This window comes from Chelon labrosus (genome assembly GCF_963514085.1).
Source record: "Chelon labrosus genome assembly, chromosome: 15".
NCBI lineage: Eukaryota > Metazoa > Chordata > Actinopteri > Mugiliformes > Mugilidae > Chelon > Chelon labrosus.
The window spans coordinates 28,348,520-28,489,504 of NC_140348.1; the positions used below are offsets into that span (position 1 = coordinate 28,348,520).

Sequence of the window (140,985 nt, forward strand, 5' to 3'; positions counted from 1 at the left end):
TTGTGTCGGGTGGTTTTGGCATACAGAGTCTAAACAGATAGTGGCCAGGATGTGAGGGGTCTGTGGTGATCTTGTGTTGTATTTCTGTTTTATTTCTAGAGCATTGTAAGTTGTTGGACACTGTACTCCTGATTGGCATTGTGATGCCACCACAAACACTGTCATATAAAGGGTTAAACTTATGAAATGAATCAAACATTTGGTATTTATGATTAGGACTGAAGTTAAAAAGATTTATGTAAAAAAAGCAGAAACAGATATTAACATATGCTATTTTTATAGCATTTTTGAAGATGACACTTTTGTCCCTTAATGGTAACAACAGAACTATTTAGGTTACACAGTGTAAAAATAGAGTATTATGGGATTTGTTTTTGATTTGCCAAATATCATAGCAACAAACATAACCAACGCTAAGTAATCAAAAAAAATCTACATCTTTTATTCTTTATTCAGATTGATTGACTGCAGGGTGTTAGAGATCAGCTGTGATTCTCTGGTCTCGGCTCTGAAGTCCAACCCCTCCCATCTGAAACATCTGGACCTGAGTAGAAACAGCATGAAGTATTCAGGAGTGAAGCAGCTGTGTGGTTTTCTGGAGAGTCCAGACTGTAGACTGGAGACTCTGAGGTCAGTTCACTGTCTGTTACTGTTGTAGATCTGATATGTTTAATCACCAACTGAATCTAAGTGAGCAGGGTGAGTTGTGTCCTTGAGTATCTCCTGGACCTTCCTCAGGCAGCGGGAGTTGTACTGAATCTAATTCATGTTCATCCAGAACTTTCCTCCATAAATCTGTAAATGTACTTTAGTTCAAGATGAGTATTTGTATCAGAAACTGTAGAAAATGTCCACTGTTAGTTGTTAAAGTCAATGAAGCTTAAAGGCTGTTAGGACACAGTAATATTGAGCTGCACATTTACAGTTGAAACCAGGTGTTTACATCCACTGTGTTAAAAGACACAAACTTTTTTTCCTCACTGTCTGAAGTTAAATCAGACTAAACCTCTCCTGTTGGAGTGGCCATCACAAAGCCCTGATCTCAATCACATAGAAAATTTGTGGGCAGATCTGAAAATGCGTGTGAGAGCGAGGTGACCTACAACCCTGACTCAGTTACACAAGTTTTGTCAGGAGGAATGGACCAGAACTCCAGCAGACTATTGAGAGAAGCTTGTGGAAGGATACCCAAAACATACATGACAGATGTATGTTTATCTTGCTGTTCTCTTCTCTTCTCTCTTTGCTGTTCTCTTCTCTCTTTCTTCTGTCTGTACCCGGCTGGCCTTAGGCAGATGGGTCCCTCCATATGAGCTGGGTTCTGCTCGAGGTTTCTTCCTGTTAAAAGGGAGTTTTTCCTTGCCACCGTTGCCTTCAGGCTTGCTCTGGGGGTTTCAGGCCGGGTTTTTGTAAAGCGTCTTGAGACGATTTGTATCGTTATTGACGCTATATAAATAAAATTGAATTGAATTGAATTTGACCCAAATCATACAGTTTAAAGGCAATGCTACCAAATACTAAGGAAATATAGGTAAACTTCTGACTTTGAAGAAAGTAATAAAGAATTCTGTAAGAAATTCTCTCTCTCATTATTGTGGCATTTAGCAAATAGAAATGATTTTGGTGGGGCGGCACAGTGGTGAGGTGGTTAGCACTGATGCCTCACAGCAAGAAGGTCACCGGTTTGAATCCATGGGCCGGCTGGCCTTTCTGTGTGGAGTTTGCATGTTCTCCCTGTGTCTGCGTGGGTTCTCTCCAGGTACTCCGGCTTCCTCCCACCATCCAACGACATGCTCATTAGGTTCATTGGTGATTCTAAATTGGCCGTAGGTGTGTGTGTGTGAGTGTGAATGGTTGTCTCTCTCTGTGTTGGCCCTGCGATGGACTGGCGACCTGTCCAGGGTGTACCCCTGCCTCTCGCCCAATGACAGCTGGGATAGGCTCCAGCAGACCCCCGTGACCCTTAACAGGACTAAACGGGTATAGAAGATGAATGAATGAATAATTTTGGTAATCCTAACTGACCTAAAGCAGGAGAGGTTTAGTCTGATTTAACTTCAGACAGTGAGGAAAAAAGGTTTGTGTGTCTTTTAACACAGTGGATGTAAACATGTGGTTTCAATTGTAAATTATAAATTATAATATTGTAAATTAATCTACATCTTTTATTCTTTATTCAGATTGATTGACTGCAGGGTGTTAGAGATCAGCTGTGATTCTCTGGTCTCGGCTCTGAAGTCCAACCCCTCCCATCTGAAACATCTGGACCTGAGTAGAAACAACCTGAAGGATTCAGGAGTGAAGCCGTTGTGTAGTTTTCTGGACAGTCCAGACTGTAGACTGGAGAAACTGAGGTCAGTTCACTGTCACAGATGCTAGCAGTTCAAAAAGTGAGTGACCAGGGTGGGTTGTGTCCTTGAGTATCTCCAGGGCCTTCCTCAGGCAGGCGGGACGTGCACAGGGGAGTTGCTCAGGTTGCTCGGGCAACTGCCCATATGTCCTTCTCGACTCACGTTGCCCTTCTGAGGGGGAAAAAAAAATTGTACAATGGATGCAGAATTTCACGTAGGCCTAGATAAAAAAAAACAAAAGCGCAAAGCCTCATTCACTTCCATTCGGGCACCAAAAGTGAAAGTCAGTAAGGGCAAACTCTGTTTACGTGGCTGTAGCGCTGCACGCGACCAGCAGCGGCCCTAGTGGGAGCACGTAGAGGTTGTCGCATAGACAGTAAAAGATAGGGTTGTCGGGTGAGACGACTCAACGTTGTCGGAGAAGGTGAGTTTGTGATGTATAACAAACGAACGATCATCATCATCAAGTTTTATTAAATGAATTAAAATCTTCATAAATCCAGGCTGAGTTTTCCACGTTTAGCAGACAGATAGCTTGCAGACAAGCAGCCTGTTATAACATAGCCTAGACTATTTTTTAGGCATTAGGCAAACTAAGCTACATGTCTGCTGATAGTTAGTTTCTCACATTTCGTTTTAGCAAGAAAAATTAATGATGGAAGTAATGCATCACATTTACTATTTTATTCAAAATGGTTAAATACCTAAATATTGGTATTATATATTATTATATATTGGTATGGTATTGTTTGAAGCCAAGATGCCCACCGAAAAAAGGCGGATTCAGGAGAGGGAGAGACAATTAAGGCAGGCAGCAAAGGGCAGCACATCACTGCAGGGTTGGCTGCGAAAAAGCCAACCAGCAGGTGAGACACAGAGACTTTGCACTGTGATAAAGATGACATGACACTGTGTAGGCGAATTGATTAATTAATCAGACTCATATTTTAGCCTACTAATGGCAATGTTTCATAATTACATTACATTTAAGATGAGGAGCAGTCACAACTATGTGAGGAAAATGTGGACCACCAGGAGGACGAGGCACATAGGGCGCCTAAGTGATGATCACCAAATATGAGATGAGAGGACCATGCTAGAAAGTACAGGGTTAAAAAGCTGCATGCTAAATAATTGTATTTAGCATGCAGCCTATCTAAAAAAAACATAGGCTATTTTAGAAGTAATTTCAAAGATCTTGCCTGAGCAGAACATAAATACCACGAGTGGGCATTAAAATAATAATGATAATGACAATAACAATAATATGTAATTGGACAGATGATGACCCCAGTGCATCAGCTGCATTCAGAGAGCCAGAGCCAGAGCCAATCCCAGATGACATCAGGACAGAGTTGCAAAATAGGCTTTGTGTATATATATTTTAATAAAGACCCTGTTTTTCTCAGTCCTTCATAGAGCCCGTGAGTTTTTTTTTTTTTTTTTGAGGGGGCGGGGGGGGGGCTTTTTTCAGGTCAGAGCAACTGCCCCTCAAAATTCCTGTGCACGTCCCTGCACTGAATCTAATTCATGTTCATCAAAAAATTTCCTCCATGAATCTGTAAATGTCCTTTAGTTCAAGATGAGTGTTTCTATCAGCGTTACCTCCCGAGTATGTAACCAGGGGATGAGGGGAGGTCAACAAAAGAAAATAGTTCCCGGGGAAAGGAAAGCGACAGCGAGACTGATAACTGTGTGTAAAAGAATGTTTCTTTATTAAAAAACAAAACACTAATGATAACCAAGAATGCTGGTCACAAAATTAAACACAATAGACCAGAACCGACAGCCACAAACAATCTAAAGTTGCCACCACACTTGGGGGGGGGGGGGGGGGGGGGGGTCAAAAGGCAAAAACAAAGAAAGATTAATAACGTCTTTTCCACAGAAAAGATTAGTCAGTACCTCACCGTTACAATTACCAACAAACAAAGCCAACCTCACGCTTCCGCCACTGTGGTCAGAGGAGGGGCGATCACCTGGAGGAGGAGAGTGAGAGAGAGAGAGACACAGACTACATTTACACGTGGCCGATTATTTTCATAAACAGACATTTCACCCTCTCCGTTTTCAAAAATAACATCGTGCACACCTATCAGTTTTCAGAAAAGTTTTTGTTTACACGAACCTGTGTATATATGCCGTCAAGAGCATGCCAACCCTGTAGGTGGCAGTGTAACGAGAAGCTCAAGCCCACGTTAGCCAATCAGAATCCTGAAAATAGAAAGCAAGCGGCGAATAAACATAAAAATAGGTCGCACTTTTGGAGCATGCAGGTGCACATTCTGGCGCATGCTGTGACGTCGGCTGCCTAAACCTTCGTTTTTGTCAGTTTACATGCAAACGTGCAACCGAAGTTTTCCAAAATATCCACTCTGGCTGGAGTTTTTAGAAAGCATCGTTTTCAGAGGCGAATTCTCCGTTTGCGTGTAAACGAAGGGCTCAAACGGGGCCACAAACACACCTCAACAACCTACACCTGCACTAGGGCCGTAACAATCAGAAACTGTAGAAAATGTCCACTGTTAGTTGTTAAAGTCAATGAAGCTTAAAGGCTGTTAGGACACAGTAACGTTGAGCTGCACATTCAAAACCTGAACACATCTAATTGAATTATTAATGATCTACATCTTTTATTCTTTACTCAGATTGATGAGATGCAGTTTGTCAGAGATCAGCTGTGATTCTCTGGTCTCAGCTCTGAAGTCCAACCCCTCCCATCTGAAACATCTGGAGCTGAGTAAAAACAACCTGAAGGATTCAGATGTGAAGCAGCTTCTTGATCTTGTGAAGAGTCCAGACTATAAACTGAAGACTCTGGAGTGAGTAGAGGGTTCCAGTCAGTCCATGCTGCTTTCATCAGTATTGTCCTAAACACAGTTAGTATCAAAGATCCAGTGTTTCCTGTAAACCTGCAGCTTCTCAGTGAAGCTGAGACAGGAGAATGGAGACAGGCTTCAGGATTGGACAGAAAGACAGAGAGAGAGACAACAGTCAGCCAATCAGATGAGCCAGAAGCTTGTTGTGATCATGTGTTTGAGTTGATGTGAAGACGACTGTTGTTGTTGTGTTGATGTGTCCAGGAAATAAAGCTGGATTCCAGCTGACAGCCTTCCAAGATGTATAGAGACAGTGGTGGTCATTCATCAAATCTGATGAACAACTGATCACAGCTCTGAGATCAGTCTGACTGAAGCCTGCACATCACAGAACCAGCATTACATTTAGTAACCATGAGCAGAGTCAGCACATGTGTCATTAGTTTGATCAGATCTCTTCAATGACAGCCTCCATGTTTATTAGTCAGCTGATCTTTGTTTAAATGGAGCAGCAGTAAATCCATCACTAAAGTCTTGGTGCAGTAATGAGGCGTTCAGGACTCTCAGCAGTTTATTAGTCAAATCTGCAGAGGAAACAGACTTGATGCTAAAAGTCTCTGCAGGTCTGTGTGTGTTCACTCCAACACGTTAACATGAAGCTGAAAGGAAGCTGGCTGAGCTCCACAGCTGCTCCACTGCTGCTCTGAACAGGACTAAAGTCCCTGCTGCTCTTTTTCTTCCTTTATTGATTCCATATATTAATATTCCATCTACATTTTACATATACAGTTATACACCAGTATAAAACATTCCCAACCTCCTCCACTGGGGAGCAGAGACATAGTTAGACATAAATTATCTAGTATAGTTACGGTAGAGTAAGTGTGAAGTAAAAAGAAACTATTTTTCACTCCTGTCCTTATTTTCACACCTCTTTTGTAGAGTCTCTTTTCTCCTGTTGGAGGATAAACATATCAAATAAACATATGAACAAGTTAGTAGCATTAACCAAGGAGGTCAGTAATCTACCATACACAGAGGCTTTACTGCACAAAGTCTGCTCTCAATGGAGATACAAAAACAAACCAGTTTTCCCAGTAATTGTTCAAAATATCTGTTTTTAGTCTAGCCCAGAAAGTCAGCTTCTCCATTCTAGAAATATTTAGCATTACCTCTACCCAATCCTCCATTTTTACCACTGCTCGGGCTTGTCTCCCTCGATAGCGTAGCCGGCGCTAGCTTGTGATCCTCTCATGTTAGCTATAATGCTAACGTATGTTGTTCGTCGTCTCCGTCGGGGTTTAACTCTGGTTTTCTGGATTTTTTTACTTGTTTTTCCTCTCATCATTCTCTTTGTCCTTTCTGTTCGATACTTACCACATACTACATTTGCCTAATGATACTTATCCAGGGAGTCCCACATTTAAAGTCGAGGAGCTCACTCTGACCCCTCGCTTTCTACTGGATGTGATAATGAAGGGAGACTCTGGAAACACTTGTTCACCTCCTCTCTTCTTTCTCCTCCTCTCTACAGGTGGAAGCTGTAGTAAACAGGATGGTGTGTGTTGTGAGAGGATGAGCTGTGTCCTGATGATCCAGAGGTTGAAGCAGACTCTGACTGGACCATATTACTGGGAGGTGGAGAGGAGAGCTTCATCCACATGGTCTCTATTTAAGACCATCAACAGAGCTGCACTTCAACTCTTCACAGAGCTCCAACAAATCAAGTCCAGTCCCTCATGAATGATTCAGACACATGTCAACCTGCCAGCATCAACAGTCCTTCCTGTTGTTGTGTAGATGTTTGTTCCAACTAGATTCTAATGTCTGTCTTCTCTTGTCTCTGTAGAAACAGTAGACTCCAGATGTTTTACATGTTTCATCCACATATTTATTTAATTGGAGCAGGAGCTGGAGCGAGCAGCAGTCTGCTTTATTTGTCACTGATTATTGATTGGATTAATCAGATTGTCAGTGACAGTGTTGATGGATGCTTTGCTTTGGTCTGATTTATTCTTCACTGGTTGGTTACAGAAACTTTACATCCTGCAAATCAGAAGTAAGAGCTCATTACCCTTCAGAGAACCACAGTAGAAGGCCACATTTTAATAGAAATAGTGTGAAAATAGTTGATCCTAGACTTTAATAGTCTGGCCTTGAAGAGTAAGAATCAAGCTAGAAGTGTCTGTGTTATTCTGGATTCAGAACTAAATGTCAGAAGTCACATTAAATCAATGACAAAGTCTGATTCTTCCAGAGGTTTCAGTCATTGTCATGTGATCTCCAAACTCAGTACATTTTATAAATTAAATTAGACTCATGGACTTTTAACAGAGCTTTAAACAATCAGGAACTTTTTGTGTGATGAAAACATTTAGTGGTTTTCTCTGTAAATCCAGTCTTTTCTGTTATAAATGTTGGTGTAAAGTGATAATATGTAATGCTGTCACGTTATCCAGTTGTTTTGTGTTCATAACCAGTGAAATTATTTTTCTGGAAGTTTGGAGACTGACTTTTTCAGTGTGATTTATGCTAGCGCAGGAAAGTTGAACCATGTGTCTAAAGTAGCACGTTTAGCACTCAATGCTAATGCAAACTTATTTTATATGTTAGGAGCAGAGGTACAGAAAGAAAAAAACAAAGACAATGTATGTGTCAATGTCTTCAGCAGGTAAATAAATGCTGGAAAATCGCCCATTGGATGGTGTCTTCTTCTACACCCTGATCACATCCATCACATGATATTGGCTCATTTCCCTAAAACCATATGGACGGGTAGACGGGAGGTAGGATGATGGAAGAGGTGCATGAGGAGGTGGAAGCGTGGTAAGAGGGAAAGAGTCTGTGGTTAAAAACAAACTCTAGCTGACCGGCTCTCCATCCCTCCTATCATCCAAGGTTCAGTCCCTGATGATAAACTGGACTACATCCACCTCCAGCAGACTGACTGCTGGGTCTTAGTTTTCACAGAGACCAGGTTCAATGACAGATTCATGTGGACGGGCTCTGTGGTGGTGGCTGGAGAGTTTACATCAACACAGAATGGTGTAAGAACCTGGTGCTTGTGTCTGTTCATTGCTCATCACTACTGGAGGTTGTGACTGTTTGATGCAGACCATTTTATTTACCACAGGAATTCACTTTACTGCTTTATACGGCATCAAAACCCTGTCACTGGTCTGGTTGTCTCGGCTCTTTGGGAGAGCTGAGCTGAATCTATGAAGCTAGTAGAGACTGAGTTGACAGCGATGCATTCAGAACTAAAAATGCTATAATGCTACTAAACCCTGATTGTTGGGAGCAAATAAAAACAGTTGATGTTAGCGCTGCAACATAAACATTGGTGAAAGTTGATGAAGACTCATGGAGTGTAGTAGCTGATGTTACACAAACAGGTGAAACCACCACATTTGCTATGATTAGAACCTGTGGTGAAACTACAGTCTAGCAACAATGTGGTGTGGGTTTGATTCCCAACACACGAGTGGTGTTTGGCTCATCGTACTTTTTAGAAATGAGATCACATTTACCGTCTAGCGTACTGAACACCTACTAGTCAACATCTTTTAAGCTATGGGTTCGTTTTTATTTCATTTAGACTCAACAAACCATCCAACCATGAAGTGTAGTTGAACAGGAATGTGATGGCAAATCAAATCCCAAACAAGCATGAACCAATAAAAGACACGTCTTGATTCCACTATCTTATTGTCCACTAGATGTCCTACTGGAGCATTGAAGCCTGGAGTAATGAAGCATTTATTGAATCAAGTATGGAAGCTTCAACAAAGCCTGGACTGGCCATCACTAGAGATGGGTGGATGAAGCCTTGTGAAGCTTTTGGGGCTTCTTCCTGATTGAACCAAACAACAAATCAAAGCCTCAAAGACAGACGCTACCTTTGACATCTAGAGGTCAGATGCAGTTATAGCAGCCATGAACTTCCTCATGATTGACATGTCAGTCAAGTCAGACTTAAGCAGCTGTGTCTTCATACTGAGACTCATTGTCCACACTTGAAATGTCATTAACAGTAAAACATTTAAATGTGTTGCCCTGTTACTACTTATTACTAGAAACATGGTTCAGATTGGTTCAGGTGTTTTGGAGATTGTTATGGTCCTGGGTTTCCAGCGCATCCGGTTCTGTTTTTTGTTCTCTTTCCCTGCACTCTCTCTCCCTCATTAGGCTCACCTGGGCAGGTAACTGGTGGGAACACCTGACTCCGCTGCAGCCTGTTATCATCAACTCTCCTTAAAAGGCTGGCCATGGCTTCCTTCCAGGTCCAGATAATTCCTCATGTTATGGTTTGTACCAGCTCTCAGGTCTTGCCTTGCGCCTTTGTGGATTTCCCTTTTGCAAACACTGAACTCATCTCTTGTGTTTTTCATTATTTGCTCTGGGATTTACGTCCCAGCTGAGCTTTGTTAATAAACTCAACCCTATTGACTTTTACAGGCAGTAACTGAGTCTCTTGCTTTGGGCTCCGTCCTCCGGCTGAACAGACCTTTACAGAGGTAAGACTAAAGGTTTCTGAGAAGTTCTTGTGTAACGCTGTGAAGCTGGGAGGGAACACTGAGCATTTTCTCTTGATAATGAACGAAGCGACGCAAATGATTCAGATCAGTCACCTCACTTCCAGTGTTTCATTGTGACGTATGAAGCCTCAAACTTCGTCGGTCATGTGATCACAGAGATTTGATTCAAGCTTCCACACAGTGTTTGATTTCTGATAAAACACCTGAAAAGACAAATTGTGTCTCATTTTAAATAAATATCCATTCTGGTTGGAATGTGATTTGAAGTCACTTCTTCATTTTGTCTCTCTCTCTGATTGAGTTTGACCCACTGATATAAACCATGTTTATTATTGGTGTGAAAATTAAATCTATCACACAAACTTTAAATCATCATGAATCACACACAATCAGAAATAATTAACATAAAATTAAATAATAAAATGTAAAACTGTAGGAATGTCTAAACTAAATGTGTTTGAACATATCAACTACATGTCACATCTAAGCTATAAAGTCCTTTTCATTGAGTGGAACAGATCAGAGAACTCATTCTGGGGAACATGTAAGTATTGTCCCATGACAGAGTTATTCATTGTATTGGTCATGGCTTCCAAACATGTTAGAACACGACAAATTAAAACTCATATTCCAGCAATCAGACCTAAAAAAAAAAAAAAAAGGTCTCAGAACTTTAATCAACCACCAGCTCCATCCTTTAGAAGTTTTCCCATGATGCAACAGGTCATTCAGATGAGAAACAACATGTTGCTCTATAATTCTACAGTTGGTTTATCAGTCTGCATTATTTACCGTAGCCCACCAAGGTTTGAACCCCCCAGTAAATATCTCCCCTTCTGACACTCTCCAGTCATCAGATCACTTTACCCTGTGAGGCTCATAATAATGAACAAAGTTAGTGTGATAATATGAGGTTAGACAACATAGTCAATGAAGGCAACAGTTTAGCAGCGTAACAAGTACCACACCATCCTGGTTGTAGAACCTGGTCCCACCCAAACATACTGTCACAGACACAAACCATCACTAGAGGGCAACAGTACTAAATGGTTGTCCACACCCTTTCACTGTAGACTCAGTGTTGATGCTTTCATGTGTTCATATGGTCCCTTTCTCTACAGGTGACCTCAGGTTTCTGGTCCCAGGATGATTGGTTTGGTGTATGACAACGTCAGGTGAAACAAACAGTCCCTTTACTTCTGGTTGGATCAGTCGTCCTCACAGGTTGATGAACTTTCTGGTTCATTATTGAAGATACATTCCAGCGCAACAAACCCTCCATAGATTACTACTAATGTTTAGCTAATGAAGTTCCTCTATCAGGTCTGTTATACAATGATGAACCCTGAGTGAAGCCAACCATTACTCCTAAGGTTTCTGAAACAGTTGGAGACAGATTTAACAACTCTCATTTGTTCTCTTTCTAGCAGTAGTCAGAACCTCTGAGAACCAACAGCTGTCCTCAGGTCTCAGCTGGACATCAATCAGGTTGTTTGGAAGCTCTTTCTTCTCTCTCTCTTTGACTTCTGAGGAACTGGAACTATTTTGTGCTGTTGTTAATCTTCTATGAGGTTTTCTGGTCTTGAAGATGAGTGAGCAGAAGGAATGCCATGGTCTTGAACTTTCCATGGTTGGACCACAGCAGTGCTCACCTCTCCATCACCAGTCCTTCACCAGTCTGGACGTATATTGGAGCTTGGAGTGCTGGCAGAGCCCAACCAGCACTCCTCCCCCCTCACCAAGGTGTTGGATGGTATGGAGAGAATGAGAACCGTCTCTAACCTGGTGGAGACACTAGTCTCCATCTCAGCTGTCACTTTGTTGGCGCTTGGTTATAGCAGATGGATGGATAGATGGATAGATAGTCATTCATCTCCCTCTGGTGTAGCTTCTTGATGTGTTTTACTCACTGATGTTCCTTTAAACAGGTGATCACTTATTTACCTTGACTCCTCCTCCTCTCTCTCTGAGAGTCTCCTGGTTTAAGATAAGACAGGACTTTATTTGTCCCTGTGGGGAAATTAAGGAGTTTACTCAGAGTTTACTTTCACTTTCACCAGGGTCGTGTCTCAGATCATGTTCTCCATCTGAAGGTAATGAAGCAGTTTGTCGTGTTTTCTTCATCAGCTGTCAGCAGCTCAGTTCCATCAGAAATCTGCCGCTCCATAGTTCACGTTAAACTCAGTCACAGCTGAAAGGTAAGAGTCTGGATGAAACTCATCCGCCATTTTGTGTCTCTGAGTGATCACGGTCCGTTTGTGTCACTCGGTGCATAAATATGATTGAAGGTGATTTTCTTTCCTTCATCTTTTCATCGAGGACACAGTCAGGCTTTTATTTTGAAACTGTCTCTAGAAGTTTGATCTGCTTTTGTAACGTAAAGCTGAAAGTAACTAGTACTTTTACTCCACTACTTAATGTTGAAGAGAATCTGCTTGAAGTGAATATTTCCATGTTGTGCTGCTTTCTACTTTGACTGCTCCACATTTCACAGGGAGATATTTGACTGTAGAATGTAACGTAAAGCTGAAAGTAACTAAGTACTTTTAGCCTCCCAGCTCATGGAATAGATTTTATTGCTGTTTGTACAGGTACTAGAAAGTACAGGTACACACTACATAGTAGAATATTGTACCAGCTGCTGTCTCTAATGGATCTCTACCTGGATCAGAACCAGTCATGACTTGTTCACACGTTATTATTTATTGATCTGTGTCCTGACCTTAGTTAGACCTGAACTAAACTCACATGATCACATTAATAATTAACCGCATGATGAATCAAACTCCTCCTCCTCATAGTCAATCATCTCCTGAGTTGATTCTAGTTCAGATTAGTTTCTAGTTTAGTTTGGTTCTCAGCTCCAAGACCAGAATCTTTTAAAAGGCTCTCATTACTAATGAACAGACATCACTGATTCATGTGATCATTTCTAATAGTGGTTGAATGAATGAGTTAAACTCCTCTTCCACAGATCAGCCCTGTTGAGTAGGTGGTCTTTAATGTGACCCAGGACTGAGGTCACATGTGTCCCAGACCCTGTTCAGACCTGCTATTAAGATCTGATCATGTAAAAGACAGGTGTGAACACCCCAAGGACGCACTGAGATCACTTTAGAGTAGAGATCTGGTCTCAGTAGAACATGTTGAGGTGGTCTGGGACCCATGTTTCCTCATTCCTTTGGTAGTGTGAACACAGTCCTGTATGCTGCATGGACTAGCACTAGCTTCCACAGACATGGAACCAGAACTCTGTTCTGAACACAGTTCTTACTGCAGTTAATCAGTTCATAAGGAGCACTGTAGTCACTTTGCCAGGATATGGATGCTGAACACTTTTTTGGTTAGCTGCTAAAACTTGATGCAGTATGTAAATATTTTTGTACCTTAACAGATTTACTGTCATATGAGTCATGCAGACTTTTGACCCTCCTTGTCCCATGAGTATCCCAAACTTGCTGCTGAGGTGGTGCAAATATTGCCCCCCTTTCCTACCACTTACCTCTGTGAATCATCATTTTCCACTTTGACTGCAATGAAGAATAAATCCAGGGCTCGTTTACAAGTGGAAGATACAGAAACTGTGTTGTGAGGAACAGGCTCCTCACTAATTTAGTGAGTTATTGATGTGAGTGAGTGACTTCACTGGCATGTGTGTTACAAGTGTGATAAAGCCTAAAGCAAATATTTATGATGACGCTTAATTGCTAACACCAATATGTTAATATATGATAAGGGTCAATACGTAAAGTCTATAAATAATTTAAATAAATGACGCTGTGGTTCAAAGTGGTTCAAATCTGATGTGTTCACATTCATCTCTATTAGACAGGTCTGGAGTATTTAGGTTGAAAAGTTTAAAATCTAAATAACTCCTATGGCATCTAGGAATACAAGGCAGTAAACACTTTTTAGTCAGTGTCAGGATTATAAGGAGGTCCTTGGAAAACCTTCCCTCCTGTCAGACGTCCCTGGCCCCAAAAAGTTTGAGGTCCCCTGAATTAGAGACACCAGCTGGTACAATATTCTACTGACCACATGATGGCGCTGCTTATTTACAGACACACAAACTGAGATCAGATCTGGAGAAACATGTTCATATCAGGTTTGATCGGACCCCCATACCACCTCCACATGTGGACTGAGACCAGATCTCTAGTCTAAAGTGATGTCAGTGCGTCCTGGGGGTCCTCTTTTATATGATTGGATATTAATGCCAGGTCTGAACAGAGACCATCAGGTCTGAACAGAGACCATCAGGTCTGTGAGGTGTGTGATGTGATTGTCTGTAGAAGTAATTACTTTTAGCCTCCCAGCTAATAGTAGCTTCCAGTCAGACTCAGTGTCAGTGACCGCATCATGTGTGTCCTCCATGGCTCCATCTAGTGGACTGATAGTAGAAGTACAGCAGCTGATGAATAAGAGACAATCAGTGGAGGAGCAGCTGATCTTTTTACATCAGAAATGATTTCAGTTGATGTTCACATGAATGATTAGTGTTTCCTCTGCAGGTGAAAGTAGAAAGTGTGAATTCAGCAGCATGAACCAGAGTGAGGACAGACTGGAGGGACCTGGACCTGGACCTGGACCTGGTCCTGGACCCAGCTGTGTGTCCTTGAAGAGTGACCGGTCGAAGGACTTTTATATTGAGTTTAAAGGAGGACATGGTTCTGGGCCAAAGAGGTAAAGTGTCAGTAAATGTCCTGTCTCTTGGTTCTACTTGTCGTCTTGCAGACTGATGAGTGGCTGATCAGTAGATGTCTGTCCTGTTGTAGAGAGACCAGCTCTGCACACTAGTGTTGTTGGTTCTTTGGTTGTTCAGGTCCATGTGACTCAGAGATGAATCACCATCAGCAGACAGTCAAAGCCAGTAGTTCCTTAGTGATGCTGCAGCTGCTGCTGGTTTCAGGAGACACAGTGTCGACTTCTTTAGTCACGTTCTTTCTTAGGCCTCGTCCACACGTACGAAAACGGTCTTTTCCCTCTCCGTTTTCGATCATCGTTTCAAGAAATATCCGCGTCCACACAGGTCTGTTTCAGCACGACCGAAAACGCTACTTCATATTCCAGGCCTATAGGTGGCGCTGTTTCAGTTTCAGAAATTCACCAAAAACGGAGAGGAAGAGGCGGAGCATGCGCACAAATCTTGAGCGCTGTTTACAAATCGCCTTTTTTGCTCAGCGTGTTGGCACAGGAGCATGATATTTTGCCCTAGTAACCCTAATAGGCTCAATATCTTCTCCAGCATGAAAACTAGCATGTAGTCCGCCATTGTTGTTGATGTTGTTACGAGACGTCTCGCAGGATGTGGAAGGCTGCTCGGGAGTGTGGCGATGACGTCATCGCTTTCCCCGTTTTCGCCGTCCACATGAAAACGCAAGAGCTGCATTTGCGAATTTCTCCACCCTGGGACCCGTTTTCAGAAAAGTGCATTTTAGAGCAATGCGTTTACAGGATACGTGTGGACGAAAGGCCAAAACGATGAAAAACTTATGCGTTTCAGCGTTTTTGCGTTTCCGTGTGGACGGCCCCTTAGTTTCCGCTTGAAAACATGACTCTCCATCATTAATGGCTGTCACTGAGCTTTCTTTGTCCTTGTTCAGTGTTGGCAGCAACAAGTGAGCCATCAGAACTTTTAAAGACACTGTTTGGTAGATCTGGTGCATATTTAACTCCTGCAGCCTCTACACTCATCTGACAGCATTCACTTCACTCCTGTATCACTCCTGTACCACCTTTGTTCATAAGTGACCAGGATGTTAATTCATACAGGACAGAAACGTGTTAAACTGGCATCACATTAACACAGAGGAGTAAATGTCTGAGTCTAAACTGTCCATGACTCTCATCACTGTTCACAGGAATGAACCTGGACCTGAACCCAGCTGTGTGTCCTTGAAGAGTGACCGGTCGAAGGACTTTATTCATGACTTTAAACAAAGTCAGAGGTAAGTTGTTGAGCCCTTCCACCTGATGAACCAGGTACCAGGTTCTGCAGAATGTTCTGTTACTAACCACCAGTCAGTCGGTCATACAACAGGGTGTGTTTTAATGTCTCTAAAAGATCAGACTTTAAACCTAGAGAGATAACTGTCCAGGTGTATTTTATCTGAAATAACACGCAGCCAGACTTGAATCTCACAGTCAGAATGTCAGAGTTTCTTCTTCAGTCTTATACTTGTGTTCTTAAATGAGCCTCTTTGGCTAGCAAGGTGTCAACAGTGTCAGGTTCAGAAAGAGCAGACTGAAGGTTGTCACAGATGTGGGAAGGATCATTTCTATGTCCGGGTGAAAACCATGAACCTGTTTAAAGGCTGCTGATAAAGTCAGAGTAGCCAGGCTTTAGGCTCTGAGCTAATGAAGAAATACATTTCTCAACACAGGGATTCTCCATTGTTGTGTCTGAAAGTGACGCTGAGATTCAGTTGTATAATACAACAGTGGTTGGTTCTGGTGTTGGGTTTCAACCTTGTAGTGTAGCTTGGACACTAGTTAACCAAACCAATGGTGGCCTACTATCTGGGGACTAGCTTCTCATGTAAGAAGACAAGCTATAGCACCATCTAGTGGCTCTAGTAGGCGTAGTAGGCTGGACCATACACTAACTGAGATGCTCAGCAGTAACAGTCAGGGAATTATCTCCAAATGTTGACTCAACCTGGAACATTGACAGTAACAGCTAGGTCTGCAACTATTTTACAGGCTGGTAGCTGTGGCTCTAGATTTCACTCTATTTCTCACTCAGACTGAAATGCATGGCAGTAACAACCATGTTTTTACATGCTACAAGGGCTAAAGCTAATATTGTATAAACTGAGTGACCTTAAAAGACGGGCGCAAACAGATGCAGAGGAAGCGACCATTGTTTTAATGTTTTGAAGCTATAAACTAAATGAACTTGTCTGTTGAAGAGTAATCAGCGTTGTGTCTCTGGAAGCTGTTGAACTTTAGAAAAACATGAATATTTCTTTCTTGTGTACATACCAGTAGTTGGGAAAACAGACCCTTAGAAGAGGTGATCAATAAGTGGATATTTGAAGCAGAGTAGTGTCTTCAATCTTCTAATGGATGAGAGCTAATTGTTGATGATTGGTCCACAGAGTCCACCAGCAGAGCTCAGAGGTTCTCAGTGGTCAGTCTGCCCAGCAGCATCAAACACACCTGGACTCCATCTTTCTGGTCTGTACATGTACAACAACTACTTTCCATCATCTCCATGCTGCACTTTGTAGACCAGTGGATTGTCAGTGTGTCCAACATGGATCTGATGTTTGTCTCCATGATTTCAGTCTGCTTGTGTCATTCATATGGTATTCTGTTCCAGCTGCTGGAGGACAGCATCGTCACTTTTGTGAAGAACGAGCTGAAGAAGATCCAGAAGGTTCTGAGTCCAGATTACCCAGAATGCTCAGAGAGTCAGAGGGAGGATGAGGAGGTGTTGGAGGGTGAGGATGAAGAGCAGAGGAGGAGCAGCAGAGATTTATTTGTGAAGATCACAATGAACTTCCTGAGGAAAATGAAGCAGGAGGAGCTGGCTGACTGTCTGCAGAGCAGTAAGAGGATTTCTCTAAACATTGAAGCTGCTGGAGAAATGGGACATTTACTAATGTCTCCAGAGATGAACCAAGATATATTCACACACTCATTCTTTAGAGCAATGACCTGTTGGAATATTTACTGGAGAGTTTATTCATTCATCTTATTTCTTGTTTCTTCATTCAGGACTTTGTGGACGTAAAGTTAAATCTACTCTGAAGGAGAAGTTCCAGTGTGTGTTTGAGGGGATTGCTAAAGCAGGAAACTCAACCCTTCTGAATGAGATCTACACAGAGCTCTACATCACAGAGGGAGGGACTGCAGAGGTCAATGATGAACATGAGGTCAGACAGATTGAAACAGCATCCAGGAAACCACACAGACCAGAAACAAGCATCAGACAAGAAGACCTCTTTAAAGCCTCACCTGGAAGACATGGACCAATCAGAAAAGTGATGACAAAGGGAGTGGCTGGCATTGGGAAAACAGTATTAACACAGAAGTTCACTCTGGACTGGGCTGAAGACAAAGCCAACCAGGACATCCTCTTCATATTTCCATTGACTTTCAGAGAGCTGAATGTGTTGAAAGAGAGAAAGTTCAGCTTGGTGGAACTTGTTCATCACTTCTTTACTGAAACCAAAGAAGCAGGAATCTGCAGCTTTGAAGAGATCCAGGTTGTGTTCATCTTTGACGGTCTGGATGAGTGTCGACTTCCTCTGGACTTCCACAACACTGAGATCCTGACTGACGTTACAGAGTCCACCTCAGTGGATGTGCTGCTGACAAACCTCATCAGAGGGAAACTGCTTCCCTCTGCTCACCTCTGGATAACCACACGACCTGCAGCAGCCAATCAGATCCCTCCTGAGTGTGTTGACATGGTGACAGAGGTCAGAGGGTTCACTGACCCCCAGAAGGAGAAGTACTTCAGGAAGAGATTCAGAGATGAGGAGCAGGCCAGCAGGATCATCTCCCACATCAAGACATCACGAAGCCTCCACATCATGTGTCACATCCCAGTCTTCTGCTGGATCACTGCTACAGTTCTGCAGGATGTGTTGGAAACCAGAGAGGGAGGAGAGCTGCCCAAGACCCTGACTGAGATGTACATCCACTTCCTGGTGGTTCAGGCCAAAGTGAAGAAGGTCAAGTATGATGGAGGAGCTGAGACAGATCCACACTGGAGTCCAGAGACCAGGAAGATGATTGAGTCTCTGGGAAAACTGGCTTTTGATCAGCTGCTGAAAGGAAACCTGATCTTCTATGAATCAGACCTGACAGAGTGTGGCATCGATATCAGAGCAGCCTCAGTGTACTCAGGAGTGTTGACACAGATCTTTAAAGAGGAGAGAGGACTGTACCAGGACAAGGTGTTCTGCTTCGTCCATCTGAGCGTTCAGGAGTTTCTGGCTGCAGTCTACATGATCCACTGTTACACCAACAGGAAGACAGAGGTGCTGGAGGACTTCCTGGGAAGAAACTACAATAACTCACCTCTGGATGAATTTCTGAACAGAGTCATTGAGAAATCCCTGGAGAGTAAAAATGGTCACCTGGACCTGTTAGTTCGCTTCCTTCATGGCCTCTCTCTGGAGTCCAACCAGAGACTCTTAGGAGGTCTGCTGGGTCAGACAGTGTCCTACTGGAGACTCTTAGGAGGTCTGCTGGGTCAGACAGAGAACAGTCCAGAAATCATCCAGAGGGCCATCAACAACCTGAAGAAGATGAACACTGATAAAATCTCTCCTGACAGAAGCATCAACATCTTCCACTGTCTGATGGAGATGAACGACCTCTCAGTTCATCAGGAGATCCAAGAGTTCCTGAAGTCAGAGAACAGAATAGAGACAGAACTCTCTGAGATCCACTGCTCAGCTCTGGCCTACATGCTGCAGATGTCAGAGGAGGTTCTGGATGAGTTGGACCTGAAGAAGTACAGAACATCAATGGAGGGACGACGGAGACTGATCCCAGCTGTGAGGAACTGCAGAAAGGCTCAGTGAGTCCTGATCATTAACAGAATCAATCAGTGGAGATTAGTAACTTAGTTCTCCAGACATTCTCATTCTTCTTCAAACAGTGTTCCACTTCGTACTCGTCTCATCTTCTCCCGCTTATCCGGGTCGGTGTCGCAGGGGCAGCAGCTTCAGCAGGGAAACCCAGACAGCCCTCTCCCCTGCCACTTCAGCCAGCTCCTCTGGAGGAACCCCGAGGCATTCCCAGGCCAGACGAGAGATATAATCCCTCCATCGTGTCCTGGGTCGGCCCTGAGGTCTCCTACCGGTGGGACATGCCCGAAACATCTCTCCCAGGAGGCGTCCGGGAGGCATCCTTACCAGATGCCCTAGCCACCTCAACTGACTCCTCTCGACGTGGAGGAGCAGCGGCTCTACTCTGAGCTCCTCCCGTATGTCCGAGCTCCTTACCCTTTCTCTAAGGCTGAGCCCGGCCACCCTACGAAGGAAACTCATTTCGGCCTCTTGTATTCGCGATCTTGTTCTTTTTGTCATTACCCAAAGTTCATGACCATAGGTGAGGATTGGAACGTCGATCGACTGGTAAATTGAGAGCTTCACCTTTCAGCTTAGCTCTCTCTTCACCACGACCGACCGGTTAAGCATCCGCATCACTGCAGATGCCACGCTGATCCACCTGTCGATCTCCCACTCCCTCTTACCCTAACTCGTGAACAAGATCCCGAGATACTTGAACTCCTCCACTTGAGGCAGGACCTCGTCCCCGACCCAGAGTGGGCCATCCACCCTTTTCCGACTGAGGACCATGGCCTCAGACTTGGAGGTGCTGATTTCCATCCCAGCCGCTTCACACTCGGCTGCGAACCACCCCAGCAAGAGCTGGAGGTCGTTGTTCGATGAAGCTAAGCCGCAACTTGCAACAGCCGCCTCCACAATGGCGGAGCGGAACATGGCCCATTCGGACTCAATGTCCCCCACCACCCCCGGAACGCGGTTGAAGCTCTGCCCGGAGGGGGGGTTTGAAGACCATCTTGACAGGTTCTTCCACCAAGCGTTCCCAGCAGACCCTCACTACTCGTTTGGGCCTGCCAGGTCTGCGTGGTGTCTTCCCCTGCCATCTGATCCAACTCACCACCATGTGGTGATCAGTTGACAGCTCTGCTCCTCTCTTTACCCGAGTGTCCAGAACATACCGTCGCAGATCACATGATACGACTATGAAGTCAATCATCGACCTACGACCTAGGCTGTCATGGTGCCAAGAGCACCGATGAACAACCTTATGTTCGAACATGGTTTTAGTTATGGACAAACTGCGACTCGCACAGAAGTCCAATAACTGAACACTGCTCGGGTTCAGATCAGGCAGGCCGTTCCTCCCAATCACATCCCTCCAGGTCACGCTGTCATTGCCCACAGGAGCATTGAAGTCTCCCAGCAGGACAATGGAGTCCTCAGTCGGGGCGCCATCCAGCGTCAGTCCTAGGGCCTCCTAAAAGGGCAGGTACTCTGAACTGCTGTTCGGCGCATATGCGCAGACAACAGTCAGAACCCCTTCCCCAGTCCAAAGACGCATGGAAGCAACCTTTTCGTCCACCCGGGAGAACCCCAACGTACAGGCCAATAGTCCAGGGGCAAGCAAAAAGCCCTCCCCGGCCTTCCGCTTCTCACCCGCAGCAACTCCAGCAAAGAAGAGAGTCCAACCCCTCTCAAGGACTTGGGTTCCGGACCCGACGCTATGTGTCGAGGTGAGGCCGACTATATCTAGTCGATAGCGCTCAAACTCTTCCACAAGCTCCGGTTCCTTCCCCGCCAGAGAGGTGACGTTCCATGTTCCAAAAGCCAGCTTTCATAACCGAGGATCAGACCGCCAAGGCCCCCGCCTTGGTCTGCTGCCCGATCCACAATGCATTGGACCCTTCATGCTCCTCCTGCGGGTGGTGGGCCTACAGGGAGGTGAGCCCATGTCTCCCGTTTGGGCTGGGCCCGGCCGGACCCCATGGGCGAAAGCCCGGCCACCAGGCGCTCGCCCATTAACCCCAGCCCCAGGTCTGCCTCCAGGGTGGGGCCCCGGTAACCCTCCGGGCCGGGTACACAGTCTCTTGTTTGTTTTCTTCATGAAAGGTCTTCTGAACCGTTCTTTGTCTGGCCCTTTGCCTAAGACCAGTCTGCCTTGGGAGGCCCTACCAGGGGCAAATTGCCCCGGACAGCATAGCTCCTAGGGTCATTAGGAAACTCAGACTCCTCCACCACGATAAGGTGACGGTTCAAGGAGGAGAGTGTTCCACTTGTTCACTGCAAACATCACATTCAGTATTTAGTCCCAGATGTTCTCCAGCTGTTCAATCTGAACACAGCTCTTCTATTTATTTCTACTCATTCTTACATTTGACTCTTTTATTTCTATTGCTAAATATTCACATGTTCACTGAGCTGAACTAAAAAGATCCAGAGTCCATTAAACAGTGAAGACAGTCCAGATGTTTGTCTCATCCAGATGTATTCATGATGGGATCAGATCCACTGACAGACTGTGGACAGTCTGGAAGCCTCAATGTAACTCAGTGTTGTCTCCATTCATCTGCACATTCAACTAAACAAAGGTCTGAGAGAGATGATGAGAATGATTGTTTCCTGTCAAACACAGTCAGAGAAGATGAGCTGAACCACTGATGTGGAGACAAAATGTCCAACAGGATGTGTCCAACTGTCCACTCATCAAACCCATCATGTTCATAGAAATGTCTTCTTCCATTATGACAGATTTTATTTATTTGTCTCATGGCAGACTTGTTGACTGTGGACTCTCAGAGAGTCACTGTGAAGTCGTGGCCTCAGCTCTGAAGTCCAACCCCTCCCATCTGAAACATCTGGACCTGAGTAAGAACAACCTGAAGGATTCAGGAGTGAAGCTGCTGTCTGCTGGACTGGAGAGTCCAAACTGTAAACTGGAGACTCTGATGTAAGTTTTCATTTATTTTCTTATCAGGCTTCTGAAGAATGGAGATCCAGTTTAGATGAGTTCTCCTGTCAGGACTGTCAGATAGAAAAGGAGCTCAAAGAGTTTAAATGAAGGAGCATCATGTTCCTGAACATCAGCAGGTATCTCCTCAGTCATCAGTGGTGGGTCTGATCACAAACCAGATCAAGTCCAGTGTTCACATGTACATTAACAGAGTTCTTGGTGTCACTAATCATTCTTTCTGTCCATACTGTCTGTGGAGAAATCCCCTTATAGTCTGACTCCAATGAGACAAGATGGAGGACAACATCCATTGTTGTGTGGATGAATGATTGTAAAGTTGATCTTCAACTCATCTTGTTCTTCAGCACATCCAGTCAGTATCTTTGTGTTTCCACAGTGTTTCCTGCTGAGCTGCAGTGGAGGGACAGGAACTCAAAGAGGAACTTTGATTAGTGTCAGTCAGACTGCTAAAGATTCATATTGGTGTCAGCTGAACAGTGGAGTTGTGTTAGGAAGAGACCACTTCACAGTCAGTGTGGACAGCAGGAATCTGAAGAACTCTGTAATGTCCTTGACATGTGACTGTTGTTGGAAGACACACTTGAACATGTCAACTTCTCCTTTAACATTTGAATGACACAAACCTCCTGAGACACCACATCCAGGAAGAAGAAGGTCCTGGAATCAAAGAACTAATCAACAGTTTGTAGTCCAACATGTGTGAGGAGGAGATATTGATCCTGTAATGAGGTCAGCAGCATCTTATTGATCTGTGTTGACATGAATAGTTGTCTGAATGTTGTGCTGACGTTTGGATGATGTCTGTAGAAGGCTGACATGATGAAGATCCACAATAACACAAGGACAAAGTCAGTTAAACATGTATGAGCAGATTTAATCTACATCTTTTATTCTTTATTCAGATTGGAGAGCTGCAGTTTGTCAGAGATCACCTGTGATTCTCTGGGACCAGCTCTGAAGTCCAACCCCTCCCATCTGAAACATCTGAACCTGAGTGGAAACAACCTGAAGGATTCAGGAGTGAAGCAGCTGTGTGGTTCTCTGGAGAGTCCAGACTGTAGAATGGAAAAACTAAGGTCAGTTCACTGTCTGTTACTGTTGTAGATCTGATATGTTTAATCACCAACTGAATCTAATTAATGTTCATCCAGAACTTTCCTCCATAAATCTGTAAATGTCCTTTAGTTCAAGACGAGTGTTTGTATCAGAAACTGTAGAAAATGTCCACTGTTAGTTGTTAAAGTCAATGAAGCTTAAAGGCTGTTAGGACACAGTAATGTTGAGCTGCACATTTAAAACCTGAACACATCTGATTGAATTATTCAGGATTTAATCCTCATACCTGATTTTAAATAGCTGCGTTGTTACCATTAAGGGACAAAAGTGTCCTCTACAAAAATGTCGTAAAAATAGCATATGTTAATATTTATTTCTGCTTTTTTTACATAAATGTTTTAATCGACTTCAGTCCTAATCATAAATACCAAATGTTTGATCAATTTCATAAGTTTAACCCTTTATATGCCAGTGTTTGTGGTGGCATCACAATGCCAATTGCAGTGCAGTGTCCAACAACTTAACGGAATAACATCCACATCTTTGGTCTGAAGAGGGAGCAGAGGGCAGCTCTGGAACACAATTCATTGAACAACTTCTGAAAAAGGAGCCGTCTCTACCGACAAACATGGATCTACAAATACACACCGAGCTTTACTGCTGAAACCAGACGCTGATATGAACAATTCTCCAACCTGCCTATGATTCCTCTTACATTATCAAACTGTCATGTAACATCATCAGTTTGTATCATCAGATTCCACATGTACACTTTAGTCAGATATGTGTATCTATGACAGATTTATGTTTATCTTGCTCCTCCTCCTCTCTCTGTTCTCTTCTCTCTTTCTTGTGTCTGTACCCGGCTGGCCTTAGTCAGATGGGTCCTCCATATGAGCTGGTTCTCTTCAAGGTTTCTTCCTGTTAAAAGGGAGTTTTTCCTGCCACCGTCGCCTTCAGGCTGCTCTGGGGGTTTTGTAAAGCGTCGTGAGATGATTTGTATTGTTATTGACGCTATATAAATAAAATTGAATTGAATCGATAAACCCCCGAGATCTATGGTGGTGAACTTCCTTCAATACACGGTGAAAGAGACGGTGCTAAGGGAAGCCTGGAAGAAAAAAATCCACCACCAAAATCGTACACTCTTTTTTGACCATGACTACGCCACTGAGGTTATCTGGAAAGGAAAAGAATATGGTAACGGTATTAAAGCCCTGAAGGAGAAAGGAATACGCTTCCAGACGCCACTGACCAAAATCAGGATCCACTGGGAAACTGGCCCGCGGACATATGAGAGCACACAGGAAGCTGTGAAAGAGCTGAGTCTGAGGGAATCATGGCGGAGGTACTGGGGAGAGGTGAAGCCAGGACTGGGATGGAAGAGCGACTCCAGAAGAATAATCCAGCTAGGAAGAGGTACGCCACAGGGATGCTGCTTATCCCCGCTCCTCTTTGCTATATATGTTGAGCCATTAGTGATCAGACAGAGTGAGGAAATAAAAGGGATTAATATTAATGGACAGGAACATAGAATAAGTCTATTAGCAGATGATATTCTGATATACCTGGATAGCCCTGATACAACTTTTACTCAGCTGATGCATCTCATAAATAAATTGGGCCAACACTCAGGATACAAAATAAATGGAAATAAAAGACAGATGTTGACTTTTAATTCTACCCCATCCCCACAAATCAAGAGAACTTACCAATTAAAATGGCATCAAAAACTATTCAATATCTGGGTGTGACTCTAGCTAAACATCTGGCCCACCTTTAGAAACCAAATTATGACCAGATTCATCTTCAGATTAGTAGAGACATAGAAAGATGGTCCACCCTACCATTAGATGTAAATGATCTCCAGATTTCTATGGAATGGCAAAGAACCACGTCAAGATAAAGGAGGTATGGCACTTCCCAACTTGAAAGACTATTATCGTGCAGCACAACTCAGACCAGTGGTCAAGTGGTGTGACCAAGGCTATACTGCAGAGTGGAAAGACACTGAGAGGGCGGTGGCAGGTATTCCAACCCAGTCCTTGATTGGCAATGCTAAATGAATGAAGTCACTACAAGACACCATCCACCCAATAACTTTACACACATTGAATATCTGCTTTGATTTGGTCAAACAACACAAATTAGAGAGTTGGTTTGCATATGATGACAGATTTAAACCAAGCTTAGGTGACCACAACTTCAGGGACTGGGGTGGGAAAGGGCTCACAGCCATGTGTACATGAACAAAGAATGGGAATGGAATGAAGTTCCAGGAGTTAACAATGAAATATGGATTAGAAAACAGGGACCTTTTTTGATACCTACAGCTAAGGGACTAATTTAGAAAAGAAATCCAAACTGTGAAAACTCTGAATGGTGTAGTTGATGTAATGATCAGGACATAGATGATCCCTTTTGAAGGGACCTGGGTACCCACTGGCACTGTCCTCCCTTTGCTGTGGCCCTGGTGCTTCTGCCACCCTGGCTGTGGAGCTTGGTGCTCGGGGGCGCCGCTGTCTGCGCTGCATGTGATCCTCATCCTCCACAACATCCCTCATGCCATTGATGGACGTTTCTGTTCCAAATGTGTTAAATATTTGTTGGTTGAAAATAAACCTCATCTTGTGTTGTATTTCTGTTTTATTTCTAGAGCATTCTAAGTTGTTGGACACTGCACTCCTAATTGGCATTGTGATGCCACCACAAACACTGGCATATAAAGGGTTAAACTTATGAAATGAATCAAACATTTGGTATTTATGATTAGGACTGAAGTTGATTAAAACATTGATGTAAAAAAAGCAGAAACGAATATTAACATATGCTATTTTTATGGCATTTTAGAAGAGGACACTTTTGTCCCTTAATGTTAACAACGTAACTATTTAGGTTGCACAGTGTAAAAATAGAGTATTATGGGATTTGTTCCTATGAGGACATGAATCTACATCTTTTATTCTTTATTCAGATTGTGGAGATGCAGTTTGTCAGAGATCAGCTGTGATTTTCTGGGACCAGCTCTGAAGTCCAACCCCTCCCATCTGAAATATCTGAACCTGAATAACAACAACCTGAAGGATTCAGGAGTGAAGCAGCTGTGTGGTTTTCTGGAGAGTCCAGACTGTAGACTGGAGACTCTGAGGTCAGTTCACTGTCTGTTACTGTTGTAGATCTGATATGTTTAATCATCAACTGAATCTAATTCATGTTCATCCGTACTTTCCTCCATAAATCTGTAAATGTCCTTTAGTTCAAGACGAGTGTTTGTAACAAACTGTAGAAAATGTCCACTGTTAGTTGTTAAAGTCAATGAAGCTTAAAGGCTGTTAGGACACAGTAACGTTGAGCTGCACATTTAAAACCTGAACACATCTGATTGAATTATTCAGGATTTAATCTACATCTTTTATTCTTTATTCAGATTGAGTGACTGCAGTTTGTCAGAGATCAGCTGTGATTCTCTGGTCTCAGCTCTGAAGTCCAACCCCTCCCATCTGAAACATCTGGACCTGACTAACAACAACCTGAAGGATTCAGGAGTGAAGCAGCTTCTTGATCTTGAGAAGAGTCCAGACTATAAACTGGAGACTCTGAGGTGAGTAGAGGGTTCCAGTCAGTCCATGCTGTTTTCATCAGTATTGTCCTAAACACAATTAGTATCAAAGATCTTGTGTTTCCTGTAAACCTGCAGCTTCTCAGTGAAGCTGTGAGAGGAGAATAGAGACAGGCTTCAGGATTGGACAGAAAGACAGAGAGAGAGACAACAGTCAGCCAATCAGATGAGCCAGAAGCTTGTTGTGATCATGTGTTTGAGTTGATGTGAAGACGGCTGTTGTTGTTGTGTTGATGTGTCCAGGAAAATAAAGCTGGATTCCAGCTGACAGCCTTCCAAGATGTATAGAGACAGTGGTGGTCATTCATCAAATCTGATGAACAACTGATCACAGCTCTGAGATCAGTCTGACTGAAGCCTGCACATCACAGAACCAGCATTACATTTAGTAACCATGAGCAGAGTCATCACATGTGTCATTAGTTTGATCAGATCTCTTCAATGACAGCCTCCATGTTTATTAGTCAGCTGATCTTTGTTTAGATGGAGCAGCAGTAAATCCATCACTAAAGTGTTGGTGCAGTAATGAAGCGTTCAGGACTCTCAGCAGTTTATTAGTCAAATCTGCAGAGGAAACAGACTTGATGCTAAAAGTCTCTGCAGGTCTGTGTGTGTTCACTCCAACACGTTAACATGAAGCTGAAAGGAAGCTGGCTGAGCTCCACAGCTGCTCCACTGCTGCTCTGAACAGGACTGAAGTCCCTTCTGCTCTTTCTCTTCTTTTATTGATTCCATATATTAATATTCCATCAACATTTTACATATACAGTTATACACCAGTATAAAACATTCCCAACCTCCTCCACCAGGGAGCAGAGACATAGTTAGACATAAATTCTCTAGTAAAGTTACGGTAGAGTAAGTGTGAGGTAAAAAGAAACTCTTTTTCACTCCTGTCCTTTTGCAGAGTCTCTTTTCTCTTTTGGAGGATAAACATATCAAATAAACATATGAACAATGAACAAGTTAGTAGCATGAACCAAGGGGATCAGTAATCTACCATACACAGAGCCTTTACTGCACAAAGTCTGCTCTCAATGGAGATACAAAAACAACCCAGTTTTCCCAGTAATTGTTCAAAATATCTGTTTTTAGTCGAGCCCAGAAAGTCAGCTTCTCCATTCTAGAAATATTTAGTATTACCTCTACCCAATCCTCCATTTTTGGTCCTTCTGTTTTTAGCCATTTCCTGGTGATGGCTTTTTTAGCTGCCACCAACATTATTCCAAATATGTATTTTTCTCCTGACCTTGTGATCTCCTGGTTCTCTTTTCCCAAATAGAAAACTTCAAATGTAAATGAAAGTTGCACATTCAGACTTTTTTCCATACTCTTCTTTACCTCCTGCCAATAAGGTATAATATAAGGGCATCTCCTAAAGACATGAAAATGGTTGGCCTTATTTTCTCCCCAAAGTCTCCAACGTCTTGTATCTGTAGATGTCTGTTGTGCAGGTGTCATAAAGTATCTAGAGCAGGGGTGTCAAACTGATCCGTGAAAGGGCCGCTGTGGCTGCAGGTTTTCATTCCAACCATGCAGCGCCCATGCAGTGGGTGTGGCTGGCAAGTTTTTGTTCCAATCAAGCAAGAGGACACCTGAAATGACTGCGTGAAGGCAGTTCAGTTGATTGATTGAGCCAAGTCAGGTGTGCTGCTGCATGGTTGGAATGAAAACCTGCAGCCACAGCGGCCCTTTCACGGATCAGTTTGACACCTGTGATCTAGAGGGAGCTTCATTCACTTTCTCCCATTCCTCCTCTGATAACACCCTCCCAGCCTCTTTTCACCACTTTTCTTTTATACATGTTGTATTGTTGCCCTTTATCATTTTGTGATTCATTTCTTGCCCTGGTCTGATTCATATGCTGAGATGAATAAGTTAATAAGAATAGACTCTAACGCATCTGAATTCAACTTTTTTATAGTTTGCTCCATATAATGCAGCATCTGTAGGCATCTGTAGAAATCTTGGTTGTTTAATCCATATTGATTTTTTAGATCCTGAAAACTTCTGATAACCTTCTTTTTAAAAAGATCACAAAATCTTATTGGTCCCACTTCCCATCTAGTGAATCTACTATCTACTGTGTTTGGTGTGAAGTCTGAATCATGTGCAATCCATGGTAGAACCTTGCTCTGCTCAGGTAGATTATTCTTTGATATAATCTCAAACCATATGTTCAAGGGTAACCCCAGCCATGGATTCAACTCCTCTTGAAGATGTACCCTCCATTTTTATCGTTTATTATTGCTTGTATTGGAACATTCCATCCTTATTATTTAGTTTTGGTTGAGAATATAGGTTCTTATAATATGTTTCCAAACACTTATGCATCTTTTAAGTCTTATATTTTGGCAGCTTTGTAGCAGAGTCCCTCATTTTGTAGATGTTATTAATTTAATCTGTAGGCCAGCAATGTTGTAGATTTACTTCCTGCATGGTAGTATCTCTGTTTCATGTACATCAGCTTTTTTTAAATCTCTTGTGCTAAAATGTCTTTTATCTCTGTTTTAATCCTTTTGATGTCTTGGTTTACTCTCTCATCCACATTATTTTTATGTTCTTTTTCCAGTTTTTTAAGCTCTGATTGTAATTTATTGAGTTTCTCCTGTTTTAGACTTTTCCAGTACGTTGATTTAACAATTAGTTTTCCTCTAATCACAGCTTTACATGTGTCCCACAGCACAGAGGGAGACATCTCACCATTATCACTCTCCATTACATACATCTGAATTTCTTTAATATACTCTTCCTTCATTTGTCCTTTTAGTACATTTAGATGTAGCCTCCAAAGTGTTGATTTTGTTTCTTTTGACATAGCCAAAGTCATATATACTGGACTATAGGGATGGGCGATATGGACTAAAAATTTTATCCCAATAATTTCTGGTATTTACCACGGTAACGATAAAAATGACGATAAATAAATACCAATTCAGCCTAATCTTTTTGACTATAATGCATCGACAAGTTTTATCTGAGTTGTTTTTTTACCGGACTCTTTGGATGAAGTCGACGCTGCTTCTGCATCCTTGCGCATTTTCTGGCTTTCTTCATATTCTGGTTTGTGCTTGTGTTTGAGGTGGTGGAACAAATTATTGGTGTTACTGTCCTTTTTATGCACTATTTGTTAGCAAACCTTGCATGTTGTAATTTGCTGCTCCACATCAGACTTTTTAACCCCTTCATGCCTAGTGTCGTGAATTCGCGACGCACTGTTTCCGTTCAGACTGCAGCCGAAATAACGCATTACTCCAATGTCGGTTTGTGCACACCGTGGTAAGCAAAAATACAAATATTTCATTTCTTTATATAATTGAAAAATCAATTCAGGCGTTAAAGGGTTAAAACTAAACCAGATAATGGAGGCGGAGCCTCGTTTAGGAACGAGCTCCTCGCTGCCCGGCGTATCTGCTCCGCCTTCCGCCATTGTCAATTTGTCAATATTCCGTACGTGTTGGGCTGCGAGTGTGTCGCGCACATATATACGTCATCAATGGGAATTTATCGTTTTTATCGCGGGATGACATATTCTTACCTTGGGGAATGTTTTTGACGATATATCGTAAACGATTAAATATCGCACATCCCTACTGGACTATGGTCTGATATGTCTCTCAGTCCAGTTTCACACTTTTCAATCCTATGAGCGTCCTTACTGAACATGAAAAACTAATCTATCCTGGAGTATATTTGATGTGGTGCTGAGAACAATGTCTAGTCTTTTCTCTTAGGATTGAATTCTCTCTAAACATCAATTATTCCCAGTTCTGTCATTAAACTTGTAAACTTCTTACTAATCACTGGTTTCTGTATTCCACTGGCTGAACAGTCAAGTTTGGGTTTAGTCTGATATTTAGGTCTCCACCCAAATCAAAATACGGAAGGGTAACCCTCCCGATCATACTGTTTGCTAACGGACGAACTAAATGCCCGGATTTCCACGCAGAAGGACATACAGGATTGCTCCATTCTGTGTTTCTGTGAAACATGGCTGGGGGAGAGGACACCCGATGAGGCGATAACACCAGACGGCTACACGGTCTTCAGAGAGGACCGATGCGCAGTGGATAGCGGCAAGACTCGAGGAGGAGGAACGGCGCCCTCGTCAAACAATCCTGGTGTACCGACTGTAAGATCATCTCAAAATCATGCTCTGAGAATGTGGAATACCTGACTTTGAGGCTAAGACCATTTTATTTGCCCAGAGAACTGCAGTGCATCATTGTGAGTGTTGTGTCCATCAGAGCGGCAAAGAGGGCTCACTCCCAAAAACTTGAAGGCTACTACCTCAACCACAACACACGCAGTATGTGGCAGGGAATCCAGTCTGTCACAAACTACAGGAGGACCACAACAACCACAGACCCCCGGGACGCCACCCTTCCAGACAGCCTGAACACCTTCTATGCCATGTTCGACAGGCTGAACACAGACTCACCCTCAAAAGCCCCCTGTGACCCCACGGACACTGCCTTCCAGGTTACACATGCACAGGTCCTGAAGGCTCTGGAGAAGGTGAACCCCCACAAGGCGGTGGGACCCGATGGAGTGCCTCCCAGAGTACTGAAGGCCTGTGGGGAACAGCTACCCGGTGTGTATGTTGACATCTTCAACATGTCATTATCCCAGGCTGTAGTCCCCCATATCTTTAAAACCTCCACCATCATACCAGTCCCCAAAAGACCAGACACACCCACCCTAAACGACTTCAGGCCAGTGGCACTCACACCAGTCGCCATGAAGTGCCTCAAAAAAATTATCCTCACCCACATCAACGACACGGTCCCAGACACGGTCGACCCCTCCAGTTTGCATACCGCCCCAAACCACAGCCTTCAAACCCTGGAGAGCAGCGGAACGTATGCCAGGATGCTCCTCCTGGACTACAGTTCTGCATTCAACACCATCCTCCCAGGCAGACTGATCGAGAAGCTGACAGACCTCGGAGTCCCCACTCCCACCTGCAACTGGATCTTGGATTTCCTGACTGAAAGACCACAGGTGGTGAAGATGGGTTGGACAGGTGTCTGCTGAGCTCAGGGTCAGCACAGGATCACCACAGGGCTGCTGCCTCAGCCCCAAACTCTTCACCCTGTACACACACAACTGCGTCTCCACCCAGGACGGCACCATCATCATCAAATATGCTGATGACACCACCATCCTGGGGCTCATCAAGGGGGGGAGACGAGTCAGGATACAGGGCCCTGGTCAACAACATCCTGGTCTACGGAGAGGAGAACGACCTCATCTTCAACACAGACAAGACCAAGGAAATAATTCTGGACTTCAGGAAGAATCCTCCCCCTCTACAGCCTCTTTTCATCAGAGGGACTGAGGTGGAGAGGGCAGACAGCTACAGAGTCCTGGGACTGCAGGTTACATCTGACCTGAGCTGGACTCTCAACACCACCGCAGCCATCACTGTCTGGTACGGCAACACCACACAGGCAGAGAGGAAGGCTCTGCAAAGAGTCATAAGACAGCAGAGAAGATTATAGGGACAGAACTTCCTTCCATGGACTCTATGTACGTGCAGCGCTGCAGGAAACCAGCAGAGGGAATCATCAGAGACTCACTCCACCCAGCTCACTCTCTGCTCAGACACAAACACTGAACGTACAACCTGAGACACAGCAGAGCAGACAGTATCATCACACATAGAACTCACTTCGTCAACAGCTTCTACCCTGCCACAGTCAGACTGATGGCAAAACAATAACTACTGAACTTGTGGAAAAATAACCAAACACTACCTCACTTTAATTACATGTGCAATAGCTGACTTGTATATTATTATCTCTTGTGCAATCTGTTCTGTAGTTACCTGATAAATGTGCAATAGTCCATCAGTGCAATATTCCCAATACTCTCTCTCTCTCTCTCTCTCTCTCTCTCTCTCTCTCTCTCTCTCTCTCTCTCCCCCCCGCCCCCCCCCCCACCCCCACCTCACATTCCTAGAACCAGTCTAACCAGTTTATCTATCTACTGTTATTTATTAGCCTGTCACCAACATTGCCCTCTCACCTTCATACTTGTTTATTGTAATATTACAGTTGTATATTGCTTCTATATTTTGTATTTATATTTTTTGTTGTATAGTGATTTCTATATTTATACTTCTTTTTTTAACTAAACTGTTGACTCTGTGAGAGCCCTGCACAAGAATTCCAATGTGCCTGGACTGTTGGTTTATGCACAAATGGCCTAATAAAGAACCTTGAACCTTGAACCTTGAAGATGAAGAAAATACTTGGTTGAACTAATGTCTTTGAAGTTTTTACATGTTCTTTCTCTGACAACACCAACCCCTTCCTTTCTCATTTTACCTAGTATCTTGGACCTTTTAATTGGGTTAAGTATCCCCCCCCGCTGTTTTTTCTACTGGATGTGATGATGAAGGGAGACTCTGGAAACACTCCTTCACCTCCTCTCTCCTCTCTACAGGTGGATGACATGGTAGTAAACAGGACGGTGTTTGCTGTGAGAGGATGAGCTGTGTCCCGATGATCCAGAGGTTGAAGCAGACTCTGACTGGACCATGTTACTGGGAGGTGGAGAGGAGAGCTTCATCCACATGGTCTCCATTTAAGACCATCAACAGAGCTGCACTTCAACTCTTCACAGAGCTCCAACAAATCAAGTCCAGTCCCTCATGAATGATTCAGACACATGAATGATTCAGTTTTTTGATTAACACAATATTAATCAAAAAACGTTATATTAATGATAACACCTGTGCAGTCTTCGCTCAGTCTTTTACACCATCACCAACACTGCCCTCAGCTTCGATTGATGATCTTGTCAATAGTTTCAGTTCCAAAGTTACAACTATTATTGACTCCATTGCCCCTATTAGGACCAAAATTTTGACAGGAAGGAAAAAGGCCTCTTGGAGGAACACAGCACTGGTCAAAGACCAGAAAAGAGTCTGCAGACAGGCAGAACGCAGGTGGCGAAAAACCAAACTCCAGGTTCATTTTGAGATTTACAAAAACAGTCTCCACACCTATAATTATGAGCTGAAGAAGGCAAGACAAGCATTCTTTTCCGAGATTATTAACAGAAACTGTAACAATTCCCGCACTTTGTTTTCTGTTGTGGATGGGCTGACAAATCCCAAAACATCAGTCCCTCCGGAACTGCTATCCAGCAAGTCATGTAATGACTTCGCAGCCTTTTTCACAGATAAAATTTCAAGGATAAGACAAACAGTTTGCAGCTCCAGCTCAGGCAAAATTGTAACTCCTCTTGTGCCTTCTTTTTCTCCAGTTAATCTGGCACATTTTGACCTTCTAGATCACAGAGCTCTGACGGAAGCTGTATCGCAGCTAAAATCCACAACATGCTGCCTTGATATTCTGCCAACAAACTTTTTTAAAAATGTTTTTAATAGTATAGCTTCAGATGTATTGCAGATAATAAATAACTCTATTCAGTCCGGTCAGTTTCCTCAAGCACTGAAAACTGCAGTAATAAAACCTCTCCTAAAAAAGTTTAATCTGGATGCTTCAGTAATAAGTAACTACAGGCCAATATCAAATCTTCCCTTTCTGGGAAAAATCATTGAAAAGATTGTTTTTCAGCAAACTCATGCTTTCATGACGCAGAACAATCTCTTTAATGCATTTCAGTCTGGTTTTCGTCCACACCACAGCACTGAGACTGTACTTATCAAAGTTCTAAATGACATACATCTCAATAATGATGCTTCTATGACTTCAGTCTTGGTATTATTAGATCTTAGTGCTGCCTTTGATACAGTTGATCATGATATACTGCTTGACAGACTAGAGAAGTGGGTGGGACTAACTGGCACTGTACTACACTGGTTCAAATCATATCTACAAGATAGGGAATACTTTGTGTCAATTGGTGAACATGTGTCTGAACGAAAAAAGATTATGTGTGGGGTGCCGCAAGGTTCCATTCTTGGACCACTTCTCTTCAATATCTACATGCTGCCCCTTGCCCAGATTATGGAGGACCATAATATTTCTTATCATACGTATGCAGATGACACACAACTTTATATCTCGATGTCGTCAGATGATTACGGTCCCTTACTTTCACTGAGCAAGTGCATTCATCAAATCAATGAGTGGATGTGCCAAAATTTTCTCCAGCTTAATGCAGATAAGACTGAAGTGATTGTCTTTGGCCCCAAAAGTGAAAGATCAAAGATCAGGGCTCACCTTAACTCCATGTCATTGACATCAACTGATAAAGCCAGAAATCTTGGTGTAATTATTGACTCTGACTTGAATTTTAATGACCATCTAAAGCTCATTACCAGATCAGCGTATTACCACCTGAAAAACATAGCCAGAATTAAGGGATTTTTGTCCAAAGAAGATATGGAAAAACTTGTTCATGCATTTATTTTCAGTAGATTGGACTATTGCAATGGTGTCTTTACTGGTCTGAACAAAAAATCCATTAGACAACTACAGCTGATCCAGAACGCTGCTGCAAGAGTGCTAACAAACACTAGGAAAATGGATCATATCACACCAGTGCTCAGATCACTGCACTGGCTTCCTGTGAGCCAAAGGATAGAGTTTAAAATCTTACTGCTGGTCTACAAAGCACTAAATGGTCTGGCACCAAGATATATTGTTGACTTACTAACTCCATATGAAGCATCCAGACCCCTTAGGTCGTCAGGGACAGGTCTATTGTGTGTTCCCAAAATTAGAACCAAACAAGGTGAAGCAGCTTTCAGTTATTCTGCTCCTCACCTGTGGAACACACTCCCTGCACACCTGAGGTCCGCACCAACTGTTCATTCATTTAAATCAGGCTTGAAAACATTGTTATTTGCTGCAGCTTTTTCTTAGACACATTTTATTATTTTATTGATTTTAAATCAGTCTTTTATGATTCCAATTACTGTAATTATTTTATTTAAAATAATTTGTTTTTATTTCCTTTTGTGTTTTCTATATTCTATGTTCTATGCTTTTAAATCTGCTTTTATATCTTCTGCTTCTGTAAAGCACTTTGAATTGCCTCGTGTACGAATTGTGCTATACAAATAAACTTGCCTTGCCTTGCCTTGCCATGTCAACCTGCCAGCATCAACAGTCCTTCCTGTTGTTGTGTAGATGTTTGTTCCAGCTAGATTCTAATGTCTGTCTTCTCTTGTCTCTGTAGAAACAGTAGACTCCAGATGTTTTTACTGCTGTTTCATCCACATGTTTATTTCACTGGAGCAGGAGCAGGAGCTGGAGCGAGCAGCAGTCTGCTTTATTTGTCATTGATTATTGATTGGATTAGTCAGATTGTCAGTGACAGTGTTGATGGATGCTTTGCTTTGGTCTGATTTATTCTTCACTGGTTGGTTACAGAAACTTTACATCCTGCAAATCAGAAGTAAGAGCTCATTACCCTTCAGAGAACCACAGTAAAAGGCCACATTTTAATAGAAAGAGTGTGAAAATAGTTGATCCTAGACTTTAATAGTCTGGTCTTGAAGAGTAAGAATCAAGCTAGAAGTCTCCGTGTTATTCTGGATTCAGAACTAAATGTCAGAAGTCACATTAAATCAATGACAAAGTCTGATTCTTCCAGAGCTTTCAGTCATTGTCATGTGATCTCCAAACTCAGTACATTTTATAACTTAAATTAGACTCATGAACTTTTAACGGAGCTTTAAACAATCAGGAACTTTTTGTGTGATGAAAATATAAAATGATTGATCTTTGAACTGGAGGTTTGAGTGACTGCAACTCAACATGTGAACCACTTCAACCACTACATTTAGTTTATTCTTCAGACCTCTGAGCATGTGTCCTCTCCTCTGTCATAGACACCAGGACATTTATGACATACTATACCATGATGCTTTGTGTTTTTCTTTTCTTGCATCTTGTTGCTGCAACTTTTTTTTTTATCTTTGTTAGATGATTGAGATCTTTAGTGTATGAATGTCTGTGGATGGTTGACACTGTTTACCATGCTTCTCTGAGGTTCATCACTAGTTGTACATTAGTTATACTCTCAGGTGGGATGGTCTGCTCTGGCCACCTGAACAATCAGTCCTACTTTTATAAATAAAGCAATACATGGACTACTGCCTTCTTACATTTGTACCTTATTGCAAAGAGAAGAGCAGCTCGTTACTCTCTGATCACAACATCATTTGTTGCTTTCTGTTCCATTGACCTGGACTGATCTGGGTAAAAAGGCTTTTGTCCACTCTGCACCTTTTACATGAAATGACTGAAAACTGACTGAGTTCATTTGATTGAGCCCTTTTAAATCCAGACTGAGAGGACTTGAGGCCGACTCCACAGTATGCACTTGTTTCTTTTTTAATCTTTTTATTTGTGATTCACCTGAGTCTTGTTAACCCATCAGCCCATGTCAGTGTGTATATAGTCCTTCCTTTCTCTTTGTCAAATCTACTGAGTTACCTACTTGTTCTGTTTCTCTGGATATTACCTGTTCATCAGTCTCCTGGGTTCCTCATGTACGAAGGTTGCGTGCGCACAAAAACGTTCCGTACATTCTTGTTCATGGAAAAGTTCAGATGTATCAAGAGTGAAATGACCATGAATTTGTATGTGACTCACGGCGACATCATGTCTGGCGTACGCTGGCTTCTACAGATGTTGATCCTTTGGAGACACTTAGAGGTGAGTATGGTGGCCCTGAAGGTCAAAACACAACGACATTTCACAAAACACAACATTTCAGATTACGGAAAGTGTAGGGTTTCTGATTGGACAGAACCCGACAGTGTAACGTCATTTCCTGTTTCTACTTCACTGTGTCTGTGCACAAGTTTTAAACCGCGTTGGAAAGAATGGAGGACGATGTGGTTTTACTAGAGGAATATTTTGAAAGAGGACATACATATAACGTCATTCTTGATGCTTTCAACCATCATGACGTTAACACGTCCCTCTGAACCCTGAAAGCACAATTGAAGGAGTTAGGACTGAGGAGACGGGACAACTACGTCCTCATCGTGCGTCCCCTCTGCCTCTTTAAATAATGCCAATGTTCTGCAAGACAAGCAGACATTTGGCAACGACTCTTACTTCTTATCACAATGTGAACAGTACATGTTGTCTGCTTTCAAAGCTCATCACAGTGTCTACACGTAGCTGACCGTTCACAAAGCCTCATTTCTTGACTGGCAGCGAAACAACCAATCACATCAGCTTGTATTTTAGCACGGGTTCTGTCCAATCAGAAATAAGAAGTGTTGTCCCTACCCTTCCTGTAATCTTGCTGTAGTCATGAAGGAGGATTTAATCACTAGTGCCTCTAACTGAGTGACACTGGAAGGTCTGTTCCAGGTGTTTTCAGTCTTATTATCACGACTAACAGTGTCAGCGTGAAGGAAGGACGTTAGGATCTGCTCCTAATTCACAAAAGGAAACAAATACAGTTTAAAATGAAGCTGGAGTTGAAGAATAAAAACATTCTGTTAAACGGAGTGTGTGTCAGAATGTGTGTGTGTGTGTGTGTGTGTGTGTGTGTGTGGGTGGGTGTGGGTGTGTGTGTGTGTGTGTGTGTGTGTGTGTGTCAGTCTTTAAAGGATTAATCTGAATAACATGGATCCACAGAAACCTTCGACCTACACTTTCTCTTTCTCAGCAAATGTCAAACCCCCTTCGTTTTCCTCCTCCTCCTCCTCCCCCTCGTCCTCCTCCTGCTTTAGAACAATCCTCGGAAATGACCCCCACCCAACGAAGCAACCAACCCCCCCCCCCCCTCCCCCATCCCATCCAACTGGAAAAGTCCCTGTGCTCTGTAACAGCCTGCTTCACTTTCATTCACTTTAATCTGTTTGTTTTTATCTCAGAAATAGAAAATAAAAATCAGTTTGTTATAAACTTCTTGAAATGATGTTGAAATCAAATCTTCACCCTCAACGTTTCAAACTTTCTCAGCTTCATAAACACAGAGAGGAAGGAGGTGCTGGTTTCCTCTCGTCTTATCACTTCCACAGGAACTGAATGAAGAGTGAGGGAGTGTTAATGGAGGAGTCTGAAATGGTCTCACTGCTGGCTGACACATGCAGACACTCATCAGCCATAACATTACGACCACCTTCCTCTGAAGAAGAGCTCTTTAAGTCCTGCTTCAGGTGGAGGGGTGGAGCCTATTCCTGAAACATCTTCATAGAAAGAGTGGACATGGTCTGCAGCGATGCTTAGAGCTACAGGTCAAAGGAACATGAATGGAAGGAGCCAAGACCTCCACCAGCTTGACTTCTACCCATAATGCATCTTGGTTCCATATGTTCCCCAGGTAAAACATGATCCATCCGACCAGAACCTCCTCCATGTCTCCAGGTCCAGAGGTCAGCATGGACACCCTGACCTGTCTCAGATCCACTGAGTGTTCTGACTTCTTTCTATCAGAACCAGAACCACACGGGTCAGAACCAATGATCCTTGGTCCAGGACCCTGTCTCTGGTTCTCCTCCGTCATTGGACCTCTTTTGATCAGTTCTGGTCCACTGCAGACCAGGAACATGTAGAAGTCTAGACGACACAGTCTGGTTCTTGTTGAATCCTTCATCTTGAACATTTTTCATCAACTCTGAGGATGAACCGTTGGCTGGTATATCGCCTCCAGTGGTCATAATGTTATGGCTCTTATTTTCTCAGAGAGCTCAATTGAAAATTAAATAATATTTGATTTGAGTGTTTAATGTTGGAACAGAAGAGTGCATGTGACTGAACTCCAGAAAACAGGAGGCGTGCCCCCCCTTCTCCTCCCTCTTCCTCTCTCTCTCTCCTCCCCCTTCTCTCTCTCTCTCCTCCAGCTGTTTAAAGGGGCCGGCGGGCGTGCGAGCCTCCACTCAGCGGTGTGTCCCGGTGCAGACATGACGGCGGTGGGAGGACTGGTGCTGGTTCTGGGTTTACTGGTGAGCGCTCGCTGTGAGGTGAGGGCACGTGACCCCGAGGTGGAGGAAGAGGAGGAGCTGGGAGGAAGAGGAGGAGCAGGAGGAGGAGGGGGAGGGGCGTTCCCTCCTCACCTCGGGGCGACCGAGACCGACCCGCTGGGAGAGACGGGGAGTAACCCAGCCCGGTCCGGGTGAGTCCAGCTTTGGTTTCATGACCTTTGACCTTTAACACCAACGAGTGACTAATGAACGAACTTGAACAAATATGTTTATTATCTAATGAAGGAGACCTCAAATATTTAACTGATCTCATTTGACGATGTAGTTACACACCGATCAGCCATAACATTATGACACAAGGGTGACTCATCAGAGAATGGACATGGGCCTTCTGAGGGTGTCCTGGGCCTTTGAGGGGAGGGGCCTCTGTGGATCATCCCACAGATACTTCATCAGTTTGGGATCTAGTGAATTTGGAGGCCAGGTCAACAGCTTGTGCTGTTCTTCATGTTTTTTTTTAGTTGTTCCTAAAGTGTTTTTGTGTGTGTGTCTGTGTCAGGCTGCATCCTGCTGGGGATGGCTGCTGCCATCAAGGAGTGTCATTGCTATGGGGTGGGGGTGCCTGGTCTGGTCTAGGTGGGTGCTACATGTCTAAGTAACATCCACACCAATGAATGCCAGGTCCAGAAGTTTCCCAGCAGAACACTGAACTGTCACAAGATGGTTTAAATGTTATTCACTTCTCCTGTCAGTGGTCATAATGTTGTGGCTGGTCGGTGTACAGTCTTCTGTCATCTTTACGACTCGTCAGGATGAATCTCACAGAGTTTCTAACCGTCTGTCCTCATCACAGAGTCGCCTGTTTCCTCAACTCTTTAATATTCAGCTGAGGTTCAGTGAACTAGAAGAGCTGGAACCAGGAAATGAAGGAGGACTTTTATCAGGACACGTCCAAAATAAATATGCAGTGTTTCAGCTCCAACAGGATCCCTGTGGTAATAAGTTCATCAATGAGCGAGTGAAATCGTTGATGATAAAGTGTTTTGTTCTGATTCTTACGTCCTTCACCTTAAATCGTCTCACGTCTCGTAGTTTCATTCATTCTCGGTTATTTGTGTCTAAACCCAGAGAATATGTCCAAAAACAACAGAAGGCATAGTTTCAAATGTCCTGTTTTTATCTCGACTGCAACTAACAGAGTGAATGTTGAACTGAATCGTCGTGGTGCAGCCTCAGATCATCTCAGGTGGTCGTCTCCTCATCTCTTTTCTGGGTTCTTGTGAGAGATAATAAACTCTTTCTGAAGGAACAGTGAGATCTTTAATCTGATCATCTGCAGCTTCTCAACATCGTCTTCAATAAACCCTAAAAATATCCTGAAGCTCTGACTTCAGCCCCAGACACTGACAAAGAAGAACCAGAAAGAGACATGAGACAGATTTAAATAGATGTAAAACAGGGTTTGAACTGTTCCAGGTCGACTCCAGGTCGACTCCAGGTCGACTCCAGGTCGACTCCAGGTCGACTCCAGGTCGACTCCAGGTCGACTCCAGGTCGACTCCAGGTCGACTCCAGGTCGACTCCAGGTCGACTCCAGGTCGACTCCAGGTCGACTCCAGGTCCATCGCTCTTTATTCTGGATCTGCTGCTGCTAAAACCAGACGAACTGAATCAGACGATCGCAAGGTTTATTCTTATTAAAGAATTAAAGCTAGTGTCTACTGCAGGTATTGAATGGAGCCTGCTGTTAACTTACCTTCTGACTGGACGTCCCTGAGAGTGTCCTATCTGGGACGTCCCACTGTTTGTTTCCCTCTAGGTATCAGTCATGTTTTTATTCTTCCAGATGTTGATCTGGACTCGTTGTGTCTCTCTCTGAGCCTGGCAGACTAATAACAGGGTTAAATGACGTTTGTGGAGCGTGCTCACTGAGGCCTCCATCGTCCATACGTCCCACCATAGATCCCCTGATAAAATGACCCCTGAGGGCTCATAGTAAAACAAGCCTCCACCCCCCTCCCACCCCCTTTAACCAGCGCTCTAATGACCACAGCTCTTTGTGCTCTAATGGGAAGCAGCTTTCAGGCTTGTCTTGTTATTTTAGCCTCAGTGTTATCTCTGGAGGCCGACGGCTGATTGGTGCTGGTGAAGTGGAGGAGGAAAAGTTTGACGTTTGACTGGAAGAAGAGAAGATCTGAGGAACTGAGAGGAGCTTTTATCTCCTTTTTAGTTAAATGAGCTTTCTGCAGTGATAGTACGGGATAAGAAAGACAACCTCAAAGACACAAAAGAGTCAGCTTAAACCGTTCTCCATAAACTCAAAAGGACATGTGGTAACGTTTGGTTCAGATGTTGTCTCTTTGTTTTGGATAAACGGAGACAAATCCACAGGGAACTCTTATTCTGAAAGTCTTCCTCTCTGAGATTTCATCCTTCACTCTCGCTGCTTGATTTGATCTGATCTTCTCTGAACTCCTGTCGGCCTTCAGTCCTCCAGCAGTGAAGAAGAAGCAGCAGCTCAGGATATCAGGACGCTGGGATGGACGTCTGAAGGAGGACGATGGTCTCCCTGAGAGCAGCCACAAATACTCACTTAACAACCTCAACGAGACATCGGCTCTCCTGCTCTTGTGGAGGATGTTTAGATGAATGTGTTGAGAACGACAAGCTACAAACTGTCCCACACAGTCAGGAAATAAAGACAAACAGAGACTGAACTTCTATCGGTCAATAACACCCTCGTCTGTCCTCCAGGACACGTGTCCATGGATTTACTGAGAACACATGAAACCTGCTGGTTGTGTTGTTCTTGTTTTTGACCTCCTACAGCTTCTTTATTCAGATTCCTTCACAAACATCCTGGACCCCGCAGACCTCAGCTCGTCTTCCTCCGTCTCTCTCAGGATCAAATACAAAGATTTCTTTCTTGAACGTTTCCCAAAACAAATCCACAGAACGATGTCACTCAGAGAGACGGTCTGACGGACTGCAGCTGCCACGAAGAGACGAGATGTTTGAACAAAGAGACGTCTCCTCTTCAAAACTGACCGACAGAACTGAATGAAACCAAATGAACGGCTGTCTGTGTCTTTAACATGGACACGTCTTCAGCTCAAGACAAAACTGGTTCCGGTCATCAACAAATATTTAGTTAGTCCCTGAAAAAGGAGAAAATTTAGCCTCAGAATCTGATGGACAAACACAGAGAGACACAGAGAGACACAGAGAGACACAACAAACACAGAGTGACATAAAGAGACACAAAGAGACACAACAACCACAGAGAGACAGTGATGTCTCTCAGCAAAATGAACACAAACCAAGTTTTTTCTTCTCCTGATGGTTTGATTTTATTTTGTTAAATTCTTCTCCTCACTGATCGTTTCTCGTTCTTAGTTCTTTCTTCTCCTGCTAAATGCATTCTGGGAAATGCAGGCTATTCTTAACTGGAGGAAATTGCAGCCATCTATCACAGAAGTAATTCCTGGCATGAGTCAAAGATGGAACGTCCAACACAAACAAACATCCTGTCATTTACTTTTATTTTGTTGTGGATTTGTTCCTGCAGCATGTGTCTCCTTTCAGAATAAAAGCCCTCTGAAGCAGTGAAGTCAGTCAGAGGAGTTTCCTCCAGGGCTTTTCACTCTGCAGCTATTAGTTCTGCTCTTACAGAGCTGGAATCACAGGATGTTTAGGAATCTTCGTCCTCTAAATGAAGGGATTACGCTTTGTATCTGCATTTGGTGTCCTGGGTTGAGTCTGACAGGACAAATGAACCTGAAGAGGAAGATTAAAGATTAATTCTCTGAAGCTGTTCCAGCCTCTCAGAGCTACGTGAGGCTGAAGGACTTTAGCTTTTCAGAGCAGACGTTTCCAAGAAAGAAGTTTAAAACAAATGACTCTGAGTCACTTTAACATCATTACATGGAGTCATTCTGTCTCAAAATAAAGTAAAATGTAAAGGAAGGAAGAAGCTAGAGCACAAAGAGACACAAAACACCAACAACAACATGCAACGGAGTCCAGAAATGACTTTGAAGAGACACAAAAAATCTACAAGGGAATACAAATTATGAAAGAGATAAAAAGGGCCAAATGAGATGTAAAATGACTGCAAAGAGACAGAAGACACCACAGAGTGGGCTAAGGGACATCTATGAAAGCATGCAACATGGGTTAAATGTCTGATGGAAAACATCTATCTCTAAGGATGCAAAATGACAATGACTGCAAAGAGATGGAAAACACCTCAGAGGGAAACAAAGACAACGACTGAGAGCTGCAAAACATCCATGGAGGGATGCAGTATGACTGGAAAGACACAGAGAACAAAAGGACAATAATCAGCAAAGAGATGCAACATGTCTGTAACGGGATGGAAAATCACTGTAGAGATGAAAAACAAATGCAAAGTGATGAAAATGGATAAATGGGATTCAAAACAAAGGGATGCAAAATGATGTATGATGACGAACAACGACACCAAACATCTACACTGTGACGGAGGTCAGGAGCCAATCAGAAGCTTTGTCTCTGACTCCACATGGACTCTTCATCAGATTCACCAAACAGGAAGTAGAGAGATAAACAAGATGCAGACAAAGTGGAATAAAGAGTTTCCTGAACAGAAACAAAGCTCTGCAGCACAGAGTCAGAGGAGACTCTGTTTATTTAACTCAGAGTCTCAGAGTCTCCTCTGCCTCGGCACCAACACAACCACCATGAACGTCATTCAACAACCGGAGGCTCAGCACATTTCCTCCGCTGCAGCTGCTCCGGCTAAAAGACGCCTTTAAGGAATCCTTCTTCCAGAGTCAGATGATTCTTCTGTCACTTTATAAATATATTTATAATTATAAATACTTCTTTATATCTATCACTATGGAAAACATAAAACAACTTCAGATACGAAGAAAACCAGCAACAACAACAACAACAGCAACAGCAGACAAAGAGTGATTAAAGATACTAGGACGTTGTCTGGAGGGAAGACGACAACGACATGAACACGTTAATGTTGTCGTCTATTATTCATCTTCCTCGTCTCTGACTGAGATGGAGGAACATGAATAATCCAAGATCATCTGAGGACAGGAAGTGTGTGTGGTCTTGAGTTGTGGAGGACTGACTCTCTGGGCCCCGTAACGTTTTGTTCAGACTCTTTTTAGGTAAAGCTTCTGTTTGTGTTGGTGCAGGAACTGGTGCGCGTTCGTGCAGAGGCGTCAGGTGACGAAGATGGTGGCGCACGGAACGCAGACGTACGTCGCCAAATCTACAAGTCCGTGTCCGAGCAGAACGCCAGACTGTCAGCTGATCCTGTGAGTAACCATGACGACTGTATCAGGACCACACGTCTGGATGCAGGTGGAGGGACTAAGTTGCTCTGAGCTCTTTTTTGTCTGATTGTTGGTTGGTCTGCAGCTACAAGGTGTCGACGAGGCCGAGCTACAGGGAGGAGCTGCAGACTGTCACCGCTCTGCTGTGGCGCTGCTGTCCAGGACACGGAGGACACAACTGTGAGGACACAGGTGAGTCTGCAGCATCGCCCATGACTGTCTTACACACCAACAATAAATTATTACAAATAAATCTAAATATATATTATTATAAATGACCGTTAATAAAGAAGAATATAAATAAATAATCTCACATATAAAATATCATTCATTCATTCATTCATTTATCTTCTGTAACCGCTTATTCCTGTTAAGGGTCGCGGGGGTCTGCTGGAGCCTATCCCAGCTGTCCATATAAAATATCGTTATAGGAAATAAATATGAATAAATAAAATAATCACTCTTCCAGTGATATAATATCTATCTGAGGGACTTGTCCAGCTGTTCTCTGCTGGCGTGAAGAGAAGCAGGAGATAGATTCTGTTTCTAAATGTTCAGGTGTTGGGTTAGAGTCAGTCAGGAGGTCGTTTGTTTCATCAGATATCTGGAGGAGGACGTCGTTTCTTCATCAGCTTCAGACTCTGACAGACGTCTCACGTTCTCCTTCCTTCTCATATGGACTTTAAGTTTTACTAAAGTTATAAAATGAACCTACTAATTATTATCTGAAGATGAAACTGAACATGTCTGAGGACCTGATTGTGTCAGAGTGGAGATAAATATAAAGACACCGCTCTCTAACGGGGCAGAGAGAAGCTTTAACAGCTGAAATAAGAAGGACTCATCCTCTGAGGACCATGAATGTTTACCATGTGTAAAACAATGACACAGCGAGTCCTTCTTATAAATTACAGAGCAGTGAGACTCTAACAAAGTCAGGAAGTTGTAGCTCCAGCTCAGGTCAGGTGGAGGCTGTCCTCCCCCCATCCTCCCCCCGTCCTCCCCCCGTCCTCCCCCTGTCCTCCCCCCTGAGGGAAGAGGGAGGGGGTGACCTGTAAACACACAGTGAGTCACCATGAAGGAGGAAGACGCTGATAAAGGTTTGAGGTCAGAGGTCACAGAGGACGAGGGAGGAGCCTATAACTGGAGGTTCTCAGTGGTTCAGGTCTTAGAACAGATCAAACTCATCTGGACTGGTTGTGTTTGTAGAAGACGTTTCCTCCAAGTGTTCAGCTCTAGATGAAGGTGGAGACTTTAGGGTTTTATCACCTGATGGTCACATGACTAGAGTCTGGTAATCACCTGATACTCACCTGGTTATTCAGATTATCTGTCCATTCATTCCTCTGAGAACAGAAAAGCTGACGGGTTCAGATCTAGAACCTTCTTGCTGTGAGGTGACGTTGGTTTGATCCGTGGTTCTTTAACAACCAGGAACTCTGATTCCAGATTGATCCGATCTAATCCAACTCCATGTCTCTCAGGTGACATGTATGACGACTATTACTCTTCTGTCCATCACCACATTAAGCCCCGCCCACAAGATCTGATTGGCCCGGCAGATCTTTGCTGGAGCAGAATCAGTTCCCAACAGAGAGACTCCAGAGTGAAGGTTGTAGATGAGGACAGCTGGTCTGGTTCCAGGGTGGTCACAGTGAAAAACCTTAAAACTGACTGAGATGAAACATCTTCAGTTTATTACCAGCAGCCTCAGTGCAGATGCTGAAGTGTTGCCGTTATTATGTCCCAGTAATTATACAGATAAATAAACAGACATACGTGACTGTGGAAGGCTGAGAGGGATGATTACAGGATGTTAAAGCAAGACAGAGCTGAGAAGACGTTTAAAGAGAAACTGTCTATGTCAACTATTTTAAACCAGTAGAATAAATATCTGTCCAATCACAGGACAGATATTCCCTTCCAGCTTTTAAGCTTTCTCACTTTGCAGAATCATTATCCGTTCTGACAACGTGGAGGTTTTCAGTCGTTTTGTGACTGCAGCAGTGTCAGGTTTTAATGTCTGTCCTGAGCAGTCTGATCCAGATCCAGATCCAGATCTCAAACCACATCTGGATGTGTTGATGTATCCAAAGCAGCCATGTCAGTGTCTTTATGTCCTTCATCATCAGTGACCTGGATCCTCTGAGGATGAAGCTTCCAGGGTTCAGGTCTAATCTGAGTCTTTGTTCCTGGTTCTGATCCAGCGGTAGGTAGAGGTGCAGGGCGGATGTTACTGCTACGTGCAGAGAACATGAAGTATTAATACCAGGAGTGGCAGCGAGGACTCTGAGAACCAAAACACGTCGATGTTTGTGGAAAAAGGTTCGGACTAAAATAGACGTTTGGCCTTTAGAGGCTGGATTTAACAAAGAAAGACAAACAGGCCGTTCACACACCTCCACACGGCTCGGCCCGCTCCCACCACGCCTCTGATTCAACACACTTCCTGTAATTAAATCATCAACACAACTGCAGAAACAGGGTGGACACAATAACAGGAACACCTCCTAAAGCAGCACAGATCCTGATATCATGTCCTGCACATTCACAGTTCATTCATTTAAATTTAGTATCTTTAAATCGTCTTTTACGGCGTAACGTGATTTATTGCTGCAGCAAACAATTATTTTCACTTAACAATTATTATTTTTCCATAAAAAGTAAAAAAAAAAGCCTTACGTGGTCATCTGACCTCTTTCGTTCCCTCCATCCACCCCAGCCTCCTCCTGCTGTTCATATAAAGAACAGTTGCCTCTGAACGTAACTCAGCTTCATCAGGAAACAGATTTTAATTTGCAGCTAGTTGGTCATCACTTTTTTTTGGAGATTCCCTGAAAAAGTGATGACACTGCAGGACGTCCTCCTTTTGAGTATGTGGGTTTTGTGCCCTCAGCGTTGTCTTCAGGTCACTGACTCTGACCTCCGTGTTCCTGCTGTCGCTGTGATTCTGAAACTTTAACAATGAACCCGAAGTGAAACAAACACTGAGGAAACTCAGACGAGAAATCCCCGAATTCATCAGCCTGTTTCCCATCAGCCCCTCGGTCAGCTGGGCTGCATGACTTCCTGTTGATCCATCAGCAGCAGTCAGATAAATACTGAGCAGAGCTAACAGCTGACGTTTTCTAAAAGAGGACGTTCAGTCGACCTGAAAGCATCTGTGCTGTGTGTCCTGTAGCGTCTGTCGTGTCTCTTTCTAACTTCACCACCTCTGAAGGTTCAGGTTTGTCTTCTGACTGCAGCAGTTTGTTTTTAACTTTAAAAAGCTGCCGTGAGCCAAAGTTCAGATCTGGTGTTAACGTCCGTCCTGGAGAAACCGAACGCAGCCGTCCAGACGTGACCAGGACGAAGTGGCGACGCAACTGACTGATCTGACGTCATGACGTAAAGTCTCCATGTTGATTATGTCTTTATCTCCTTCATCATCAGAGATGGTTGTTCCTCAGCAGTGACTCTGAGGACGGAAGCTTCCAGGGTTCAGTTCCTTCATTCTCTAAAATAACTAACGTCAGAAATAAAGAACTTAACGTGAGAGCCTTTACTGCTTGTTCCAAAATATAGATAATACCATTGTCTGTCGCTCATGCAGTCGTGGCGATCCATCTCGTTCTGTAGATGTCGTCAGACACCCGTTGATGTTTTTGAGATATTTTAAATAATCAGTGAAAACTTGCTGCTGTGAAAATCAGATTCCTACGTGTTTCATGTTTTCTCCATCCATCAGATAATTGTTGGGATGTTTGAGTGTGTGTTGGACTGACCTGATCAAACCGTTGACAGAGTCTGTTTTTCTCTTTCAGCTGTCGAGGTTCAGTCTCAGCAGCAGAGCGCCGACCCGGACCGCGAGCAGAACGACCACCATGTACCGGTCAGCCTGCCGTACGACACCGGCTACCCCAACAACCAGCCCCCCGCCCCCCTGAACCCAGGCGGCACCGACAGCTCCAGCCACACCTACAAGTCCCATCAAAGCCAACATGGAGCCACCAACACGTTCAACCAGCACCAACAGCTTCACCACGACCACGAGCTGCACAAAGCACGGCTTCCTGGTGAGTTCTGGTTTCTACTCAGCTTAAAAATAAAGACAAATACACTTTAGATCTGATCTGATTTCATCACCACGAGATCAAGAACAATAACCAAACCTGCTGGGACGAACAGCGTCGAACATTTCCCACCGGTTGAGTAGTTCCAGTCTCCATTTGTAAAGAAGCTGCTGCTGCTGGTCTATTTCCAGCTTCAGAGACGAGGAGGAACGTCTGCACCAAACAAAGACGACGGTGAACAATGAACTATGTGGGAAACATTGAATTGTTCGAGTGAGAGATCGGCCTGAAAGTTGTTCTACATCTTTTGTGTCTTTACAGTTTCTTCTTCTCAATATTTTCTGGTCTCGAGTTCTAAATGTTTCTCAAGACATGAAGAGACGATCAGTGATGAGTCGACTACAGACCATGAATGAAACTCAGAGAGTTGAAGTGACGAGAGGAGAAAAAAGGAGACACCACTGTCCTCCACTTTGGCTCCGTTCAGACTTCTCTTTAACATCCTGGGATCTCAGACGGCCATCATGTGGTCAGTAGAATATTGTAGCAGCTGCTGTCTCTAATGGATCTCTACCTACCGCTGGATCAGAACCATCAACAGCTGCTGGTTGACTTGGAGACATGATCCAGATGTTGGACCAAGCTTAAAGCAAATGTCTGAGCGTAGCCGTTGTTTCCTACCATCGTGTTGATGGAGCATCGTTGACGGTATTTTCTTTTCAACTAGAAGAAGAGCTAGCTGCATCCATATGCTAGCAATATTTTTATGTTACACTTGTTTCACTCGGATAGGGTTACCAAGGCAACCAGATCCTGGGACATCCACTGGAGACCAACTGTCCACTACAAAGAAATGGACGACTTGAGAATCAGTTTACAGACGTAGATGGAGTGTCTGCCAGACACTAGGCCACGCCCCCTTCTCCATCTTTTAATCTGCTGTGAGGATGTAGTTGCTCTTTAAAAGACACAACATCCCAGAGTTGATCTGCAAACATCTGGTGTGTCTCATTAACATCCTCTGAGGAACCTGAATGAGCTGTGAACATAAACACATGTAAACAATCTAGAAGCTTCTGGTGCTTTAAGTTGCTTTGATGCAGATGTTTTAAATGAAATGGTGACATCTCACACGCTTCCTCTACAGGAAATCCTCTCTTTCTTCTGCCACATATAGACTCTGATTGTGTGTTTTCTTGTTTTTATTAAGTTCTGGGCTGAGTTTCTGGGCCCCAGAACTTTTTGAGGGGTTAACCTTGTCAGACTTGGTTTTAGGGTAAAGGTCGGGGTCAGTGTCAGGGCTAGGTGATGCATGGTGTTAGTGGAAGGTCCTCACAAAGGTAGAAACAGGAGCTGATGATTTCACTTCCTCACTTCCTGTGCAGGGCGTCGCTCTCCGTTTCCCACAATGCCCTGGTCGCTCTGACCTTTGACCTTGGCAACTGGCAGAATTACATCATCCTTGGAGAAGCAGGCAGCTGTAGAGGGAAAATGAAGCTGTTAGCTGTTAGCTGTTAGCTGTTAGCTTTAGCCTCAGAATAGAACATAGAGCCTTTAGATATTTAAGTTATCAGTTGTGTCAGTTATCTCAGACATTGTGAGTGAACAAGGACATTTTTAGTAAAAATAGTTTTCTAAGAGTCAGATTAATTATCATGATCTTTCCGTAGCTGATAAAATCATCACTGATCAGAGTTTATTGAAATAAACTTAAATGAACATCAATGTTAGTCAGAAGGTTAAGAGTTTGAAGAGTTTATTAGCTGATGTGTAACTGACTGATTTATTTGTTCAGGTGAAGATGAGTTGAACCCTGACTTCTCGTACCACGGGGCAGCACCGGTCCTCCCCGTCCCCTACATGATGGCCCTGGTCATGTCCCAGCTGAGTCCGGTCCTGGACGGCTTCAACCGCTCTCTGGATCACCTGAGCCGGCAGGTGGAGGACCTGGCCCGGGACGTGACCGAGCTGAAGAGCAGCCGGCCGGTGGCAGAGCAGTGGACCGAGAGTCTGGAGGCGGCCGAGCGTGATGAGGGAGCGGAGGAGCGCCTGGACGCCAAACTAGACCAAGTGTTCCGGGACATCAGGGACGTCCAGAGGCAGGTGGAGAGCCAGTGGGTTGACATGGAGAAGAGGCTGCATTCCCAGCATGCAATGCTGCACTACAACCTGACCAGCTTCAAGACGGATGTCGACATGAAGCTGAAACGGCAGCAGAAGATGCTGCAGGTCGAAGACACAAACTCTGTTATCAGAAAGTTTTGAACCAAATTAAAATGAAAGAGGTCTCATTCTTCTTCTGTGGTCTCAGGTCAGTCTGCAGACCATGAACACCACGCTGACGCAGCTGAAGTCAGACCAGGATCAGATCACTGAGGAGGAGCTAGACCACCAACCGACTCCTCTCCCCATCCAACTGCCGCCACCCTCAGACACAGTGGCGCTCTGGGAGGCCGTCACTCGTCTGGACAACATGGTGGTCAACAACACGGTGAAGGTGCGTCAGAACCAATCAGAGAGTCAGAACAATGATCTGGTCTCATGTGGAGAAACACATTGATTTTTAGAGGTTCTTTCAAAAAGAGATGGAAAAGGAGGCAGGTGTGACAGGTGGAGGTGTCCTGTGCAGGTGAACGGGCTGATGGAGGACGTGGAGGTGGCGTCCGGCGACGTCCAGCAGCTGAGGCATCATGTGAAGGAGCTGGAGAAGGAGATCAACCAGACGGCCCGGCAGAGCCAGATCCTCTTCATGGAGACGGGCCTGGAGGTGGAGGCCGGTACGGTGACGGTGCTGAGACGGGTGGAGGAGCTGGCGGCGAACCTGGAGCAGAAGGAGCAGCTCCTGAAGGAGATGGAGTCGGACCTGGACTACGTCTACAGCGTCCTCTACAAGCACAACTCGTCCACAGACTGCGACTGCAAGGGACTGACGGGCGCCGTGGCTCAGCTGGAGAGGGGCGTGGCCACTGTGACGGAGCTAGCTAATCAGAACAAAGCGGCCCTGGAAGAGAACAGCGAGGAGGTGTTGCACTGGGACGACACCAGCGAATGGAAGCAGGAGGCGCAGACTCTCAAAGATGACCTTGAGCAGGTACGACGAAGAAAACACCTTCAGCTTGTTTCAGTAATATTTATTTCAGGTTCATGTTCCTGCTTCAGTCACATGCAGGGAATTATGGGTAAATAAAGAACAGCAAGTCATGAATTCTTCACTTTGATTCAGTTATGTTCATTGTTTGTTTATTAAGCTTCAATACGTCACATTTGGTTTTTGTGCTTCTTTCAGAAACAAGAAGGTCCTCCCTCCCTCCCTCCCTTCATTCCTTCTTGCCTTTTTTCCACTCATAGATCCTTCCTCCCATCCTTCCTTGTCCTTCTTTCCTGCCAGCCTTCTTTTCTTCCTTTCATCTTCTTTCCATCCATCCTTCCTCCCTCTCTTCCTCCCTTCATTCCTTCCTTCCAAAGAAGTCGACTTTAAGGTTTTAAAGACCTTCAATAGCTTCAGATGAAGAGATGTTAAAGTGATGAGATCTCCTCGTCCTCCTGCAGGTGAAGGAGTCTTTGGTGTTGGAGCAGAGCGGCGTCAGGAATCTGAGCTCCAGCCTGAAGCAGCTGAGCGGCGCTCTGTCTCACCTAAAGGAGGCGGATCAAAGGCTGGAGGCGGAGATGAAGCACCTGTCGGCGTCCTTCAAGTCTCTGCTCAAAGACGCTGCCCGCCACAGCGAGGTGCTGGAGATGCTGCTGGGGGAGGAGGTGCTGGAGTTCCTGGAGTGGCCCGACCACGACCAGGAGGCGCACTCCATCCCGGCCGTGAAGGAGCAGCTGAGGCTGATTCAGGAGCAGCTGAGGGGACGAGACCCCGACAAGACAGGTAGGAGGACGTTCATGTCTACAGCCGTTAAATAAAAGTCACTTTAACAGAAATAGTGCAAAGATAAAATAAGCGAAGCAGAAACAAAGCTGACAGCTGGGATAGGCTCCAGCAGACCCCCGCGACCCTTAACAGGACAAGAGGTTACAGAAGATGAATGAATGAATGAAACAAAGTCAGGAGGAAACTGAGCTGATGTCTCTGAGCTCTTCAGCAGCCTCCAGAGGAAGCTGTGATAAACTACATCACCGTCAGATTCATTAACAGATATGTGACGTCATAGGATCCGACAGCAGATACGTTTCTTTGGTTTGTTCATTTTAATAAAGTTTCAGAGGAGGAGACGATCCATCCATCCATCATCTACCACTCTTCATCCTTAGAAGATCAGATTTAAAGTTAACGTCCAGCAGAAGATGTAAACACAGGAAGTCGGTTCCTCTGACGTCCTTCAGAATAAACCTCCACAAACAGACAGTTCAGAAGCTGCCTGAGAATCATTCTACTTTAAGATGTTTGTCTGAGACAGTTCTGATGCTTAAAAATTATGAACAAATAAAGGGTTAAAAATACATTAATACGTTTATGAAAAATTGTGAATTATATCAGGAATGGCTACAAAATCCTACTGATTCCACTACAGGAGGCAACGTACACACAATTCAACCTTTGGACATTTTATTTAGCCTGGACATCATCACATTCTACCATTGTGATCATTATACAATCCAGAAGAAGATGGAGATTTCCTCCATGTTGTTCACACATGGAACTCCCCAGGGGAACCAGTCACCAAGGCATGCTACATATCAATGCTAAGCTAACTTTATTATCTGTAGTACCACCATTAGACCACTAGATGGAGGCAAAGGATAATGTATGACATTGAGGCCCAGGGTTCAGATTCTATCAGTCCAGTCACCATGTGGTTCATAGTTGATGGAGACCACAGAAGATAATGCACAGAACTGCACTGACTTGTTGACTGTGAGGTTTGTCTGTCTTGTCTGTTAGCTGAGGCTAGCTGGTTTGATTGTGGGTCTAATTCCATTTCGACTCTTCCTCTTATTTACAGAGTTCTTATTTTTTAACTAAAATATTCAAATTAGTTCAAAAATGAAATGCAGAACTAGATGAGACATTAGCAGGAAACCTCACTCACCCTGTTGACTAGTTAGTTAAACCTGGTACCTGGTTCATCAGGCTTCTTCACCATTGAAACATTCCTCTCCTGACTCCTGTTTCCAGGAGGCGCTGAGGAGGTTCCATCTGCTGACAAGCCTTCCTCTTCCTCCTCCTCCTTCTCCTCCCACCCAGATGACTGGCTGTCTGGAGGCATGAGGAGGAGCAGCAGTGGAGTTCCAGCAAGGGAGCGACAGCTGCTCCTCCGTCCCGGGTGGAGTCAGCTCGGAGGAGACGGCGGCGACCTGTGGAACCTGGAGAGAACCGTGGAGGAGCTGGAGCAGAGGCTGGTCCGGCTGGAGGAGAAACCCTGTCCCTGCCCCAACACCTCCACTGAGAGGGAGGAGCCACCTGTGGAGGAACTGCAGGTGGAGGTGATGTTGCTGAGGAGGGGGCTGGAGGAGCATCTGAGGGTGTTCAAGAACGTCTTCAGTAACGCTGACGTGTTGGCGGCGTCGGACGCAACGCTGGAGCTGGACAAACTGTGGCAGCTGCTGAAGAACAAGGACAGGAAGGAGAAGAAGAAGAGAGGAGGAAGCAGGAGGAGGAGGGATTCATCAGGTCTGTCTGCTTCTGGAACCTTTTACAGTTGTCTCCTCCTTCTTATCTGATCTGACCAGAGACTCTGTGTTTCCCTCCAGGTGTTCCCGCCCTGTCCGACCAATCAGGAGGCTCGCTGCTGTTTGTGGTTGGGTCTCCTCTGAGTGTCTCTGACTGCGTCCTTGTGTTCGCATCGTCTGTGAACCGTCAGGTTTACTCAGACTTCGGCATCGTCACAGCTCCGACAGACGGGGTCTACCTGTTCATCCTGACCTTGCACCTGAGGCCAGGCCCCGCCCACGTTGTCCTGAGGCGGGGGCAGGAGGGCGGGGCTTTAGTGTCTCTGCATCATCAGGAAGTGACGGAGGCGGGGCCCGTCACTGGTATGGGCCTCCTGGTGCTGAGGAAGGGGGAGGAGCTTAGGCTGGAACTGAGGAGAGGAGAGTGGGAGGAGTCAGAAGACAATGTGTTTGCTGGGCTTCTGCTGCACTGAACCACCTGAGGGCGCTGTGGACCAATCAGCTGAAGACCTGAGGCAGCTTGAAGTACAGGTGTGAACTAATCTGTGACCAAGAGTTATAGCTCGTTCATTCAGAAAATAAATAACAAGCATTATTTACTACTGTTGTCTTTAACCAATCAGATTGTTGAAGGTAAGGTAGGCAGAGACCCATTAGATATTCTCCTGACCACATGATGGCGCTGCTTACTGTTGTTCACACTGTACTTCAGCTGATCAGATCACCAGGACTCGTGTTGATACCAGGTCTGAACTGAACCTTTAACAGAATCATAAAATGTTTCATCCAGTTCTGAGGATCACTGACGTCAAACACCAACAGGAGGAAAACACTTCTTTACACAAGGAAAATATTTGAATGTATTTTTATATTTTTTATTTATTAAATCAGGAAGTTTCACCAACATCAACATACACACACTCAGATACACTCCTGCTTCCATCTTTGTGAGGACCTTTCAATGATATAATGCTTCCAGGTTTAAAAGGTTGTAGGCCCCAGAAGTTAATACAAACTAGAAAACACACACAAGTGTAGTTCAAAGAGTGTTAGAATATAAAGTCTGTTGATGTCATGTTTGTAAAATCAGTAAAGATTTATGTGTGATCAATAAAGGATTATTTTATCTGAGGAAAGAGTTCGTCTGGAGTTTAAAAGCTTTAATTCATTTATATATTTTATTACAAACACGCTGCTTCTTTAAAAAGGTTTTTACTTCAGTTCTCCATCATCCAGGTCATGGTTCATCCAGACAACAAGCTGAAACAAAGACAACTGGACCAAGGGCGATTCTACACCTAGAGCTTTGGTGGGGCACAGGCCCCCAACCCCAATACATTAAAAAATAATAATAATAATAATTAAATGTGTGCGCAATATGAAATAAATGGCTAGCCTACGGGTACAAGCTTCAAAATCATTATTGTCACTGTCATACTGTAGGCTATATTAAACCACTGGTAAAGATACAAGGATGGATTCATGGGTACAATATAATGATATTTATATGCATCTAGTCATCCTGGCAATACTGCAGTTCTTTGTAGCTTAAATAGCCTACTAAAGTATTCATACTAACTTTTGGTGATAATTTGCAAATGCAGAAAACCTATTTAAGTTTGCCATTAAACCACTGATCAAATCACAGCACTGGCTATTACCAGCATAAATGCTAATGTTACCATTAATGTGGACAATTATCATACCTCCCTCGTCCTCCTCATCTCTCCTCACTCTTCCTCTCCCTCTGCCTCTGTTCAGGAAGAATTTCCTGATGTCCATCTCTGAATAGCTTATCAGAAGGCTATGTTTAGTTTTACAGTAGGACAGCTTCACAAACAGTATAGGCTACTTTTACAGGGCTCTCTCTACAGTACGTATAAATCATTATTAATTGTCCGCATGTGTGCATGCAGCCTACGCATGGTGTGAGTGTGTGTGTGAGGGAGAGAGCACAAGCTGGTAAACTGTTGCTAAATTTAGGCTACAATGGCGCTAAGCATTGAAAAGCAGATGCTAATTATGTGGGCAACATTCTCTAACAGCGATTAACTTGTCATTTTTTCTGTCAAACAAGTTGTGAATTTGTTGTAACATTAAAACAGGGGACGACATAGCCTGGTCGTCACCATCCTACGTTGATTTGGGTCTGGCACATTAGTCTGGCCCAATGTAATAGGAATCTGTCTCCGTAATGGGCGGATGCTTATTTTGAGGTTTAAAATCATTGGAGTTCCCTTAACCAATCAGCAACGTTTGGTAATGACGTATATTGTGCGCCGGAGTTCAGGCTCTTACGCTTACCACTTCCGCTTCCAGTTAAATAAATCAAACTTTTCCCAAAGCCAGTTGGAAGGAGAGCTACGACGTCCGTGCCGTTTATAAAATTGACAAGACAAGCCTCTTGTTCTGGTTTTAATTCCGTGATGCTCTCCAGAGTTGAGACAACTTGGCGGATGGCTTCTAGCGTCTCTTCCTCCGTCCATCGCCATTGTTGCTATGCTGTTGAACTACAAGCTTCGCTGGACTACAAGCAACTCGGCAGGCGAGTTCCGCGTCATCACTCAACTGTTCGCTGATTGGCGGCGGTTACACGCGAACCGCAGAAGGGCAGTTAGGCCAGACTATGTGCCAGACCCAAATCAAATTTCGGGCGGAAACGTAGGATGGTGACGACCAGGCTAGGGACGACTTACTCTGTGCTCAAAGTGACGTGACTGTATGTGTGTGAGTGTACGAAACACTCGGAAGAATCATGTGAACGATTTTCATTAGTTGTTGCGTTCAATCTTACCCAGCTACAGAGGTGCTATTTCCTGGCCCCTTTCTTTTTTCCTTGTTTTTTTTTTTTTTTTTACTGGCTGGTAAGTAACAGGCTCGAGTCATGACTAAAGCAGGCACGGAGATGCGCTCATGAACGCTGTTTCCAGCGAGAGCAGTGCTAGAATTTTACTGGCGCAATGGACTAGCAGATGTCTAGTCAAGACATAGGCACCATAGTATGGTATGTCATAAAATGTCACACTATAATATGTTGTATACTGTGTGCACAATTATTAGGCAAGTGAGTATTTTGACTTAATCATCATTTTTATATATACTTTCCAACTCAAAGCTGAATAAACTTAAATGCCTATTGGAATTAAGCATACTCTCTAAGACACATGTCCTGGATACACTGGGATGCAGCATCAGTGTTGTTTCCTGGGGGTCAACAGGTGTTTCGGGTCTTACGACAGACACCTCCACCCAGGTGACTGTCATGGCAACTGCAAGTCAGTTGCTAGTCTAGTGAGTTTCCTTAGTCACAACATATTACACAATGGAGCCCACAACAACATATCCAATCTTTCTTGCAACCACATGCTTATCATCAGGTAGATCTTCTGACCATACCACAAGCTTCCACCCTACACACAATCCCATGTCGCATCCACCAATGTTAATTTCATATATAATATTACAATATCAAGCGACATTTAAGAATTTCCCTCACAGTGACCCAGCCAGGGTAGATCAGACCCCAACTTGTGTCCCAGTAGCAACCCACAGATCAGCCCTCTTAATCAACAGCCACCTCGTGGCTCTCTCGTCTCATCACACAAAATCTTCCTGATTGTTTAAAGCTCTGTTAAAAGTTCATGAGTCTAATTTAAGTTATAAAATGTACTGAGTTTGGAGATCACATGACAATGACTGAAAGCTCTGGAAGAATCAGACTTTGTCATTGATTTAATGTGACTTCTGACATTTAGTTCTGAATCCAGAATAACACAGAGACTTCTAGCTTGATTCTAACTCTTCAAGACCAGACTATTAAAGTCTAGAATCAACTATTTTCACACTCTTTCTATTAAAATGTGGCCTTTTACTGTGGTTCTCTGAAGGGTAATGAACTCTTACTTCTGATTTACAGGATGTAAAGTTTCTGTAACCAACCAGTGAAGAATAAATCAGACCAAAGCAAAGCATCCATCAACACTGTCACTGACAATCTGACTAATCCAATCAATAATCAATGACAAATAAAGCAGACTGCTGCTCGCTCCAGCTCCTGCTCCAATGAAATAAATATGTGGATGAAACAGGAGTAAAAACATCTGGAGTCTACTATTTCTACAGAGACAAGAGAAGACAGACATTAGAATCTAGTTGGAACAAACATCTACACAACAACAGGAAGAACTGTTGATGCTGGCAGGTTGACATGTGTCTGAATCATTCATGAGGGACTGGACTTGATTTGTTGGAGCTCTGTGAAGAGTTGAAGTGCAGCTCTGTTGATGGTCTTAAATGGAGACCATGTGGATGAAGCTCTCCTCTCCACCTCCCAGTAACATGGTCCAGTCAGAGTCTGCTTCAACCTCTGGATCACAAGGACACAACCAATCTTCTCACAGCACGCATCATGGTAGGTGCTGGAAACCACCATGTCTCCCACCTGCAGAGAGGAGGAGAAAGACGAGAGGAGGTGAACGAGTGTTTCCAGAGTCTCCCTTCATCATCACATCCAGTAGAATGAGCAGCGGGGGGGCTTCTTCCTGGACCTCCATCATGGCAGCAGAATAAAGAGTGAGCTCCTCGACTTTAAATGTGGGACGCCCTGGATAGGTACCATTAGGCAAATGTAGTACGTGGCAAGTATCGAACAGAAAGGGCAAAGAGAATGACGAGAGGAAAAAGAGGAAAAAAATCCTGAAAAACTGAGTTAAACCCCGACAACAAACAACATACATTAGCATTAGAGCTAACAGGAGAGGACCACAAACTAGCGGCGGCTATGCTATCAAGGGAGAGCTCAGGGAAACAAATAACAGGATAGACAACACTGAGACGCAGATAATAGAAGCTGAAGAACACCTGCAGCACATTGAGGATGCTACACCTGACCTTCTGGAGCTACAGAAACAGTTTGAAAACAGGTTGGTGGATCAGGAGGGACGGTCGAGGAGAAAACATCAGGATTCAGATTCAGATTCAGAAAACTTTATTTGTCCCCGGGGCAATTTAAAGGACAACTCCTGGGCAAAATGAACCAGCGGTTAATAACACATGTGTACCGAGTTCGACCGTTCTCTGGTATTTGTTTTCATGCATTTGTTTTGTTAGTCAAATGTGACCCGTTTTCTTGCAAACCGCTAAGTAGCGTATAACGCTAGGCTACGCGGCAGACGTACACATAAAAAGAAATCGCTATTTCTATACCACTAACAAGGCTCACAATATCACCACACTTACACGGTAGCATAACTAGGGTCTCTACATGTAAACCCAAGCATTGAGAACTTTGCAAGTATACAGGCAGTTTATTAAAAAAGGAAAACAGTACGGTTAGCGATATCCAGGCGGGCACTATCTTGGGGAAACTGGACTCTCTGGGACGTGAACGGGAATCTCGCGTCAAACGTTATGCATTGCAAACAATGCCATCTTGGGGAAACTGAATTCAGTTTCCCCAAGATGGCGACCGCTTCGATATCGCTAACCAAAACTAAATAATAAGCAACAGATAGCCACATGTCTGGATTCCTTAAGTGACTAAGGACCAGAACTCAGCTCTGACCAAGGAAATCACAGCAGAAGAAATAAACTCAGCAGTTTCAAAGCTAGAGACAAACAAGGCTCCGGGCATGGATGGATACACCTCAGAGTTTTACAAAGTGCTCAGAGAACTATTGATCCCCTTGTTAAAGAATGCATTTAATTGGATGCTAAAAGAGAGAGAAATCCCAAACTCTTGGAGGGAAGCCTACATTTGAGTTATCCTGAAGGAAGGAAAGAACAAAATGGAGTCCTCTAATTCTAGACCAATTAGTGTCCTAAACCAGGACTATAGACTATTCACTTAGAACTAGTCAACACTTGAGAGGAAATTTGTTCTATTTTGGGGCTATAAATTAAATGTGAGGACAACCCAGATTCTCACATTTAACTGTGTCCTGGATAGAAAAACTAGAGGGAGTTTTAGGTTTAATTGGGACAGAATTCATGAAGTACTTGGGAGTGAACCTGCCTCATTATGACCTGACCTATAATCTGATATGGAAAGGTGGAATTTAATCCCATTCACAAATTTGGTTTCAAGAGTGGAAGTGGTTCAAATGAACATACTCCCAAGGTTACTATATATATTCTCAACCCCTACCAGTAGAAGAAACAGACAAAGATTTTATAGAATGGGATAAATTCATCCCAAGATACATTTGGTGGGGATAAGACCTCAAAGAAGATTTATAACTCTTCAATTACCTAGAGATGAAGGGGGAGCCCTACCATGTCTTAAGAGCTACTATCAGGCGGCACAGTTAAAAACTTGGTGGAATCTATTCAATCCTACCTACAGTGCAAGATGGAAGGACATTGAATGTCTCACATCAAACACACATGTCCCAATACAAGCAATAATAAACGATAAAAATGGAGGGTACCTCTTCAAGAGGAGTTGGCTGGTAATCTACCTGAGCAGAGCAAGCTTCTACCATAGTAGATTCAGTAGATGGGAAGTGGGACCAGGATTTTGTGAGCTTTTCAAAAAAGAAGCTCATCAGAAGTTTTCAGGATCTAAAAAATCAATATGGATTAAACAACCAAGATTCCTTCAGATACAGATGCTACATTATATGGAGTAAAGTATAAAAAGTTGAATTCAGATGCGCTAGAGTCAGGGATTATAAATTTGTTAATCTCAGCATATGAATCGGACCAGGGCAAGAAATGAATCAATAAATGATAAAGTGCAACAATCATGGTTACTAAATGTAATGCTGGTTCTGTGATGTGCAGGCTTCAGTCAGACTGATCTCAGAGCTGTGATCAGTTGTTGATCAGATTTGATGAATGACCACCACTGTCTCTATACATCTTGAAAGGCTGTCAGCTGGAATCCAGCTTTATTTCCTGGACACATCAACACAACAACAACAGTCGTCTTCACATCAACTCAAACACATGATCACAACAAGCTTCTGGCTCATCTGATTGGCTGACTGTTGTCTCTGTCTATGTCTTTCTGTCCAATCCTGAAGCCTGTCTCCATTCTCCTCTCACAGCTTCACTGAGAAGCTGCAGGTTTACAGGAAACACTGCATCTTTGATACTAACTGTGTTTAGGACAATACTGATGAAAGCAGCATGGACTGACTGGAACCCTCTACTCACTCCAGAGTCTCCAGTTTATAGTCTGGACTCTCCACAAGATCAAGAAGCTGCTTCACATCTGAATCCTTCAGGTTGTTGTAACTCAGGTCCAGATGTTTCAGATGGGAGGGGTTGGACTTCAGAGCTGAGACCAGAGAATAACAGCTGATCTCTGACAAACTGCAGCTGAACAATCTGAATAAAGAATAGAAGATGTAGATTAAATCCTGAATAATTCAATCAGATGTGTTCAGGTTTTAAATGTTCAGCTCAACATTACTGTGTCCTAACAGCCTTTAAGCTTCATTGACTTTAACAACTAACAGTGGACATTTTCTACAGTTTCTGATACAAACACTCGTTTTGAACTAAAGGACATTTACAAATTTATGGAGGAAAGTTCTGGATGAACATGAATTAGATTCAGTTGGTGATTAAACATATCAGATCTACAACAGTAACAGACAGTGAACTGACCTCAGAGTCTCCAGTCTACAGTCTGGACTCTCCAGAAAACCACACAGCTGCTTCACTCCTGAATCCTTCAGGTTGTTGTCACTCAGGTTCAGATGTTTCAGATGGGAGGGGTTGGACTTCAGAGCTGGTCCCAGAGAATCACAGCTGATCTCTGACAAACTGCAGCTCATCAATCTGAATAAAGAATAAAAAATGTAAATTCATGTCCTCATAGGAACAAAAGTGTCCTTTTCAAGTTTTTTTTGTTTGATTACTTAGCGTTGGTTATGTTTGTCGCTATGATATTTGGGAAATGAGTGTATTTTTTAACAAATGTTGAAAAAACAAATTTCTAAAACAAATCCCATAATACTCTATTTTTACACTGTGTAACCTAAAACAAACAATGATGAGATATTACTCATATTGTTTTTGTAAAATCTTGTACTTTCCTTGAATCCATATCGCAACCATGGCAACCAACAACAACTTGGTGAGAACATAGAACAGGGAACAATTTAACTTCCAACAGTAGGCATGTGTCCATGTATGTGCCTCCCACGCTACCTTGGTGGGGTGAGGGGAATATCCTGCAGCGTATGGGGGCCCCTCTCTAGGTAGGTTTGGTCTTATTGTCCAGTAATGTCTCTGCATTAACCTCATAGCAAAAGTATGCTCTTAGCTACCGATCAGATATAACAAGGGAAGACAATCCATCACTATCATGACCAATTCAAGGAGTGCAATCAATATTAATCTGTTGGTCCGTATCCTTATTTAGTCTTTTGAATGCACTCTCATTCCTCTTTGTCCCTTATTTCCTTTGAAACTCCTCAAGTCTCTGCTTGACTCTCAAAGCAGTATCTTCTGAGTTATCGACTCGTTGCCACGGTAACGCCCGCTGGAGTCGCTCTTCCATCCCGTCCTGGCTTCACCTCTCCCCAGTACCTCCACCATGATTCCCTCCAACTCAGCTCTTTCACAGCTTCCTGTGTGCTCTCGTATGTCCGCGGGCCAGTTTCCCAGTGGATCCCGATTTTGGTCAGTGGCGTCTGGAAGCGTATTCCTTTCTCCTTCAGGGCTTTAATCCCGTTACCATATTCTTTTCTTTTCAAAATAACCTCGGTGGCGTAGTCATGGTTGGTTTTGGTGGTGGATTTTTTTATTCCATGCTTCCCTCAGCACCATCTCTTTCACTGTGTATTGAAGGAAGTTCACCACCATTGATCTCGGGGGTTTATCAGCGTCTGGTTTCAGCAGTAAAGCTCGGTGTGTATTTCTAGATCCATGTTTGTCGGTAGAGACAGTTCCTTTTTCAGAAGTTGTTCAATGAATTGTGTTCCAAAGCTGCCCTCTGCTCCCTCTTCTTCAGACCAAAGATGTGGATGTTATTCCGTTGGTTTCTTCCCCCTTGGTCTGTCAGCACATCTTGTAGTATTCTCTGTTGTTTTAGAGATTGAAGCAGAGCTTCTTTTTCCTCTGTCTTCCAGTTTTCTAGCTCTTTCATTCTCTGTTCGGTCTCTGTCATTCTCCTAGTTTGTGTGGCTAGCTCTGTTGTTGTTTCTATGAGCCGCTGCTTAATATCTTTCTTAAAATCCTCCAGTTCTTCTTTCATTTACACTTACTGATTCTTCTTTGAATGTGGTGAACTCCATTTTCAGTTTGGTTTTGAAGTCCTGGATTTCCTTAACGTTATCTTTCACTCCCGCTCCAATCACAGCAGCCACCTCAGCCTCTATGTGTTCTCCTTCATCCTCCATGTCGTCTGCTATACCGCCTCCGTCTTCGTTGGTCAGTTCAGGTTCTTTTGGTTTGTTTGTCTTCTTGATTTTCCTCCCCTTTCCATCTCTGCTTCAGATGATCTATTTCTATCAAGTTAATCAAATCCATGTTTTTTATCCAGTACTGATGGGGAGCTAGTTACCTATGCTGCCATCTTAGGCTGCATCAACAGGAAGTCCTCCATCTTGTGTTGTATTTCTGTTTTATTTCTAGAGCATTCTAAGTTGTTGGACACTGCTCTCCTAATTGGCTTTGCAATGCCACCACAAACACTGGCATATAAAGGGTTAAACTCATTACAGGATCAATATCAGCATAGCCAGAGAGCTCCCGGTTGAACCAGAGCAGTTAGAGGAATTCCCCCATACAAACCAAGTAAATCATTCCATAAAGCAAAGCAGAGAAAGGGGATAAGATCCATATCACTAGCCTGGTCGTCACCATCCTGCGTTTCCGCCCGAAATTTGATTTCGGTCTGAAACTTAGTCTGGCCTAGTGGCCCCTCTTCGGTTCGCGTGTGGACTCGCCAATCAGCGAACAGTTGAGTGATGACGCGGAACTTGCCTGCCGAGGCTTGCTTGTAGTCCAGCGAAGCTTGTAGTTCAACAGCATTTAATGGCGACGGAGGAAGAGACGCTAAACACGCCGATTTATCAGCAAAACCTTGTTGGCGTTGTCGTGGACGAGGCTCATGTCACGTACAAATGGTGAGTCTGCATAGCATACAGTTTTGTGGTTAACTGAAACAAGTTCTATTATTTTTTTTATTCAAAAACCGGTACAACATAGCTAGCGGTCTGTTTACTACTGAGAGCGGAGCCTGAATTTCGGTGCACAATACACGTCATTACCAAACGTTGCTGATTGGTTAAGGAACTCCAATGATTTTAAACCTCAAAATAAGCATCTGCCCATTACGGAGACGGATTTCTATTAGGGTAGGCCAGACTAAGTTTCAGACCGAAATCAAATTTCGGGCGGAAACGCAGGATGGTGACGACCAGGCTACCATATCACCACTTTGAGTAGTAAACATTGTTCAGAGACATACGGGTGAGAAAGACACATATATTGTGTTTGGAGAATCTGTATCTAACGGATTTGGTATCTGGCCTTCAACTGCCAGTCAGATGGTAAGAAATTTAGGAGTGATTTTTGATAGCTCTTTGAAATTCGACAAACAAATTGACAATGTTGTCAAGTTGAGCTTTTTTCAACTGCGCCTTCTGGCAAAGGTAAAATCCTTTTTAAACCGCCATGACCTCGAGAAGGCTATTCATGCTCTAATAAGTTCCAGACTGGACTACTGCAATGCCCTGTATACTGGTGTCTCCCAGTCCTCTGTTGGCCGTCTTCAACTTGTCCAGAATGCAGCTGCCCGTCTGTTAACGAGCACTAAAAAACGAGAGCACATAACTCCGATTCTTTATTCCCTCCATTGGCTCCCGGTCCATTTTAGAATTCATTTTAAACTTTTAATGTTTGTTTTTAAAGCTCTTAACGGCCTCACCCCGTCTTACCTATCTGAGATGCTGACCATTCGTGATAACGGTAGAACCTTGAGGTCGTCCAATCAACTTATGTTGGAAGTGCCCAGGTCAAAACTTAAACACTGGGGAGACCGAGCCTTTTCAGTTTCTGGTGCTAAGCTCTGGAATAAGCTCCCCAGCGAGATGCGTATCATTACTGACCTGGGCCTTTTTAAATCAAGACTTAAAACGCATCTTTTTAAAATGGCTTTTAGTACCCAGTAGTGTGGTGACACTTTTATATTTATTTTACTTATTTTTATTCTATTTTTTTATCTTCTCATTTATTGTTTTTAGTTTCTTTTTTAGCTTTGTTTTACTACTGTACTTGTTTTCCGGTGTGTTGTTTTAAATCGTTGTTTGATCTGTAAAGCACCTTGGTTCACCTATCGGTTGATGTAAGGTGCTATATAAATAAAGTACATTTACATTTACATTTACATTTAATATGTGGAGGAGATTTTAACATCTGATTAAATCTGAAAACTGACTCATCAAATGGGAAATCTGACACAAAAACATCAGCAGGAGACTAAATACTTGGATGCATGAAGTGGTGGATTGTGGACGTGTGGAGAGAGATAAACCAGATGAGACCAGACTACTGGCATTACTCGCCCGCTCACGGTGTCTACTTCTGCATCGATTACTTCTTTATGCTTAAAGGAGATCTTTTTAGGGTGGATAACTGTGACATAAGACCTAGTACTATTTCAGATCATGGTCCCATCTATATGTCGGTCCATCTGAATAATAAGAAGAAGTCCACCCTCTGGAGACTGAACTCAAACATTCTGAATAACCTAATTATTAAACAATGACTGAAAAGTGAAATTAAATTGTATTTGGAAAATAACAATAATGAAAAAATGACTCCACCTATTCCCTGGGATGCATTAGGGCTAAAATAATAGCCATCTGCTCATATGAGAAGAAAATTAGAGAATAAAAACTCCAACAATTAGAAGAGGATCTGAAGAGACTACAGAAAGAAGACGCAGAATCTCTGAAAGATGAAAATAAATGTGAGATTATACAATTAAAAAAAAAGAAATAGATGGTGGGAAATCACTGAAACTTCCATCATATAGGTTAAAGAAACTCTGTGACAAATGAAATAGAAACTAGTCCGGGGAAAATCCAGCAGTGCTTCCAAAAATACTATAAAACATTATATTCCCAACCACAGACAGTAACAACATGGATGCCTTTCTGGCCCAGATAAATCTTCCAAAGATTACTGATGAACAAAATGGAAAATTAATATCTAAAATAACAAAAGAAGAAATTCAATCAGCAACCAGGAGAATGAAAAGGAGGAAGTCTCCAGATACAGATGGTTTTACCACAGAATGGTACAAAAAATACATAAGGACCAGACTGGCTTTGTCAGACAAAGACAGACCCAAGATAACATCAGAAAAACACTGCACATTATGAGACAAGTCACACAGCAAAGACTGGAGACACTGATATTAAGTTTGGATGCAGAGAAAGCATTCCATTCAGTCAGACGGTCATTTTAATATTAAGTAGTTTCAAAATGTGGCTCCCATTCAACTATAATTGACACATGTGCAGCACTATACAACAAACCAACAGCAAGAATTAAAATCAATGGAGATTTAATCAATTCATTCACTCTGGAAAGGGGAACGAGACAAGGGTGTTGTGCATCACCGCTCCTCTTTGCCTTGTTTCTAGAAGCCATGAGTCAAATAATGAGGCAGAGGTCAGATATAAAGGGGGCAGCAATGACATCTGCGGAGAAAAAACTGGCCCTGTTTACTGATGATTTATTGAGAACAAAACCAAAACTAATGAAACTGCTAGACCACGTTGGTTTCATTTCTGGTTCTAAAATTAATAGAAATAAAACTCAAGTTTTAACATTTAACAATGATCCTCCATCTTCAATTGAGAGCATGTACAATTGTAGTTGGGATGATTAAATATGTGGGTGTCTCACTACCTATGGACTTCTGGAGACTGTACGACATCAACTACAGTCCATTAAACTCAAAGTCAAAATACCATCTAAACAGTTTGTAGAAAGGGACAGACTAATAGCGAGGTATTTGTGGCAAGGGAAGAGGGCCAGAATTAAATTTAAGACACTGCAATTAAGAAAAGAAAGGGGTGGAATGGGCCTTCCCTGCTTACAGGAATACTATCATGCAGCCCAACAGAGACCTTTAGTCTGTTTGTGTTCACCAACATACACTGCAGCCTGGAAGGAAATAGAAGCATGATGATAAAGGGAATCCCAATAACAGCTCTACTGTGACAACAAGTTACAAAGAGAACAGGAGATCCCAGAGGACTCCATAACTGGCAGTTTTCTCAAGTCCTGGCAGGAAATACTCAAAATTTGCAGATGTAGAGATGCATCTAAAACTATGAGGTGGTGTGCCTGTGATTCAGACTTTGCACCAAATAGAATCCATGGCAGATTTAAGATATGGATCTCAAAATATTTAACTACCTATTATTCATTTGTCCAAAAAGGGACATTTCAGAGTTTAGAAGCCCTACAGAGAGAACATGGACTGGTGTAGCAGTTTGATATTTAGTGTTCATGTATGGTATGAATTTCACCAAAACTCGTTGTGTTGTGGTTGTATCTCCTGCCTGTGTGTGTGCGTGTTCAATGCGCGTGTGTATGTGTGTGTGTGGGGACGTGTTTGGCGTGGCGACGCAGGTGCGTGCGCCCTCCGGGTCAGAGCTGTTCTGACTGTACACGGAGGTAAGCGCTACTTTGCTGCGTTCAGTAGTTTTGTATTTTGAGAGTTTATAATAGTTGGCATTAAGGCACACAGACCGTTGAACCTTGTTGAGCATTATGCCCGAGTTATCCTGTGTGATTCCCGTGGTTTCAAATTAGTAATTTGTTGGTGTTTAATGGTGTTTAGTCGCGGAAAAGTAGCTAGCGCTAGCGCGCTACGTTAGCCATATTGCTCGTTCTGCTCTTTTCTCCAGGAGAGCGGCTGGTTTCTATGTACACACACAGCTCATTTTCGTTTCATGTACCACAGAGATCGGCCAGTAAACCAGGACCAGAGACTCAAGATCTGTTTCCCGTGTCGTTATTGAACACAACGCAGAGAAAACACGCATTTTTTGTCCCACCCATTCAGAAAGGACATCAAGGTAGCGAGGACGCTTGTTGGAGGCTTATGGGTCTAATGGAGTCAACAACTTACATATTTATTGGGACTGCCAGGTAATAAGACCATACTGGGAAGACATCCACAAACATAGAAACAATGGATCTAATGTAAACATTCAGTTTGAGGCCCCGTCCACACGTACGAAAACGATCTTTTCCCTCTCCGTTTTCGAAGGCATCGTTTCAAGAAATATCCGCGTCGACACAGATCCGTTTTAGCTCGACCGAAAACGCTACTTCAAATTCCAGGCCTATAGGTGGCGCTGTTTCAGTTTCAGAAATTCACCAAAAACGGAGAGGAAGAGGCGGAGCATGCGCACAAATCTTGAGCGCTGTTTACAAATCTCCTTTTGTTGCTCAGCGTGGTGGCACAGGAGCATGATATTTAGCCCTAGTAGCCCTAATAGGCTCAATATCTTCTCCAGCAGGAAAACTAGCATGTAGTCCGCCATTGTTGTTGATGTTGTTATGAGACGTCTCACGGGAGGTGGAAGGCTGCTCGGGGGGGTGGAGATGGCGTCATCATTTTCTCCGGTTTTGTCCGTCCACACAGAAACGCTAGAGGTGCGTTTTCGAATTTCTCCACCCTGGGACCCGTTTTCAGAAAAGTGCATTTTAGGGCTTTGCGTTTACAGGATACGAGTGGACGATCGGACAAGACGATGAAAAAAAAACTGCGTTTCGGCATTTTTGCGTTTACGTGTGGACGGCACCTAAGTGTCAAACTATGTATTTGGGCAATCTACTGTTTGAAACATAGAACATCAAAGACAAAGAACTGCTGGCTATACTATTAGCAGCCAGTAAAAAAGCTAAAAGTAGAACCACCCACCATTGATGAATGGATTGAAATTATCTATGAAATTTATATTATGGAGAAGATATCGTTTTCCCACAAAGTTGAAAAAGAAAAATGTTCTAAGATCTGGACTAAATGGACTGAGTATTTAAACCAATCAGATCTGATTTCATTTGACTGTACTTGTGCTTTGTGTGGTCCTGTCCTCTTTTTGATTGAAAGAGGTGGTGCGCTCCCCTCTTCTGTTCTGTATTGTTGTGTCAACTGGTATAATTACTCGTACTCGTACTCGTACTCGTCGTCTTCCGCTTATCCGGGTCCGGGTCGCGGGGGCAACAGCTTCAGCAGGGAAGCCCAGACAGCCCTCTCCCCAGCCACTTCAGCCAGCTCCTCCGGAGGAACCCCCAGGCGTGTCCTGGGTCGGCTTCGAGGTCTCCTTCCAGTGGGACATGCCCGAAACACCTCTCCCGGGAGGCGTCCGGGAGGCATCCTTACCAGATGCCCGAGCCACCTCAACTGACTCCTCTCGACGTGGAGGAGCAGTGGCTCTACTCTGAGCTCCTCCTGTATGTCCGAGCTCCTAACCCTATCCCTAAGGCTGAGCCCGCCACCCTACGAAGGAAACTCATTTCAGCCGCTTGTATTCGCGATCTTGTTCTTTCGGTCATTACCCAAAGTTCATGAGCTCCTCATAGGTGAGGATTGGGACGTAGATCGACCGACAAATTGAGAGCTTCGCCTTTCGGCTTAGCTCTCTCTTCACCACGACCGACCGGTTAAGCATCCGCATCACTGGAGATGCCGCTCTGATCCGCCTGGTGATCTCTCACTCCCTTTTACCCTCACTCGTGAACAAGACCCCGAGATACTTGAACTCCTCCACTTGAGGCAGGACCTCCTCCCCGACCCGGAGTGGGCAATCCACCCTTTTCCGACTGAGGACCATGGCCTCAGACTTGGAGGTGCTGATCTTAATCCCAGCCGCTTCACACTCGGCTACGAACTGCCCCAGCAGGAGCTGGAGGTCGTTGTTCGATGAAGCTAAGAGGACCACGTCATCCGTGAAAAGCAGGGACGAGATCCTCCGATCACTGAACACGATACCCTCCCCCACCCGGCTGCGCCTAGAAATTCTGTCCATAAAGATTATGAACAGAACCGGTGACAAAGGGCAGCCCTGGCGGAGTCCAACCCTCACTGGGAACAGGCCCGACTTACTACCGGCTACACGGACAAAACACACTCGCACTCCTTTGGTACCCTTAGTAAGGAGCCATCCACCCCATACTCCCGGAGCACCCCCCACAGGATGCTTCTGGGGACACGGTCGTAAGCCTTCTCCAGACCCACAAAACACATGTTTGGGCACTGGTTGGACAAACTCCCATTTCCCCTCCAGCACCCTAGTGAGGGTAAAGAGCTGGTCCATGGTTTCACGTCCGGGACGAAAACCGCATTGTTCCTCCTCGATCTGAGGCTCAACGATCGACCGGACCCTCTTTTCCAGCACCCTGGCATAGACCTTTCCGGGGAGGCTGAGGAGTGTGATCCCCCTATAATTGGAACACACCCTCTGGTCCCCCTTTTTAAAAATGGGGACCACCACCCAGGTCTGCCACTCCAGAGGCCCCGATGTCCACGCAATGTTGGAGAGGCGTGTCAACCAAGACAGCCCTACAACCAAGGGAGTAGGTTTGATTTTGAGATTGGTGGGGACACAAAAGTGCTCCAAGGCAGCACTCCTGAAAGTTGACGTTTTTTTACATTAGCAATCATAATTTCACATCATAATATTAATATTACCTAATATTAATTAGTGCCCCACCTAATATTAATTAATTATATTTTATAATTATAAAATCACATGATCATCTAGAATGTGAGGTTTTATTGTATATCCACCACAAATTTTCTTCATTGGTGTTTTTAAACCGTTGCTCACTTCTACACAAATATATGAAAATAAGAATTAAAAATACATTTTAAAAAGTGTATCTCTTTGGCATTAAATATTCTCTTTTATTCAATATCTGTATTGTTGAGCTTCTACCTATACACCCTTGAAGTAACTTACACTTTGACTCTTAAAGAAGTCTTTTATGTCAAGTTTTCTTTTCTTTGACATCCTGATCCTTCAAATCCTATACAGCACACACGTACACGCACGCAAACAGACACAAACACAAATGTAAATGACACCATTGATATTAAAATCCGTCTAGCTGACGTGACCCATGAAGAACAAATGCCGAACATGTTGACAACTTACATGACTTACACTCGCAACTGCAGATAACATGCACTCGTCTAGTCCAACTAGCAGGTTGCATGTAGCTTTTTCAAACAGAAGGAGTGACAGCGGGGACAGCCAATCACATGTAAGTTAGTGGGAAACTGGTAGCCGATCAGGGAGCGATTTTTAGGTTAGAGGTGGGACTTCGAGCAGAGACCGACATTTAACCCTTTGTGTGCCATAATCACTGCCTAAACACTACGGACAGCGGTTGTATTGATAGTGACAACACAGTAGCGGCTAAATATTGGTAGAGACGTGTCCCTAGCGTCCCTACCCAATTCTACGCCCTTGCCTACAACATCTAGAGCCTTGAGATACCCAGGGCGGATCTCATCCGCTCCCGGAGCTCCGCCGCCGCGGAGTTGTTTCACTACCTCGGCGACTTCTGCCCCAGAGATTGGATGGTCCAACCCCAGGCCCTCCGGCTCTGGTATAATTAATGGTCCGTAAAAGAAAACTCTGGAAGGGCAGTATGGACATAACTACGAAAACTTTCTGATCCACCCTGTTTTATATTCTTGAATGACTAAGGCTATGTCATGACCAATGTATGTCATGGAAAGTTGCCTTTCCAAATAAAAAGATCATTTCAAAAAAACAAAATATTTCCTCCTCACACACGTTGGACTACAAACTGTTGATTAGTTCTTTGATTCCAGGACCTTCTTCTTCCTGGATTTGGTGTCTCAGGAGGTTTGTGTCATTCAAATGTTAAAGGACAAGTTGACATGTTCAAGTCTGTCTTCTAACAACAGTCACATGTCATATGGACATTACAGAGTTCTTCAGATTCCTGCTGTCCACACTGACTGTGAAGTGGTCTCTTCCTAACACAACTCCACTGTTCTGAACAATGAACACTGAACACTGGACTTGATCTGGTTTGTGATCAGACCCACCACCGATGACTGAGGAGATACCTGCTGATGTTCAGGAACATGATGCTCCTTCATTTAAACTCTTTGAGCTCCTTTTCTATCTGACAGTCCTGACAAGAGAACTCATCTAAACTGGATCTCCATTCTTCAGAAGCCTGAGAAGAAAATAAATGTAAACTGACCCCAGAGTCCCCAGTTTACAGTTTGGACTCTCCAGTCCAGCAGACAGCAGCTTCACTCCTGAAACCTTCAGGTTGTTGTCACTCAGGTTCAGATGTTTCAGATGGGAGGGGTTGGACTTCAAAGCTGAGGCCACGACTTCACAGTGACTCTCTGAGAGTCCACAGTTATAAAGTCTGTCATGAGACAAATAAATAAAATCTGTTATAATGGAAGAAGACATTTCTACAAAGGTGATGTGTCTGATGAGTGGACAGTTGGACACATCCTGTTGGACATGTTGTCTCCACATCAGTGGTTCAGCTCATCTTCTCTGACTGTGTTTGACAGGAAACAATCATTCTCATCATCTCTCTCAGACCTTTGTTTAGTTGAATGTGCAGATGAATGGAGACAACACTGAGTTACATTGAGGCTTCCAGACTGTCCACACTCTGTCAGTGGATCTGATCCCATCATGAGGACATCTGGATGAGACAAACATCTGGACTGTCTTCACTGTTTAATGGACTCTGGATCTTTTTAGTTCAGCTCAGTGAACATGTGAATATTCACAGTGAATATATAGAAATAGAAATAAAAGAGTCAAATGTAAGAATGATTAGAAATAAATAGAAGAACTGTGTTCATTCATTGAACAGCTTTAAACAGCTGGAGAACATCTGGGACTAAATACAACTGAATGTGATGTTTGCAGTGAACAAGTGGAACACTGTTTGAAGAAGAATGAGAACGTCTGAAGAACTAAACTACTAATCTCCACTGATTGATTCTGTTAATGATCAGGACTCACTGAGCCTTTCTGCAGTTCCTCACAGCTGGGATCAGTCTCTGTCGTCCCTCCCATGATGTGTTGTACTTCCTCAGGTTCAACTCATCCAGAACCTCCTGTGACATCTGCAGCATGTAGGCCAGAGCTGAGCAGTGGATCTCAGAGAGTTCTCTCTCTATTCTGTTCTCTGACTTCAGGAACTCTTGGATCTTCTGATGAACTGAGAGGTCGTTCATCTCCATCAGACAGTGGAAGATGTTGATGCTTCTGTCGGGAGAGATTTTATCAGTGTTCATCTTCTTCAGCTTGTTGATGGTTCTCTGGATGATTTCTGGACTGTTCTCTGTCTGACCCAGCAGACCTCCTAAGAGTCTCATGTTGGACCCCAGAGAGAGGCCATGAAGGAAGCGAACTAACAGGTCCAGGTGACCATTTTTACTCTCCAGGGATTTAATCATGACTCTGTTCAGAAATTCATACAGAGGTGAGTTATTGTAGTTTCTTCCCAGGAAGTCCTTCAGCACCTCTGTCTTCCTGTTGGTGTAACAGTGGATCATGTAGACTGCAGCCAGAAACTCCTGAACGCTCAGATGGACGAAGCAGAACACCTTGTCCTAGTACAGTCCTCTCTCCTCTTTAAAGATCTGTGTCAACACTCCTGAGTACACTGAGGCTGCTCTGATATCGATGCCACACTCTGTCAGGTCTGATTCATAGAAGATCAGGTTTCCTTTCAGCAGCTGATCAAAAGCCAGTTTTCCCAGAGACTCAATCATCTTCCTGCTCTCTGGACTCCAGTGTGGATCTGTCCCAGGTCCTCCATCATACTTGACCTTCTTCACTTTGGTCTGAACCACCAGGAAGTGGATGTACATCTCAGTCAGGGTCTTGGGCAGCTCTCCTCCCTCTCTGGTTTTCAACTCATCCTCCAGAACTGTAGCAGTGATCCAGCAGAAGACTGGGATGTGCCACATGATGTGGAGGCTTCGTGATGTCTTGATGTGGGAGATGATCCTGCTGGCCTGCTCCTCATCTCTGAATCTCTTCCTGAAGTACTCCTCCTTCTGGGGGTCAGTGAACCCTCTGACCTCTGTCACCATGTCAACACACTCAGGAGGGATCTGATTGGCTGCTGCAGGTCGTGTGGTTATCCAGAGGCGAGCAGAGGGAAGCAGTTTCCCCCTGATGAGGTTTGTCAGCAGCACATCCACTGAGGTGGACTCTGTAACATCAGTCAGGGTCTCAGTGTTGTGGAAGTCCAGAGGAAGTCGACACTCATCCAGACCGTCAAAGATGAACACAACCTGGAACTCTTCAAAGCTGCAGATTCCTGCTTCTTTGGTTTCAGTAAAGAAGTGATGAACAAGTTCCACCAAGCTGAACTTTCTCTCTTTCAACACATTCAGCTCTCTGAAAGTCAATGGAAATATGAAGAGGATGTCCTGGTTGGCTTTGTCTTCAGCCCAGTCCAGAGTGAACTTCTGTGTTAAGACTGTTTTCCCAATGCCAGCCACTCCCTTTGTCATCACTCTTCTGATTGGTCCATGTCTTCCAGGTGAGGCTTTAAAGAGGTCTTCTTGTCTGATGCTTGTTTCTGGTCTGTGTGGTTTCCTGGATGCTGTTTCAATCTGTCTGACCTCATGTTCATCATTGACCTCTGCAGTCCCTCCCTCTGTGATGTAGAGCTCTGTGTAGATCTCATTCAGAAGGCTTGAGTTTCCAGCTTTAGCAATCCCCTCAAACACACACTGGAACTTCTCCTTCAGAGCAGATTTAACTTTACGTCCACAAACTGGAGCAACAAGTCCTGAATGAACAAACAAGAAATAAGATGAATGAATAAACTCTCCAGTAAATACTCCAACATGTCATTGCTCTAAAGAATGAGTGTGTGAATATATCTTGGTTCATCTCTGGAGACATTAGTAAATGTCCCATTTCTCCAGCAGCTTCAATGTTTAGAGAAATCCTCTTACTGCTCTGCAGACAGTCAACCAGCTCCTCCTGCTTCATTCTCCTCAGGAAGTTCATTGTGATCTTCACAAATAAATCTTTGCTGCTCCTCCTCTGCTCTTCATCCTCACCCTCCAACACCTCCTCATCCTCCCTCTGACTCTCTGAGCATTCTGGGTAATCTGGACTCAGAACCTTCTGGATCTTCTTCAGCTGGTTCTTCACAAAAGTGATGATGTTGTCCTCCAGCAGCTGGAACAGAATACGATATGAATGACACAAGCAGACTGAAATCATGGAGACAAACATCAGATCCATGTTGGACACACTGACAATCCACTGGTCTACAAAGTGCAGCATGGAGATGATGGAAAGTAGTTGTTGTACATGTACAGACCAGAAAGATGGAGTCCAGCTGTGTCTGATGCTGCTGGGCAGACTGACCACTGAGAACCTCTGAGCTCTGCTGGTGGACTCTGTGGACCAATCATCAACAATTAGCTCTCATCCATTAGAAGATTGAAGACACTACTCTGCTTCAAATATCCACTTATTGATCACCTCTTCTAAGGGTCTGTTTTCCCAACTACTGGTATGTACACAAGAAAGAAATATTCATGTTTTTCTAAGGTTCAACAGCTTCCAGAAACACAACGCTGATTACTCTTCAACAGACAAGTTCATTTAGTTTATAGCTTCAAAACATTAAAACAACGGTCGCTTCCTCTGCATCTCTGTTTGCTCCCGTCTTTTAAGGTCACTCAGTTTATACAATATTAGCTTTAGCCCTTGTAGCATGTACAAACATGGTTGTTACTGCCATGCATTTCAGTCTGAGTGAGAAATAGAGTGAAATCTAAAGCCACAGCTACCAGCCTGTAAAATAGTTGCACACCTAGCTGTTACTGTCAATGTTCCAGGTTGAGTCAATGTTTGGAGATAATTCCCTGACTGTTACTGCTGAGCATCTCAGTTAGTGTATGGTCCAGCCTACTACGCCTACTAGAGCCACTAGATGGTGTTATAGCTTGTCTTCTTACATGAGAAGCTAGTCCCCAGATAGTAGGCCACCATTGGTTTGTTAACTAGTGTCCAAGCTACACTACAAGGTTGAAACACAACACCAGAACCGACCACTGTTGTATTATACAACTGAATCTCAGCGTCACTTTCAGACACAACAATGGAGAATCCCTGTGTTGAGAAATGTATTTCTTCATTAGCTCAGAGCCTAAAGCCTGGCTACTCTGACTTTATCAGCAGCCTTTAAACAGGTTCATGGTTTTCACCCGGACATAGAAATGATCCTTCCCACATCTGTGACAACCTTCAGTCTGCTCTTTCTGAACCTGACACTGTTGACACCTTGCTAGCCAAAGAGGCTCATTTAAGAACACAGGTATAAGACAGAAGAAGAAACTCTGACATTCTGACTGTGAGATTCAAGTCTGGCTGCGTGTTATTTCAGTTAAAATACACCTGGACAGTTATCTCTCCAGGTTTAAAGTCTGATCTTTTAGAGACATTAAAACACACCCTGTTGTATGACCGACTGACTGGTGGTTCGTTACAGAACATTCTGCAGAACCTGGTACCTGGTTCATCAGGTGGAAGGGCTCAACAACTTACCTCTGACTTTGTTTATATTCATCAATAATGTCCTTTGACCGGTCGCTCTTCAAGGACACACAGCTGGGTTCAGGTCCAGGTTCATTCCTGTGAACAATGATGAGAGTCATGGACAGTTTAGACTCAGACATTTACTCCTCTGTGTTAATGTGATGCCAGTTTAACACGTTTCTGTCCTGTATGAATTAACATCCTGGTCACTTATGAACAAAGGTGGTCTTCCTACATGATACAGGAGTGAAGTGAATGCTGTCAGATGAGTGTAGAGGCTGCAGGAGTTAAATATGCACCAGATCTACCAAACAGTGTCTTTAAAAGTTCTGATGGCTCACTTGTTGCTGCCAACACTGAACAAGGACAAAGAAAGCTCAGTGACAGCCATTAATGATGGAGAGTCATGTTTTCAAGAGGAAACTAAGAAAGAACGTGACTAAAGAAGTCGACACTGTGTCTCCTGAAACCAGCAGCAGCTGCAGCATCACTAAGGAACTACTGGCTTTGACTGTCTGCTGATGGTGATTCATCTCTGAGTCACATGGACCTGAACAACCAAAGAACCAACAACACTAGTGTGCAGAGCTGGTCTCTCTACAACAGGACAGACATCTACTGATCAGCCACTCATCAGTCTGCAAGAAGACAAGTAGAACCAAGAGACAGGACATTTACTGACACTTTACCTCTTTGGACCAGAACCATGTCCTCCTTTAGGGTGTATTCACACCTGCCTTGTTTAGTTCGATTAAAACGAACTCAAGTTCGTTTCCTTGCTTGGTTCGGACCTTTTTGACTGGTGTGAATACAATCACTCGAACTCTGGTGCGGACCAAACAAGCGGACCGAGACCCAGCTGAGGAGGTGGTCTCGGAGCGGTTCCTACCGAACCCTGGTGCGGTTCCTTTATGGTGTGAAAGCAGCCCGACCTCGATCCGACCCAAGTTGCAAAAATCTACCTTTTTGGATTTGACGAGCTCCCGTAGTTTTCGCACATCTATCAAGAAGCGTCTGTGTGTCTGTCTGTCTGTGGCACGCATATCTCGCGAACCGTTGGCCCGATTGATTTGAAACTGGGCAGGTGTCTCGCTACGGGCACGAAGATGTGCACTGCTAAGTTTGACGTTGTTTGGATAAGAAATGTAAAATATATCGGTAAAATAGATTTTCTCCGCTCTAATATTTCCAGTTGCCTGATGACAGTTCTAAATTATTGCGCTGGCTCAAACGCTAGATGGTAACCATGGCAACGGAGACTCAACGTTATTTTACAGTTTACAGACAAAACATGAGTGATTTGATCATCTATCTATAAATCAAGAATTTCTTTTAACTTATTTGGTGAGTTTGTGTCTGTCTGTCTGTCTGTGGCACGCTGATTTGAAACTGGGCAGGTGTCTTTGTGGGGAGGAGACATGGGTCACGACAATGGTCACAACTGAAAAATCTTCTTCAGCTCCCACTATAGGAATACATACTTCCGACGGGCACTGCACTAGTTATGGGAAATGTAGGATAGCCCAGTGACACACACAACAGAGAGAGACACGTGAAGCAAACAAACGCAGGTAGGTTAGGTAGAGATGAGCCGTGGCTTAACCGAGCTCTGAGGAGACGCTGCCTCCTAGATATCTGGGCAGATGTCCAGATATCTCAAATGCTGGAGAAAACACATAAAAATGCAGAAGTATATAAGATTTTTAGTAAACAAATGAGAGAGAGGGGATTCCAGCGCTCAGTTTATAAACCATATTGCTAGCATAATAACAAGTAGACCTACAGTACGCAAAGTCTCCATTGTAGCCTATTTACGTGGGACATTTGGCTTCCTTCTTTACCTCGCCTATACGTTTACCAGCCAATGGCTGAACGACCTTAGCACATGTGTTTTTGTTTATAAATTCTGGTCCGGTTGCAATTAATCACAGTGTGAAAGCGAACCGCACTAAAAAAAAAAAAAAGAAAAAAAAAATTGGTCCGGACCAAAGCAAGTGAACTAACGGACCTTCCTGGTGTGAATACGCCCTTAAAATCAATCCTAAGGTCCTTCGACGCGTCGCTCTTCAAGGACACACAGCTGGGTCCAGGTCCAGGTCCAGGTCCAGGTTCAGGTCCAGATCCAGGTCCAGGTCCCTCCAGTCTGTCCTCACTCTGGTCCATGCTGCTGAATTCACACTTTCTACTTTCACCTGCAGAGGAAACACTAATCATTCATGTGAACATCAACTGAAATCATTTCTGCTGTAAAAAGATCAGCTGCTCCTCCACTGATTGGCTCTTATTCATCAGCTGCTGTACTTCTACTATCAGTCCACTAGATGGAGCCATGGAGGACACACATGATGCGTTCACTGACACTGAGTCTGACTGGAAGCTACTGTTGGCTGGGAGGCGAAAAGTACTTAGTTACTTTCAGCTTTACGTTACAAAAGCACATCAAACTTCTAGAGACAGTTTCAAAATAAAAGCCAGACTGTGTCCTCGATGAAAAGATGAAGGAAAGAAAATCACCTTCAATCATATTTATGCACCGAGTGACACAAACGGACCGTGATCACTCAGAGACACAACATGGCGGATGAGTTTCATCCAGACTCTTACCTTTCAGCTGTGACTGAGTTTAACGTGAACTATGGAGCGGCAGATTTCTGCTGGAACTGAGCTGCTGACAGCTGATGAAGAAAACACGACAAACTGCTTCATTACCTTCAGAAGGAGAAAAAGATCTGAGACACGACCCTGGTGGAAGTGAAAGGAAACATTAACCAGGAAACACTGAGAGGAAGAGGAAGAGGAAGAGGAGGAGGAGTCAACACACAAAAAAAACACTCAAAGTCTGAATATTTCTCCACAAACTCAAACTAAAAGTTTTCTGTTATCTACAAAGAACTATATAATGTTTTATACATATGGAAGCAATAGATGACAGAGATATCATCAGCTGGGAGGCTAGGGAGGTCCCAGCTAAACGTACAGCAGAGGACGAGTTTTCATCAGCTCAAAACACAACTTCCAACCACTGTCTTAAACAATAATCGTTCATTGTTTTAATCTGTTGCCATCAGGTTGTTTTGAACACATTAAACCACTGTTCAGTTGTACTACAGTACTGTAAGTTGTACTACAGTAGTTACAGTGAATTAGTGAATCCTTTAACAACAATAGTTTGGCTCCAAGAGCTTCACTGTCCTCAGCTAAAAGTGGAGGTTGTAGCAGCAACACTCATGTGACTGCATCATTAACACAGACATGTCGGACACTGACTCAGCTCTGAGATTCCTCACAGAGGTGATCAGGAACGAGGGTTCAGCCCCAGACCATCATCTGACTCCTCTGATGTCCTGGAGTCATCAACATGCTCCTGGTTATGATCATTACAATAATAAAATCTAAAATATCATCAAATAATCACTGACAACCTTAAAATAACTCTGCTCTGTGTCTTCTTCTACATTAAGAGCTTCATTGTGGGGGGTCCTCTCCCAGATCTGGACTCAGTCCATGCGAACCAGGTCTGAAAGAGGGCCAACTGGATCACTGCAGATCCCACCCACCTGGGCCATGGACTGTTTGTAGCTCTCCCTTCATGTTAAAGGTCCAGAAACATCAGAACCACAACCAACAGACTGAGAGACAGCTTCTTCCCCAGAGCTGTTAAATCAATCACCGTCCAAATGTTCTCACATAATGACAAAGGATTCTTGTGGCTGCTTCATCATCTCTGTACTTTCACATGGAGGAAAGGTTAACTGAGGAGGTTCAGACCCTCTGGAGGGGCCCCACCCCGTATGTTGTAAACCACTGGTCTAAACTAGCCGATTGCATCAGTAAGGATGAGGATCATATGAGGATCAAAGTTACATCACTATGAGTGTGAGCAGAGGTCAGTATTGATCAATGGGAGGACAGCTATCATCGCCATGGTAACCCTCAGCAGACCATAATGCAGCAGCTGATCTGCTGCCAATCCACCCTGGAAAAAATGAAATGAAATAGGTCTTAAAATAGAACGGCGCCGGCCGGCTGTCGGCCAATCAGAGCAGAGGTGGTGTAGGTTTTGCTGAGTCACTTTCAGGTTCCTGGACGATGAGCCCTCTCTGGTTTCCTGTCCTTCATGGACCTGCTGAGAAGGAATAAGAATCCTTTCTGGTTCAGTAGATTCAGATTCAGACCAGAGCAAAGAGTCGCTGGTTCAGGTTAAAGGTTTCTACTGATTCAAAGGATGAAGAAACATTTCTACAGAAACATCTGACGCTGTTTGTCAAGTAGAACAGTCTCTATGTGAACACACCAACCCTGGTCCAGAACTTCGTTTATGACAAATAGTCCAGGCTAACTCCTTTAGCATAGATGCTGTTTGTTATTGCACCATTAAAACATTTAAACAAACATTCAAAATGCAGATAAGAGAATATCAGAGATATCAGAACTGCTACAAAATAAGAAGGCTAATGTTAGCTTTTATAGGTGAATGTTAGCTTGTCTAGGCTAATGTTAGCTTGTCTAGGCTAATGTTAGCTTGTTTAGGCTAATGTTACCTTGTCTAGGCGAATGTTAGCTTGTCTAGGCTAATGTTAGCTTTTATAGGCGAATGTTATTCGTCTGAATTTAGACACGGGATGACTTTTCAAAGTACAAAAATACAAGACAACTACAATTTTTCAGTGAAACTGCTATTCCTAGTTTGACCACCAGGGGTAGCAGTGTTCTTTTTTCTTTCTTATTTTTCTTAAGAAATTTGAGCTTGTTCGTGAAATGTTTAGTAAAAGAATAGCACATTAAATGTAAACATTTTCATAATGTACTTATCTGGACTTGTTGTTATTCTGCTGTTATCTTGGTCCCACTGAGATCAGACTGGCCCCTGAACTAAAATGAGTTTGACCTCCTTGCTCTAAACCTTATTAGTTCCCATGTTGTTGTGGAATTATCTGAATGTTCATGAAGAACTAGAGCCTAGCTAACCTAACCGTTAGCATGTTAGCATGATTGTACATTCTAAGAGAAGCTGCTCAGATTCTGTTTCCTGAAAAACTTTGGGTCGAGATAAAACAGATTATTTTGCTGCTCTCCTGTTTTTCTGTTTTCTTTGCTTCACTGCTCAGTCACAGTTACTGGTTGCTCTCTCTCTCTCTCTCTCTCTCTCTCTCTCTCTCTCTCTCCCTCCACCCCTTCTTTCTCTCTCTCTCTCTCTTCCATTAGTAGGAAGAACAGATCGCTGGCAGATGAGAAGAGACGACTGAGGCAGACGGAGCAGAAGAAGAAGAAGAAGAGACAGAATAGAAAGAAAAGACAAGAAGAAGAAGAGAAGCATCATGGACGCTCTGAAGAAGGGATTCTCCATTGCCAAGGACGGAGTGGTGTCCGCCGCCGAAAAGACGAAGGTTGGAGTCGGGGAGGCCGCTGCCAAGACCAAGGAGGGGGTCATCTATGTCGGTGAGAGGATGATGAAGATGAAAATGTGAAATAATGACAGAAAAAGTGAGGAAGAATGTGATTAATTATGAAGGATGGAGGGATGGAAAGACGAGTGGGTGGAGGATGAGTGAAGTTCAAACTGGGATAGATAAACAAGGGATGGAGGGAGAGACAGCTGGAGGACAAGAAACTGAATCCTGAAATATTAAAGTGACGGACGATAAATCTGACTTGAAAAAGAACAAAGAGAAGAAAGGAGGGATGGAAGGATGAATGAATGAAAGGAGGGATGGAAGGATGAATGAATGAAAGGAGGGATGGAAGGATGAATGAATGAAAGGAGGGATGGAAGGATGAATGAATGAAAGGAGGGATGGAAGGAAGAAGTAAAAGAGAAAAAGGCAAAAGAAAAGGTCCAAATTTATTTATTGGTAAAAAATAAACGAGAAATGAGGGAGGACGAGTGAAACTCAGGAAAACGACCCAGAGGGAGGGATGGAGGGATGGATAGAGGACAAAAGGATGAATCCTGAAATATTAAAAGAGAAAAAGGAAGATGAGAGACGAGGAAGGAAAATGCAACTCATCGTGATCGATCAGTTATCTGCAGGAAGAAAGAAGAATAGAAAGATCAAAGGATGGAGAGAAACTGAATAAAAGAATATTTTCACTCAAATTAACAATTATTATTAATGAAATTATACTTATTATGTAGAGAAATTTCACTAAACAACCTAAAACTGGATCTGTGTGGTTACGTTTTGTATCTTAAAGGAGAATCTACTGAACAAGGATTGGTTTTGATTGGTCCTCCTTCACAGTTTATAAAGTTGGGGTTGAGTTAAACCTGCAGTCATGACGTCTCCTGCATCGTTGGCTCCAGTTGGACTTCTGTCTGAAGCTTCTCAGCTGATTCATGTTGAATTAGAAGGAGTCACTCTGATTGGATGATCAGCTCAGAGAAACAGGAAGAGATGAAAGTAAAAAAATTAAATAAAACAAAATTCAGTTCAACGTTCAAAACCACAAATATTTCCACAACAACATGATGATCTAGAATGAATAAGCTGTAGCCCTTCCTAGCCTCCCAGCTAATAGTAGCTCCTCCTAGCCTCCCAGCTAATAGTAGCTCTTCTTAGCCTCCCAGCTAATAGTAGCTCCTCCTAGCCTCCCAGCTAATAGTAGCTCCTCCTAGCCTCCCAGCTAATAGTAGCTCTTCCTAGCCTCCCAGCTAATAGTAGCTCCTCCTAGCCTCCCAGCTAATAGTAGCTCTTCCTAGCCTCCCAGCTAATAGTAGCCCTTCCTAGCCTCCCAGCTAACAGTATCCTCCCAGCTAACACTGCACTTTATTCATGTAGCTGCTTAATACTTAATACTGTAAGTCTATATTTTTATTTTTATTCTTATTTTTTTTTTTTTTTTTTTTTTATATTCTATTTCTCTATCGGTGTACATTACACTTATATCGCTTACCTTGTGTGTAACTACTGTTTACTGTAGTACTTCTATATTTTTTTACTACTGGCTGCAGGTACAACAGTACATTTCACTGTGCATTGTACTATGTATAACTGTGCATGTGACAAATAAAACCTATCTATCTATCTATCTAACAGTAGCTCTTCCTAGCCTCCTAGCTAATAGTAGCTCTTCCTAGCCTCCCAGCTAACAGTAGCTCATCGTAGCCTCCTAGCTAACAGTAGCTCTTCCTAGCCTCCCAGCTAACAGTAGCTCTTCCTAGCCTCCCAGCTAACAGTAGCTCTTCCTAGCCCCCTAGCTAACAGTAGCTCATCCTAGCCTCCTAGCTAACAGTAGCTCTACCTAGCCTCCTAGCTAACAGTAGCTCTACCTAGCCTCCCAGCTAACAGTAGCTCCTCCTAGCCTCCCAGCTAACAGTAGCTCTTCCTAGCCTCCTAGCTAACAGTCACAAAGAGCTGTCATTAAAACTTGACACAAATATGACATTTAGTTTTTATCAACGTGTCTTTAGTCTTTGCAGAAATGTGAAAATGAAAAGAATGAACAGATAAAGTGTTTATCACCAAACAGTGACTTTGGACATTTACCAAAGAGGAAAACACATTAGTGTTTACTGGAAGAAAGAAAGAGCCAGTCCATTAGAGGATGATTAAATATTCATCCTCCTTCCTGTATCTGCAGCAGACGGTCGTCAGTCAATCAGCTGTTGTTCACTCAGACAAAGAGTCGGTTCAGGTCGGTTCAGCCCGACGCCCACCGAGAGAAGAATTCCTCCGAGTCTGACGTGAATAATTCAGAAAAGATGGCGATAGAAGTGGCCAGTTCATTAGGTACGCTAGTCAATGCATTCTGTTGTAGAGGAAGGTTGTAGAAACATTCGATCAGAGCTTTAATATTATTAAACTAAACTACATCTTATTCAGATATTCATGTGACATTCTTGAGATTTGGTTGGGCATAAAAATAATTTTAACTTCTTGTTAAAAACAGAGAGGTTTCTAGAGTAATCAGATCACAGAGTTAGACTGGGGAAAGGAAAAGTAGTCTAGATCATTAGGTACACTAGTGAATAAATAATGTTGAGTTGATAGAGTCAGAAAGGTGGTGATTCACCTGGATGTTAAACTGGACTGATTTGAGGAGATGATTCATATTTTAGCTACAGTTCAACAGTTGAATCAACATCTCTGAGTTATTAGAAACTAAAGCTGAACACCAGAACCTTCATGGTTTAACTGGTGTACCTAATGAAGTGGCCAGGCAGTGTTTGTGTGTTTGAATGAATTCAGTCTGAACACACTGAGTCTTAAATCAGAGAATTTCAACTAAACATTATCATTTTTCATTTTCTCTCATGAAACGTTTAAATAAAAGCTTCGACTCATGTTTAAGTAGTTAAGTTTTTTTATTTTTTTTGTCTTTTTCAGGAAACAAGACGATGGAGGGAGTGGTGACAGGTGTTAACACAGGTAAATAACATGTCATGTAACTAGACATCAGCCCTCTGCAGGTGACTGGTCTCTCACCTGATTGGCTGTTACTTAATTAACAGCTGACAGGTGTTTAAATGTTTTTATTTTCTAGTTTCTAGTTTAACACCTTTCCTGCTTCCTGTCGTCCAGTTTCCCAGAAAACAACCGAGCAGGCCAACGTTGTGGCCGACACCGCCGTTGCCGGGGCCAATGAGGTTGCCCAAGCAACCGTGGAGGGGGTGGAGAGTGCAGCACTCGCAAGCGGATTGGTCCGCACGGTGAGTGATGTCACGTCACCTTGTTTACTCTAAATGTTTTATTTTGCTTTTATTCCATGTTTTAGTGGTCAGTCAGTCAGTCTGGTGTTTTATAATCGTATTAAAAACGTCTTCGTTGACGTTTTTTATCTTAAAGTTTCAGAGCTGACGCGTTTTTAAAGGATAATTCTGAGCATAATTATAATGATGAAGGTTTTTTGTCTTTTCGGTGATTGGCTGGGAACAGGAGGAGGCGGGACCAGAGGCTGTGGAGGTGCCTGATTGTTTGGGAGGGGGCATGGCACGTTGCTTGTTGCCTGATGCAGACGTTAAACACTGCTTCATAACATCTAACATTTCATCTAATGTTTGAGAATCACATGAGAAAAAAATCTGAATAAATGAGAATGAATAAGATTGAAATGAGAATGAGATTGAGAATGCCTTTATTGTCCTTGTATGCTCTACAACAAGAGTTTAAAGTCATCTCCTATCTGGTTAGTGTAAGAGCAAACGAAGACAGCATTAAAAAAAACGCAGTATAAAACAGTATATAAGGGAGTATATAGAAAATACAACACGGTGCAGGTAAGAGAACATAGTGTCTAATAAGACTCATCAGTAACAAACAGGTCAAAGCAGCAGGTCAGGACATAGAGCACAGTATCAGTGTCCAGTATTAATCAGATATTTGACGTTGAAGCCTTTAGCTCCTTATTTCTTTTAGGTAGAATCTGTTAATGAGTCTGGAGGTGTGAGCTGTGATGGCTCTGTAGCGCCCCCCAGAGGGAAGCAGTGTAACGAGGCTGTGTTCTCATGATGAGTCTCTCCAGAGTCTCCTCATCAGCCACGGTGCACATTTTGAACCACACCAGGACTTAGAGGCTGATTATGTTTTACACAGACGTCCTGGGACGGGTTCACCTTCCTCAGTGACCTGAAGTACAGAGCAGTGGTGTTAGTGTCAGGTCCAGAAATGTGTGCTCACTGATCGTCTCAATGGTGAGAATGAAATGAGATTTAAATGAGATTTAAATGAGTACATTCTACTCAGTAATTAACTAAACGTGCAGGCAAATCAGGAACAGGAGGAGTTAAACCTAAAATCTGATGTTTAATGTTAATTTAATCTATGAATACAAGGATAATAAAGATCAGCTTGTAAATAGTTTTTCTAGTTCAACACTAACTCAGCTGCTTCTTTCATCTGTGGCTCCATCTCATCTCTCTCAGCTGACAAAAAGAAGTTTTATCTGTGATATAAATTCACATTTATTCCATTTCTCCCAAAACTAATGAAAACTGACTTTTGTCAGATGATTCAGTTTAAAGTCGCTGTGACTTTCTGCTTTAGTCAAACTCATCTATGAGAATGAATCTGTGTCAGTGAAGCAGCTGAAGCAGCTGAATGAGTTTGTTCTGGGAGAAATGACGTTGAGTTGATGTGAAGACGTGAAGACGTGAAGACGTGTCCTCTGTTCTTTCTCCTCTACAGACTGAGGCCCCGAAAACAGGAGAACAGGAAGCACAGTAGGTAAGAAACTACAGGAAGTAAACTACAGGAAATAAACTACAGGAAGTAAACTACAGGAAATAAACTACAGGAAGTAAAACTACAGGGAGTAAACTACAGGAAATAAACTACAGGAAGTAAACTACAGGAAATAAACTACAGGGAGTAAAACTACAGGGAGTAAAACTACAGGAAGTAAACTACAGGGAGTAAAACTACAGGGAGTAGACGACAGGGAGTAAAACTACAGGGAGTAAAACTACAAGGAGTAAAACTACAGGAAGTAAACTACAGGGAGTAAAACTACAGGGAGTAGATGACAGGGAGTAAAACTACAGGAAGTAAACTACAGGGAGTAAAACTACAGGGAGTAGACGACAGGGAGTAAAACTACAGGAAGTAAACTACAAGGAGTAAAACTACAGGGAGTAGACGACGGGGAGTAAAACTACAGGAAGTAAACTACAGGGAGTAAAACTACAGGGAGTAGATGACAGGAAGTAAAACTACAGGGAGTAAAACTACAAGGAGTAAAACTACAGGAAGTAAACTACAGGGAGTAAAACTACAGGAAGTAAACTACAGGGAGTAAAACAACAGGGAGTAGACGACAGGGAGTAAAACTACAGGGAGTAAAACTACAAGGAGTAAAACTACAGGAAGTAGACGACAGGGAGTAAAACTACAGGGAGTGAAACTACAGGGAGTAGACGACAGGGAGTAAAACTACAGGGAGTAAAACTACAGGAAGTAAAAGTACAGGAAGTAAAAGTACAGGAAGTAAACTACAGGAAGTAAACCTACAGAAAATCAACTACAGGAAGTAAACTGCAGGAAGTAAAACTACAGGAAGTAAACTACAGGGAGTAAAACTACAGGAAGTAAACTACAGGAAGTAAAACTACAGAAAATCAACTACAGGAAGTAAACTACAGGAAGTAAACTACAGGACGTAAACTACAGGAAGTAAAACTACAGAAAATCAACTACAGGAAGTAAACTACAGGGAGTAAAACTACAGAAAATCAACTACAGGAAGTAAACTACAGAAAGTAAAACTACAGGGAGTAAAACTACAGAAAATCAACTACGGGAAGTAAACTACAGGAAGTAAAACTACAGAAAATCAACTACAGGAAGTAAACTACAGGAAGTAAAACTACAGGGAGTAAAACTACAGAAAATCAACTACAAGAAGTAAACTACAGGAAGTTAAAGTACAGGAAGTAAAAGTACAGGAAATACACTACAGGAAGTAAACTACAGGAAGTAAAACTGCAGGAAATACACTACAGGAAGTAAACTACAGGAAGTAAAACTACAGGAAATCAACTACATGAAGTAAACTACAGGAAGTAAAAGTACAGGAAGTAAAACGACAGGAAGTAAACTACAGGAAGTAAAGCTACCGGTAGTAAAACTACCGGAAGTAAAACTACAGGAAGTAAACTACAGGAAGTATAACTACAGGAAATAAAACTGCATGCTGTAAATTACAGGAAGAAGAATACAGGAAATAACCTACAAAAAATAAACTACATGAAGTAAACAACAGGAAATTAACTACAGGAAATTAACCTGAGGGAAATACAGGAAGTAATCTAGAAGGAGTAAAACTACAGGAAGTAAATTTCAGGAAGTAGATCACAGTTGGTAAATTACAGGAAGTAAACCATATGAAGTAAACAACAGGAAATGAACTACAGGAAATGTAGTAGTAAGTAAGTAAACTATAGTCATAAACTACAGGAAATAAACATACTGAAGCTGAAGTATAGTATAGAATATAGAATAAAGAATTTCCCAGGAAACACTAAGGTTGTAAAAGCTGCCGTTCCTCCATCGTCCACTAGAGGCTCCACCACTGAACACCATGTTAAAAACTCTACTCTCTCTTTTCATGATGAACTCACCTGATTAAATTAGACCAGTGATTAAAGCTCTGCAGAGTTAAGGGGGCGTGGCCTCTTTGATTGACAGGTGTCTGTCCTCTCAGGTAGCTAGCTGCTTGCTAACCTCTGGTATAAAGGGTTAGAGTTGATCCAGTCATGAATCTGTCTGTTTTCTCTCAGACTCTGAACGTCACTGAGGAGGAACCATAGAAGAAGACATATTAGCTCCGCCCACTCTGCCATGATTAACCTCGTTAACCAACAGAAACCCTCGGCTGCGTCCTCCTTCCTGTTGCCACGGTTACACTGCCTACAGCACCAAAGTCAGTTTTCAAACTCAGCGATGAAGCAAACCGTGCTGGTTGACATACTCTCAGCTGATTGGCCGGTGAGGCTCCTCTAAGCCCCGCCTACCTGCTGTCAATCACCCGCCAACCCTGACTGACCCCGACTGACCCCGACCGCCTCCGACGCCTGAAGCCTCTTAAATGTTTTAAATGCATGAAGCTTTAATGAGACACACTTCCTGTCTGACGCTGATTTTCTTTTATAAACAACAGAAATAAAAATCTAAATCCAGCTGCTTCGTTCCTTCTTCTCCGTCAGAGGTTTATTATTTATTTATTTATTTCGTTCTTATTTCTTTTTGTCCACTGAGCTGAACTGATTCACTAACAGCTGCTACTCAGCTCAGAGGGCAAATAAACCTTCATGTTTTCTAAACGGGGTCAGATTTCAATCAGCTGGTTTTCTCAGGAACAGATTAGGACTGATAAGTAATGAGGACCCCCGGGGGTCCAAGCAGGGAGACATGATCAGAGCGATCTGTGGCTGCTTTGGCTCAGACGAAGCCTCGGGCCCCGGGGCCTGTTCTCATTATATGAACATAAACAAAGGGTGCAGTCGTGACTCACGCAGAAAACAGTTTGGGAGGAACGTCTGCCAGGCGTTGATGGAGCCTGCAGTCGAGGCTCAGGGCTCGTTAACCCATTCTTAGCTCCAGCCCGGTTGGCTGATCTCAGACCTGTGTGACGGGTCGGCCTAGGGTGACGCCCTGTAGCCACGCCCGATTCCTCAGCGGGGTGAGTTCAGCGACGCTTCACCTGCCGGGACGACGACACCCGCTCCTATAAGACGCCAGCTCGCCCTCGCCACAGGATCAGTCCACCGACCTCCACCGACCTCCACCGACCTCCATCGACCTCCATCAACCTCCATCGACCTCCACACACGCTGCAGACATGGCAGACTTCTTGTCCAACGCTCTGGGATCTGGTGGGATTGCAAAGATCGCTGGCCAGAAAGCTGGTGAGTGAATATCTGAGATTGAATCATGTTTGATCATGAACTGACTCGGCCTGTTTGATCATGACTCAACGTGTCGTCTAGTAACACAGTCGACCACATTTACATCAACTATGTGATGCAGACTCATCTGAAGACGACAGGAAGATTGATTTGATTTATAGAAATAAACTCAGACGTGGATCATAAATGGTCTGTTATTAATCTAGAGTCTTCTCTGCAGCGCCACAGGAAGTAGAAATCATTTAGTTTCTTTCAATCTTTGTTTTATTTACAGGATTAAATTTAAATCAGAGCTCAGAGGGAGGGAAAGTATTTTAATCTATGTTTGGCTCCAGACTGTTTTAACCTTTTCTTTCTGTTTTAAAATCTAAAGTACTGGATGAAGCCTCTTACTTCCTGTTTACTAGTTGATCTAAATGAGAAACAGGTTGAAGCTGCAGCTGCGTCTTTCGGGTGGAGGGGTTATACCAGCCACACCTCTCCTCCATTAACTCGTTCTCAGCTGACCTCAGGGAGGTGGAGGCTCTAGGATCAAAGAATAAATGTCTGATTGATGGAGGTGCAACAGAGATGAGCTGCTGGTTGTTCTGCAGGTGAACTGGTGGAGGAAACAGTGAAGAAAGTCATGGGTGGAGAAGGAGAGAAGACGGAGCAGAAGGAAGGAGGTGGAGCAGGAGGAGGAGGAGGCTTCGATGTGGGAGATGCTCTGTCGCTGGTCGGAGGAAAGAAAGACGAGAACAAAGGAGGCTTCGATGTAGGAGACGCTCTGTCTCTGGTCGGAGGGAAGAAAGACGACGGCAAAGGAGACGGAGGTGAGTTTTATTTATTATGTTAAAGTCTAAACTTCAAAAAACCTGTCAGAGGTGGAGCATGAGTAGAAAAACTAAAGCTAGCTACCTGAGAGGACAGCTACCTGTCAATCAAAGAGGCCACGCCCCCTTAACTGTGCAGCGCTTTAATCATTGGTCTGATTTAATCAGGTGAGTGATTAGTTTTAGTATCAAGTCAGTGGTGGAGCCTCTAGTGGACGATGGAGGACCTGCTCGTCCTATCAGAAGGTCGAGACCAACGTCAAACCTTCTCGTTGGGTTTGACGACGTGTTGTGTTGGTTTGTAGATGCTGAGCAGCTCTGACCTTTAATCGTTCCTCTGTCTTTGCTCAGGGATCGACGTGCAGAACGTGATCGGAGGATTCTTCAAGTAGAAATCTACTGGAACAGATTGTTGTGTTATAATCACATCCTCAGGATTCATTTAGCAGCATGTACAACATCATTTAAAGAGATCCATGTTTTTAAAATGTACCGAAAATAATAAAATATCATCATGAGATAAAAACATTTAAACACCTACACACGGTCTCTGTCTTTTACTTTCTTCTTTTCTGGGACATTAAAAGCTGAGGGACGGACTTACAGGTAATAAACACACCTTAAAGCTCTTTATGTACCGCTGACAGGAATGCTAACGCTGAGGCGTCTCCAGCTCTGAGACGTACCAGGACACACCTTTAATTAGAGTCAACACATTAAAAGAATGTGGGTTTGAAATGTTCCAGGGACCATAATTAATAATGTTCAACAACAACTTCTGAATGTTCATCTGCTCAGGACGAGACCATCTCTACATTCAGTTCAATTTATATAACGTCAATAACAAATCGTCGCATATACAGAATGTTTACTTTGTTTCACTGACAAATTCCTTCACATTTCATCTATTTAGGTTTTCTTTTTTATTATTAGAGAGAGAGAAACATTTTTAGATTTTTCTGTATGTGGTGAACGTATTGAGAAACTGACAATAAAGAAATCTTGAATCAAGACGCTTTACAAAACCCATCCTGAAACCTCCAGAGCAGCCTGAAGGCGACGGTGGCAGGAAAAACTCCCTTTAACAGGAAGAAACCTTGAGCAGAACCAGAACCAGCTCATATGGAGGAACCCATCTGTCTAAGGCCAGCCGAGTAGACAGTTCTGTCTGCATAAAAATGATTCAAAACATCCTGAAAGTAGACAAAGATGGACCCCATGAACACATGAGACTTAAAGATTAGACTAAAATGAGCCAATATTACATATCACGTCCTCCTTGTCTCCAGTATCTGCTGTGACCAGAAGTGGCAAAAGTACTCACATTCTGTACTTAAGTAAAAGTATGGATACTTGTGTAAAAAAATACTCTGGTAAAAGTAAAAGTACTGATTCAACTCCTTTACTCAAGTAAAAGTAAGAAAGTACAGGCTCTGAAATGTACTTAAGTAAAAAGTATAAATTATTTTGCCATTAATGAAACTATTCATCCGTAGATAATTTTGCAAAATGAAAAAGTTCTATCAGAATAATCTAGACTGAATTGACCAGAGGTCCTGCATGAACATCTGGATCATTTTTAATAATAAATTGAGGATTACTCGGTTGTTGTTTTTAAACCGCTAGCTAGTGTTAGCTATAAACTATCAAAACGATGTGTTCCCATAGCATTGCTAACGTTGTAAACTAGCTTCCAAAAAATCCTCAAAAAGCTAATGATAGCAACAGAAACCGCACCGTTTGTTTGTTTCACATTAGACCAGTAGTTCTCAAATAGTGGGGTCAGGTGGACTTTCAGTTTTACTGTCTTTATTGATGCTTGAACAATAAAGCAGCCTCCAGTCACTAGGTGGCAGCAGAGCTCAAACTAATCAACAGGCTGCCTGTTCTAAACAGTAGAAGAAGAACACAGGAAGCGCATCGTCGACTTTCCTTCTCTAGCCCGATGCTCTAGTCATGTCCGATCATGTCACGTCTTTTAAGTCTTGTCATCCGTGGAGGTTAAAAAAGTAACGAGGCTGTTTTTCAAATGTAAGGAGTAGAAAGTACAGATACTTGTGTACAAATGTAGGGAGTAAAAGTAAAAAGTCGTCAGAAAAAGAAATACTCAAGTACAGATACCTGAAAAATCTACTTAAGTACAGTAACGAAGTATTTGTACATCGCTACTTGCCACCTCTGGCTGTGACCTCCTTGTCACTAAATGTTTCTGGTAACAGCTGATCAGTGGTCTACAGCAGCTTGGAGGAATTTTAGCCCATTCCTCAGAACAGAACCACTTCAGTTCTGAGATGTTGGTGGGTTTCCTCACATCAACTGCTTGCTTCAGGTCCTTCCACAACATTTCTATTGGATTAAGGTCAGGACTTTGACTTGGCCGTTCCTAAACATTCATCTTGTTCTTCTTTAACCGTTCTTTTGTAGAACCACTTGTGTTCTTGGTTCTCGTTGTCTTGCTGCATGACCCAGTTTCTCTTCACATTCAGCTCATGGACAGATGTCCTGACATTTTCTTTTAGAGTTCACTGGTAGAATTCACAATTCATTGGTCCATCAATGATGACAAGCCGTCCTGGTCCAGATGCAGCAGAACAGGCCCAAACCAGGACATTAGCACCCCCATGTTTGATGGAGGGATGAGGTTCTGATGCTGGAATGATGCAGTGTTGTTTCATCTCATTTAAACCAAACTATTCTACTTTGGTCTCATCTGTCCACTAAACATTGTCCCAATAGTCTTCTGTCTTGTCCACATGATGTTTAGAAATGTTCTTCTTGGAGAGCAGTGTCTTTGTCCATCACACCATGGTTGTTCAGTGGATTCATCAACATTAACATCAGCCAATGAGAGAGAGGCCTTTAGCTGCTTAGAAGTTCCCCTGGGTTCCTCTGGGACCTCTCAGACTATTATGGAGTGATCTTTGTTGGTGGACCACTCCTGTGGAGGGGAACAGTCGTCTTCAATCTGTCTGACTGTGGATTATTTGTGGGTTCCAAACTCTTTAGAGATGGTTCTGGAACCTTTTCCAGCCTGATGAGCAACAACAACTCTTTCTCTGAGCTCCTCAGAAAGCTCCTTTGTCCACAAACATGTGTTGTGAAGATCAGACTGAGACAAATCCCTGATTTATTGAAACTAAACCAGGACCTGAACCACACCTGAGTCTCATTACATTGATGGAGACACTTCTGAACACATGGACTCTGATTGGATCCTAGAGGAGCTCCTCTCTGATATGTAATATTGGCTCATTTTAGTCTCATGTCTCCGGTTCATGTGTTCATTTGGTTTTTCTTTGTTGACTTTCATACGTCCATATTTTCCAAGTATCTGAGCTTCACATGGTCTCCACCAGTTGACAGAGTGTCCTGTAGTTGTCTCTTTGTCATCCTAGATTCTGATAGAAGTCATGAACTTAGGGTCAAACCTACGTCCAGAGATACTTCATCTGGTTTGATTCTCACACTTTGAGCCTCTTTGCTCCGATGAATGAGAATCTTAACGTCTCTGAGTCCGATGACGTTTTCCTCCACCACTGTCAACAATGTCCCGACCGTTCCAGCTCCAACTCCTCCAACACTTTGGGATCAGCTGGCTGCAGCTCAGTCTGAAGGTCATCAGAGACATCACTGTCCACGCTTCCTTTTCATGCCACGCCGCCATCATGTGGTCAGTAGAATATTGTAGCAGCTGCTGTCTCTAATGGATCTCTACCTACCGCTGGATCAGAACCATCAACAGCTGCTGGTTGACTTGGAGACATGATCCAGATGTTGGAACAAGATGGAAGGAAGGAAGTTTGTCAAATGATAATCCCTTATATGATTCATTTTTTATTGGTTTAGTTCTATTTTTTCTTTATTCATTTATTTTTATCTTCCGGTGGACCCCTACCTGCAGCAGGAGGCTTCAGGGTCGGGTGTGATGTGAGCTGGGTCGCCTCCATGAGGTTATAAATCATTGGGGGGAATGTATATCTCCACTAATATATTTTTATCTTAATATCTAATAATCTGTTAATTAAATGAGTCAATGACCACGTATAGCTGCTATATATCATAACGTATAAAGTAATTATAGCTTGATTTGGTAAAATAAATATTCATATTGAAGTGTCAGGAGCAACATTAATGACGTTCTTAACTTTTCAACATCAGGTTTATCTGGTGAAGGCGGCTGCAGAGCCTGAATGGATCCATCAGGACCAGAACCTGTGTCAGTCCTCAGTGGCTCTAGCATGGACTCACACATAAACCATGACTCCACCAAAACCCTCTGAAAGCCTGACAGACACAACCCAGGGCACAGTTCAGCTCTGCTCATCTGGAAACTTTAAAGTTAATAAATATTTGAGTCAGAGGTCTGCTTTCACCCCTGAGTATTGCCTCACAGGTGACACAGTGGAGAAGCTTGTGTGTTTCCTGAGAGACAGAATCCAGGGCAAAACAAAAACACATTTATAGAAAGAGCCCAACGAGGTTAAAGGTCATCAGGTGAAAGAATCAAACCACCGCCCGTCCTTCTCCTGCCTGGATTAAAGGCTGAGCTGGGTTTGTATTGTTTTGTTATTGAGGGGGCGTGTCTTTGTGGTTAAGACACGCCCCCCTAGGGTGTGTTTCATAGCTTCATAGTGAGTCACTCCTCTCCTCTAGGGGAGGATGAACTCTTCCTCCTTCCTCCTTTCTTTCTTTGTCTCTCTCTAACACGACTAACCTGTCCTGTGGCATCAGCTCCCGTCGCCGTAGCAACACGAACACCTGCAGTCAAGACTCGGGGCTCCGCCCTCACGCCTCGCCCCGACAACACAGAGAAGGAACCAGCTGAGTCTGGGTCAACTGTCTCTGAATATGAAGTCACATGTCAATGAGGTCAGAGGTCAACATCACAGCAGAGGAGGAGGAGGTGGAGGAGGAGGTGGAGGAGGAGGAGGAGCAGGTGGAGGAGGAGGAGGAGCAGATGGAGCAGCAGCAGGTCGTACCGGTTGGAGGACACACCTGATTCCTCCAACAGTCTCAGACGGAGCAGACGCCGGGACAGAAGAACAGCTGAAACATGAATACGGTCGTACGACTGATCGGAGAGAAAGTGGGTGAGTACGACTCTGGTTACCTGTCACTGCTTCATCACCTTCATCTCTTCATCACCTTCATCTCTTCTTCACCTTCATCTCTTCTTCACCTTCATCTCTTCTTCACCTTCATCTCTTCTTCACCTTCATCTCTTCTTCATGTCTGGATCAGTAGACGTAGGAGAAGCTTTAATCAAAATGTTTCTGTCACAGATTCACATAGTTTAATCCTAAAATGATGAATGAGTTAATGAATGAGTTCTAATAAAAAACAAACTGTTAATGACAGGGAGACATATCAGAGTCCTCCTCTCTCCCTCCTCCTCCTCCTCCTCCTCCCTCCTCCCTCCCCCCTTCCTCCCTTCCTGGACAAACAAGCCTTGATTTCAGATATTCTATCCCAGACTGACTGTGAACCAGACTCCATTCAAATATTTGCAAATTTAAGCATCAGTCTGGTCGACACCAGATCACGTGATCAGACTCAAACCAAACTACATTCAAATATTAATTTTACTCACAGACAGAGTTCCTAGATGCTGGAGGATGAACTCAGCTAAGAAGACCAGATCCAGAACCATCAGGTCCATGTTCATGACCCTGGTCTCTACGGACCCTGGTCTCTGTAGACCCTGGTCTATATAGACCCTGGTCTCTGTGGACCCTGGTCTCTATAGACCCTGGTCTCTGTGGACCCTGGTGCGTATGACCCTGGTCTCTGTGGACCCTGGTCTGTATGGACTCTGGTCTCTATAGACCCTGGTGCCTATGACCCTGGTCTCTGTGGACCCTGGTGTCTGTGGACCCTGGTCCCTGTGACCCTGGTCTCTGTGGACCCTGGTCCCTGTGGACCCTGGTCCCTATGACCCTGGTCTCTATAGACCCTGGTCTGTATGGACTCTGGTGTCTGTGACCCTGGTCTCTATAGACCCTGGTCTCTATAGACCCTGGTCTATATAGACCCTGGTCTCTGTGGACCCTGGTGCCTATGACCCTGGTCTCTATAGACCCTGGTCTCTATAGACCCTGGTCTCTGTGGACCCTGGTCTCTATAGACCCTGGTCTCTGTAGACCCTGGTCTATATAGACCCTGGTCTCTGTGGACCCTGGTGCCTATGACCCTGGTCTCTGTGGACCCTGGTGTCTGTGGACCCTGGTCCCTGTGACCCTGGTCTCTGTGGACCCTGGTCCCTGTGGACCCTGGTCCCTATGACCCTGGTCTCTATAGACCCTGGTCTGTATGGACTCTGGTGTCTGTGACCCTGGTCTCTATAGACCCTGGTCTCTATAGACCCTGGTCTCTGTGGACCCTGGTGCCTATGACCCTGGTCTCTGTGGACCCTGGTGTCTGTGGACCCTGGTCCCTATGACCCTGGTCTCTGTGGAGTGGACCCTGGTCCCTGTGGACCCTGGTCCCTATGACTCTGGTCTCTGTGGACCCTGGTCTCTATGACCCTGGTCTCTGTGGACCCTGGTCTCTATGACTCTGGTCTCTGTGGACCCTGGTCTCTATGACCCTGGTCTCTGTGGACCCTGGTCTCTATGACTCTGGTCTCTATGAACCCATAATGAATCCATAAGAATGTCCTCCATGTTGTTCATGTAACTCCCCAAAGGAACCAGTCACCAGGGCAGTACTCTGCAGTACTCTGTAGTACTCTGTAGTACTTTGTAGTACTCTGCAGTACTCTGTAGTATTCTGTAGTATTCTGCAGTACTCTGTAGTACTCTGTAGTATTCTGTGACACTAAATATTTACCATCTTTATATTTCTTGAAGTTAGAAAAGATCAGACGTCTGGTTCTGATGTGAACTCATTGTGTTGTTGGTTGTTGTGTAGGAGACATGGTGGAGGACGCCGTCCTGAGCGCTTTAGGTCAGGACAAGGACGAGGACGAAGACGAGAAGAAAGGAGGAGGAATCCTGTCGTTGTTCGGAGGCGACAAGAAGGAGGACGAGAAGAAGAAGAAGGAGAAGGAGAAGGGAGGACTGTTCTCGTTTGGACACGACGAGAAAGACGAAGACAAAGGAGGATTCTTCTCAAAGATATTTAAAAAGGACGACGAGGACGAGAAGGACAGTCAGAAGAAATCTGGCTTCGCAGGTTTGTTCACCGAAGGAGCTGAAGGAGGAGGAGGAGGAGGAGATGAAGGACAAGGAGTCGCACTGTCTGATGGAGGTATGTGAGGACCACCTTCATCATCATCATCATCATCATCATCATCATCATTGTTAGAGGTGTAAACTGTTTTAGACGATATTTAAAATGTCAGCGGTGTCTCTGTGTTTGGAGGTTTCTTCTTAAACGAGGGAGGAGAGACGGCATCAGGAGGTCTGTTCCCTGGAGGAGGAGGAGGAGGAGGAGGAGGAAGAGGAGGAGGAGGAGGAGGAGGTGATGGAGGTATGACTCTAAATAAATGACCGTGAACATTAAATCAGTGGTTCCTCTTCCTGTTGGGATCACATCCTCTCAACGTTCTCACAACTAAACCAGAAACGTCTGAATGATTCTGTTTGTTTCTGTTCGTCTCAGATTTACTCGACGATCTGTTCGACGTGGCTGAAGAAACGTCTTCAGGGAAATAAGACGAAGACGTGGACGTGTCTCCTGCTGCTCCTCCTGTCTCTGATATGTAAATATATTAGTTACTGAAGGTTTCTCTCTGTCTGAGAGCCAGACACAGTTAGCCTAGCTTAGCACAAAAACTGGAAAACACAAACTCAACCATACTGTCAGAAACTCACTGGTAAACTTTACATCTATTTTACACAAACAACTGAAGCTATTTCCTGATGCTAAGCTAACCAGGTCCAGTGTATTGTAAATATGTACTATTCTTTAGTTCCTGTGGGTCAGCTTTAGCTAGCATAGCTTAGCATGTTATTACACTAAAATACAGGCTACAGAGAAGCTACCTGATGTTAGCTGATGTTAGCATATATTCCTGGCTAGTTGGCTATGCTAACTACTTCTGTCTGTAGTTTTCATCATCAACGTATTAAATCATGTCAGTGACATCAGTGTTGTAGTGAAACTGTTTCTGTTTTATCTGATTAAACTTCTTGGTTCCATTAATGTCTCTACGCGTCATGCTAACCTTCCACTTCCACCTCTGTTGGAGACATTCACAAAAGCTCCCTGCTAGCCTAGCGTAGCCTAGCTTAGCCACGCTCAGTTCTTATCAGTAACAATCCACTTCGGTTTCACATTAAGCCCCGCCCAAACAATTTGATTGGTCCACCAGACTGTTGCTGGAGCAGAATAAGTTCCCAACGGAGAAACTCCAGAACAACTCATCAGCATCAGCTCTGTACGAAGATTTGTAGCTCGTCTTTGCTGCTAACAGTAGCTCTTACTAGCCACCCTGCTAATAGTAGCTCTTCCTAGCCACTCTGCTAATAGTAGCTCTTCTTAGCTTCCTAGCCACCCTGCTAACAGTAGCTCTTCCTAGCTTCCTAGTCACCCTGCTAACAGTAGGTCTTCCTAACTTCTTAGCCTCCCAGCTAATAGTAGCTCTTCCTAGCTTCCTAGCCTTCCAGCTAACAGTAGCTCTTCCTGGCCACCCTGCTAATAGTAGCTCTTCCTAGCCTCCCTGCTAATAGTAGCTCTTCCCAGCTTCCTAGCCTTCCAGCTAACAGTAGCTCTTCCTGGCCACCCTGCTAATAGTAGCTCTTCCTAGCCTCCCTGCTAACAGCAGCTCTTCCTAGCTTCTTAGCCTCCCAGCTAACAGTAGCTCTTCCTAGCCTCCCAGCTAACAGTAGCTCCTCCTAGCCTTCCTGCTAACAGTAGCTCTTCCCAGCTTCTTAGCCTCCCTGCTAACAGTAGCTCTTCCTAGCTTCCTAGCCTCCCAGCTAACAGTAGCTCTGGTTGTTGGCTGTAGTCTTTGGTCCAGAGTAAGGACACGCCTCCGTAGACCTTTTTAATTTATTTTTTATTAATTTAATCTTCAGATTTCACTGATTAAAAGAGAAGTTTCACAGTGAGTCAGGGAACTGAAGGTCCAGCAGCGTCAGCTCCTGGTCGATGGGGACGCTGTTCTCGTCGCACAGGAAGTGGCTGCGGACGGTGATGACGAAGGTTTTCTTGGGGAGGGAGAGGAGGGTCTGGATCCTCTCTGCTGCCACCTGGACGAGCTTCACCTCTGAGCCTGGAGCTGGACAACACCACATGACACGACTCAGTCAGACTAAAGTAAAATCTGCTTCTATTTAAAGGATCCTGACTTTATTCATCACAGCTGGAAACGAAAACCAAGAAAATCTGACAAAGAACCTGAAGAACGTATCACATTAAAGGAGAGAATGATCTGATTAAACATCACAACCCTCACTTAATATAATAAAATGAATAAATAATAAAGAATACATTTAGATTTTGACTCACAGTTTATTACATTTTCAAAATGTTAAATTAAAATAAATAATTTACTGACTAAAGCTTCAGTTCCTCTAACGTCCACTAGAGGCTCCATGATCAATGTAAACTATCCTGAGTTTATACAAAGAAGAGAAATAAAGAAATAAATAAATAAATATTCATCTTTTCTGGCTCAGACTGAATTATTTGTTTAATTAAAGATTTTGACTTAAATCAGATGAAAGGTCACATGATCAGTGATCCTCATCATCTGACTCCTGGTGATGAAAAGATGAACTGAAGGAAAGTTAATATAGAATATATTAATGTTGTTTTAATCTGTTTACTTTATTGAATCAACCTATAAAACGTTGTAGTAAAATCAGAGCTGATATGATGAGGTCATTTATTCATTTAATTAACAGACCATTTAAAAGATTTAAATGTGAATTAACTTATTAAAAATTAGTGACGTTTATAGATCTTTATGTGATTTCACTGATTAAATGACTTTAATTATAATAATTATAACTTATAGAGTAAATATATATATATATATATATATATATATATATTTACCAACCAAAAGGCAAAAAATGACATCAAATAAAACATGTCAGTAAATTGCCATAAATTCCTGAAGATTTATTTATTTATTTGCTTCAATGAAATAAATAAATTATTTCATATGTCAGCTGCACATGTCTCTAATCATCTGTATAATATATAATATATTAATGAATCTATCATTAGCTTGCTGTGGCTCCCCCTGCTGGAGAGTCCAGTACCTGCAGACCTGGTCTGTTTCCACGGCGACGGGTTGTCTCACCTGAGCTCCGCTGTAGTTTATCAGGAGGAACTTTGAAGATCTGCTGCAGAGGAACAGGAGGAACCTGGACACACACCTGGCTGTAGCCCCGCCCACCACACACCTGGCTGAAGCCCCGCCCACCACACACCTGGCTGAAGCCCCGCCCACTCACTGTCAGCACGCCACGCCTGGAAAACACAGGGGATGATGATTGAGGACGTTTCCATGGAGACCAATACATGCGTTCAGGAGACGGGTTCATCTTTCCAACACTTCCTCTGTGTTTGCAGCAGCCCGTCTCCATGGTAACCTACCTGTAGTAGCGGCGCAGCGCCCGGTGGGGCAGGCAGGGGTAACAGGGGCAGTAGATGCCGTTGGCGTCGGTGTCCAGCTCGGCCGAGCAGCGGCTGCAGCCGGTGTAGGTGACGTCTCCGCTCAGCGCCGCCAGGACGTCGTCCAGAGGCGTCCCGCCGTCCAGGACCGGCTGAGGTGCATTCTGGGAAAGAGGGACGTCCTGGAAGTGGAAGGAGACGACCTGGACCCTGAGCTCCACGTCCCCTGGAGGACAAACAGCCATCAGTCACTTCCTGTGTCTCACCCCTCCTCCTACACCTGAGTGTTTGTCTCACCACTGAACTTCTGGGACAGCAGAGTGTCCAGGTCCATCTCCACGGTGCCGGACGCCCCCCTCTGGACACATCCCCTCCGCCGGACGTCCTGCAGCCGGCGGTCGGTCGGATCGACGGGACGCACTGAGCTCCAGGGGGTGGAGTGAAGCTCCGGGAGGTCAGAGGTCAAACCGTCCCGCACCAGGAGGACGTGGAAGTCCCAGAAAGACGCTGTGAGACACAGAGGACAAGGATGAGGACCAGATGAGGACAAAGAGACGCTGACAGGACGACCCGTGAGTCTGATGTTTACCTGAGTCTCCTCTGAGGCGGGGCAGCCAGTCCACCGCCGCCCCCCACAGGATCAGTTCTCCATGGTAACCGTCCGTCTGCTCCACGGTCAGAACCACCTTCACCTGGACGGCCAACCTCCAGAGAGACTCCGCCTCACTCCGCCACGCTGACACACCCACGCACGGTTACCACGGTTACCACACCATACGAACAGAGGCGGGACGTACTGAGCGTGCTCCAGACTCACCTGAGCTGACGTGTGTGTGCGTGACGCGCAGCAGGGCGTGGACCAGCGTGTTGACCCTCAGCAACCTCAGGGCGGCGTAGGGGAGGCGGCTCAGGTCCTGAGGACGGCGGCGGGACAGAGACACCAGCAGGGGACGCCGCTCCCGAAGGAAGACACACAGAGAGCTGAGACAACGAGGGTCGACCTGCTGGGACTCTACAGAGACAGACAGGAAGTCAGCCACCAGAACTCAGCTTCTGATTGGTCGACAGCCGGTCCGTCTCACCTGGCGGGGGACAGGTGGACGCCGCCGTCGGACCCAGGTTGAGAAGTTTCGATCTGAAGGTCGACTGCAGCAGCGTCTCTCCTCTCCACCGGTCCTCGCTCACCTGCAGCGCTGACACCACAACGACACCATGAAGAACCCGTTTCCTTCAGGAACCAGAACCTGTCAGGGTCCAGATCTTTACCTGTGATGAGCAGAACGTCTCCGGGACTCACGGTCGACGCCCAGAACGCCGCCCGCCGCCACAGCACCACCTTCATCTCCACGCCTGATTGGTCCGTCACCACGATGGACGCCAGAGGAACCGAGGTCCCGGCCGACGGCCCCGACCGCACCTTAAACCAGACGGGCGCCATGTTTGAGTCTCGCTGCCGGGGGGCGCTGCTGCACAGAGAAGGTTAGGACTGGACTCACCTGGACCTCCTTCAGGTGACACGGGTGGACCACCGCCACCAGAACTGAGTAGCGAACCCCGGATTTGTCACACAGGGCCAGGAGTGTGGTGGCGGCGTGGAGCCTGGTGGTGGCGGCGTGGAGCCTGGTGGCGGCTTCTGTCCTAGACTCTCCACAGACCCGGGTCTTCTTTCTGCAGGGGGACTTGGCCGGCGAGTCGCGGACGGTGGTGGACTCCTGAGAACAGAGGATGCCGTCTGAGGTGGCCTGGAGGACGACGCCCCCTTCCTCCACCCTCGGGGTCGGGCAGCAGGGGCTGAAGAGCTCGGCGGAGGCTTCGGGGGACGGCGCCGCAGGACTGAAGAGCTCCGGGGTGCTGGAGGAGGGAGGAGTCTTCTGAGGGCTGGATGCTGATTGGACGACGTGTCGGCCTCTCAGGACTAAGGCCTGACTCAGAGTCCAGGTGGACAGGAAGTGAGTCTGTTCTGATGGTGGGTGAACGGAGCTGGGTCCTGGTCCTGGTCCTGGTCCTGGCCCATGTTCAGGTTCAGGTCCTGGTCCTGGTGCATGTCCAGGTCCAGGTCCAGGTCTTTCTGGTTCTTGTACTGGTCCTGGTCCTGGTCCTGGTCCAGGTCCTGGTCCAGGTCCATGTTCAGGTTCAGGTCCAGGTCCAGGTCTTTCTGGTTCTCGTACTGGTCCTGGTTCTTGTCCTGGTCCTGGTCCTGGTCCAGGTCCATGTTCAGGTTCAGGTCCAGGTCTTTCTGGTCCTGGTCTTGGTCCTGGTCCAGGTCTTTCTGGTTCTGGTCCTACAGAGAAGCAGCTGTCCAGATACTCATGGACCGAAGCCTGATCCTTGTTCAAAGACTCCTCCTCAGAGCTGAACTCTCCTGCTTGTCCTTCCGGTCCCTGAACCGTCTCTGTGGTCCAATCAGCTTCAGAGTTTCTGGGACCATCCTGGATTTGTAGACTGGGCTCAGGTGGATCAGTTCCAGGGTTCAGGTCCTGGTCCTGGTCTGACCTCTCTGCTGCTCCGGGTTCATTTCCAGCGTCGTCTGAAACATGAATCAGTGATTTATTAAATCTAAACCACGTAGCACCCAGACCTCCGTCCTTCCTGTCGGGTCCCTGAACGCCTCACCTGCTGCTGCCTTCAGGCGCCCGTCCCTCCAGGTGAGCTCCAGGTGTCTCCAGACGGCCTCTACCCCGGCTTCAGGTGCAGAGGCCGGGCTAGAGGAGGGAGGAGGAGCCCCCAGGAAGACGTGGACCTTGGGCCGGTCCCCCATGATCCAGCCAGGACAGTAGAGACGGTCACCTGACAGGACGTTCACCTGACAGGACGTTCACCTGACAGGACGCTCACCTGACAGGACGGTCACCTGACAGGACGGTCACCTGACAGGAAGTTCACCTATAAATGTAAAAGTCGTTTATAATATTTTAATAACATATAAACAGGAAGTGAGTTTTTCTCCTAAAGACATGGGACATAAAACAGAGAATGATTTAATCTGTTTTATGTTGCAAATAAATATTTAAGTGTTATTAATATTTTGAGTTATTTTAGATGAACCTGACCTGATGTGTCTTTATTTTAAAGACGTAACTTTAACACATGTTGACTTCATTCCATTTAAGAAGCAGAGCGTCAGTGAGACGACAGCAGATATGAAGCGTCTCATTTACGAGTTCTAAGTTTAGAAAAGAGGACATTTAAAACCTCCTCATGACTCCAGGCCGCTGCTTCTGCTCTCGCTTTAGGTTAAACCAAATTAACTTTTATTCTGAAAGAGAAAATCACATCAAACAAACCAACTTTATTAAAACTTCACAGAATTCACTCTGAAAATGATTTGGGTTTACGCAGCGCGCTCCCGAGGCAGAGACGTGAACTCGCACGGAAGTAATTAAATGACGTTAAAGGTTTTAGCTTTCATAATAAAAGTCCTAACTGTATGTCACTCATGCCTCTTGTTTATTTTACACATTTTATTTATTTTTTTTTCTGGGACAAAATAAATAATTTTCAAATCACAAAATGTCGAATTTGTTAAACTAAAAATATGGACTCTTATTGACAGTTTTTCAGTTTCATGCTTCAAATGAATAGTTTTATTTTAATTTAAATTTTAATTCAAAGATTAATTAAGATGACTGATTTTATGAACTTTGTGTACAAATCAAAATAAATGACTAAATTCCATCGTTAACTATATAAACTACAGGTTCTCTCCATAATAACATGTATAAACTGTAATAAAAGGTTAAATGAATTACCTGTACTCAAATAAATTAAAACTAATCTATTGGCAGATGTAGTATTCCAAGAACACGGTCTGATTTCTTTCTCAGAAACTTTAAACTTAAGAACTTTGACACGTTTTTTTTTTGAGCTCTTATTTTGCCCGGAAGTCTCTTTTGTCCCAATGCTAGCTGTCTTGACGCTAGCTTAAACCGTCACAAACTTACAGAAAACAAGTCAAATAAGATTAAAATGCTGATCTTTGGGGTCTTGTTTTATTTCTAGAAGCATTTATTCGAGGTGTCGAGGTGTATTTGTTCGTTTTATTCTCCGTTTAGCGCCTTTTAAACAACTTTTTCGCCACGGTTCAGATGCTAACGTTTAGCTAGGCTACACGGAACTGTCGTTAAAACGGTCTCGTGCGGTTTTAACGTCCACGGTTTAAAAACACACATCTGCACGTGCGCATGCTGTCACGCACGGCACGCGGCGGTGTGTGTTACAGGAAGGGGCGGCGGGAAGGAGGAGCCGCTGCTGCGGTTAAACTTTTTATTTTCGCCGCTCCATTTCCTCGTCCTGCCGCACACCCTCCACCTCCGACCAGCTCTCCCGTCTCCCGGTAAACTTTTGCAAACCGTCAGAATGTACCGGTACTTCGGGGAGTTACTCACCCGGGGAGCGGGCAGCGTCCTGGCCTCGGGCTGCTCCCCCGCCGCTGACTCGGTTCTCCCGGCGTCCGCGTCCCTGCTGCGCTACCGCGGCTACAGCCAGGCCGTGGACCGGGACGACGACCCCAACTTCTTCACCATGGTGGAGGGCTTCTTCGACAAGGGCGCCGCTATCGTGGAGGACAAGCTGGTGGAGGACGTGAAGACCCGGGAGAGCCCGGAGCAGAAGAGGAAGCGGGTCCGCGGCATCCTGCGGATCATCAAACCGTGTAACCACGTCCTGAGCGTCAGCTTCCCCATCAAGAGGGACAGCGGGGAGTGGGAGGTGATCGAGGGCTACCGGGCTCAGCACAGCCAGCACCGGACACCCTGCAAGGGAGGTGAGACCCCCAGACCCAGACCCCCGGTCCCTGTCATTTAATAAACACCGGAGCAGATCCAGAGCTGTCTGGGGTTTATTATATTTCTATTCTTTGAGTTTGTTAAACTCATTTTAAAGTCTTTAAACTTTCCTGTTTGTTTCCAATATGTTAAATATTAGAGAGATTATAAAAATAAAACATCTCCTTTTAATAAGAAACTCAGAAAACAAAGTTTTCCTTACACACATCTTCAGTGAGACTCAGGTGTAGCTACCTGGACTCCAGCTCAGACTGAACCAGAACCTTTAAAACCAGACTCTGCTCAGACCCAGATGTTCCCAGAGGTGACGGGCAGTAGCATCATGCTACATGCTACTAGCTCGTAGGTGCTGTCCAGGAGGATTCACCTGTCCTCCAGGTGATACTCTATATGAGGAAGCCTCGTTAGCAGCTAGCTAACCTGCACAGGTAAGGAGGGTCTGATGCTGCTGGACCAGGACCAGGACCAGGACCAGGTTGATCTAAGACGCTGTGTGAAGGTGGGACCAGATCAAGACCTTCTCTAAAACCGTCAGATCAGACTGGGCTCTGTAAAGACGTGAGGACGTCCTCTCCAGACCTGGTCTCTGTTTAAAGACGTGAGGACGTCCTCTCCAGACCTGGTCTCTCTCCAGACCTGGTCTCTGTTTAAAGACGTGAGGACGTCCTCTCCAGACCTGGTCTCTCTCCAGACCTGGTCTCTCTCCAGACCTGGTCTCTCTCCAGACCTGGTCTCTGTTTAAAGACGTGAGGACGTCCTCTCCAGACCTGGTCTCTCTCCAGACCTGGTCTCTGTTTAAAGACGTGAGGACGTCCTCTCCAGACCTGGTCTCTCTCCAGACCTGGTCTCTCTCCAGACCTGGTCTCTCTCCAGACCTGGTCTCTGTGTAAAGACGTGAGGACGTCCTCTCCAGACCTGGTCTCTCTCCAGACCTGGTCTCTGTTTAAAGACGTGAGTACGTCCTCTCCAGACCTGGTCTCTCTCCAGACCTGGTCTCTCTCCAGACCTGGTCTCTGTGTAAAGACACGAGGACGTCCTCTCCAGACCTGGTCTCTGTGTAAAGACACGAGGACGTCCTCTCCAGACCTGGTCTCTCTCTAGACCTGGTCTCTGTTTAAAGACGTGAGGACGTCCTCTCCAGACCTGGTCTCTCTCCAGACCTGGTCTCTCTCCAGACCTGGTCTCTCTCCAGACCTGGTCTCTGTGTAAAGACGTGAGGACGTCCTCTCCAGACCTGGTCTCTCTCCAGACCTGGTCTCTGTTTAAAGACGTGAGGACGTCCTCTCCAGACCTGGTCTCTCTCCAGACCTGGTCTCTCTCCAGACCTGGTCTCTGTCTAAAGACACGAGTACGTCCTCTCCAGACCTGGTCTCTCTCCAGACCTGGTCTCTCTCCAGACCTGGTCTCTGTGTAAAGACACGAGGACGTCCTCTCCAGACCTGGTCTCTGTGTAAAGACACGAGGACGTCCTCTCCAGACCTGGTCTCTCTCTAGACCTGGTCTCTGTTTAAAGACGTGAGGACGTCCTCTCCAGACCTGGTCTCTCTCCAGACCTGGTCTCTGTGTAAACCGCTCAGTGATTTTAATGTTAGAGACAGAACACGTCCACGTCGTTCTTTCACACAGACGATGTAAATAAACGCTGATAAAATGTGCAACAGTAAGAATTAAAATCAGGACGTGACTGATGAGGACGTGAGTCTGTGCCTCGCCGTGTTCCTTCGTGTCCTGTGGTGAAGTCTCTGGCGGCTCAGACGTGTTGGGAGGTGCAGAGGTTTCCTCCCCCAGCAGGAATGCTGACGGACCTGTCGGATGGTTATCGATCTGAACCGGTCCTGATGTGTGCCGAGGGATTAAAGTAAAACACTTCACCTTCACCCAGTAAACCAGGAAGGAAGCAGGTTAACAACACTACACCTCATCTCCAGATATCCTCACGTCTTTAGCTCCAGTGTTGAAGCAGTTCTTCTTTAAACAGAACAACCTAAACCTGTTCATCCTGTAGTTATCTGACCGTGGAACATTTCTGAAATCGCTGCACACGACTCAGACCCAACGAGCCCCGGCCTCCACCAGAGCCTGAACCTCAGCCAGGTCTCTGTCTGAACGTTTGACGGGATTAACTCGGCTCACGCTTCCTGAGAGTTTCCTGGAAACATCCGGTCTGCTGTCGAGGACGAAGCGTCTGCAGACTCAGCTGAAACAAAGACAGCTACGACCTGCAGGGCTCCAGCTGCTTTATCAGCTGAGTCTGGACAATGTTTATCTGTGTGTGGGACGTCTGGACAGAAACCGCTCAGGACATCTCTAAAGAATCTCTTTAAACAACATAAATACATCGACGCGTCACAATGTTTACTGAACCCAGCCTCAGAGGTTGAAGAACTGAGTCAACTCAGACGCTTGTTGTTGTAAACACTTGTCTCCAGCAGAGGGCGCTGTAATACGACCACCAACTGAAAACTGACTGGACCCCCAAAGATTTCAGGAGTCTGGGATTTTTAAGAAAAGACCTCAGCAGACCAGATGCTAATGGTGATGCTAATGGTGATGCTAATGGTGATGCTTTGTTGAAAAAACCCAAACGACAAAAATGAAGAAACCGTGACGCTGAGTTTATCCTGTAGGGGGCGCTGTAACATAACCAGGAGATTAAATCTGACCAAACCACAGAAGAAGAAGATCCACCTGCTGTGGATGGAAATGGAATCAAATGTTCTGTAGAGAATGTTGGAGCATAAAGTCAAACCTGAAGGTGTTCAGTCATTTATATCATTTTCCTACGGCTGATTATTAATCTGCTCGTTGTCCTCATTGGTCCAGACGTCAGACATGTCCTCATTGGTCCAGACGTCAGACATGTCCTCATTGGTCCAGACGTCAGACATGTCCTCACTGGTCCAGACGTCAGACATCAGTTCTAACGTCATGTTTAGATTCTGTCCTCGTGTGTTCCAAAGAGAAGCAGCAGGTTCTCCAGTAGCTTTGACTTTTGGAACCTGAATGTTGCGTTCAGGTGCAGTCGTGCAGACTACGTAATAACTGATGATAATCACTAACTGTGTTTGTTCTGGAGGAGACTGTCCATCAGGTGAGCGATCCTCATGAACCTGGTGGATGTTGTTGACTCGTTTACTGACGGTTTAACAGCGATCATGGTGTCGATGTGTTTCTTCGTCTCACTTCAGTCAACAGCTGATTATTAATCCAGATACTCTTTAAATAGCTTCTCTTCACTGGCTCCCTTTAAACTCCTCCTCCTTCCATCCAAGGCCCTTAAAGGCCTAGCTCCATCGTCTCTTAAAGACCTCATTGGACCAGATCATCCCAACAGATCACTTCCATCTCAAAGGTCAGGTCTACTTGTGGTTCCTAGAGGTTCTACAGTAGAATGGGAGGTAGAGCTTTCAGCTATCAGGCTCCTCTCCTGTGGAACCAGCTCAGTTTGGGTTCAGGAGGCAGACACTCTCTCTATTAAGGTCAGGACTAAGACTTTCCTTTTTGATCAAGCTTATAGTTAGAGCTGGACTAAACCATCCCTTAGTTATGCTGCTATAGGCCTAGGCTGCTGGGGGACGATGCACTGAGGACATGTCCTCTACTCTCTTCTCTCTGGCTCTGAGCCCCTGTCCTTCTCTATTACTAGTCCTGCTAGTTCTGTACAGCATGTTAACTGACGTGTCTGTACCCGGCTGGCCTTAGGTAGATGGGTTCCTCCATATGAGCTGGTTCTGGTTCTGGTTCTGTTCAAGGTTTCTTCCTGTTAAAGGGAGTTTTTCCTGCCACCGTCTCCTTCAGGCTGATCTGGAGGTTTCAGACCAGGTTTTGTAAAGTGTCTTGAGACGATTTGTATTGTTATTGACGCTATAGAAATAAAATTGAATCATTATATAGGACTGTTTTCAGGTTCGTTCCAGTCTGGACCAGTTGGTTTGTTCCAGTCTGGACCAGTTGGTTTCTTCCAGTCTGGATCAGTTGGTTTCTTCCAGTCTGGACCAGTTGGTTTGTTCCAGTCTGTACCAGCTGGTTCGTTGGTTCGTTCCAGTCTTGGTCAGTTGGTTTGTTCCAGTCTGGATCAGTTGGTTTGTTCCAGTCTGGACCAGTTGGTTTGTTCCTGTCTGGACCAGTTGGTTTGTTCTGGACCAGTTGGTTTGTCTCAGTCCGGATCAGTTGGTTCGTTCCAGTCTGGACCAGTTGGTTCGTTCCAGTCTGGACCAGTTGGTTCGTTCCAGTCGGTTTGTTCCAGTCTGGACCAGTTGGTTTGTTCTGGACCAGTTGGTTTGTCCCAGTCCGGATCAGTTGGTTCGTTCCAGTCTGGACCAGTTGGTTCGTTCCAGTCTGGATCAGTTGGTTCGTTCCAGTCTGGACCAGTTGGTTTGTCCCAGTCTGGACCAGTTGGTTTGTTCCAGTCTGGACCAGTTGGTTTGTTCTGGACCAGTTGGTTTGTTCCAGTCTGGACCAGTTGGTTTGTTCCAGTCTGGACCAGTTGGTTTGTTCTGGACCAGTTGGTTTGTCCCAGTCCGGATCAGTTGGTTCGTTCCAGTCTGGACCAGTTGGTTCGTTCCAGTCTGGACCAGTTGGTTTGTTCTGGATCAGTTGGTTTGTTCCAGTCTGGACCAGTTGGTTCGTTCCAGTCTGGACCAGTTGGTTTGTTCTGGACCAGTTGGTTCGTTCCAGTCTGGACCAGTTGGTTCGTTCCAGTCTGGACCAGTTGGTTTGTCCCAGTCCGGATCAGTTGGTTTGTCCCAGTCCGGATCAGTTGGTTTGTTCCAGTCTGGACCAGTTGGTTCGTTCCAGTCTGGACCAGTTGGTTTGTCCCAGTCCGGATCAGTTGGTTTGTTCCAGTCTGGACCAGTTGGTTCGTTCCAGTCTGGACCACTTGGTTCGTCCCAGTCCGGACCAGTTGGTTTGTCCCAGTCCGGATCAGTTGGTTTGTTCTGGACCAGTTGGTTTGTTCCAGTCTGGACCAGTTGGTTCGTTCCAGTCTGGACCAGTTGGTTTGTTCTGGACCAGTTGGTTTGTTCCAGTCTGGACCAGTTGGTTCGTTCCAGTCTGGACCAGTTGGTTTGTTCCAGTCTGGACCAGTTGGTTTGTCCCAGTCCGGACCAGTTGGTTCGTTCCAGTCTGGACCAGTTGGTTCGTTCCAGTCTGGACCAGTTGGTTTGTTCCAGTCTGTCCCTTTAAACGTGGCCACACCCAGACTGACTCACTGCAGTTTAAACAAACTAAACTCACGCCAGCTTTTCCTTTTATTCCTCCATTCTCATCTTTTCTCTCCCAGCTTCTACTTCTCTGTTGTTTTACTTCCTGTTTACTCCTCTCCTTCCTCATCATTCATCGTTTTATCGTTTTCTCCTGCGGCTGTGGTCACAAACTATTTTCATGCTTCTTGTTTTTGTCTGAAACCAGAGCATTTTTCTTTCTTTGTCAGTTTTTCCACTCGTCTCTGAGCGGCGGCCATTTTGTGCCGTCTGTGTTTACAGGGATGTGTGTGAACAGGCCTCATGTGTTGACTCATCTCCAGCTCCATACAGAACTCCCTCCACATTCTGTCCCATTTTAGCTTGGGACCGTACCGTCACTGTAAGGCTGCAGATAACAGATATATTACTACATTAATCCCTCATCAGTCATTGTGTCCTACAATGTTCAGTTTATTTCCATTTAAAGCAGAAGACAGAGGAGAACCTGAATGTTTAGTTTCAGTATTAACGGTGGATGTGGTTCCCTGGTTGTGTTTCAGGAATCCGTTACAGCACAGACGTGTCGGTGGACGAGGTGAAAGCTCTGGCCTCGCTGATGACTTATAAATGTGCCGTGGTCGGTGAGTACGTTCAAGAAGGAGCTGCAGTCCAGTACATGTGCTGTTTGTTCTGCTGTGGACTGAAGTCAATCTGTTCCAGATGTTCCGTTTGGTGGAGCCAAAGCTGGAGTGAAGATCAACCCCAAGAAATACTCAGTGAGTTCAGACGATAACAACAACAATGATGACAGCTGGTTTCATGTGGCAGTGAGAGGAAGAGGAGGGTTTAAAGAAACTATTCATGTTGAACTACTGTCACCTAGGTACCCTAACCCTCCACTGGTTAGAACACGGTTAGAACGCGGTTAGAACGTGGTTAGAACGTGGTTAGAACACGGTTAGAACGTGGTTAGAACACAGTTGGAACACGGTTAGGACGTGGTTAGAACGTGGTTAGAACACAGTTGGAACACGGTTAGAATGTGGTTAGAACATGGTTAGAACACGGTTAGAACGTGGTTAGAACACAGTTGGAACACGGTTAGGACGTGGTTAGAACGTGGTTAGAACACAGTTGGAACACGGTTAGAATGTGGTTAGAACATGGTTAGAACACGGTTAGAATGTGGTTAGAACACGGTTAGAACACGGTTAGAACACGGTTAGAACGTTCTCCTGTCCGGACATGAGGAGTCAATCAGTTTCTCTCTGGAGCTACATGTTTACTAGACCTTCACTGTGACTCTTGACCTCTGACCTTTGACCTCTGACAGGAAGTAGGTTCAGATATAAATACACATGTGAGTGAAGAACCGTACCTTCATACGTTAGAAGATGGAACCAGTGACTTGATTCATTTCTGTTCTCAGGACAACGAGCTGGAGAAGATCACCAGGAGGTTCACGGTGGAGCTAGCCAAGAAAGGCTTCATTGGTGAGAGATGCTAATGCTAACAAGAGACGCTAATGCTAACCAGAAACCCAACCGCTAATGCTAACAAGAGACGCAACTGTTAACTGATACTGCTACTACTACTACTACTAATACTATGTATTTTGTGGCCACCAGGGGGCAGCAGAGACAACTAATTAATTAATTCAACCATTCATCCAGATGGCTAATCTGTCCAAGCTAAGCTAAACTAGCTTAGCTTAATGCTAACAGCTAGCCACAAAGCTAAACGCTAGCTTCAATTAGCCCAGGTTGTTTTAGAATCAAAGGTGTTAATTAATGTAAATAATGTTGTTCTCATTTTATTGAGTCCTAATTGTTTATAAATTATATTTGATCTGAACAAACTGATTGGATCAGTATTTTATTTTACATCATTATTATATTTTGTTATATCTATATTAAAATAAACATGTCTGTATTACATCAGTGGGGGGGGGGGGTCGTGTATTTTCCACCTAGACCTCGTTGACCTCTGACCTCATTAAAACACGTCTTAATACGATGGTTATGATCCACTGCTGTAGAAACCATCAACATCATCCAGATACAGAATAAAACAGGACGTAGCATCATAGACAGGTGTCTCATAGAGAGATGAATGTCATTAATAAAGAAAGAAACTCACTTAGAACATTTCATAAAGTCTCCTCTCTCTGCAGCCACCAGCTGCTGCTACTACTACTCTAGTACACTATTACTACCACTACTACACTAGCGCTACACTACTACTACTACTACTACACTACTAGGTAAAGACCAACAACTGTGTTAGCCTGGCGCTAGCCTGATGTTAGAGTGACGTTAGCCTGACGTTAGCCTGGCATTAGCGTGGCGCTAGCCTGACGTTAGCCTGACGTTAGCCTGGCGCTAGCCTGGCATTAGCCTGACGCTAGCCTGATGTTAGCGTGGCGCTAGCCTGGTGTTAGCCTGACGCTAGCCTGACAGGTGTGTGATGGTTGTGGTCCTACAGGTCCTGGGATCGATGTCCCTGCTCCAGACATGAGTACTGGGGAGAGGGAGATGTCCTGGATCGCCGACACCTTCTCCACCACCATGGGACACTATGTGAGTCTGAGAGGACGTCCTGTCCCAGTCATGGTGGACGTTGTCCTCCTGTCACATTCATTGTGGTGGTCCTCTCTCCTCAGGACATCAACGCTAACGCCTGTGTGACCGGTAAACCCATCAGTCAGGGAGGAATCCACGGTCGGATCTCAGCCACCGGTCGAGGAGTCTTCCACGGCATCGAGAACTTCATCAACGAGGCGTCCTACATGAGTCAGCTGGGGATGTGTCCCGGCTTCCAGGACAAGACCTTCGTCATCCAGGTGGGCCTCCTCCCTCCCTCCCCCCTCCTCATCCTCCTCCCCCTCCTCCTCCTCCTCCCTGAGGGTTATTGTTCCCTGTTGCGTGTCTGCAGGGTTTTGGGAACGTCGGCCTCCATTCGATGCGTTACCTCCATCGTTTTGGAGCGAAGTGCGTTGGAATCGGTGAAATGGACGGAAGCATCTGGAACCCCAACGGCATCGACCCCAAAGAGCTGGAGGACTACAAGCTGGTGTGTAGCTCCGCCCCCTGCAGGTAGACCAGGTCACTGCAGGAACTAACTACTTCCTGTCTCCAGGCCAACGGGACCATCGTGGGTTTCCCCAACTCCACGCCCTACGAGGGAAACATCCTGGAGGCCGACTGCGACATCCTGATCCCCGCCGCCAGCGAGAAACAGCTGACCAAGAGCAACGCCCACAAGATCAAGGCCAAGGTACGGATCATGAGCACTGATTGGTTACCTGGGATCACCTGACCTCTGACCTCTGACCTCTGTGCCGTCAGATCATTGCTGAGGGAGCCAACGGTCCGACCACACCTGAGGCCGACCGCATCTTCCTGGAGAGAAACATCATGGTGATCCCGGTCAGTGAACGCAGCACGGCCACTAAAACCTACAAAATGTCAATGGACCTCTGAATGGATCTAACGCAGAGACTCCTCCTCCTCTCCTCCTCCCTCTCCTCCCTCCTCTGCTCCTCCCTCTCCTCCCTGACCCCCCCCCTTTGTCCTCTCCTCTCCTCCTCCTCCCCTCCTCCTCTCCTCCTCCTCTCCCTCCCCTCCTCCTCTGCTCATCCTCTCCTCCTCCTCCTCTCCTCCCTCCCCTCCTCCTCTCCTCCTCTCCTCCCTGACCCCCCCCCCCTTTGTCCTCTCCTCTCCTCCTCCTCCCCTCCTCCTCCCCTCCTCTCCTCCTCCTCCTCTCCTCCTCTGCTCCTCCTCCCCTCCTCCCCCTCTCCTCCTCCTCCTCTCCTCCCTCCCCTCCTCCTCTCCTCCCTGACCCCCCCCCTTTGTCCTCTCCTCTCCTCCTCCTCCCCTCCTCCTCCCCTCCTCTCCTCCTCCTCCTCTCCTCCTCTGCTCCTCCTCCCCTCCTCCCCCTCTCCTCCTCCTCCTCTCCTCCCTCCCCTCCTCCTCTCCTCCCTGACCCCCCCCCTTTGTCCTCTCCTCTCCTCCTCCTCCCCTCCTCTCCTCCTCCTCCTCTCCTCCTCTGCTCCTCCTCCCCTCCTCCCCCTCTCCTCCTCCTCCTCTCATCCCTCCCCTCCTCCTCTCCTCCTCTCCTCCCTGACCCCCCCCCTTTGTCCTCTCCTCTCCTCCTCCTCCCCTCCTCTCCTCCTCCTCCTCTCCTCCTGTCCTCCCTGACCCCCCCCCTTTGTCCTCTCCTCTCCTCCTCCTCCCCTCCTCTCCTCCTCTGCTCCTCCTCCCCTCCTCCTCCCCTCCTCTCCTCCTCCTCCTCTCCTCCTCTGCTCCTCCTCCCCCTCTCCTCCTCCTCCTCTCCTCCCTCCCCTCCCCCTCTCCTCCTCCTCCTCTCCTCCCCTCCTCCCCCTCTCCTCCTCCTCCCCTCCTCCCCCTCTCCTCCTCCCCTCCTCCTCTCCTCCCCCTCCTCCTCCCTCCATCAGGACATGTACCTGAACGCTGGGGGAGTCACCGTTTCTTACTTCGAGTGGTTGAAGAATCTGAATCACGTCAGTTACGGTCGACTCACCTTCAAATACGAGAGAGACTCCAACTACCACCTCCTGAGTGAGTCCACGTCCACCCAGGACACGTCCCAGGACACGTCCCAGGACACGTCCCAGCTTTAACTGGTGTCTTGTTTGTCCTCAGTGTCCGTCCAGGAGAGTCTAGAAAGGAAGTTTGGGAAACATGGCGGCTCCATCCCCGTCGTCCCAACCTCTGAGTTCCAGGCTCGGATCGCTGTGAGTACTCGGATACTTCTAGTACTCTAGTACTTAGAGTAGTACTGATGGTAGTACTGTTGTGTTTCAGGGGGCCTCAGAGAAGGACATCGTTCATTCAGGTCTGGCGTTCACCATGGAGCGCTCTGCCAGGGTAACGCTCACTCATCCACCTATCAATTAGTACAACTTTTACTCACTCATTCACTAATTAAGGTTCCTCCCCTCCTTCCTCTCCTCCCTCCTCCCCCTCCCTCACCCCCCCAACTCCCCTCCCTTGCAGCAAATCATGAGAACAGCCAACAAGTACAACCTGGGTCTGGACCTGAGGACGGCGGCGTACGTCAACGCCATCGAGAAGGTGTTCAAGGTTTACAGCGAGGCCGGCCTCATCTTCACATAGACACGCCCCCACCTGTCACCTGTCACCTGACACCTGACACCTGTCTGTCCTCTGTCTGTCCTCTGTCTGTCCCCTGTCTGTCCCCTGTCTGTCTGTCTGTCCTCTGTATTTAACCTGAAACAAATCTCAGAGGTTCTCATTTTTACTGATGCTGCTCTGACCCCTGAACACATCACAGACGCTTTAACGTTTGTATGTGGACGGCCTTCAGTTGACTTTACTGCAGAGTAAAGATTAAAGGACGTGTTTAACGTGGTGAATGTTTTTAAATGATTCATCGACTGCTTTTATGACAAAGATCAGAGTCTGAGGAACATCCAGAATATTCTAATGAACTATGCAAATGAGTCCCTGTTCATCTGTTTACTGCTTCATCTCAGGGTGGAAACTCTTCCTAGCTTTACCTTCTCTCATTTAAACGGCTCTGATTCATGTGGGGGAGTTTTTATGACCTTTTGTTAAAACGACGTCAAAGCAAAATAAAGCACAAAGAAAAACAAAGTGAGTCCTGTTTTATTTTAAACTGATTTAAATCAGGAACATGTTACTATGGTTACTGTGACATAATAAATGTTTTCTATGTTTTATTTAGTTTTTATTTTTCTAGATTAATAAATAAAATGAAATCTTTACATGAATGTATTTGTGGCCACCAGGGGGCAGCAGAGACAACTGATTCACTCATTCAACCAGTAAAACTTTATTATCTGTGGCTAATCTGTCCAAGCTAAGCTAAACTAGCTTAGCTTAATGCTAACAGCTAGCCACAAAGCTAAACGCTAGCTTCAATTAGCCCAGGTTGTTTTAGAATCAAAGGTGTTAATTAATGTAAATAATGTTGTTCTCATTTTATTGAGTCCTAATTGTTTATAAGTTATATTTGATCTGAACAAACTGATTGGATCTTTTTTTTTCTAGAATTGACTTATTTAAATAGATTTAAACTTTAATTCAGATTTTTATTTTATTTTACAGCATTATTATATTTTGTTATATCTATATTAAAATAAACATACATGTCTGTATTACATCAGTGGGGGGGGGGGTCGTGTATTTTCCACCTAGACCTCGTTGACCTCTGACCTCATTAAAACACGTCTTAATACGATGGTTATGATCCACTGCTGTAGAAACCATCAACATCATCCAGATACGCAGTAAAACAGGATGTAGCATCATAGACAGGTGTCTCATATAGAGAGATGAATGTCATCACTAAAGAAAGAAACTCACTCAGAACATTTCATAAAGTCTCTCTCTCTGCAGCCACCAGCGCCACAGACGTCAAATGTCGACACAATAAAATGACAAAAATCTACATAACAGATGTAAACGAGGACGGGTGTGGACCACCAGCTGTCCACATGGATCCTGGACTACCTCACAGACCCACCACAGTTTGTGAGAGACAGGACCTGTGTGTCTGACCTGCTCACCAGCAGCACGGGTGTCCCCCAGGGTACTGTCCTGGGCCCCTTTCTTTTCTCCCTCTACACAGCAGACTTCAGACACAACACAGACAGCTGTGTACTGCAGAAGTTCTCTGATGACTCTGTGATTATTGGCCTCATCAGAGACGACGACGCAGAGTACAGAGGACTGAAGGGGAGCTTTGTGGACTGGTGTCAGTGAAACCACCTCCTGATCAACGCAGGGAAAACCAAGGAGATGGTGGTGGATTTTCGTAGTCGTCGTTCTGCCCTCCCCTCACCAGTGAACATCCAGGGAATGGACACTGAGCAGGTGGACTCTTATAAGTACCTGGGTGTTCACCTCAACACCAACCTGGACTGGACTCACCACACTGAGCCACTCTACAGGAAGGGACAGAGCAGGCTCTACCTTCTGAGGAGACTGAGGTCTTTTGGAGTGAAAGGGGGACTCCTGAAGACCTTCTAGGACTCTGTAGTGGCATCAGCCATCCTGTACGGAGTGGTCTGATGGAGCAGTGGCATCACAGAGAGGGACAGGAAGAAGCTGGATAAGATCATCAGGAAGTCCAGCTCTGTCCTGGGCCGCCCTCTGGACTCAGTGAGGGAGGTGGGGGACAGGACAGTCCTGGCTAAACTGTCCTCCATGCTGGACAATGAGTCCCACCCCCTGATGGAGACCTGACAGGACTGAGGAGCAGCTTCAGAGACAGACTGCTTCACCCTCGATGTGTGAAGATACAGAAGGTCTTTGCTTCCTGCTGCTGTTACGCTCCACAACCAACACTCCTCATATAGACGAGGTGGGTAGCGTTGCGCCAGTGCCTCCTATTGGTTTTATAATGTCGAGTGGGAAAACATGTTCCGTTGTAAATTGTTTCAATAGCACAATTCAATACAACTTTCCCATCGTTCCTCTGCAGAGTTATTTGTACAGTATGAGTGTTGTTAATGGTCTGTGAAAATCGGACAGGTCCTTTTAGAACTGTGTGTTCTATCAGTGACCTGTAGTTGCCATGTTGTTGATCATCGGATGCCAGGCGAAGGAGAAAATACTCTTGAATACCTTTAAAACAACAGAAGGGGCAGTAGTAACATTACTGTTACGTCTGTTGTTAACGTTTGATTTGCTTGACTGACTCTCACTCTGAGAACCAACAATGCTAGCAGTTAGCTGTACCTTACCCTTTTGAAATGTGAAAATGAGATAAACAATGGTCACAAATGAAAAACATGAATTTGTTTATTTGATATCCATTCATTTATTTATTGTTGCCAAATGGACAGATCTTTTTATAGTTTCCTCGTTAGCTAGCCTAGCTAGCATAGTTATTGCTAACGTTAGCTAGCTAGCAGCTACAGTAGTTAAGTAGATAATATCATCCTAGCTCCAATTATGTCTTTATTTCCCCATTCTCTACTTTAAGCTATTTTCATAAATAATCTGTAAGATCGTTTGTACCTTCATCTGTGACTGGAGGCCACTGTCTAACATCATCAACCCAACAAGTCATCCTGCCTGGCTGTAGCTGTCATCGAGGGGGCGTTATCACGGAGGTTTATTTACATACCAGTAACAGCTCAGTAATGGCGTCGCCACAAGATGGCAGCCTACACAGAACGCTCGCCGGATTTGTGTATATGTGCAGTATTATTATTAAAAACTTCAAACCCAGTTAAACCAGTCTGTGGAACATTTTTATCTTATTCTATTTCATTATTTATCTTTTATAAGCTTCTCTTCTTAGCCTACTCTTATTATTTATTTCTGTCCTTTCTGTCACAAACTGAACTTTACAGGACAAATAAAGTTTTTTCTTTATTCTTATTCTTATAATTCATTTATATTTATAATCAAATACTTTAAAAGTGATGTGTAATGGGTCTGAAATTGTTTCTACCATAAGTGTCACATATTTAGGTCTAACATTGGATCAATCACTTACAGGTGAATCCATTGCTGCCAAAGTTTTATCCAAATGTGCCTGTAAGCTGAAGTTTTTACATCGCAAGACAAAGTTTTTAGATTTTTCTGTAAAGAAATTATTGGTACTAACTCTGATCCAATGTCATGTGGATTTTGCTTGCTCTGCATGGTTTTCTGGGCTGACTGTGAAACTTAAAAACAAATTCCAAGTGCTACAAAATAATGTAGCCCCCATACTCATATTGGTAGGGAGGAGTTTACTAGAGCTGGTCTACTACCTGTACTACATCTCAGAGTAGAACAACTTAAGCTAAACCATATGTTTAACATTGTTAATGGTCATGCCCCCAACTATTTGTGCTCTAATGTAACCATGGTCCACACGCAGCATAGTCACAACACCAGAGTCAGCATCCGCTCCTGCATAGTTCCTAGAGCTAACAATGCAGTTAAAAATACTTTCTTTTACACTGGTATCAAGGCATGGAATAGTTTGCCTACTGCTACCAAACTCTAATCATCACGAGGGATTTTTAAAAGACAGGTCAAGCAGCTTTTATGGAATAAGGTAAATATTCATTGATAAATTGGACAGATTATTCATGCTTTTATGTTTCTTTTTATTTGGTTTCATGTGATGTTTACAGTTTGTCTGCGTCTTGTGTGTTTGTTTCCTGTCTGTAACGTCTGTGTGTAACACCTAGGACCATGCTGGAAATAAGTATGTTACTTTAGCATGTCATCCTTTGGATTACTGTTTTTACTGTCTTTGATCCACATAAATCAAATCAAATCAAATCAAAATCAAAAATTTAACTCACCAGAACTTTAGAAACTATTTAGAGTTCTCCTCAGAGCCTGTCAACCAAGGGTAGCGCTCATAGTTGCTGACCTGGGTCAGGCTAGCTAGCTCCAGGGTTGGGCGGCCTTTCCTCACAATATCCAGCTTTTCCTTCAAAGTCCGCCGTGAAAATGTCTTTCTAAGAAGATCTGCAACTAAATGGATAGCCTCTCCTCCTTCCTCCATGGTGGCTTCAACTAATAGCTATCAAAACGTTAGCGTTGTGCAGCTAGCAACAGATGAACATGAACCACTAGCTTAGCATGAGCGGCTCTCTGATCGTCCAATCAGAGGACGGTAAAACGCTGACGCTACCGTAGAGAAGGACTAAGAATACCAACTAGACATCAACTTATAAACAGCCTCCTGAGTTACAGTGAAGATGGAACAAGTCAACGTACTGACGCTGGTGGAGCTGAACTAACAGACACATTCACCTGGGAATTAAAGAGGAAGGTTTTACTGGACGTCCCAAATGGAGGACACAGACTGGAGAAGAGCTTCTGCACCACAAATACTGAATATCTAACACGGCTAAAGAAGTATAAGATATACCCAGTTAGTAGTATTATTGCTAAGTTTGTAGAAGTTGATGATTCCTGTACTTCTTGTAATTATAATACAGAAACAGCTTCACATCTGTTGTTTATTGTGATATATCTAAAACGTTTTGGTCTGATGCTGCTAACTCAGCCAACTCTGCTAACTCTGCTAACTCTGCTAACGCTGCTAACTCTGCTAACGCTGCTAACTCTCCTAACTCTGCTAACTCTGCTAACTCAGCTAACTCTGCTAACGCTGCTAACTCTCCTAACTCTGCTAACGCTGCTAACTCTGCTAACTCTCCTAACTCTGCTAACGCTGCTAACTCTGCTAACTCTCCTAACTCTGCTAACTGTGCTAACTCAGCTAACTCAGCTAACTCTGCTAACTCTCTGACCCTTAAAGTTGTTGTTTACTACTATGTTAAAGGAGAACTCCGGCGCAAAATGAACCTGGGGTTAATAACACATGTGTACCGAGTTCGACCGTTCTCTGGTATTTGTTTTCATGCATTTGTTTTGTTAGTCAAATGTGACCAGTTTTCTTGCAAACCGCTATTTAGCGTATAACGCTAGCCTTCGGGGCACACCTACACATAAAAAGAAATCGCTATTTCTATACCACTAACAAGGCTCACAATATCACCACACTTACACGGTAGCATAACTAGGGTCTCTACACGTAAACCGAAGCATTGAGAACTTTGCAAGTATACAGGCAGTTTATTAAAAAAGGAATACAGTACCGTTGGCGTCTGGCTCGCATATCCAGGCGGGCGCCATCTTGGGGAAACTGAACTGTCTGTTGCCGGAAGAAAGCACTGAGAGCACTGAACGAAGAGAGTTGAGTTTCCCCAAGATGGCGCCCGCCTGGATATGCGAGCCAGACGCCAACGGTACTGTGTTCCTTTTTTAATAAACTGCCTGTATACTTGCAAAGTTCTCAATGCTTCGGTTTACGTGTAGAGACCCTAGTTATGCTACCGTGTAAGTGTGGTGATATTGTGAGCCTTGTTAGTGGTATAGAAATAGCGATTTCTTTTTATGTGTCGGTGTGCCCCGAAGGCTAGCGTTATACGCTAAATAGCGGTTTGCAAGAAAACTGGTCACATTTGACTAACAAAACAAATACATGAAAACAAATACCAGAGAACGGTCGAACTCGGTACACATGTGTTATTAACCCCAGGTTCATTTTGCGCCGGAGTTCTCCTTTAACCCCAGGAGCTAATGCTCTTCAACACCTGATGAACTTTATAATCCTTTATGCCACATTTTTTATTCACAAACAAAAACTCTCAAAATCATTCCCTAACATTTCTCCTTTTCTCCTGGAACTGATCTCTTTGCTTAAATCCCTGACTTTGTTAAATAACAAATAATAAATGAATACCTTATTGAGTCATTATGAAAAGGTTTTTCCTGAAACCTCTGTCTGAACTATCTGTTAATTTATAGCTTTGTTTTATTAATGTAACTGTTTTCTGGGTGTTGTTTTAAATCGTAGTTTAATCTTGTGTAAAGCTCCTTGGTTCACCTGTGGGTCGATGTGAGGTGCTATATAAATAAAGTACATTTATCACTATTATTATTATTATTTTTTTTTTTTCATTATTTCATTTGTACTCTATCTTTGATTTATTTATCATTTGTCACCAGTGTGCTGATTGTTGCTCTATACCTCGTGGTTTTGCACAATTAAATAGTTCAATAATAAAATAAAAAGAATATCAACTATGAATGTGATTGGTTAAAGGAGCAGCGTCATTACAATGTGTTCCAGGTTTAACTGTGAAGGCCCAGAAACATGATGATGAAATATGATTGGATTAAAGCTCTGATGCTAAGCTACACCACAGCTGAGAGACAGACAGAACATGACAAGAATAAACTACTGAATAATTAATGAGATTAATGAGAAGATGTTAAACTCTAAGTCAGTGATGACCTGATGAACCAGCGCTGAGTTTCTTTCTGTTTACTTTTGTTTTTGGATAGTTTTGTTTTCGTCAGGTGGGCGGGGCTTGCCTCTCCCTTCCACCAATCAGCGTGCCGTATTGGCCACGTGGCGCCGGAATTCCCCTCCAGCTCCGGGGCTTTCCACCCTGACTGACAGGCTGCGGTCACCATGGCAACACGTCTGCGCTGCGTCAGGCACGTTCAGGAGAGCAAGAACACAACTTCCGGGTGGATGAGTTGCTCGTCAAAATAAAAGCCTCCGTCTCCGTCTCCATAAAAATAAATGAAATAAACATCAAGTTAACTCTGATACAGTTACAGTTACTGGATGTGTTTATTTAAAGTTTATATTTTTATTTATAAGGTTTAATTTTATCTTTTTTTATCGGATGTTTTTCTGTGTTTTCTAATCGTTCACGTTAGTCTATTATTATTATTTATTTTAATAGAGAATTAATTTGTAAGTCTCAAAGTATCAGGCGGAAAATTACAAAAATAAAGTGACAGTAAAGATAAATAATTTCAGCTTTATTATTTATATTTAACTCACAAAAGTTATATCTAATAGTATAATAGATAATATTATATTCTGCTTTTTAATCAGATTCATTAACTGAATTAAACCAAGAACTAAAAAAAGAAAAAGAAAACGACTTCCTGGTTTATTCTGAAAGGCAGGAACAGGAAGTGGTCTCTGGTTCGTTACCGTTGTTGTTCGTTGTTGGAGTTTTTCGGTGAACGGTCAGAAACCGAGCGGAGCAGCACGCAGGTAAAAACTCACCTTTCTGAATAAACGGTTTAACGGAACCGTGACCGTTAAACAGCTGATGGTTCATTTAGTTATTTGTTTTAACTGAGATCAGTCAGATCCAACATGGACTCTGCTGGTGTCTGTTTCCATTTGACTTTATTTAACAGAGTTAGTTTTTCTTACTTTGATTAATTAATTTATTAATTTGTTTGTTTGTTTATTTATTATTTATTTATTATTTATTTTAGGAACCTGTAACAAACTCAGACTTTAAATCTTTAAATCTCTGAGTCGACGATGTTGCGTAAAAGTTTTTCTTCTTCTCTGCCTCTAAAAGCTGCAGACTCCTCACTGAGGTCACGTGACAGGCTTTATTATTATTATTATTATTATTATTATTATTATTAATAGTAGTAGTGTATATTATTCTGAGTCTTTGCTGCAGAGCTGTTAGTTTTTTCAGGTGAATCCGTTTAAGGATCAACTCTCTGATCATAGCAACATGCTAATGCTGCTAGTGTTTATGCTAAGCTAGGCTAACCCTGGATATGTGTATGTATGGCAGTGATGTGCAGCTGTTCCTTTAAGGGAGGCAGCAGTTAGTTGTTTGTGTGAGGATTGTCCCAGGAGGAGGAGGAGGAGGAGGAGGAGGAAGGCTGGAATTTCCCTCAGTAAACTCCATCTCTAAATTCTCTTTAACTCTGTTTGGTCTCAACAGTTAAAAATCCCTGAAGGAGGAAGAACACATCATCCTCTTCCTCCTCATCCTCCTCCTGCAGGAGGCCTTCATCGTCCTCCTCTTCATCAGTGTTTGTGCTGAGTCATGGCGGGAGCTCTGAGGTGAGACCTTCATCCTTTAAACTAGAGAACCATTGATCTGACACGTGAAGTCAGAGGGCTGGGCTAAATAATAGAAACACTTAGCCACGCTAATGATCTGGACTAGCGTAGCTAATGATCTGGACTAGCGTAGCTAATGATCTGGACTAGTGTAGCTAATGATCTGGACTAGCGTAGCTAATGATCTGGACTAGCTAATGATCTGGACTAGCGTAGCTAATGATCTGGACTAGTGTAGCTAATGATCTGGACTAGCTAATGATCTGGACTAGTGTAGCTAATGATCTGGACTAGCGTAGCTAATGATCTGGACTAGTGTAGCTAATGATCTGGACTAGCTAATGATCTGGACTAGTGTAGCTAATGATCTGGACTAGTGTAGCTAATGATCTGGACTAGCTAATGATCTGGACTAGCGTAGCTAATGATCTGGACTAGTGTAGCTAATGATCTGGACTAGCTAATGATCTGGACTAGTGTAGCTAATGATCTGGACTAGCGTAGCTAATGATCTGGACTAGTGTAGCTAATGATCTGGACTAGCTAATGATCTGGACTAGCGTAGCTAATGATCTGGACTAGTGTAGCTAATGATCTGGACTAGTGTAGCTAATGATCTGGACTAGCGTAGCTAATGATCTGGACTAGTGTAGCTAATGATCTGGACTAGCGTAGCTAATGATCTGGACTAGTGTAGCTAATGATCTGGACTAGCTAATGATCTGGACTAGCGTAGCTAATGATCTGGACTAGCGTAGCTAATGATCTGGACTAGTGTAGCTAATGATCTGGACTAGCTAATGATCTGGACTAGCGTAGCTAATAATCTGGACTAGTGTAGCTAGTGATCTGGACTAGCGTAGCTAATGATCTGGACTAGCGTAGCTAGTGATCTGGACTAGCTTACCTAATGATCTGGACTAGCTTACCTAATGATCTGGACTAGCGTACCCAATGATCTGGACTAGCGATCTGGACAGGGTGTAGCAGTAGCTTGTTGTCAGAAACATATTGGTGGTGATAAGTTTCCGTCTCTTCTCACGTTGCTTCAGTTTGTTGCTGTTGTAGATGTTGATGTTGATGCTGAGACGTTGACAGTGTTTGACTCTTGAGACAAGTATGGAAATAGTTCTATCCTGGTAATGGTGATGCTAATGGTGATGCTAATAGTGATGCTAATGGTGATGCTAACAGTGATGCTAATGGTGATGCTAATGGTGATGCTAATGGTGATGCTGTGGTTTCTGTGATCGTTGCTTTATGTCTCTGTCTCTGGTCATTGGTTCAGATCCCGTCCACATCCAGCAGACACGCTAACACGCTAACCCTGACTAGCTGAAGCTGCTATCAGCTGCTTGTTGGTTCTAGTAATCTGGACCTGTTGTTGTTCAGTTCTGATCACCAGGGACCAGCTTTAGGTTGAGTCTCCAGATCTGGTCTCACCTGGTCTCACCTGGTCTCACCTGGTCTGACCTGTCCATCTACCTGGTCTTAATCTAAATGTGTCTCCACATGCGTCCCCAGCCAGCACTTGAGATCTGATCTCAGTGTGTGTGTCTGTAAATCAGCAGCGCCATCATGTGGTCAGTAGAATATTGTAGCAGCTGCTGTCTCTAATGGATCTCTACCTACCGCTGGATCAGAACCATCAACAGCTGCTGGTTGACTTGGAGACATGATCCAGATGTTGGAACCAGATGGAAAGACTCTCACATGTTAAGATCTGATTTATTTATGGTTCTAGTTTAGTTTATTTACCAGAGAACATGATCTTTATTTTCTGGCGTCTCATCTTCATTAGTTGCTCGTTCATTGATCAACAGACTCCACCTCCACAGAGAGACCAGCTCTGACAGGATGTTTGTTTATATCAGGGATTCTCAACATGTGGTTCCTCTCCCCTGGGGGGTCCCTGAGCTGCCTCTAGGGGGCGTGAGATGAAAAATGCAACGACAGAGAAGAAGTTATCTTCTTCTCCTGACTGTAACTGAGGCAGCTGCTCTGCTCTCTGTCCATCTGTCCATCTGTGTTATTTATGTTCTGAGTCGTCTCTAACTTTATTAACATTTCATTCAAATTACTGCCGTCCTGATTTTATTTCCATAACTGCTGTTATGATGACAGGTTGTGTTTGCTCCACGCTCATTTAAAGTTGCCTCCAACTGATCTGCCTCTGATCTCGATCCTGGTCCTGGTCCTGATCCTGGTCCTGGTCCTGGTCCTGGTCCTGATCCTGGTCCTGCGCCTGATTCTGGGCCTGGGCCTGATTCTGGGCCTGATTCTGAGCCTGGGCCTGGGGGGCCTGGGCCTGGGCCTGGGCCTGATTCTGGGCCTGATTCTGGGCCTGGGCCTGGGCCTGGGCCTGGGCCTGGGCCTGGGCCTGGGCCTGATTCTGGGCCTGATTCTGGGCCTGGGCCTGGGCCTGGGCCTGATTCTGGGCCTGATTCTGGGCCTGGGCCTGATTCTGGGCCTGGTCCTGGTCCTGGTCCTGGTCCTGGTCCTGGTCCTCCTTCATTTTAAAGTAGAAGCTTGTAGTGACTACGGGGCAGCCGTGGCTTACTGGTTAGCGCTTTGGGCTTGTGACCGGAGGGTTGCCGGTTCGAACCCCCGACCGGTAGAAAGCGGCTGAAGTGCCCTTGAGCAAGGCACCTAACCCCTCACTGCTCCCCGAGCGCCGCTGTAGCACGGCAGCTCACTGCTCCGGGTTAGTGTGTGCTTCACCTCACTGTGTGCTTTGTGTGTTCACTAATTCACGGATGGGATAAATGCAGAGACCAAATTCCTTGTATACACAAGTATACTTGGCAGAGAGACACTTAATCTTAATCTTTATTTTCTTTTATTAAACTGAAAACGTTCCAGTGTTTCAGTTTAATTCACTGTTAACGTGGTTGGACATAGAAGAGGATGGACGACCAGAGAAGTCTGGGAACCACTGGTTGATGTGATCAGCTGATCGACTCCATGTTGCCTCCACAGCTGCCATCACTCAGTGAGGTCATTCATGGACTCATTGGAGCTGTGTTCAGGTGTTTGGATGATTGACAGGTTGACTGACAGGTTGATTGACAGGTTGACTGACAGGTTGATTGACAGGTTGAGTGACAGGTTGCCTGACAGGTTGCCTGACAGGTTGACTGACAGGTTGATTGACAGGTTGACTGACAGGTTGATTGACAGGTTGCCTGACAGGTTGCCTGACAGGTTGCCTGACAGGTTGACTGACAGGTTGATTGACAGGTTGACTGACAGGTTGACTGACAGGTTGATTGACAGGTTGCCTGACAGGTTGATTGACAGGTTGCCTGACAGGTTGCCTGACAGGTTGCCTGACAGGTTGACTGACAGGTTGATTGACAGGTTGCCTGACAGGTTGATTGACAGGTTGCCTGACAGGTTGATTGACAGGTTGCCTGACAGGTTGCCTGACAGGTTGCCTGACAGGTTGCCTGACAGGTTGCTGTGTTCGGGGAGTTTTCGGGGAATCTCTTGAGCTCAGAACAGTTTCAGAGAATTTCTCGAGCTCCGTGGATTCCTGCTGACTTCCCCGTCGGGGTTTCTGTCCTGTCGTACTGTACCTGCTGTGGGTTTATGTTAATGAGGCCTCTGTGCTGCCAGCTGATTGGCCCGGCGCGGTGGCGGGGGCCGTCCCGCGCCGGTGAGGCCTGGAGAACAATGATGATAATGATGAAGAGATCTGAGTCAGACTTATTGAGACGTGAGGAGAAACAGGAAGTAGAAAACCACCAGAGACAGAAGACAGAGCAGAGAGGAAGTAGAGGTCTGACAGAGAGCTGCTCAACGTCGTTCTGCTGCAGGTCGGTCTCAACTTTAGCTGCTTCTTCTGCTTCTTCTTCTTCTTCTTCTTCTTCTGATTCTCTTCATCAGGACGTGGTTAAACTCAGTGATACCAATCAGTTGCTGCTGCGCTGCGCTAAGCTAAGCCGTTAGCTTCTAGCGTTTATCTAATCATTATTATTGTGCTGCAGTGAACTCATCCATCATGTGGAGTCAGCTCATACATTAGTTATTGTTCTCTCAGTAGATTTATTGTTTCTGTCAGTCTGTATCGCACATGTTTACACTCAGACAGACTTTATAGTATTTGTAATACTATATGTATATATACATGTATGTGTGCGTGTGCATATATATATAGAGAGAGAGAGAGAGAGTTTTTATTCAGTCTGTAATATTTTGTATATTTTAATTATTTAGGTCAGAATAGTTTTTATCTTTTTATTATTTCTGTCTGTATTCTAGGTGATTGTGTTTGTTTTTATTCAGTCTGTAGTTTAACTTTATATTTAGTCTGTATTTAATGTTAGAGCTCACAGTCAATGTTTAGTCAGTATTTTTGTTTTATTTTATTTTATTTTATTTTATTTTATTTTATTTTATTTTAGTGTTTTTTTCTCGGTCATGTGCAGCAGCACTGTGACATCATGAGCTGTGGCTCCGCCCCCTCCTGTACTCTGGGATTCTGGGGGTTTTCCTGAACTCGACCATTTCCAGGAAGTGACTGAAAACAGACGAGGGGCGGAAAGGGGAGGGGGGTAAAACGACACTGAGCGAGAGAGAGAGAGAGAGAGAGAGAGAGAGGAGGGGGGTAATGACAGACGGCAGAGAAGAAGAAGAAGAAGAAGAACAAACAGACAGAGAGAGAGAGAGAGAGAGAGAGAGGTGTGTTGTGTGTCTGCGTCATGTGAAAGTGAAACAGCTGCAGATTCATGTTGTTTATTAGTTTGTTTCTTCTTCGTTGGTGTCGTCAGGACTCTTAGTCTGTGCTCCACGCTGACAGGACGTGTCTGTTTCAAGCCTCTGACTGAGTCTGTTTGTTTGTGTGTTTGTTTGTTTGTTTACAGGATGACCGAGGCGTCCTACATGAACGTGTACGACAACGATGTGAGTCCTTCTCTCCTCAGATCATGTTCATTAATGTGTCTTAGAGCAGCTCAGCTCACGTCGTAGTGGTTTATTCTCATTTATATTGTGTCAGTGTTGATCTGAATGTGTTAAACATGAACCAGTGAGTGAGTGAATGAATGAACACCACGCTGATCAGACTCAGATGACACAGACAGAAAACAGAAAAACTTTCCAGTGATGCAGAATAAAAAACCCTTTTATGGTGAGACTTTCACAGTCAGACTGGAGTGTGGGAACTTTGAGCCTCGAGTCATCGTTTCCTGTTTTTATTCACAGATAATTAATTAATCAGTTAATAAAATGTAAATGTTTTAATAGAAGAGAAACAGAAACCGACCGTTGAACATCTAAACACACAGACCTGGTGGTGCGTTCACTGACCCCTTGGAAATCTGTTTTCTCCTCCAGCTGCAGCTGAATTTAATGCAGTACGACTACATTCCTCCAGTAGACATAAAGACTGAGCCATACATACCTGAGACAGGTGAGTCACGTCACACGCTCCTCATCCAGCCACATTAGCATGTTAGCATGTTAGCATGTTAGCACGTTAGCACGTTAGCATCCAGGACGCGTGATTCTACAGAAGCAGAAGAGTTTTAGGATCCTTCCTGGAAACATCTGGATATTTAACTATCTACAGTTTTATCAATAAACAGCTGACGTCACTGAGACGCTAGAACCTTTAGAACGTCTCTGGAGCCTCAACGATGTTACTTAGAACCCTGAGGACTTTGTGTGTCTGTAAATCAGCAGCGCCATCATGTGGTCAGTAGAATATTGTACCAGCTGCTGTCTCTAATGGATCTCTACCTACCGCTGGATCAGAACCATCAACAGCTGCTGGTTGACTTGGAGACATGATCCAGATGTTGGAACAAGATGGAAAGTTCTTGTACCTTTTATAAAAGTCTCTCTGGGGATCAGACTGGACCCTGTCCTGGACCGGTTTTTGCCCCCGGGTCGTATGTTTGACACCTCTGCTCTCGGTGCTTTCAGCTCCACGGGTTTTTTCATAGAAGTTCTTGTTCTTAATCGTCGGGGACGTCCCGTTAGTGGAGGCTTTCAGCAGAACCAGACCCAGAGGTTCCTGGGACCGGTCCTGCCTCCTCTCTCTAGGACTGAGTCACGGGGAAACCTCCGACGTTAACTTGGTCTGTTTGTGTTTCAGCTCATGGTCCGTACATTCAGATCATCGAGGAGCCCAAACAGGTGAGTTAACGCTTCACTTCCTGTCTGTGTCACCAGCGTCGTGTTCAGACGTCTGTCAGCTGATCAGGGACTATGTGACCCGCGCTGGTCCACTGCTGTCTGTCGTCTTTATAAGAGCTAAGAGCTGAGTTTATAAGAACAGGATCTTTTAATGTTCTCTGTCTAGATGATAGATGTTCCTCTATCGGTTCTCTTCACGTCTAAAGAACAGAATCACTTTAAAACCAGAAACACAACTCTTTATTTTTTAAATCAAAAAACAAACTTTTTTAATGAGGAGAGAAAGCAGATGTGACTGATGTGATTTAACAGTAGTCTTCTATGAATCTGGTTCTCTGGTTCTCCGTCACGTCTCTGGTTTCACAGATTAAAGACGTTTCACTGGTTCAGGGTTTTTAAGCTGAGGCTGAAATCAACTCGTATTTATTTAGATTCTATTTTAGAGTCTGAAACAGGAAGTAGACGCAGCGCTAACAGTCGTCTGTGAAGTTTAGAGAAAAGATCTGAAACTAAATTTAGTTTCTTTTGTTTTGATATAAAAACGGATGCAGCACAGAGAAGACATGATGCAGGATGTGGTTTAATGGTAAATATGTGACTATAGAGTCCATACGTCACCGTGCTCAGCACACACAGGGTTAACAGGAAGTAGTCAGACGCCTCAGAGTGTTTGTGATTCACAGAACCAGATGAAAACATTCAGAGCTGAAGTCACCGTCTTCCTTTAATCCAGGGTTTTCCCAACAGTCATTCAACAACACGGAGCTGATGAGCTCGGGGAGTTTCTGCTGCTAAAGGTCACATGACACAGAGTCTGTATGCAAATGACCACAGAAGAAGAACCGGGTTCAAACGCCTCAGTTAGTTCATATTAATGTCGTCTGCATGTTGAACCTCAGCGGCTCCTTTACTTCCTGTTGCTTCAAGCTTTAGACTCTAAAATAAAATAAAGAGATTATTTGATTTCATTTAAAATCTAAACCAGTAAATTAACCTTTGATGCTTTAATCTATGAAACCAGACGTTATTAGAGTCATAGAAGAAGAAGAAGTAGTTTCTATCAGTGATTTCAGATCTGTTCTGTCTGAACGGAGCATGAACACAACTCTGGGACAATGTTCAGACGCTGTGACTCCAGGTATCTGATCATCACCAGGTTTATTCAGAGCTGACACAGTAACAGTTGTTTCTCTAGTTTCTACTTGAAAACTCTCAGACTGTGAAACATGGAGACAAGTTATTAGATATATAGAGAAACACAGAGACACTGGACATAAGACTTATTGGACAACATGTTAAACGTCTCCGTTAGGACTCATGTTGGAGGTGAGACGCTGTACGTTGTGTTCATGCTCCATGGTAGATCTGCTGTGGTCCAACATACTGTCATGTCCTCTGCACTGGTACAACCACTGCTCTGTCTCCTGAAGGGGACTGGGTTAAATGTCCAGCAGGTCACATGGAGCAGAGCAGCACTTATTACTGGTGTAGGGTGATGGTGTGACATTAGAGAGATCAGTGAAGGACTCGTCTGATGAAACGGACCAGAGTTCTTCTATGAGACCTGATCCAGCAGGTCTGGACACAGTGGTGGACCGGTCCCTCTCTGTTCAGTCCTCTCAGCATCTGTCTGCAGATGTTTGTATATGTGTAGGTGTGTGTTCTGTCTCTGCTGGACTCTCTGTTTGTTTGCTTGCTGCTCCCAGACTGTGGTGGGACCATCCCGTCTCGTCCTGTGGTGAAACCAAAACAATAAATCTGCTTCAGTCTAATTTGACTCAGAAAAGAATTTCCATCTTCAGGGAAGTTAACTGTGCTCCTGACCTGCTGGTGTTTGTTTCAGTTTTGTCCAGAATGAAATCCCCAAATATTCAGAAAAAGCAGAAGGAGCTGAAGTGGAACCGTCTAAACGCTGACTTAATGATCACCACTAACCAGCTGTTTGATCCTGTGTTTCCAGAGAGGCTTCCGGTTCCGTTATGAGTGTGAGGGTCCGTCACACGGCGGGCTCCCAGGGGCCTCCAGCGAGAAGAACAGGAGAACCTACCCCACCGTGAAGGTACCAGAACACAGTCTGTAGAACCAGAGGACGCCATGACGGCTCCTCAGAACATGACCAGCTCCCCCTGGTGGCTGGCGGCAGCAGAGGCCATAAGCCCCGCCCCCTCCTCCATGTCAGTGGGCGGGACTAAAGTACACATCACATACATTGTAGGTAGTTAATCTAATGTCATGGTGTCAACCAATCACCAGTGAGTCTACAGAAAGTGTGGGCGGGGCATCAATAAACTGAAACACTAGCTTCAGTTTGACCAATGGGAGGAGGTGTAGCCGCGTGGCTCTGCTGCCCCCTAGAGGACAGATGCTGATTGGTTCATACTTTAACGATCCACCGTTTCCTTCCAGATCAACAACTACATGGGTCTGGCCCGGGTCGAGGTCCAGCTGGTGACCCACACCGAACCCCCCAGGGTCCATGCCCACAGTCTGGTGGGACGCCACTGCACCGAGAACGGCACCTGTACGCTGGACATCGGCCCCAACGACCTCACCGCCTCGTCAGTATCCAATCACAGCGCAGATCAGATTCTAATAAGATCATGTTTAATTTAAATAGAGAACAGGTTTATGTAGCAGGTGAGGGAGTAACGGCCAATCATACTGTAGTCGCTGACTGATGATGTCACTTCCTGTAGGTTTGGTAACCTGGGGATCCTCCATGTGACCAAGAAAGGTGTCGTTGAGGTTTTGACCAGGAGGCTGAGAGAAGAGAGGAAGAGACAGAAAGAGGCTCACTATCACCTGACAGGTAAACACACCTGGACACACACACACAAACACCTGGACACACACACACACACCTGGACACACACACACACCTGGACACACACACACCTGGCTGGTTGGTCAGTGGGGCTGATGGGAGCGTTTCTCTGAGCAGAAGCTGAGGAGAGCTCCATCCTGAAGGAGGCCAAGGAGCTGGGGAAGGTGATGGACCTGAACATCGTCAGGTTAAAGTTCACCGCCTACCTGCAGGACAGCAACGGCGGCTTCACCAGAGCTCTGAAACCCGTCGTCTCCAACCCCATCTACGACAGCAGTGAGTCCAGGCCTCTGGCTAGCAGCTAGCCACGTTAGCTAACCCTCAGAAGATACATTTAAACGTTGGTTTAAAACTTGTTTCACCTGCAGAGTCGCCAAACGCCTCCAACCTGAAGATCTCTCGGATGGATAAGACGTGCGGCTCGGTGCTGGGGGGCGACGAGATCTTCCTGCTCTGTGACAAAGTCCAGAAAGGTTTGTCCTGATGTTTGTTGACATGATCTCTCACACTCTGTCATGCTGGACGTCACCTGAAACTAGAGAAGCTAGTCAGTCCATGGATACCTAGCATCACGTAGCTGGAGCTAACCAGCTAGCATCAGCTAACAGAGAAAACACTGTCGGTCCTTCAGAGTCTGTCCACCACATTTTATAAATGTCCCTCTACCTCCATCTAGTGGTCTAATGGTGGTACTACAGATAATAAACACAATCCAGCCATCTCGTAGTGACAGTTAGCTTAGCATTGCTATGTAGCATGCCTTGGTGACTGGTTTCCCTGGGGAGTTACATGTGTGAACAACAGTAGGATTTTGTAGCCAGATTCACTTTCAAGAGGTAAGAACCCAACGTGGAACACTTTGGGTTCTTTGGTTCTCCACATGTCCAGATGGAGAGTGGGCCTGGTTCTATTGTTACTAGAACCTTTGTGGTATTTCTCTAAACTCTTGGTCCAGGTCTAGTCAAGGGGTTGCTGAATGAGTTCAGAATGAGTTTACCTGCTCTCTAGAGAGATATCCCATCATGCCTCTGTGTTTCAGAGAGGTATCCCATCATGCCTCTGTGTTTCAGAGAGATATCCCATCATGCCTCTGTGTTTCAGAGAGATATCCCATCATGCCTCTGTGTTTCAGATGACATTGAGATCCGGTTCTATGAAGAGGATGATGAAGGATGCTGGGAGGCGTTTGGAGACTTCTCCCCCACCGACGTTCACAAACAGGTACAGATTAGACCCTGGTCTATGTTCTGAGCTCAGATCAGGTCCTGTGTTCTAGTTTAGGTTCCTCCAACAACAAATGTGACAAACTGAAACTAAACCTCCGGTTCTTCATCAGACCAGAGACTCAACAAGGTCTCTAATGATGATGAAGTCGTCTCTATTTAACATTAGTCAGCACTGATGCCTCACAGCCAGAAGGTTCTGGGTTCTAATCCCTCGGCCGACTGGAACCTCTACTCTGTTCTCCCAGATCCGTTTAAACAGGAAGTTAATGAACGTCTGTCTGATCCTCCTCGTGTCTCCTCAGTACGCCATCGTGTTCAAAACGCCGCCGTATCACAGCACCGAGATCGAGCGCTCCGTCACCGTCTTCCTGCAGCTGAGGAGGAAGAAGGCCGGCGACAGCAGCGACCCCAAACAGTTCACCTACATCCCCCAGGTCCAAGGTCAGCTCAGGGTGCCAGGGTTCAAGGGTTCCAGGGTTCCAGGGTTCAAGGGTTTCAGGGTTCAAGGGTTTCAGGGTTTCAGGGTTCAAGGGTTCAAGGGTTCCATCTTCTCTGATGTTCATGCAGCAAAGTGCAGCTCCTCTCATCACATCACTGTCTCTGTCTAGACAAAGAGGAGGTGCTGAGGAAGAAACAGAAGCCGCTGCCTCACTACGAACACTGGAGAGGAGGAGGAGGACGAGGAGGAGGAGCTGGAGGGTTTGGAGGAGCTGGAGGAGGAGGAGGAGTTGGAGGTAGGACTGAAGTAGTAGTAGTAGAAGAAGAAGCAGCAGATGATGAGATCTCATGTTTAATGTTGATCTCTGGACGTTGATCACCTCCTCGGTTCCTGCAGGGTTCCAGTTCCACCAGCAGATGAACGGAGGAGCTGGAGGAGGAGGAGCAGGAACTTTCTTTACTGGAGGCTTCACAGGTTTCACTGGAGGGGGAGGAGCTCAGATGTCAGGCCCCGCCCCTCAGACGGGTGTTACCCAGCAACAGAGTGACGGACAGACAGGACGCCAGGCGGCGCTGCAGCAACAGCTGCTTCAGATTGGTGAGAGGAGGAGGAGGAGGAGGAGGTTCTGTACTGAAGACGTTCCCTGATGAATGAATTAACGTTTGATCCTCGTCTGCAGCCGCCAGCCTCAACAACCGAGTCTCTCAGAACGCCAGACACACCGCCGCCGCCCTGCTGCAGTACTGCAGCACCGGAGACGCCCGGGTCCTTCTGGCCATCCAGAGACACCTCTGTGGCATCCAGGACAGCAACGGAGACACGTGAGTCTGGACCAGATCCAGAGTCAGACCAAAGGTTCAGAGCAGCGTCCTCATCCCTGTCTTCTGTTTCAGACCTTTACACCTCGCCATCATCCACCAGCAGACCGGAGTCATCCAGCAGCTGGTCCACACGCTGCTCAGCAGCCAGCAGCAGAGCATCCTCAACACCGCTAACCACCTCCAACAGGTAGCTAGCACCACGCAGCTAGGCTAGCCCACAGACACTCACCAGTTAGCATTTACATAGTTAACCACCTCCAACAGGTAGCTAGCACCACGCAGCTAGGCTAGCCCACGGACACTCACCAGTTAGCATTTACATAGTTAACCACCTCCAACAGGTAGCTAGCACCACGCAGCTAGGCTAGCCCACAGACACTCACCAGTTAGCATTTACATAGTAAACAGGTAGCAGTTTTAGCTTAATATTCTAACTTCCTGTAACATGTAGCTAGTGCTGCCTTCAAAAGCTTTTTAAAAAGTGTGGAGTTTTTAGAAATGCTAACTATTAGCTCTTCTATTAGCCCTTCTAGACCTCAATGGTTTGTTATTTTGACCTAGCTAACATCTCCAACAGGTAGCTAGCTTCCAGGTAACTCGTGCCAGCAGAGCTAACTAGATGGTTAACTTCAGTGGTGTCAACTAATTAACCAACAGCTAGCGTTAGCTAATACCTGGTGAAGGTAACTGGCTCTTAACGTCTCACCTGACTACTGACTCCTCCCCCTGCAGACTCCTCTCCACCTGGCTGTGATCACCCGGCAGGTGAAGGTGGTGGAGGTGCTGCTGAAGGCGAAGGCCAACCCCAGCCTGCTGGACAAAGATGGCCGCAGCCCGCTGCACCTGGCAGCGCTGGCTGGAGACAGCATGTCGCTCCGCCTCCTGCTGGCTCACCTGGAGGAACGCCACGCCCACGTGGTCAACACCCCCGACTACCACGGTGAGACGACTCAGGTATCGCTGCAGCACCTGTGACGCAAATAAATGAAGACCGTGAACTGAAATGTCTCCGTCTCCGTCAGGTCTCCAACCTCTACACCTGGCTGTGAGGAGGGACGGCGAGCGCTGCCTCCGTATGCTGGTGGAGGGCGGAGCCAAAATAAACGCACCTGAGCTGAAGAGTGGAAACACCGCCCTCCACCTGGCCGTCAGAGAAAACCTGTTCAAGGTGGCCTGCACTCTGATCACAGAGGTAAGAAACACAGACTGGGAGCGTCTGGTTAACTGGATGTCTGTGAACGCATCATGTGATCAGTGTGTCTGGTTGACGGGATGTCTGTGAACGCATCATGTGATCAGTGTGTCTGTTAACGGGATGTCTGTGAACGCATCATGTGATCAGTGTGTCTGGTTGACGGGATGTCTGTGAACGCATCATGTGATCAGTGTGTCTGTTAACGGGATGTCTGTGAACGCATCATGTGATCAGTGTGTCTGTTAACGGGATGTCTGTGAACGCATCATGTGATCAGTGTGTCTGGTTGACGGGATGTCTGTGAACGCATCATGTGATCAGTGTGTCTGTTAACGGGATGTCTGTGAACGCATCATGTGATCAGCGTGTCTGGTTAACTGGATGTCAGTGAACGCATCACGTGATCAGTGTGTCTGTTAACGGGATGTCAGTGAACGCATCATGTGATCAGTGTGTCTGGTTAACTGGATGTCAGTGAACGCATCACGTGATCAGTGTGTCTGGTTGACGGGATGTCTGTGAACGCATCATGTGATCAGTGTGTCTGGTTGACGGGATGTCTGTGAACGCATCATGTGATCAGTGTGTCTGGTTGACGGGATGTCTGTGAACGCATCACGTGATCAGTGTGTCTTGGTTCCAGCTGAAGGCTGAAGTCAACGCCTGCACCTTTGGAGGAAACACGCCGCTGCACCTGGCGGCGAGTCTGGGTTCCCCCACCCTCTGCTCCATGCTCATCGCTGCAGGTAACACACCAGACACAACACAACACAACACAACACACCAGACACAACACACCAGACACAACAAAACACAACACAACACACCAGACCAGACACAACACACCAGACACACCAGACCAGACACTGGGACTAAAGGAGGTTCTCCTTCAGGTGCTGATAAGAACATGGAGAACGACGAGCCGCTCTTCTTCAGCTCCTCCTCAGACGAAGAGCAGGATGAACCAATTAGAGAAGAGGTCAAAGGTCAAAAGGCCGCCTCACAGCCTATCAACCCTCGCAAGAGACCTGCAGCAGGCCACACCCCCCTGGACCTCGCTAAATGCCAGAAGGTAACCAGCTGGACCTTCAAAATAAAAGCATACGACATTACAAAGTCTAGGCACAAAATGGCCGCCGCAGTTCCTCCAACATGTTGGTGGAGACTGAAACCATTCAGCAGATTTCACTAAACACTCCTCCTCTTCCTCCTCCTCTTCCTCCTCCTCCTCCTCTTCCTCCTCCTCTTCCTCCTCCTCCTCCTCTTCCTCCTCCTCTTCCTCCTCAGGTGAGGAACCTGTTGACCTCCAGACAGAGTCCTAAGTCCAGTCGTCACAGCAGTAAGAAGATGAAACCAAGCAGCAGTGAAGGTTTGTCTAAACTCTAACATGGATCCTGGTCTAGTCTGGTCTAAACCCTGACATGGATCCTGGTCTAGTCTGGTCTACACACTGACATGGATCCTGGTCTAGTCTGGTCTAAACCCTGACATGGATCCTGGTCTAGTGTGGTCTACACACTGACATGGATCCTGGTCTAGTCTGGTCTAAACCCTGACATGGATCCTGGTCTAGTCTGGTCTAAACTCTGACATGGATCCTGGTCTAGTCTGGTCTACACACTGACATGGATCCTGGTCTAGTCTGGTCTACACACTGACATGGGTCCTGGTCTAGTCTGGTCTAAACCCTGACGTGGGTCCTGGTCTAGTCTGGTCTAAACTCTGACATGGATCCTGGTCTAGTCTGGTCTAAACTCTGACATGGATCCTGGTCTAGTGTGGTCTACACACTGACATGGGTCCTGGTCTAGTCTGGTCTAAACCCTGACATGGGTCCTGGTCTAGTGTGGTCTACACACTGACATGGATCCTGGTCTAGTCTGGTCTAAACTCTGACAAGGGTCCTGGTCTAGTCTGGTCTAAACTCTGACATGGATCCTGGTCTAGTGTGGTCTACACACTGACATGGGTCCTGGTCTAGTCTGGTCTAAACTCTGACAAGGGTCCTGGTCTAGTCTGGTCTAAACTCTGACATGGGTCCTGGTCTCTGCTACAGAGGTGGAGCCGTCGGGGCTGGATGAGGAGACCCTGTCCCGTCTGGTGGAGGTGCTGAGTGTTGGAGACGTTCCCTGGAGGAAGCTGGCGGAGAAGCTGGGCATGTTGACGCTGACTCACCTGTACCAGGACACGGCCACGCCCTGCCACCACCTGCTGCAGCACTACCAGGTAACACAGCAACACAGCAACCAGGCAACACAGTAACCAGGTAACACAGCAACACAGCAACCAGGCAACACAGTAACCAGGTAACACAGCAACACAGTAACGCAGCAACACAGCAACCAGGCAACACAGCAACATAGCAACCAGGTAACACATAAACCATGCAACGCAGCAACGCAGCAACCTGTGGGTCAGTGTCTGATGAGGTGTGTCTCTGTGCAGCTGGGTGGAGGACAGGTGGACGGTCTGGTTGAAGCTCTTCAGTGTCTCGGTTTGACAGAAGGAGTCCGGCTCCTGAGAGACGCTGAGCTACGAGACGACAAACTGAACGCAGGTAACGACCTGAAGCTGAATCTGAACCTGAACCTCAATCTGAATCTGAATCTAACAAACTCACCTCACTGCTGGTTTCTGTCCAATCAGAAGCCACGGTCGACAGCGGCTTCGGCAGCCAGCCAATGGAGGAGGAGGAGCCGGCCTCGGCCAATCAGTGACGAGCAGGAAGCATCGCGTCGTCCTCCAGCAGTTTGATTCGTTTTAAAAACGAGCCGCAGTGAAATGAACGAACGTTTTTCTTTAGTTTGGTTTGAAATTTATTTATATTTCCTTTTTTTGTGTAATTATTTTTTATCAGAGTTTATCTCAGTGACGTCATCAATAATCAGCTGTTA

The 140,985-nt window shown here is 44.8% G+C and overlaps 8 protein-coding genes and 1 pseudogene across 13 annotated transcripts in view; 7 read left to right on the forward strand and 2 right to left on the reverse strand.

Annotated features, from left to right (window-relative positions):
* Nucleotides 1-14,248: 14,248 nt before the first annotated feature.
* On the forward strand, nucleotides 14,249-33,438 carry LOC311500070 (protein NLRC3-like; the record flags this gene model as incomplete). The annotated part of the gene is made up of 8 exons (XM_084561243.1): nucleotides 14,249-14,391; nucleotides 16,809-16,887; nucleotides 17,033-17,261; nucleotides 17,431-19,246; nucleotides 22,012-22,177; nucleotides 26,214-26,413; nucleotides 26,693-26,866; nucleotides 33,335-33,438. The coding sequence occupies 8 exons, from the start codon at nucleotides 14,249-14,251 to the stop codon at nucleotides 33,348-33,350; spliced, it is 2,823 nt and encodes a 940-aa protein (XP_084417369.1). The 3' UTR covers nucleotides 33,351-33,438.
* Nucleotides 33,439-39,682: 6,244 nt separating this feature from the next.
* Nucleotides 39,683-55,244, forward strand: mmrn2a (multimerin 2a). 2 transcript variants are annotated; one of them, XM_084562226.1, is made up of 10 exons: nucleotides 39,683-39,946; nucleotides 44,951-45,073; nucleotides 45,177-45,283; nucleotides 48,895-49,146; nucleotides 50,939-51,372; nucleotides 51,455-51,640; nucleotides 51,773-52,234; nucleotides 52,693-53,014; nucleotides 54,263-54,757; nucleotides 54,838-55,244. In XM_084562226.1, exons 1-10 carry the CDS (start codon nucleotides 39,735-39,737, stop codon nucleotides 55,227-55,229), a joined length of 2,985 nt encoding a protein of 994 aa, XP_084418352.1. In that variant the 5' UTR covers nucleotides 39,683-39,734; the 3' UTR covers nucleotides 55,230-55,244. The 2 variants fall into 2 exon arrangements, with proteins under 2 accessions (XP_084418352.1, XP_084418351.1); XM_084562225.1 differs by having other exon boundaries at nucleotides 54,332-54,875.
* Nucleotides 55,245-59,062: 3,818 nt separating this feature from the next.
* LOC311500676 (NLR family CARD domain-containing protein 3-like) lies at nucleotides 59,063-79,163 on the reverse strand (annotated as a pseudogene). The gene is made up of 8 exons (XR_014699990.1): nucleotides 77,337-79,163; nucleotides 76,105-76,183; nucleotides 75,731-75,959; nucleotides 73,776-75,561; nucleotides 72,985-73,158; nucleotides 62,371-62,544; nucleotides 61,915-62,088; nucleotides 59,063-59,197 (listed from the first exon to the last, which is right to left on the reverse strand). The product of XR_014699990.1 is annotated as an NLR family CARD domain-containing protein 3-like (transcript).
* A 3,336-nt stretch (nucleotides 79,164-82,499) lies between these two features.
* On the forward strand, nucleotides 82,500-89,884 carry sncga (synuclein, gamma a). Its single transcript, XM_084562242.1, has 5 exons — nucleotides 82,500-82,766; nucleotides 85,655-85,696; nucleotides 85,850-85,977; nucleotides 87,452-87,490; nucleotides 89,542-89,884. Exons 1-4 carry the CDS (start codon nucleotides 82,646-82,648, stop codon nucleotides 87,488-87,490), a joined length of 330 nt encoding a protein of 109 aa, XP_084418368.1. The 5' UTR covers nucleotides 82,500-82,645; the 3' UTR covers nucleotides 89,542-89,884.
* A 557-nt stretch (nucleotides 89,885-90,441) lies between these two features.
* Nucleotides 90,442-92,023, forward strand: LOC311500693 (uncharacterized protein). Its single transcript, XM_084562243.1, has 3 exons — nucleotides 90,442-90,669; nucleotides 91,263-91,481; nucleotides 91,833-92,023. The coding sequence occupies exons 1-3, from the start codon at nucleotides 90,603-90,605 to the stop codon at nucleotides 91,871-91,873; spliced, it is 327 nt and encodes a 108-aa protein (XP_084418369.1). The 5' UTR covers nucleotides 90,442-90,602; the 3' UTR covers nucleotides 91,874-92,023.
* Nucleotides 92,024-96,437: 4,414 nt separating this feature from the next.
* Nucleotides 96,438-99,622, forward strand: LOC311500688 (uncharacterized protein). Its single transcript, XM_084562238.1, has 4 exons — nucleotides 96,438-96,571; nucleotides 98,391-98,729; nucleotides 98,844-98,951; nucleotides 99,084-99,622. The coding sequence occupies exons 1-4, from the start codon at nucleotides 96,535-96,537 to the stop codon at nucleotides 99,134-99,136; spliced, it is 537 nt and encodes a 178-aa protein (XP_084418364.1). The 5' UTR covers nucleotides 96,438-96,534; the 3' UTR covers nucleotides 99,137-99,622.
* An 864-nt stretch (nucleotides 99,623-100,486) lies between these two features.
* Nucleotides 100,487-106,558, reverse strand: shld2 (shieldin complex subunit 2). The gene is made up of 11 exons (XM_084562224.1): nucleotides 106,436-106,558; nucleotides 104,664-104,933; nucleotides 103,547-104,577; nucleotides 103,317-103,467; nucleotides 103,133-103,243; nucleotides 102,868-103,062; nucleotides 102,640-102,786; nucleotides 102,348-102,557; nucleotides 102,033-102,276; nucleotides 101,737-101,906; nucleotides 100,487-100,704 (listed from the first exon to the last, which is right to left on the reverse strand). Exons 2-11 carry the CDS (start codon nucleotides 104,806-104,808, stop codon nucleotides 100,526-100,528), a joined length of 2,583 nt encoding a protein of 860 aa, XP_084418350.1. The 5' UTR covers nucleotides 104,809-104,933; nucleotides 106,436-106,558; the 3' UTR covers nucleotides 100,487-100,525.
* LOC311500683 (glutamate dehydrogenase, mitochondrial-like) lies at nucleotides 106,311-117,647 on the forward strand. The gene is made up of 13 exons (XM_084562230.1): nucleotides 106,311-106,812; nucleotides 112,578-112,658; nucleotides 112,738-112,793; nucleotides 113,447-113,510; nucleotides 114,502-114,596; nucleotides 114,680-114,859; nucleotides 114,952-115,089; nucleotides 115,156-115,293; nucleotides 115,365-115,445; nucleotides 116,474-116,597; nucleotides 116,682-116,773; nucleotides 116,844-116,906; nucleotides 117,036-117,647. Exons 1-13 carry the CDS (start codon nucleotides 106,407-106,409, stop codon nucleotides 117,153-117,155), a joined length of 1,638 nt encoding a protein of 545 aa, XP_084418356.1. The 5' UTR covers nucleotides 106,311-106,406; the 3' UTR covers nucleotides 117,156-117,647.
* A 6,914-nt stretch (nucleotides 117,648-124,561) lies between these two features.
* Nucleotides 124,562-140,985, forward strand: part of nfkb2 (nuclear factor of kappa light polypeptide gene enhancer in B-cells 2 (p49/p100)) — a 16,558-nt gene continuing 134 nt past the window's right edge. The window contains exons 1-24 of one of the 4 annotated variants that reach the window (XM_084562219.1): nucleotides 124,562-124,623; nucleotides 125,324-125,445; nucleotides 130,311-130,350; nucleotides 130,783-130,858; nucleotides 131,546-131,586; nucleotides 133,547-133,645; nucleotides 133,993-134,144; nucleotides 134,283-134,395; nucleotides 134,528-134,686; nucleotides 134,779-134,883; nucleotides 135,543-135,631; nucleotides 135,939-136,077; nucleotides 136,245-136,370; nucleotides 136,472-136,672; nucleotides 136,755-136,896; nucleotides 136,969-137,083; nucleotides 137,629-137,836; nucleotides 137,919-138,088; nucleotides 138,735-138,837; nucleotides 138,985-139,163; nucleotides 139,379-139,460; nucleotides 140,148-140,317; nucleotides 140,537-140,648; nucleotides 140,738-140,985. The exon at nucleotides 140,738-140,985 is cut by the window's right edge and continues 134 nt beyond it. In XM_084562219.1, the coding sequence (XP_084418345.1) occupies nucleotides 125,429-125,445; nucleotides 130,311-130,350; nucleotides 130,783-130,858; nucleotides 131,546-131,586; nucleotides 133,547-133,645; nucleotides 133,993-134,144; nucleotides 134,283-134,395; nucleotides 134,528-134,686; nucleotides 134,779-134,883; nucleotides 135,543-135,631; nucleotides 135,939-136,077; nucleotides 136,245-136,370; nucleotides 136,472-136,672; nucleotides 136,755-136,896; nucleotides 136,969-137,083; nucleotides 137,629-137,836; nucleotides 137,919-138,088; nucleotides 138,735-138,837; nucleotides 138,985-139,163; nucleotides 139,379-139,460; nucleotides 140,148-140,317; nucleotides 140,537-140,648; nucleotides 140,738-140,808 (2,709 nt within the window). In that variant the 5' untranslated portion in view covers nucleotides 124,562-124,623; nucleotides 125,324-125,428 and the 3' untranslated portion in view covers nucleotides 140,809-140,985. Of the gene's footprint in view, nucleotides 124,624-125,323; nucleotides 125,446-128,839; nucleotides 129,264-130,022; nucleotides 130,129-130,310; nucleotides 130,351-130,782; nucleotides 130,859-131,545; nucleotides 131,587-133,546; nucleotides 133,646-133,992; nucleotides 134,145-134,282; nucleotides 134,396-134,527; nucleotides 134,687-134,778; nucleotides 134,884-135,542; nucleotides 135,632-135,938; nucleotides 136,078-136,244; nucleotides 136,371-136,471; nucleotides 136,673-136,754; nucleotides 136,897-136,968; nucleotides 137,084-137,628; nucleotides 137,837-137,918; nucleotides 138,089-138,734; nucleotides 138,838-138,984; nucleotides 139,164-139,378; nucleotides 139,461-140,147; nucleotides 140,318-140,536; nucleotides 140,649-140,737 lie in introns of those variants that run through there. The other 3 variants (XM_084562220.1, XM_084562217.1, XM_084562218.1) reach the window with 3 other exon arrangements.

Bases quoted from the DNA above. Each gene is read 5' to 3' on its own strand.
- mmrn2a (XM_084562226.1), top strand. From the start codon at position 39,735: ATGACGGCGGTGGGAGGACTGGTGCTGGTTCTGGGTTTACTGGTGAGC. The intron at 49,147-50,938 runs GTGAGTTCTGGT...TTATTTGTTCAG, and splicing joins GCACAAAGCACGGCTTCCTG to GTGAAGATGAGTTGAACCCT. The intron at 54,758-54,837 runs GTCTGTCTGCTT...GTTTCCCTCCAG, and splicing joins GAGGAGGAGGGATTCATCAG to GTGTTCCCGCCCTGTCCGAC.
- sncga (XM_084562242.1), top strand. From the start codon at position 82,646: ATGGACGCTCTGAAGAAGGGATTCTCCATTGCCAAGGACGGAGTGGTG. The intron at 85,697-85,849 runs GTAAATAACATG...CCTGTCGTCCAG, and splicing joins GGTGACAGGTGTTAACACAG to TTTCCCAGAAAACAACCGAG. The intron at 85,978-87,451 runs GTGAGTGATGTC...TCTCCTCTACAG, and splicing joins CAAGCGGATTGGTCCGCACG to ACTGAGGCCCCGAAAACAGG.
- LOC311500693 (XM_084562243.1), top strand. From the start codon at position 90,603: ATGGCAGACTTCTTGTCCAACGCTCTGGGATCTGGTGGGATTGCAAAG. The intron at 90,670-91,262 runs GTGAGTGAATAT...GTTGTTCTGCAG, and splicing joins GATCGCTGGCCAGAAAGCTG to GTGAACTGGTGGAGGAAACA. The intron at 91,482-91,832 runs GTGAGTTTTATT...GTCTTTGCTCAG, and splicing joins CGACGGCAAAGGAGACGGAG to GGATCGACGTGCAGAACGTG.
- LOC311500688 (XM_084562238.1), top strand. From the start codon at position 96,535: ATGAATACGGTCGTACGACTGATCGGAGAGAAAGTGG. The intron at 96,572-98,390 runs GTGAGTACGACT...GTTGTTGTGTAG, and splicing joins ACTGATCGGAGAGAAAGTGG to GAGACATGGTGGAGGACGCC. The intron at 98,730-98,843 runs GTATGTGAGGAC...CTGTGTTTGGAG, and splicing joins AGTCGCACTGTCTGATGGAG to GTTTCTTCTTAAACGAGGGA.
- shld2 (XM_084562224.1), bottom strand. From the start codon at position 104,808: ATGGGGGACCGGCCCAAGGTCCACGTCTTCCTGGGGGCTCCTCCTCCC. The intron at 103,244-103,316 runs GTAAAGATCTGG...TTGTGGTGTCAG, and splicing joins AGACGTTCTGCTCATCACAG to CGCTGCAGGTGAGCGAGGAC. The intron at 100,705-101,736 runs GTGAGACAACCC...GGTGTTGTCCAG, and splicing joins TAAACTACAGCGGAGCTCAG to CTCCAGGCTCAGAGGTGAAG.
- LOC311500683 (XM_084562230.1), top strand. From the start codon at position 106,407: ATGTACCGGTACTTCGGGGAGTTACTCACCCGGGGAGCGGGCAGCGTC. The intron at 106,813-112,577 runs GTGAGACCCCCA...GTTGTGTTTCAG, and splicing joins CCGGACACCCTGCAAGGGAG to GAATCCGTTACAGCACAGAC. The intron at 112,794-113,446 runs GTGAGTTCAGAC...TTCTGTTCTCAG, and splicing joins TCAACCCCAAGAAATACTCA to GACAACGAGCTGGAGAAGAT.